This window comes from Pyrgilauda ruficollis, unplaced genomic scaffold (genome assembly GCF_017590135.1).
Source record: "Pyrgilauda ruficollis isolate IOZ18807 unplaced genomic scaffold, ASM1759013v1 scaffold25, whole genome shotgun sequence".
Classification (NCBI taxonomy): domain Eukaryota; kingdom Metazoa; phylum Chordata; class Aves; order Passeriformes; family Passeridae; genus Pyrgilauda; species Pyrgilauda ruficollis.
This window is the reverse complement of record NW_024523822.1, coordinates 2,034,954-2,158,321: the sequence shown is the minus strand read 5'-3', so window position 1 is coordinate 2,158,321 and position 123,368 is coordinate 2,034,954. Positions and strand designations below refer to the sequence as shown.

Genomic DNA, 123,368 nt, shown 5'->3' with positions numbered 1-123,368 from the left:
GACTTGTGATCCAGACCCTTCACCAGCACCTCAATGTCCCTTCTGAATTGAGAGGCTTGGCACAGGATTTGAGGTGTGGCCTCACCAGTGCCCAGCACAGGGGACAATCCCTGCCCTGGCCCTGCTGGCCACACCATAATACATGAACTCACGTGAAGGTAGACCTGATCAGCATGTGAAAAATGCCAATCACTTATTTTTAAAATGTCTGATTTTATTATCATACTTACAATTTCGCTTTTTTACTTTTTCCTGGGTCCAGTACATCATTTGTTCTTCTGGGATCCACCACACAGAAGTTCCATTACTAACCTTATATCTTTTACAGGGAGTTTTTCTTACTTCATGAAGGAACTCTTTTCTAGTGTGCCATAGATATTCTTCCCCTATGACTATTGAACTCAAAATCCACCCCTCTGGTAAGTTTTCTCCACTTACACTTGTTTGCTTCCACTTAAGGAGCTCAGTTGGGCCTAAGCTGCTGCCTTTCCATGACAATACTTCTGACATCAAAGCCCCTCCACAGACCCAACAATTGGTTATATTGAGTTCTCTACTTATTCTTTTGTATATGCAATTGCCTAATTTGGATGGGTTGTAACAGTGACTGTTGACATGAGTGTGAGAAATAAATTAAAAAAAAGGAACTTTGGTGTCTTTCCATATATAGCTTGCAGTAACATCTATGGCATGGTCTTATTGAAATTCCAAAAGGGAAAGCACAACAAATGAGTGACAGAACCAGGAATAACAGAGGTCCAGTATGGCTTATGCTCCCACCTCCCATGCCTGTGGGGTTGCAACCCACAGCAGGTGTATTTGTTTTTCTTGGTGGCGAATGCAGAGGCCAATCTGGTCTTGCCCTCTATTTCCTTATCACTTTCTCTTAGCTCACCCTCACTTAAAAAAATTAAACCACTTTGTGAGGTTTGGAGAGTCAGCAATCTCTGCCCTGATTTTATCTCTTTTAGTGCTGGCCTCCTCCCCCTCTTTTTTCAGAGCATCGCTGTGGAAGCTGTTTTCGCCCTTCCCCTGCTGCTGCCACTTCACTGCAGGGCCCCAGCCTGCGGGAGCAGGGGAGGTCTTACAGACTGCCATGAGCCTGGGGACCTTGGGGGCATGCTCTTGCCCCCTCCCCCCCTCTCTCTTTTTCTCTCTCTTTTTCTCTTTCTTTCTCTTTCTCTCTCTTCCCACTTGCCGGGGCCGGCGCTGCCGTCCTGGACTCGGGACCCCGATGGTCTGGGAGCCTCTCCGGCCGCTCTGCCGCTGAGCCCGCCCGCTCCTGGCCGGCAAGCCTGTGCACTCTGCTCCCGGCACCGCCGCCGGGTCCCCTCTGTCAATCAGTCCCTGCCGCAGCTTCCGAGACCCTGCCGCTCCTGCAGGAGCAGTCAAACACCTCCCAGCCTTGACAACCCCAAGCTTGGTGTCTCTAGGTGCTCCTGACACTCTTTTTTTTTTCCTTAGCCAACATATCCTCTTTTCCCTTCAAGGAGAGCCCGTTCTGCTAAACTTTTTCCAGCCCCCAGGTCGACATTGAGCAATCTCCTAACAACCATGTGTTAAGACACTTCCCTGCCCTTTAGGCAGAAACCTCATTCACACTTCTGCTCTCTTCTAGCATCAAAACTTCACCACTTCACATTCCAACATCCCAGAGTCTGCAAACCACCCCTCCCCCTTCTTCAATTTCTCTCTTCTCTTCTTGCTTTCTTTTTTATTTTCTTTGATTCAACACACTCCGGACTGTACAAGGTGTACACACAACTAATTTACTTCCAAACGTAAGCTTACAACTTTCTTTTACTAGGATTGCAGTAGCCGTTATAGCTTAAACACATAATGGCCAGCTGTGGCCTATTGGATCTAACATCTTTGATAAATAAGCTACTAGTTTCTTTACTCCTTCCCACTCCTGAATTAAAATTTTATGAGCTACTCCATTTTCTACATTTACGTACAGATGAAAAGGGTTTTCCTAACAATGATAAGCTTAAGGCTGGTACTTAGGCTAGTTTTTAACTTCAACTCTTCTAATTGAACACTACCTTCCTTGGTCAATTTTTCATAAAAAAGATTTACTGCTTGTGTGTACCCCTCAATCCATAATCTACAATATCTCCATAGTCTAAGTAGTTTTCTGAACTCCCTCTTTGAAGAGGGAGGGGGAAGGGATGAAATTCCCGCAATTCTCTCACTGTTGAATTTCTAGCTACTTTTATTTATTGTCTAAGATATTTTACCTCTGGTTCTACAAATTATAGTTTCCCTGTTGATACCTTTAATCCTTTTCTTCTAGAAAATTCAAAAGTTGTATACTAGCTTCTCTAACTTCAATTTTGGTTTCTCAAAAAAATAGTTTTTATTGGGTTTCTTTACAGGGAGAATAGGGGTATTATGAGAAGACATATCTTCTCTCTCAATTGTAACCCTTATGGTTCAATATTTAATTCTTCCCTATTTCCTTCCCAAGCCCAAACTTTTTTTTTTTTTTTTTTCAAGTGAATCCAGAGCTTAACAAATCCAAACTTCTGCTTGGATACTTTGAAAGGGTCGACAAGCTAACTTACGACCTCCTTATGTTGTTTTTCTCATCACTTTTTTATTTATCCTTTTGCAAATTATACACTTTTCAGTTACTTGCTTTGCTATTCTAAAGATCCCAATGCACCCATAGTTCCTAAAAAAAATGATCACACAAAGCTTGAGTATCCCAGTGGGTTTTCTGATGCACGTCTTCTATATTCCCTAGTAAGCATTTTATTAACTAATTGTCTTCCATCAGGAAGTTTCTATTTCCCTTATTCATCTTGTTCACTGTTATGAATAAAAAGTTATTTTATTTTTTAAGGTTGCAGAGTTAAAACAAGTTGAACCAGTTGCTGTTAAGTCAGCTTCATTGTTGAGAGTTCTTTTTCAATTACCTGTTAATGGTTGGTGATTAGCCGTTGTCCCCCTGATGCTTGCCAGGGAGTGACACCGGTCCCTGAAGGTACCAGGAGAATGGGAGTGGCATCAGAACTAGTACGCAGATCAGAATGCATTTCACTGAATTTTGTAACTTTCCAGGAAAAAAACCCCTAAAAACAACGAGCCAACATAGAATTAAAAGACCTAGGTGACGTCTAAGGATGAGGTACGTAATCCAGTGCCTGCTAAGATCCTTTTTACTTCTCACCCTAACCTAAAAAGATGTTAACTAGAGAGAGGACTCGAAATGTTAAACCAAAAAGGAGGAATCTCCTATCTCCCATGAGGATGGAAGCCCCAGCTCTGCCTGCAGACCAGCGGACACAGCTGCATCATCATCCTCCTCCGTGCCACTCCTGGGAGCAACGGCGGCGTGGGCGTGACCCGTTGATTTCTCCCCACCTGAGCTGATTCTTTTTAATAAAGGCATTAAAGAGGAGAAAGATCCTCTGCCCCATTTATTTCATTCACCACCTATCTTGTTTAATTATTTTTCTCTGCCTCCCTAAACTTTGGAATTTCCATTTTTTTCTCATTTGGAATTAATACTAACATAACTCTTTCAGCTCCATTTTCTGCTGCATCTTTAGATTCCTGATCTGCTAAATTATTTCCTCTTATTTCAGTGATCTTAACTTTTTAGTGTTCTTTAATGGGTACTACAGCTGTCTCTTCAGGTAATTTTGATGCCTTTAAAACTTCTAAAATGAGCCCCTTATGTACTAATCCTTTTCCTCTTGAATTAAGTAGTTCTCCTTCTTCTCAAATTTTTCAAAGGTATGTACTACTCCAAAGGCATACCTTGAATCAGTATATATATATTTCCTTTCTTGTGAGCTAAATATTCCAGTGCTCTTTTAGAGCATATAATTCACAGGTTTGAGCTGACCAGTTGATGGTAATTTTCCTCTTTCAACAGTTTGCATGTTTGCGGGTTTTTTCCCATCAACTACTGCATATGCTGTATTTTCTCCTTTTGCAAGGAGTTGTATTTCTGTTATCTGACATAACTCCCCAAAGGGCTATCTTGGGGTATCCCTGTTAGTATGCTTTTATTCCCCCTTTTTCCTGTACCCAACTTACTAGTTTTCTATTCCATTTTCAAGATCTTATCTATTCATCCTCTGCCTCTGTTTCTCACTCTCACTAACAGCTAAAACACCGCTTTTCTTTCAACTACTTACACCCAAAAATAAAGAACCTTTTTCTCACACTACTTTTCAATACTTACACCTCCCTCCAAGGAGATTTGGTAAAGCTTAAAATGCACAATCGACATTACATATACTTTCATTTGTCTACGTTCACTCACTTTTATTTCTCATTCACTTTCACACATTCTTTCACACCCTCAGGATACAAAGCAAATCCCTGTCGCCAGGGAATCACGGGTCCCTGTGGCATCCCCTCGCCTTGGGGTTGGTCTCTGGGTTTCAGTATCGCCAGGCTTCCTAGAAGGGCCCTGGTGCCTCTGCGCCAGTTCACTTGTGAGGCAGTCTGCGTGTCTCTCACACTCTTTAGCCACAGCCCCCTTCACACGCCAGGGTGAACAGTGGCCTATTTGCAGGTCACTCATACCTCAGCAGAGTTCCCACCTGCCCGGGAGACAACGGCCTGTTTGCGGGTCACACACGCAACAAGACAACAATAAGGTACCTTTACTTCCTAACCACCTATTACCATTTTAGGTGTTACTGGCCAGTCCCGGTGCTATTGGATATCCCTCAATCCAGCTGTGCTGTCCAACCCCAGATGCTCTTGGGAACTTTATCCCTCAATCCAGCGGTGCAGTCCAACGCCAGATGCCCTTGGGCATTTTTCCCCTCAATCCAGCTATGTGGTACAACGCAGATGCTCTTAGGCATTTCTATTTTTTTCTGGCTGTGTTGTCCAACCCTGGATGCTCTTGGGCAAAAAAATTTTTATCCCTCCATCTAGCTGTGCTGTCCAACCCCAGATGCTCTTGGTTAAAATTTTTATCCCTCAATCTATCTGTGTTGTCCAACCCTGGATGCTCTTGGGCATGTCCTGTGGCTTCTATCTGGTGTGAGTCCATTCTTAACCAAATATCTTACATAGCATAGTTTCTATTTTAACATTATGTTATAACCTAAAACTATATTTAATACAGTACTTAAGAAAATAACTTTCTAACATAACACATACAACATTCAATACTTGCAAAAAGCCAATCATAAAATGCACATTTTTCACAAGTAATTACCCAGTGGTAATACACAGTCCTGGTTCCGCTACTGAGCTCTGGTACCACCACCTGCGACTGGCCCCCAGCTGGAGGTAACTCCATTCTCCACCACTCTTGGGGCCCAGCCATCCAGACAGTTTTTAACCCATGAACTGTGCACCAGTCCAAGCCACAAGCTCGGTTTCTCCAGGGGAATGTGGTGGAAGACAGTGTCAAAGGCTTTAATAAATTCCAAGGAGACAACATCCACAGGCTTTTTTCATCCACTAAGTTTGTCACACTGCCACAGAAAGGGATCAGGTTTGTCAAGCAAGACATGCATTTCACATATCTGGGTTGACTGGGTCCCAAAACCCTGACTGTTTTACACATGATGGCATTCAGTATGAGCTGCTCCATGATCTCCTCTGGCACCAAGGTTAGACAACCTATAGTTCCCTAGATCCATCTTCTGAACCTTCTTGCAGATAGGTATTACAGTTGCCAATTTGTAGTCACCTCCCCCATCAGCCAGGACTGTTGGTAAATGAAATATCTTCTTGGTGCCTTAAAATGATTTAAAGCTCTTCCAATCAGTTTCATCAGTAATCTTGGTGGATCCCACCTGGTCCCACAGACTTGCAGCTAAGTAGTGTAGCAAGTACTAGCCATTTCTTCCTGAATTATGAGCACTTCATTTTGCTCCTCATCCCTGTCTTCCACTTCAGGGGACTTGATATTCTGAGGATAACTGGTCTTACTGTTAAAAACTGAGACAAAGAAAGCATTAAGTACTTCAGCTTTTTCTTTATCCTTTGTCACTGTTTCCCTCTGCATGCAATAAAGGATGGAGATTCTCATCGACCATTTTGTTGTTTATGTATTTGCAAGAAAATTTTTTGTTGTCTTTTTCATCAGTACTCACATCAAGTTCTAGCTGGGCTTTGACCCTTCTCATTTTCTCCCTGCATAACCTCATAGTACCCTTGTAGCCCTGATGAGTTGCTGGCCCTTTCTTCCAGAAGTTACAAAATTTCTCTCTGCATGTTCCAGCCAGAGCTCTCTGTTGAGCCAGGCTGACCTCCTTTACCACCAACTCATCTTTCAGCACCTGGGTAGACCCTGCTCCTGCATCTCTAGCTAGGATTTCCTTCTGTCTTCCCAGACTCCATTGCCCTTAAGGACTACCTCCTACAGGACTCTCTCAAATAGTTTTCTAAACAGGCCCTAGTCTGCCCTCTGAAAGTCCAAGATGGCAGAGCTGCTGATCCCTATCCTTACTTCTCCAGGAATCAAAACCTCCTTTTGTGATCACTTTTCCCAAGACAGCCTCCAAACATCACATCGCTCTAATTTTTCTCTGTTCACAAACTGCAGGCTCCCACTGAAAGCTCAGACAACTTCTCAAGCTATTGTGAATCTATTTCAACAGGGTCCTGTTACTATGCTGCTTAGGTAAATCTACTCTATAAACAGTAACATTGATCATGGCTGTTTATGTTCACCTAATGCCACTGCACTCATAAAAGACTTGGGAGTTTACAGTTTTGCTAACTTCATTTATGAATTGAGATATGATGCATGATAACCAAATATATTTCCTCAAAAGTTGCTGCTACCATGAGGAAGTTTATCTTTAGTGAGGTACAGCATCAGTAAGAAAAATTCCACAGGAAACTAAATGTAGTGCACCTCTATTCTCAGAGGACCTTAAAAAATAAAACAAAAAGGCAAGTTTATTAAAATTAGTTCTCAAAGTTTTACATATTTTATTGAAAAGAAATTCTTTTCTGAGCAATGCAAATTGCAGCAGCTCACAAATTTCTTCTACTAAAAGAGCTCTTTCTTTAAAGAAATGTTTACCTAAGATCCACATCTACTCAACACTCTCAGAACCAGACCCTCATAGTCCACAGTAATTTTGAAGATAGAATACAGAAACAGTGATGAAACATGACTGTTCAGTTAGCACATACATACTATTTTTGAGATTAAATTCTTTGAAGAAAGCTACAACACAGTCACTGGATATTGCATTTACTCCATTTCAAAATTACATCAAGATCCTTTGAAAAGTTAATTCAGTCTTTCTAAACAGTTAGCAATGCTTTAGTGAGTTCTAGTTCAAGAAATATTCCAATTACATATTCCATAAGTCAGTACACTAAAAATTAAAGTTCAGTAAAACTGATGAAACAAGCTTAAATTTAAAACGAAAGCCATTTATATGTTGTATTAATGTGTAATACGCATAAACCTCTTAGTGTACTCTACACTGAAGAGTTCACAGACAAATGCAACACTTTCACATTTACTTCAAGTCATCTTAAATAAATTCAATTTAAAAACACTTTCATGGTAGCATTCCATGTGTCACAAGCAATCACTTGAACTTGAAAATATGCATGAGTGAGAAGTTTTCCCCTCCCCTCAAATTTAATGTTACATAAAATACCAACTAGTCACCTTGAACATTTTGAATTAGAACTATGCTGAGCAGCATGTGTAACAGAAGCTTAAGCCAGCTAAAATGAAACTAAATCAGGATTCTTCTAAAGAATGCATGTCTTCTGTTAAAAATATTACAGGAAAAAATGTCTACCATACTTAACAAAACTTGTTCGTATTTCAAAAAGAGCTGTGAAGGGGCAGTCAGCCCTAACTAGGTCAGGGACTGCTCTGCAGCACAGGCTAAGCAAATCCTCAAATCACAGCCACCAACTGCGTACTGTGCAAGAAGTTACAGGCTGGGAAGGAAGAACAATTTTAAGTTTCGTATGTGCAAAAACCCCACTTTCCACTCCATTATAAACGATTTCCAAATTTATCAGGTTGTCTAAAGAAAGACTAAATATTCTGTCTCAGTACCTATACATGTGTAGGCATTGAAGACCACTTCAAAAACATTAAAATACTTTAAAGCTTAGTGTTCCTTCAGGTATTCACATCATTAGACTTGCTCAATCTGAAGCTGCATTTAACATAATTTACCTGAAATTTAAGTAAGAAGAATACTACAAGTGTCATAATAAGGAAGTAGTTACATTAACTGCTCCCTCTAGAAGAAAAGTGCAAATGTACTAAATTATTCGTTTATACACTCTTGGCTTTACCTAAGGTATGTAGTAGGAAAACAACAAAATTCCTAATAATACAATGAAAGCAAACCCACAGATAATGGGATACACCTTCTTTACTAGGTGAGGTCCAGAGCTCTTAAAAATAAACACTTTTCAGCACGGCAAAAATATCTCCACACCTGTGAAAGAACACTGTTCACTCGCACTGTCTAGTTCTCCTGATTCGCCTTTACTCCAGTACGAAAAGTTATGATACACAGTTTTGATCTACTGCTCACAGTTATTGTAACTTCTCTACCAAAATGAAGAGAGTCCACAGCATAGCTTCTTCAGCTGGCAGTGGCCATGGACTTAAGAGAAAAGGGAAGAAGATTATGGTATGTATATCAGACAGATAAAATTGTTCACAAAGTTGCATGTCCAGCAGAAAAAACCGCATCACTAGGTTATTGCAACCTTCTCTAAATTTAAACAGCACTACACCCGTATTTCATGGGTTTGTGGATAAGTAATCTTCAAAAATAGAGGCATTGGTGACAACTCCATGTAGAAGATACAGTAAAAACTGAAAATCTAATTATGCAAGGTTTATATCACATTTTACCATCTACCCTTCTAAGGACTTATAATCAGTGTTCCCTGGTTTTACACTGTGATATTGAATATTTTAAGGCCACTACCTTATTCTGGAATCATGACTTCTACATAAAAGCACACAGCTGGACTGACATTACACCACACTACTTCTTTAAGAAGTTGGTTTTTTAAAATTTAATTTGAGTTCTTCAGGAATAAACTTAATCTCTAAAGGCAGATTATGTCCCTAAGTATGCACAAAATACTTTCACCTCAGTATCACCATAGTATGTCCATAAATAATTCAGTGTGAAAAACCCAACTAACCCCTGCCCACAAGATATAAAACAAGCTGCTAAGTAATGCCACAACCCCTTTGCTCTGCAACACTTTTCACAATTCTGAATTTTCTTTATGCAGTTATGCTGCCTTCCTGTAACAAACAAGCAGGTTAATAAATAATAAGGGAAGCATTTTATTTCATGGTGTAGCTGCATTTAAGTTTCAATGCCACCTTTATATTGATGGATTCTTTTGATATTAAAGAGTAGCACCACTTATCTCTAACTAATAGAGCTGGCTATTCTAATAAACTTGAGATGGATGTTGGAATAGCTTAATGGGAAAGTATTCCTAAACTACTCAGAATTTTTATAATACCAATTAATTATTGTAACCACATTATAACTATTACATTAAATCCAATGCATATTTTATCAGGGAAAAAATTTAAATGTTAACAATATCTTGAAAAGGAATTTCAAGGCATCCTTGTAACACTCTTCCATTCCCATTAAAGGTAGATGTATCAACTTTCAAAATCACTATAATGACACAAGTTTACAGAACCAATTATCCAATCTGGGATGAAGGTTTATATTTTTTTGTAACCACCAACTTAAATAAAGTCCCCTCTTCAGGGAGCAGACCTGGTGCCAACACCCTAAATTGTGCAAACAAAACAAAACCATAAACTACAACATTAAATTGCAGCTGATGTAAAGTTAAGCCACATCCAGGACACCAGCAGCCACTAGCTGCCTTGAAAGCCAGTCCAATCCTTCATAAAGTCCTGTACCACTTCGGGCATCACAACCCTGAATATACCAGCTACGGCCACAGCAGAGTTTGTGGAGACTCAACAGTTCTGTGATTTCTTCCACTGGAAGAGCACCTGCTACATCCTGCAAGAGAATCAGATACAGAGACTCACTTATTCTTCTGTATTATGTTTGTAGCCATTTCATCAGCTTAGACTGAAGCTACAGATCAGTAGCAGCTCTTCAAACACAAAAGACAAATCAAACAGTTAAGCATTTATTACTACCTGTTTACTTGTTATTTACCACAAAAAACCCCCTGGTTGATCAATCTACTCAGCACGCTTAGCACCAACATTTACTTGACCAGCATTACACATAAGGAAAATATCTACATTTTATGCTTTCCACATTAGCACTCCCTGTCCACAGCAGAGGGTTCAGAAGGTTGGAATTTGATAGACAAGTTGAGGAAAACAGAGTAAAACCAAATCACAAGTACCTGTTTATTAGCAAAGATCAAGAGCAAGGCATCCCGCAATTCCTTCTCTGTTAATAATTTTGCAAGTTCACTGTATGCTTCACTGACCCTGTCTCTGTGACTGCTATCAACAACAAACACCACCGCTACAAAAGAAGAAGATAAATGTTTTACACACATTCACATATAAACTGCAAAATTAGCTTCCAACTTACACCATTCCTTTTTCTAGAAGCTTTCTATGCGAAGTTTCTAAGTACACAAATTTTAAATCCAGGATGACTGAGAAATTCCTTAAATATTTCTGTATTTTAAACAAAGTCTAGAATTCATCCTAAAACGGTGAAAAAAAATCTCTAATTTTTTTCCTAGTCTAATATAAAGGCTATGATATTTTAACTACTTAGGTCTAAAACCAGATTTACTATGCGTGGATTAAGTATCTCAAGTTTAAACCATTTCTTGATCCATTTATACTCCATTAACTCCCAAATGGCTGTCTCAGTTTCCCTTAATGGGCTGTAATATTCACAGGTTCAGCCAAATCAGCACAGCTTGCTTCAACTACAGACTACACAATCCAAAAAAGATGGCCAAGGACCCGACATAGCAGCATTAGATTTTACTATCCACTAGAGAGAAACTAAGATGCCAGAAAGACTGGAGAGTCAAGGGGGCAGAGCTAGAGGACAGAATTTAAAATCAAGGGGTTTGCAATGAAAAAACCCCAACACCAAAACTAAAAATAACCGACTGCAGATATGTACCAGGGTAACTGCTTAGCTTTCTCTCCAACACACAGTTCCAAGGCAGGCATGATGCCATGCTACTTCACACAATATGTTTTTAGAGGACAACAGAAATCCCAAAATACAACTTTTAAAAGTTTGAAAACATGAGTAATTTAACATGTTAAAGTTTGCATTTAAGGCTGAAATAAGGCACAAAGCCGAGCTCAGCACATGAGCTGGTGTTTGTAATTCCTAAGTATTTTAGATAATTGTAAACAAATCAATCAAGAAGAACTTCTTTCTGAACTGGGAAAAACCTATGGAGGATTTACAAAACAACAGAAATTTTTAAGTTCATCAATGTTTTCAGACTCAATAATACAATCTACAGTCACACTGCAATAGCAAGTTAGAAGTTACAGAACTTGGTAGAATTTTTTAAGCTGCTGTCTAAAGGCTCCTAAAAGCTCAGTATTTTCAAGTGCTATTTATATTTCATACCTGGCAAGTACTCCTTCTCACTATTCAGACTTCGGGACGCTGTACCTTGTCTGTTGTCAGCTAGAACCAATTTAACAGAGGTTCTAATTTTGTTTGGCTCCATGAACTGTCTGATGGATTTATGGAGAATGTACTTTTATCATGCAGTAGACATTTTGACCAAGTGGATTAAAATTTATTAGCTCATGAATCTAACAGCTGTACTGTGCATTGGATGAACAACTTTCTACTGTCATAAATTATTTCTATTAATATTCTGTCTGGCTTTAAAACACAAGCTAGAAGACAAAATACATTTTAAGAGCTGTATCAGTATTACCTTGCGTATTGAGATAATAATGTTTCCACAAAGGCCTCAATTTGTGCTTTCCTCCTACATCCCAAATAGTAAACTTTAAATTCTTGTATTCTACTGTTTCAACGTTAAAACCTGGAATAAAAATATTTAATTTTTACAGTCCTGCTCTGTATGAACATAAAATAACCAAAATTAGAGATAAATCAAACATTCAGAAAAGTCATTACATTTAAATTGTAGCTACTAACCTATTGTTGGAATTGGCTGCATGAATTCATCTTGCTTTAACTTAAACAAAATAGTTGTTTTGCCAGCTCCATCTAGTCCTAAAGTAACAACCCTAATTTCCATTTTTGGTCCAATATGTACCCGGTTGTCCTGGAAGAAACAGAATGTTATGTATTAATAACAACAGCAAACTTTGGAAATTGAATCTAGAAAACCCTTATGTTTAAAACATGTATTTTGTCACCATTTCTAAAATGACTAAATGGATGGTCTCCAAAAGTACAAGGCACAATCATCAATCACTTCCAGCAATAACAGAAACAAAAATATCCAATAATGTCTGTAGTAACTTTTACCTGACCTGAGTCATGTCTTTTAGAAAGTCAGCCACTTTTGTGACAGTATGTCTCTATTTGATAAAATTTCAAATTCTTGCATCATTCCTAGCTGAGATCATGTGAGGAATTTTTTACGGCAATTAATTAGAGTTCTCTGACCACAAAACTCTTTTTTTTCCCCCAAAGTTATTAATTCCTCCACCTAGAGAACTACTTCCTTGCTGGAGGTTCCATAGCTTTACCTCTTCACCCTAAGCCTCTTCCAATCTTTTGCAACAGTAACATTACTAGCACTAAGCAGTATTCTGAAATAGTAGAGGAAAGCAAACAAAATCCCCCAAGTCATGCTTGGAGACAAGAAATGAGAATCAACTTTCCTATTTATAGTTTACACCAAGCTATTGTTGAGTATTGAAGGAGATGACACTGACAATGTGATCAAATGGCAAAGCATAAAATGCTTTATGTCTAAAATAAACACATAGTCTGAGATTGGTATATATTCCTGAAACACATTTTGAAGTATTTAGAAGTGCTATCTTGATGAAACACCAGAGTTTCAATCACCAGAACTACATGGCAGTACATTTGTTTTCTTGCAAAATCCAGACAACACTGCGCCTACTCCACACAGCCTCTTCTTTCTTCTTACAGAAGAAATACTACTGAGTGCAAAAATGCTACAACATCTCTTGGTAAAAGACCAACAGGTTGCCAGTGTTACAGGACATATAAACATCTCTATCACATGATGTGAAATATCAAACTATTTATCTTTCCATATACACACAAATACACACACACAGAGGATCCATTATGTATCTGGATATATTGTCATAATGACAAGCAACTGGATTCTCCCTTCTGTCATTGGAGAAGTAGCATACTTTCAGAATAATCAATACAATTCAATGACCTTACACTATCACAGTCCTGGAAGAGAATAAAAATACCTTGAGAAATTGCTCCCTAAAAAAAAAAAAATTAAAATATAATTATGCAACTACCACAATGCAAAAGTCAGCAACATCATTACTGTAAGTGTAGAAGCCAGATTGAAGGTTCATTTAATCAAATATGCTGTCTGAAACTAGGCAAAGATGGACATGAAAGTAAGAAATAAGGAAAGTATATAGTGAAGATAACTGTCTTAAATAACTTCCCTATGCTTAAGAGCTTGCAGCTCATGGATTTCCTAAACCAACTGTGAAGTTTCCTCAACCAGCAGATTTTGATGCATTATTCACCTATGAAATTGTCTACTTGCTGCTTGAAACCTAAATGGGCCCAGACGGTCCTTATCACAGAACTCCACAGACTATCTACTCACTATGTAATAAATTACTTTATTTGAATCTGTGAAATGAACTTGTATAAGCTCAGCAGGTTCAGCACTACTATTACACAAGGCAGATGCTCCACAACCAAAAGACTATTTGAGATTTGGAAAATAAAACCTTGAGACTTAACTGCTTTTTAATAAATTTAGTCTAAGTTCTAGATATTTGGAGTCAGAGCTGAAATTCAGTGACAACACTGCAACACAACACGATTATCAGAATGGGTTATCTCATTCTGGAAAAGAACTTGTGGGCAGACTCTTGACAAGCACATCAACAGAAAAGGTGCAGAGAAAGAAAAAACATAAGTAAGTATGCAGAAGGCTCTGAAGAGTCTAAAAAATGCCATGTCTCCAGCACTCTTTTCACGCTCAAACTTCAGTCCTGATTTTATCCAAAATTTCTGTCAGTGAATCTCCCCAATTCTTCTCCGAACCTGGAAGGAAGAAGGAAAAGCAGCAGCTCCGGATAGAGCTGCTCAGTTCACAGGTTTCTTGCAGGAAGCAGTACCCTGGCTATGGGCAGAGCTTGCTGACAGTGAGCCAGTCTGACAATCCTCTCACAGCTCCACCAGATGTACTGGCCACCTGGACAGCTCCCATGGCTGGAGGGAAGAGGCAATACAACTTAAACCACCAGGGAAATGAAGGAGATGAGTGATGTCAAATTTAGCCATCCTGCTGCAGTTTGCTTTCTCTAAGGTTTAGAATAGAAACAGGCTGTTCTCAGCATGTCTGTATTCTCTCAGAAGGAAGCAAAATATAATGGATACCAAATTTCCACTTTTTGAACAAGAAGTTTTGTCACTTCAAAAAAACCCATTTCAAGCAAAGTTGCTATTTAGAAAACTGTGTGTAGCATCTGCAATATGAGTCAGTAATAATGGACTACTCATGATCACAGCTAGAAACTGACATGAAAAAGTCTCTCCTTGTCAATTGTATCAGCACCTTTAACTAAAATGTTGCTTAAAAATGACAAACCCCTTTGTGTCTGCATTTCTGGCATGTGCCTAACTTGATCGCATACTTAAAAACAGGTAACCTTAGACTTCTGTTGAAGTTAAACTTGTTTTCTTAAATCTCAGTGCAGAAAGTGCAGAAGAAAAATCCACAACTATGACCTCTTCACTTTTTCATCCTTGACCTCTTTCAAGAAATTTGATGAGACAAAAGCCCTCCGTACAGGTTTACTTAATGGTATCTTAAAGTGCTTTCCATCTGAAAGAACACTGCCCTCTCAGATAGTCTTGATGTTGTTAAGGGTTAGTTGCCATAGTTTAACATCATAATGAGAATTTATCTGTCAGTCTCAGGCACTGCTTCCTTAATAGCTTCTCTCTCCACAGCATGCACATACACATACTAATGGTGACCATTTGGTCTATAATGTTCTACACTGGTCTATAATGTTCTACAGCCCCTGCACTCATTTAACAGAAAACTTTAAATATTTAATCTTTAAATAGGGATCATGCTCCTTGGTAAGGAGAATTCTCCAAATCCTCCCTTCAGAGCTTTGCATCTAGCTGGTTCATAAAGATGAAATGGTACTATGGCTGTTTTCTTGTGCCATCATTGAAACAAACAAAAAAAAAAAAGGTAAAATTTACTCACTTTCAAGAATGAAAAGGATTTCTCCCCTCCTTAAACCTCGACAACTTTCATTTGATATTAAACGTTCCTCTGATCTGGTACTGTCTGAAATGCTTTTTTACATTTTATAATGGATTCAGCCTTCACTGTATGCTAGCTTGTGACAGAGACCTTTCCAGTAATATAGTAACAGTATACAGGTTTTTATCTGAAGATTTTATTTCTGCCTGATATCTGTTGTCATGTCCAGATATGTACAACAAGCCTCACTGCAAGTCACAGTAGTGGCCATCATCATAACAGTAATCTAAAAACATATTGTCAAGAAAGAGAACATTAAGCTTTATCAGATGTGAGGAAACAAAAAGTAAGAGGCTGAAGGAATTACTTTCACCTTATTTTTTTGTTGCTGCTGCTATTTTTGTGAAAAATTATACTTTAGCACCTTTGAAATTCAGAAATTAACCTTCAGAAGACTTCATAAAAATACAAGTTGTTACAAGACAAAATCAAATCTTCTGGGTCCTCCAAGCCTATTTTAGGCTTCCTGTAACACCTTAGCTAGCTCCCATGATTCTCTTTCCAAATGCTCAGAAATTCAAAACCAAAATTTTCCAAATCTGATAAATAGCTCTGAAAGCCAAAGCCAGACATTCAAAATGTCCCTCTGACTCGCAATTCTTCATCTGTGAAATGCGATTACTGCTTCATTCATGGAATAATGAGGGTTTGCAGAAGAGGTTTCCTCAGCCCTACCAACTCTGGTCTCTGCTGAATAGGAAAGAGACAGGCGGAAGTGAAAATGCTGCATTAACATGGAAATTCAAATATACTGAGGTTACAAAATAAATTATTTTGAAGAAATTTAATTTCTCAAGTCAGCAAGAATTGACATAGAATCTCTATGGAAGCATTAATTTCCCTGCAGTAAATGCTTCAACAGCTACAGTTAAATTCTCATTTTTGTCTCAGTCACAATACATCCTCTTCCTCTTTCACCCATTCAGAACCAAAAAAACCTCATACATCAAAGTACTTCTTGTTCCTTGAGTTTCAAACATATTTACTTTCCTATGAGGAAAGCATCATAAATAATAAATACCATATAAATATACCAAATAGAAGTACCACTATCAAACTCTGAATTATTTCATCCCCTTCAATGAAAGTGGTGCTGAAATTATATTGAAGCAATAAAACCCAAACCTACTTAGAAGATCAATCATGTATAACCTAAGCTATGGGTGAATACCAAGCAACTGTAAAACAAATGACTGTTTAATAAACTGAAAGAAATAAAATTTTTAACATTAGAAGCTCAAAGTTGTAATAGCAGTATTCCATTTAAAAGAGGTGAGCAATCTCCAGGAAATAATCACCTAAAGAAAGGTGTTTCTAGAACTCACAAATGCTATCCAACTTATTTAGAAGAAAACAGCTCATGTTCAAACAAAGTTACTGATATGGTCAATGTCAAAAGAACACTTCTCACCCTTATGACAGCAGCAGGGTGGTTTGTTCAAATACCAGATTGCACTCATCATGTGATAAGACAATGTGGCTCTGATACTGAATTGCCTCAACTTATTAGAACAAAAACAGCATAATAATATACATCCATTATTCCTGCTTTATTTTACATTAGATTTGGGACTTCATAAAGTGGATAACTGTACTTCCATGAGATTAAGAATACCTTTGTAAAAGTGACAGGTATGCTAGCATCCAGTTGTACATGATCTGCAAGTTCTGTAAACTGCTGCTGCTGTTTCTGTAGTGTCTCTAGCAATCTTGTAATTTCCTGTTTGGCCAACACTACTCTGCAGTCATCCTAAACAGACAAAGAAAACAAAAGCATGCCTTTTCTTTAGTAATTTACTTTAAAATACCCCAAATACAATATAAATATGATTGCTAGAAAGAAGGCATTTTAAATATAAATACACTACACTACTTTAAGAAATTAATGTTTATAAAATAGATTTCTTTAGAATTGCAATACAAATGTGAATATCTTAACAGTTTTCTTAACACTAATAGATGCTAAGTAGTTCTGAAAGTTTATAAAAAAACCAACAAACTTTCTTTGTGACCCACCTAGGAGTAATATAAACTATAAGAAACAATAATAACAATGTAACATATAAAGAACATTTATATTTTTCATATACCATTTAAACAGATGGAACAGAGCAACTATTTTGCAGCATATAGCAATACACTTAATAAGAAAATATCAGTATCCACAAATGATCAGAACATTTGCACAGTCAAACCTGACTACACAACCAAACACAAGATCTAAGCAAATCTGGAAAAAAGAAGTACAAATAACACATTCATGAAGTAGCTTTTCACACTCAGTTTACTATTTGCTACACATACCATTTAATTTTTCTCATAATTAAACTGAATGAATAAGGGACCAATGAGAAACTCACACACAGCCACTTTCTTCATACATTTAAGATGTTGAATTACCAGTGTCACAAGTGCTACTGAAATTTAATCCTAATTTAATCATAAAACATATTTTCCTACCAGCCAGCTACGACAACTAGCTTCAAACATCTATACTTGTACCTGCAACTGTAAAATCTTTCCAATACATTCTGCAGGTATTTTTTTTTTGCTTCAGTCTTGTCTTGCCTCCCCACTAACCTCACAAATATCAGAAAGTACTCGAGAAAAATCATGCCACAGGGTTTCCAGTAACTAGAGGACTCTACACTTTTGTACCGATTATCTTTGGCTAACACTCCCTTGTAATGAATACTTAAATCTCACGTTAGACCATGTCTAATTTAATCTTATAAGAAAATAATGCAGAATACCATCTAATCTCTTTTTTAATAGTCTAAAATGAATTTGTACTTCCATGTATTTTGCCATATGCTACAGCTCACTTGCCAACCTACCTGTTGCAAAGTCTTTTCACAGTGAAGGCAAGCTGTTGAAACCTGTGACAGGAGAATGGTCATATCTTCTTGCTGTTGCCTAAGCCAAATCAATTTCTCTCTCACATGAGCATCAACAACACTAAGAGCCATTTCTTCCTGACGACAAAGGGTTTCATGAAGATCAGAAAAATAGGCTCTGACACATGAGCGAGCATTCTCTGCAGTTCCTGGTACCTAGAGTGTTGCAGTAAGGAGATCCAAGAGTTTAAGGACACCAGTTGATTGTAGGAGAAAATTTTAAATTTTATTCCAGATTCTAATTTATTTTCACATCAGCTTGGCTACATCACAGTACAAGTCCCAGTTAGGGCTTATAAGACTTCCTGCATAATACCAAAACACTTTTAGAAGTTATTCCTATAATCACATAACTCATTTGCATGTACAGACACCTCACTAAAAATGACCAGGGAAAAAAGGCTCAATAGTATTATACCACCTACGAACATACACAGTCTGTACACTAGGAGTCAAACAACATTTTGCAGTGCCTCCATATTGTCATATAGCCTAAAAACATTGTAACACTCAAGTTCCCATCTATCTGCTGACCTAAGCCTCAACACTGACTTGCTAAATAGAAGACCTTGAAGTCTTGCCCTATAAAAACGACGCACAATTTTCAAAGAAAGTCCTTATCCCAGTTATTACAGAAAAGCCAATAATCTGTGCATGTGGGGTAAATAAAATTTTTTAAAAAGCATACATGTTCAGTATGGGCCATTCCAACTCCATCTTCAACTATCTGTTCTCCTCCTTCTATATGCTGAACAATTCCAACTAATTTTCTGGAATAATCAGAGATTTCTTCCGTGAAAGTTCTTATACAGTGAGCCATGTCTAAAATGGATGCACGAATCTGGTTCGCTTCTGGTTCCAAGACAGAATGCTATTAATTAAAAACAACATATTAAACATCAATCATAATGATCTTCCTTAATAATCTTTTCTATTTTACTAGATATTTAATATATATGTGCAAGTATATAGGCATATATTTACACATACATATATGAAAGCCAAATAAGAACTTAAAACCATCTTGCAATTTAAAAAAACAGTCAGGACTTACAGATTATGCTGAAACTAGCTGGCAATTACACAAGTAAACAAAAACTTGCCTGTATATCATAATTTATTATAAAAAAGAAGGACAGTTAGATTGCACCAGTGATGTGATATGTATGTACTGTCTGCATTATGAAAACAGCTTTTAAAATGGTGGCCCAATGTCATGCAGAAATGCAGCAGATAAAGAAATTGTCCTTCTTCATATATATATTTACATTAGTAACCCATTGAGTTCTTAGAAATTTTATTTCTTTGTTTTACCATGGCAACTGTCTGACACAAAGGGAAAATTAAAGAATGGGATGAACACATCTAGAATCTATCCTACTTTCTTGACAACCTTTTGTACTTTATTTGGATAAATAATTATGCAAGCCACCCCATGGCATGACTAGAAATTAACTACTAGCAGTACCTTATGACCTTGATGCTTCCCATATTCTTTGCAGACACAACACATGAGAGGACTCGCCTGACAGCCCTCTTCTAAACAAACAAACTCAATGGCATGCACTTGGTGTTGGGAGCACATCGTCTTCTCATGAGGCTTATCAGCAAGAGGTACACGCCTGTGCTTCGCCAGAGTCTTAGTAGAATGAGTAAGCTGGGAGCAATCTGCACACAGGTGAGTGGCACAAACAGTGCAATACACGGATGCAACATGGGCTTCATCTTCATCGCAACGAATGATACTCTAACAACGAAAACCAGGCAAAACTAAAGTGGTTAACATTTAATCCCAATAATGGAGGAAAAATCAGAAGACTTGTCAAAAATACAGGCTTTCTTTAAAATGATACACTAATAAATATTTGGACTACTTTGAAATTTGTTTATAAGTTTTCAATAAACTTTTTGAAAACACAAGTTTAAAGTGTTCAGTGATTCTATAAATCCAAGCTTCAGTGCAAGTTGTAAAGGTTTGGAGGAGAAAATAAATCTGGTTCTGGGAATTTCCTCCAAAGCAGTTATTACAGAACAGAGAATTACAGAAAAACAAAACACCAACAGTCAAATAAGCACTTAGGAAAGTTATCTACACCTAGAATGGTACTGCAAGATATGTTGCACACCAGCTATTAATACTGAAATGATAGGAGCAGCTACTTTTGCTAATGAAGTACTACATGATATAATAAAATTACTATAAAAGGCAACTACTGACAAGAATAGCTGAAGTGTTGAAGAATAATTCCTAAGGAGTTTCAGAAAACTGTGCTTATATGACTAAAACTAAAATAACAAAATGAGTTACCTTTTCTAAAAATCCTACAGGCATAAAAAGGGGGTGAAATATTATGCATGTTTATTAATACCAGTTTATTTTCTGCTTTAGTCAAATACAAATTAGTATTTAATTATGAACAATGAATTGAGGCCTCAATACTAGATACTGGAAGAAAATAATAGTATTATTGGTGAAATTACATTTGGCAAAGAACTGATTTTCAATCTTTTTCCTATTTGGAGATAAATTTTAGCAAACAAAACTTTTTTTTTTTTTGTTTAAAACTCAGTACCTCTCCAGACAGACCAACGCCTTCTTCAGCTGTCCCATACTGCCCAGCAGGTCCATTCTGTAACCGTTCCAAGAGTTCCAATAAAGCAAAGTTCTTTTTCAATCCCCAGACACCAGAATCTCCTATTTTTGATGAAGAGTTAAACAAAAGGGAGGACAGGAAGAAAAATCTCAAGCACGTATCATTTTGAGAAATTCCACAAACCACAGCTGAGATTCAGACAAATATTAAGAGCACAGCAACTACATTAATATTAACAAAGTGAGATACTCAAGTACCTCACTTAATATTAATAAGTGAGGTAGCATTTTTTCTGCAAGCTCACTCCATCTTCTTCTTTCCTTTGATCATTGAGCTATTTAATATTTATGCAGATCCTCCCTATCAAAAGATGCCAAGATAATTCAAAATTTAGAGAAACTTAGTAAAAATACTTGTAAAATAATCTGCATAACAACTAAAGAATACAAGGAACACACACTGTGTATTGCAAAAATTATTGTTCTCAGAGGTATAGTGAACATTTCTACCCTACTAATGGAAGCCATGAAGAATTCCCTCCTGAGAAACCTCATTCCCTGTATCACAAGATGCAACACCAATTGCAGATCTCATGCCAGCAAAATCTAAGTAAGAGTTAAAACAATATTCAGAAACAAAACCCAAGGTACTACACTATTTGAAAAAATGGAAGACCACTCATACTCCCTAGAGCAAAGCAGAAATCCATGTCTATTCCTTATTTAGTAGAAGTCAACATGAAGCAATGAGATGAGAAGCAAAATCAGAACTGCATCCCAATAACTGCTGCTAAATGGTAACTGTATAGGCCACATAGCATATGAGAATCCCAGCAGTTGCTTCTTCAAGGAATTGCTATCCCTTGACTTTTTTCCAGTGTGACTGTCATAAATTTAATGACATTTTCTCTGTTGCAAGGAAAAGGCGGCTCATGAGATAAAGCATCATCTTTGAGCACTGCATCATTACTTTTTAACCATAACAAAATCACAAAGTTGTTGACATTGGGAGGGTTCCCTTCACCACTTTGCCAAGGTCACCTAGAGCTGGTTGCCCAGGACCACACCCAGGCATCTTCTGAAGACCTCCAAGGAGGAGATGCAATCATCCCTCTGGGCAACGTGTGACAGAGCCTGGTTACTCTTACAGTCAAAATTGTTTCCTTATATGCAGACAAAACTTCCGCATTTCAGTTTGTGCACACGACACATCAGCTATCTGCATGAACTCAAGGAAACAGAATTCCCATGTGTTTTCCCAGAGAGCCCGGACTACTTGAATTGTCCAGTTGTCCCACATTGTTTCCTAACTCCTGAAGTATGCTGCCCTGTGGCAGTCTTGTAGGAGTATGTGCCCTTCATCTTTCTGGAAATCAGTGTCATCTCACTGATCTTTTACAGACATGAAGTTTTACTTCTTTAATATGGACATTCATCAAACACTCCATAGATTGCCATTTATGACTGGAATGAAAGTAGTTGTAAATGAAAGACAGACAACAACTACACAGTTATGAGAAATGCCCAGCTGGTAACCACACTGCTTTATGTAGCTTCCACTTTAACTTCATGAAACTTTTTTTCCTTAGTCCATCTTCCTCACAGTTTAGACTATAGACTGTAATACTCTATTTCAAATTTGGTCACTGAGAATTTATGTGCCTCACAGATTAAAAGCAATAAATGGATGATACTGTTTTCCTATAGCTATAAATGGAGTATTTTTAACAATTTTATGCTCCAACACTCTCAGTGGATATAAAACAACACTGATAACCTGTTTTAAAAAAAATATGTTTACCAGTAAAGACCATGCATTTGCTGCTTCCAGAAATGGGCCTATGGAAACACTAGTTAGTAACTAGTGCTAATTAGTGCTAACTGAAGTTAGATATAAAGCAAGGTGCTTTAAAAAGTCTGTGCTTTCAAAGTGAGGGACCTCTGCAGTTATCAGCTCCATGGTGGAAGACCTCTCTGCTCCAGAGAGGCACTACATTGCCAACACTCAGTCTAAGATCAGTGCACTCCTCAAAATAAGATGCAAACAAACAAAATATTTTAACCTTTATTTATCACAGATCTTGTAGGAGTTTACAGAAGGTATGTTCTGTCCCTCCAAAATTACACTAAACCAGCAAAGTCTGCTGTGACATATTCTGATTTCAGAGCTTAATAATTTTTTAAGGTTGAGCACTCCTAGCACGATCACTGTTTTTTCCATAACACAGAACCAGAAAGAGTCACCTCGTATTACCAGCTGAAGAAATACAGAGCACTATATACACTTTTAGAATTTAATTTACACCAAAACAGTTTCTAAACAGTCTGGATTTGCTAAATAGGTATCTAGACAGACTAACTCTCAGAAAACAAAGCACTGAAAAGCAGCTACTTCCTTCCCTTCTAGGATGTTTAGCACTTTCCCACAGCAAACTAACTGTGCACAACCTTCAGCTTCTACAGCATACAAAATAGTCACAATAGTGACTGCTGATACTAACACGCACCTTCTATTTTCAGATTAGCTACTAATCTAGATAGCCATTAATAGCCCAGTATAAATGGATGTACATGTACCGAAAGGATAAGCCTACTTAAATAAGAGATTATAGCTCCTAGTCTTTAAGCAAACATTGTCTTAGCCTTTAGGCAAACACTGGGTAAGGCTGCAAGAAGAACAAGCTATTCAATCATTACAGAGTTTCTTACAAAAGTCTTTTCTTTCACAGGTTTTAGTGTTTGTTACAAAAACCCTAGAAACTGAGAAGTACTCTTCTCAATTTACAACATTGTATGCGATTTTAATCATGTCAATTCTGTTCCATGTCTAGCAGTGAAGAGAAAGTCAAAACAAAACTAATTTACTGAATTGTAACCAATAAGATCAGAAAAGATAAGTCAGTAGCTATTACGTAGTTATTTTTTGTTCATAACTCTAAGATGTCATGAGAAACAAAGATATATGGCTCTTACATTCTTTCTCTTATGTATCATGAGACTTGATAATACAAGTACAAGCAAGTGTATAACATGTCCATCTTGGTCACAGCTAAAAAACAAGTGAAGCTAACTTTTAATTTACTGAAACAGAATTTACAACCAGCAAGTATTGAGTTGGAAGAGACCCACAAGGATCACTGAGTGCAAGTCCTGGCACTGCACAAGCCATTCCCAATGACCACACTGTTTGCCCGAGAGCATCCTCCAAACACTTCCTGAACCCTGGCAGACATGGTGCTGTGACCACTTCCCTGGGAACCTGTTCCAGTGCCCAGCTACCCTCTGGGTGGAGAACCTTTTCCTTATATCCAACCTAAACCCTTCTAATACAGCTTCAGGCAATTCCCTTGGGTCCTGTCATTGCTCACAAGAGATAAGAGATCAGTGCCTGCCCCTCCTCTTCCCCTCAAGAGTACTGAAATAAAAAAAGACCATATCAACTGGCTTCCCCTGATGAGCTAGGTGGATTACCTTGTCATAAGCATGCATTCTCGTAAAAAAACATGTCTGATTTCACTGGTATGCATCATAAAGTTTACATATTTGCACAAATGGGACTTTGCTCCTTTTAACTTTAAATCTACCTATAAAATTTTCAGGTACCTGACCTACACATTTTCAATACAACTGACCAAGTGGTTTTTTTATATCTGAAATCATTAAACAATGAGTTCTGTAAATACATCCATTTACTCTCGGACTTCACCTCAAATTCTGCTTTGATCACAAATGTAAGAGAGTCTAGTGATCTCATCCTTGTGCCTAGAAAGAATGTTTGTGCCCATCAGAAAAATCATTACACATTCTGACTGTCATCTCAAAAGAAGAATAAGACATGAATAGCAGGAAATGAGAGATACTGACAGACCGAAGATATTAAGACTGACTCCAGCTAACAATACAAACATCAATTTCAGAAGCATGAAGCTTGACTGCGGAAGTATTATAGATAATGAAAGGGATAAAGGAACAACTTTTGTCTAAATGTTTAACTACATTTTCTTGCACAAGATTTTTAAGCTTCAGCTTGGCACTCAAACACTAGCAAAGGCATATGTAAATGTAAGCAACACCAATCAGATGGATTCCATGAAGGATGCCATCACCTGCATATCTCTGTGAGCAAGTTTTAATGATAGAAAATAATTTCAGCTCTGCAGTAATGGTAGATAGAGACAAACTCCAAAGCCGTAACATCAGTGCATTTTTCCTAAAAATACCCTGATCCGCATATTAATTAAAAAAACCCCAAATGTTTTTGTCTTTTCTCCCAAATAAACACACCTTAAGGAAAATCTTTGGGAGGAGCCTCTTTTTCTAGGGACACCATTTATTGGATTTTCCCCCATATAAACTGTCTGAATCAACACTCTCCAGAATATATGATTTCAAAAGTTTGAAAATAAACCGTACTTTTCCTTGCACCTTTTTGGTTAAAAAAGAAGTTAATCCAATTGAAGACAACAGTTCACATACCTTTAGCATGTACATACTAATTTAAAATTTTCCATTAGAAGATTAAATCACGGGAAATTTCATTAAAGAATTCTTTAAAAACCCAGCAAAAATCAATGTTTTGTCTATTCAGCAATGCAGAATGATTTGGGCAAGCATTAGTCCTACTTGCTCGTTACAAAATGTTTTCTCTTGTAACAGGATTCTGTGAATTATTAGAAAATTTTGCTAAGCATGTAAACAATGTTTCAATTTTCAGTTGCAGAACATATATTTCCAAAAATCCTGATTCACAAAGTACTTCTAACCTGGCCTTCACATACAGTAATATATAGAAAGAAGAGACAGCCCTGTATATTTAAAACTGAGTCCAGTTCCAAAAAAAGAGAGCTACATCTACCCATATACAGATCTCCCAGTATTTCTTTCAAAAAGCTCCCAAGATTACTTAGGAAAACTTGGATGAATATAGTATTAAGTGCTTTAGTAATAAGAACAATGGAAAAAAGTACCATAGGTTACCTTACACCAACTAGAAGTCTCCATAAAATCCATAGTTATTTATTAAGAAACTGTTCAGCACAGGTGGCTTTATGTTCTAATTTTACGGCTTTTCTTTCAACAGAGTTTTCTGTTGGCAGTGGTCCTATAATCAAGATTTAGACACTAAACAGCTCTCTGAGACTAGAGAACATTATTTTTTTTATTGGAATTGTGGAATTGCTATAGGGTGAACATGGAGCTTGCTTTCTCATACCCTCAAATGGAGGGGAGGGAAGTATGAAAAGTTCCCCTGGGTGCTGAGTTGCTCCCCTCTGCTCCTAAGCTCTAGAACAAAACAGAACTACAAGTGCAGAAAATTTAACCAATACCAGGAACTACTTGGTGATTAGAGAAAGGTAGCAAATGTACAGATATCTCAAAGAGGGGCCACGAGCTGCACTTCACAAAACTTCCTAGTTTTATATCCTAGAACCAGTAATATGTCTGAAGGGTGTTGGATATGGAAAGACTGAAGTGCCTACAACCTCCCCCTCCCTCAGATCACCAGGTAAAACTTTTATTCACAGAAGTATTTTTATTTTCAAGCTGTTTGGCTAAGATTTTCTACCCATTACTTTAGTAAGCAACTGTTGATCAGAGTGCATCCTTCTTCTTTCTAGTGTTAGACAGCAGGATGCAACTCTATTTATCAACTCCTTAATATACAAGGATCCTGAAGCTTTTAATCCTTCTTCCTAACTGTTGCAAACTTGGAGATTTGATAATATTTCATGGCATTTCATCAAAAACTTGTCAGAAAGATTTAAAAAATCTGTAAATTCTTTTGTAAAGCTTTATTTTCATCAAACATGAAACACACTGAAAAAATATGATAGGATCCTTTCAGACGCCTGGGAAAAATTGCACAATAAAAATTAAGAAGAAACAAGCTCCCCATCACAAGAGAAAAAGCAGTGGTCTTGGACAAAAATGTTTCATAACACATTAGAGCACAACAGGACCAAGTGTTGTGCTCTAAGACTCTCCCTCTAAAAGCATAGTTTAAGAAATCTTAAACTGTGCAGCTGTACAGTCATAGATAAGAAGCCAAACAAACCATGACTCTTAACCACTCTACTAGACTGGCAATCATTCATGATTCTCACACTTTATCATTTCCCTTGCCCAAAAAACCAAACCCCTCTTTCATACAAGACTGATATTTCTTTTCCTGATTTCTATCTTCACAGAAATATCCTGCAGAGTGCCTTAATAATCCTAGCAGATTCTTGTACTTCAAAGTCAAGTGAATTTGATACTTAAACATTTCTTTCATGGTTTGCAAGATTAGAGAAGTCCTTTTCTAGAGATTCTCCTTTCAACAGGCTCCTTTTTCCTCCAGTGCTTTTCAAAACTGCTGGAGCCAGTTCTATTAACAAGTTCCTTTTGTTACAGCTTCCTCTGACAACTTGTCTTCTCTATAACCCCATGTGGACTTCAGAATAATTCTTATTCTGAAGAAATTATATGCACATGTCATCTTTTGCCTAAAATAAACTTTCACTGTAAGAAAAAAATCTTTGTCTTATCCTTTCAAATAGCATGTGCAGACATTGTTAGAGTAGGGGAATTCCTGTTGGTAGCGTGCCACTATCAATAATGCATGTATAGAAGTCACTAACGTTGTAAAAACCAGGTTTGTTATCACTGATCCTTCCCTCTGTATTACTTCATCGTGAATTCAGGCAAGTGTTTGTCAAAAATTTAACTATTCAATTACTTGGGTTTAGTGTTCAGGACAATAGGAAACTAATACTCACAGTTCAGGAACCCTTACACAGAAACATTAAACAGAGTAGTCACTTTGTAAATATAGGTGTACAAGAAGATGTCCAGGTATAAAGCGTTCAAGCCCAGGTTCAAGAACATAAAGGCAAAATCCTTTCTTTCCTCTCCTTACCGCACATTCATTACTTGGAAATATCGTCACTAAGTGGAACACTAAGAATCTATGTCAAGCATTATCTTCTAGATATCCTTGACTGTAAGGTTTGAAGAATGTCAAACTTCTATTCTCTTACCTAGTTCAGTAACCTGTCGATCAAAAGGACAACGAACTGCTCTGCCATGAAGGGGAAGCCGGGTAAGACAGTCATGGCAGACAGTATGGCCACATAAAAGCAGCCGGGGAACTTTGTCCCCTTGCAGCGAAAATACATCTTCACAGACCCCACACTCAAGAACCTGTAAGTTAAAAAAGACCATTTTTGGTTTTAAGCTAATTAAAAAGCAAAACTTTACACAGGAAACTATATGACAATTTATTTCACAGACGTTCATGTAATCACAGTACATAAGTTGAGTCGGTAATTTTGCTTTATATGCACACATATAACGATCATACTATCGGTTTTTAAAAAGTAAATAAATAATTAGACACAGAACATTTTAACTACTCAGCATCCTGCCTGACCACCACTAGTTCCTACGCACTTCATTTAATACGCTGCCACAAGATAAGCCTACTGGTCAAGAGGTCCAAACAAGAAACATCCTCGCAGGAAAAGGAAGCGGCCAGCAAGACCCTGCCAGAGCAGAGTGTTGGCCGGTGGAGTTTCCCCTCGCAGCTGATGCTCATAAAGAGGTCAGTCACACCAAGTGAGCCAACTAGCAAGCTATAAACGCAGCACCGAGCTATTGCGAGCAAACACTTGCGGGCTGGAACATCTCAAGCTATAAACAAAAGGCAAAACTGATGGTCATACAGAAAATAAAAAGAAACACCAAAACCAATCCATTAGCCCGGCACCCCAAGGGGCATATCCTGCACCACAGGCCTCCCGCGCCGCGTCCTGGCCGGGCACAGCCCGGCCTGCCACAAAAGCTGGGCCGAGCCACCGCCTCACCTTCACCGCAGCGCCCGCCGGGCCGCGACCGCCACCGCCAAGCCCGCGGCCACTCTCCGGCCCGGCCTTGTTTACAGCCAGGGCCGCCATCTCGGGGAAGGCGGAGCGGAGCGGCCCCGCAGGAAGGAGCGGAGAGCTGCCGCCACCTCAGGCGCCACCCCGGCTGGCGCAGGCGCCGCCCTGCGGAACTGCAAAACTACAGAAATGTAAAACTACGACTCCCAGCGTACCTCGCAAGAGAACTGGCGCGCGGAGCAGGCGCTGGTGCCGCACCCTGGCCCCCGGGGGAACCCTGGGGGCTGTAGTCCCTCCCGCCGCGCTGCAGCCTGGGACGGCCGTGCCTGCTGCCGCCGCAGTCTGCGTGGCTCCTCCCGCTCCGCCGGCCATCCCGCGGGGTGAAGGCCATGGACGTCAACCAGCCCAAGCAGGAGCATTTGCTGGCTCTGAAAGGTACCAACAGCGCGGCCCCACCGGTTCCCGCCCGTCCGGTCCTGATTCTGTGGTGAAACAGCGTGTCTGATCCGCAGCCGAGGGTGGTTCTCGCCCCGGTTTAGAAGGAGCTGGAGCAGGGAGCGGCCCGGCGCTCGGGGCCCGCGGCGCTCGGTGCCCGAAGGCGTAAGGGAGCCGTGAGGGCTGTTCCTCCGAGCCGCGCACACCACAGGGTGTGCGCCTGGCGTGAGGGGCTCAACGCGGCTGCCCGGCTGTGTCAGTGCTTTGCATAAGGCTTAAAAGAAAATGTTCAGCTCTAGTTTCCCCTCCAGTTCTCCTGCTGTCTCTTGTTTGTTTGTTTTTCAGGACGAGAGGACACAGTCTTAAACTGCGACAGGGGAGGTTTAGGTTGTGCGTTAGGAGGGATTCCTTCCCTGGAAGGGTGCTTAGACACTGGCATGGGCTGCCCGGAGAGGTAGTGGAGGCACCGTCCCGGAAAGTATTTAAGGAAAGACTGGACGTGGCACTTGATGCCGTAGTTTGTTTAACAAGGTGGTGTTAGGTTTTACGTTGGATTCCATGATCTCAGACGTCGTTTCCAACACAGTTGATTCCCATTAGGATGGCTTTTGCCCTTTTCACCCCATCCTTAATGTGCAATTATGAGGCTTACCTCTTTGATCAGAGTGAAAATACAATTCTGTAGGTCACTTGCATGCCTCCAAAATTAATGTAGAAATCAAGAGAGCCCTGTGAAGAACTTGATCATTTCTGAATCATAAATGCTGGTAGTTATGTACATGTAATGAAGAGCTGGTTAGAATCTCACTTCTGCAAGCATTCTAGATCAGTGATACTGCCCAGGTGGATAAAGTAGTGCAGGTATGAGTAATTTCAGAGGCCATCTTCGCGTTTTAAAACTCTTCTGGACAAAGTTTTTAATAGTGTCTCCGTGTGCTGGTAAAATCTGTTAACCATAATTCAAAGCTCAACAAGCTCTTTTCAAATACGTGTACACACACGCAATAAGGGCAGAAACATGAGAATGTGAAAGGTCAGCAGCTGTCAAATGTATTTTAGTAGTAATTAATTCAAAGTAAAAAGTTTTATGGTGGATCATTTTCCGTTTATAAGAAACCAGTGCCATCCTTGGTTTTGTATTGAATTTAATCCAGGTTGTATTTTTTGTAGAAGTGGATTTATTTGCATTGTGACTCTATTAAACAAAATCTTGATAGTGGCAATCCTAGATTTTATTATTTTGATATCACGTATGTTACTGCTCTCCATTAGGGAGTGTGAAATGACTGCAAGTTTTTGTGTGTGCAGGGGGAAAGGGGGAGAAGGGTAGGAAATAAGAGAGCAACACTGTGCATATTTTACTTATGTTTCATAATAATGTAGTTCTCCCTTCACCATGCTTCTGAGTTTAATATAATCTTTGTATGGAATATAAAGCCTTTGACAACTTAATATGTTGCTTAGTTGTTTCAAAAATCTAATAAATTAAGAAATTATAAGTTCCTTAAGGATTAAAGCATAGTTGCATGTAATGCTTGGAAGCTTTGAGGCTAAAACTAGATGTGTAGTTCTGATACAAAATGGAAGCAGGCAGCTTTAATTTGCCTAGAGCACTTCCCTTTTAACTTTTCACTTTAAAAATTACTGTATCAGTCTGTACTATTTTGGGAAGGGTTTTTGTAACATATATGTTTTCTAGTTACTTTATGTGCCTCGGCTAAAAGTGCTGATATATAGGAGTAAAACTCTTAAAAAATTGTCCGCTTAATTTGAGAAAATAGGCAGAAGTAATTGTGTGTCTTTTAATATGCATCACAATATAACCAACCACAATATAACCAGAATAGTGATGGATGGCAAGTATGAGATGGCAACAGTAAAAGAGTTCTCTTGGAAAAGGACTGTTTTGAGTAAGCAATGTGCATGTGAAAAATGTTCAGTGTACTGAAGTTACACTGGTAATGATGGAATACAGCTGCTAATGTTCAGCCTAGATAAAATAGAATGTTCTGATATATATCTCATGTATTTTTACTACCTGTTTCTTTCTTGAAAAATATCCTAGCAACGTTTGTCTTAATATGGTAGTATCTCATTGTTTTATAATACTTCTGCTTTAGGTCCTGTTTTCCACTGATCTATGCATCATGGGGCAAGGAAATTCTTGTAAATAAGATGTTTCAGTCTAGATACAAGAATCATTATCAAGAGACTGGTTTCCTAAGAATCACTGGATTCCTACTGTTCAAGCATGGAAGTGGTCTTGCACTATCGACCACATCAGAGAGATTTAATAAAACTGCAGAAATTTGCAGAAGCAGCAGTGAAGGAGTTTCCCATTCGCCAATTACCAAGATTTGCACCCTGGTTTCCAAATGATTTACACAGACTTCCCCTCAAACCAAAAAAGCAGGCACCTGTTATTTCTTGTGAGGAAGTGGAAGAATTGAAACAGCTTTCTACACCTTCAGAATATGTTACAGGATCTACTGATTATGACTGCACAAAAAATCTCCTTGAGTTTCACTCTAGCATGAAACATGGTCCGACTTTAATCCAAGCACAGGTTGTTCACAGACCAGTTAACTTGGACTGTCAAGGAGAACCACCACCTAATGGAAAACAAAAATTGAAACGGTCTTGGAGTGTCTCTCTCCCTAGCACTAAACTCAGAGAAAAGATTCATCCTTTATCTCAAGAACTGCAGAATAATTTGGAAAGACTAAAACTGCATGCATTTTGTAGAGCCAAGTGGACAATTGAACAGTCTTTTTGTAAAAATGAGAATTTGGAGGACATATGGATAAAATTGAATAGACTCATTAAACAGAATGAATTGCCATCATGCAATGCTACTATCCAAAGATCTGTGGGACAGATATGGATTTTCTGTGATATATTATACTGTGAATATGTTAGAAATATTCTTAGGGAAAAGCTAAGCCTTACAGATAAAATGAATTTGCTTGTACATAAATATGGAATTATATTTAGTTTATAACTTCAAATATATTTCAATAATAACATTACAGTCAGAAATACTAAAGTTTTTAAGCACTTCAGAATATATAGATCTTAAAACAACTGATAAATTAAGAGTAAGAAAACTACTCATGTTACTTTGCCATAGGCTTTGGTTTTCTAACTACAATGATATATTTATTTAACTTTGTTTTGTCTCAAGACTTATAGTTCTGTTAAGATTAGTAAATTTCCACTTGGCTTAGTACTGTGTTTTATAGCCTTTCTCTACCTTGGTGGTCTAAAGCGAAAAATGGAAATAAAAATTCCAGACTATTGTGGCAAGCTATGTCAGATAATAAAATTAATGCTGTCAATTAAGCAAAGTACATCCTCTCTGCTTCATTTAGAATTAGGAGAAGGAAAGATGTTTTTAAGTGTGTTGTAATAATTGCTATAACAGCTGTAACTGACATTAAGATTTTCAAGATCTGATTATTTCCTGAAAGTAGTATGTGAGTTTTTTTAATGATGGCATATCCCTCCCATGAAGTACAAAATCAATTTATGTGGGATATGTAGTAATGTTAGCTATATTTTCACAGAAGTATTAATGATAGCTTCAGTGGAAGCTGTGGGCTAAAAAATAATAAACAACTTAATAATTGCTGTTTTATGCCTTTGATAATTTATTTTCCTGATGTTTCTGTTCTTTTGTCTCTAATTATATTTGGGAACAAGAAAACACCAGCTTCCAGGTGAAAGAGAGGAAATTAGGAAATGAGACATCTATTTGAACCCTCTTGTTGTCTTTGAGAATTTGAATGCCTTTTATGGTCATAAAAGGCAGAGTTCAGGATGACTTTTTGTCTTCTAAAAGATTGAAGTGTTCCAAGGTCATGCTGTCCCTGCTGAGTTGAAACTTTGGAGGGTCAGTAGAGAAGTTTAAATAGGATCAATATGACTGCAAGATTTTGCATTTGCACTCCTACGAATTCTAGATAGTTTTGATGTAGCTGGAGGTCAAGGCCTGTAGCATCTGGAAAAGGGGGAAAACAGTATTTGTAGATTATTAGATTGTCATTAATGCTGCTCGCACCAAAATGTACCTAAGCATAACAGAGATCCCTCTGTAAAAAAAACAAAAGTGAATTCCCCTCAGATTTAACAGTCTTGTAACATCCTTGTGTTGCATAATTATATTTTATTATAGGCATTACAATTTTTTTTAGATAAAAATTTCTCCATTTGAGTGATTGACATGTATTTTTAAACTTTGACTGAATTTTAAGACATTTGTAGATGTCTTACATTTATGATTGGGGTGTTTGTCACATTTAATATGACAACTTAGCAAAACTGATGCAAAATGCTGTCTAGACTGCATTATAACTGCAGTATAACTAAGGGTTGTTAATAGTTTTAAAGTCTGTCTAGCCAAATTTTTTGCTGACATTATATTTCTGAGCTCAACATTAATAGTAACAAAATTTGCAAAATTGCATCAGCATTTTTGAAGATAAAATGAAGTAAAATGCAGTGTGATTTGAGTTCTATTTAATGTTTTTTGTATCTAGGATCTTAGAAGAGATGATACATTTTCTAACAGTAATTTAGTACTTCTAATAAATGTGATAATACCTATCATAGGTTGTTTTGACTTCATTCTGTGATGTATTTGTTTATTTTCTGAAACATGACTTAACTTTTTTTTAGAAATAGCAAATGGTAGTTATACAGGCATAGTGTGAATTTGAATAAATTTGGATAATGCCAATAATACAGTCCCACTAGATTAATTTGATATACTGACAAAAGAGCTAAACATTTTACTAAACAGAAGGAGAGATTGTTGTCACTGTAGCTGCCAGTTTTGTGCTGCTTTGAGTTGGCTTGTATGTGAGTAATGGTAGATACACTGCTAGCTGTGAGCACCTCAGCTGGTAACTGAGGTCTTGTAAGAGTAAACACCATGCTTCTCTGCAGAATTACTACAGTCATGGTTAGCGCTGGTATACAAGCTGAAATCCAGGCTTTCATTTTGTTCTCTTTGAGGAATGCTTAATTCATAAGCATGTGTAATTCAGTATATTTTCTTTTTAATTTCCAATGTTGAATGTGGTTCACTGTTTACTCTATTTTATATATCTTGGGTTTTGTTTAATATACCTCACGGTTCTAACTCTTCAAAGGTCACCATAACAAAGAGAATATGTTCTCTTTTTTTTTCATGTGAAAAGTGAGAATTGTTTTTGTCAATGGTCATTTGCATGGGTCTGCTGTATGGTAGCATAAGTTCTTGTGAACCAATATTGCCCACTGTACCCAAATGTCTGTCAAAGCAATTGAATACTTTACACCACTGGGAACAGTGAACGCTGTCTGGACACAGTAGCTGTACAAAAGTACAATAAAAATAAACCTACCATACCTGTGTCAGTGCAAACGTATTGATTAACTTGTTGCAATCAAGAGACATCCTTTTGGTTTATTTTTTAGTTTTTGTTGGTGTTATGTTTGTTAAGTTTCAAAGAAAAAAGCCCTAATGGTTTTTACGTATTCAGATTAACACCTAAGATTACAAATGCTCAATTTTGTTTCATATGAATGCCTTCATGACAAACTGTATGTAAGTTTAGGACCTTTGGTTAATTTGAAGAGGAAGAAATTCTTTTAAGCAGTAGCATTATTTTCACTTAAATCTGTCATTTAAATGAAAATAATGTAATTTTGAGTGTGAGTTAAAATAGCCTTTGAAAATACCACTTACTTGAAATAGTGGTTTTTTAATAGGAAAATCTTAATGATTTTGATTTTGCCAGTATAAATAAAATAGCTTTGTTGTATTTGCATGAGGTTTTTGTGCTGGTTTTACTGGTTTGAGTTTAAAGTTTGTGACTTAGAGAAAAAGCAGTGGTATAAATAATGTAGGCTTTTAGTATTGTAACTCTACCTTGTGTAATTGTTAAGGTAATAGGTTAAGACGTAAATGCAATTTCTAGTAGACTGGTGTTTGACTGAAAGGGTCTGTACGAGTCGTCATGTCCCATTCTAGGGCAACAAGGCTCACAGGACAGGCAGTTAAGCTGGAAAAGTCTACAAACAAATGAAATGGACACACTTCTGAAGACCACAAAGCACTTAATGCTGTAGCAGGTGTAAGACTTCTAACACATCAAATTGAAAGCAGTAGATGAATAGGTTAGTTCACCAGGATAGAAAGCAAGAGGAAGCAATGGCATTCTTGGATCTTAGAATAGCAGGGAGGGTTTTTTTGTACTGCAAAAGGCCATATGATCCTTTTTCAGGCTGAGACTTTTTTGGTGGTTGTGGTCTGTTGGGTGGTTTTGGTTTTTCTTGTGAAAGTTGAAAAACAAACTTAAAAATAGTTGTTTGATTGTCCAATGTTTTTTTGTTTTTTTTTTTTCTTTTTATTTTTGCAGTGATGAGGCTAACCAAACCTACCTTGTTCACTAATATTCCGGTGACTTGTGAAGAAAGAGATTTGCCAGGTAAGTCTCTTCTACTGGCTGATTATTATGTATGTTTTACCAAGTTTAAGCAGTGTGACCATCTAACACTTAGAGGAGTCATGACCTCCCATAGACTCTTATCTGAAACAGCAATATACTTAAGATTTGGTAATAGCTAAAGGAAAGTACCAAGGTGCACTCTATAGCTCTTGACCTGTATCTCTGAAAGATTGGTGATGATAGTCAAACACATGACCTCAAAGTTTGAGCAGTTGACGTACACAGTGAGATGTAGTTCTGTGCAGGAAGTGTGTAAGTGGAGAAAGATTGGCATTTTAATATATTTTTTTAATTTGGAGAAAAGACCCTGGTAGTTACAACCAACACATGAATGTTCTGTGGAAAAACAATCTTGCAAGAATCACTGGTTTTGAGTTGCATTATGCTTGGTGTGCCGTCATGAATTGGAAGCCCCTGGGCTGTCTCCCAGAAATAGCTGAAGTCTTGAAGTCAAGAGTCAAAGGAAAGACTGAAGAAGGAGGGTTGTGTGGAAAAAAAAGCAAGCAGGGGAAGAAAGTAAGTGAGGTCGATTATTTCTGTTATGTAACATGGTTTAGATGGATAGAATTTATCTCAAAATTCAGTGTTAATTTGAGCAATGCCTTTTGGATTGTGCACTTCAGTATGTACATACTGAGTAAATTATTGGACACAAGTGTCTTGAAGTTAAGTTATAGGCAGGCTTATAGATATATATTTCATCCTTGAACAAGTTTATTGTAAAAGAAATGTATCTAAAATAAACTCCATCTGAGTAAGTGATTATGTGCCTAACTTAAATGTAGACAAAACTTTGGACTTAGCAAATATTTAATTAATAGGAACTTGATATTTTTACAGGTAATCTATTTAACCAGCTCATGAAAGACGATCCTTCTACTGTAAAGGGGGCTGAAACTTTGATGTTAGGAGAAATGCTGACTTTGCCTCAAAATTTTGGGTAAGAATAAATGATTGTAACTGTAATATGTAAGGTTTAGGATTCATACTTCTCTTTCTGTTTGTGTACCATTGTTCTGCAACGAGATGTTCAGTCATTTAAAAAATATGTGGCTTGATTTATAAATATATATATGTGTATGCTGCCTGAAGTTTCTTGTCTGTAGCCTCACTGAACCTAATGAGCATTGAAAGAGATTGGCAGCTGTGTGTGAATTTCTAAGATAATGCACTATAAATCACATGTTATACTAACAGAGTTTACTACTGTGATTTTTGTGGGTGCTGAAAGCCTTCTTATTCCTGTCAGACTTTTAGCTAGAAAAAATTCTGATTTGGTTGTTGTCTTTTAAAACTGTTTGTCTTAGAAGGATGATTTCAGAAGTATGGGTACGCAAATGCCAATTTTCTTCAACGGTTTGATCTGGCAAATGTGTATGTGTATGAACTTAAAAATGTTTCAGTGAAATGTTCTGGTTTTTAATAAATGTAACTAAAAATAGTTTCTTTTTTTTCCCTTTTTCTTTTTTGCCTGAAATACAGAAATATATTCCTGGGAGAGACATTTTCCAGTTACATTAGCGTGCACAATGATAGCAGTCAAGTTGTTAAGGACATACTGGTAAAGGTATGGTAAAGAAAACTACACTTATAAAAGATTTATAAAAAAATAAAACACAGTTACTATATTTTCTGACAATATATTGTATGTTTAATGCTAATACATAGACTTCAGGAAATATGTGCCCCTTTTTCCAATCCAGAAAATATACCTGGAAATTGGAAAGAGTAAGAATAGAATTATTATCATTATAATAGAATAGAATTATAATTCTATAACAATTGCATAAATCTTCAAAGATTAAAATGAAAAACTTGGATTGTGTAAAAAAATTGATTTATTACAGAATCATAGCGTTTAGGTTGGAAAAGACTTCCTGAGGTCACCAAGTGGAACTGTTAACCCAGCATTGCCAAGTCCACTGCTAAGTTCCACATCTGCACAGTCCCCAGCAGGGATGGCAGTATTGGACAGGCTGCCTAGGGAAGTGCTCAATCACTTCTCTAGGCAGCCTGTTCAATGCTTGACAACACTTTTCATGAAGAAATTGTTCCTGCTATCCAATCTAAACCTCCCCTAGTGCAACCTGAGGCCATTTCTTCTTGCTCAAATTGTTTGTTGTTACCTCTGAGAAGAGACCAGCTTACACCTGGTTACAGTCTTCTTTCATCTAGTTGCAGAGAGCAGTAAAGTCCTACTCCTGAGCCTTTTTCTCGTGGCTAAACACCCCCACCTCCATTGACCTTCTTTGAACATGCACCCTTCTATTTAAAACTTCTCTGAACAATTGTTACAGCAAAACTTCCACAGCTGAAAAACAGAGTTACATTCACTTACCTTCACTTTCAATGAGATCTTCAGTTCCCTGTGAATCATACACTGATCTGTATATTGTATTAATTCTTTTCTAGAGAATTGGGGTTTTGTGTTTACTGTACAAATAAAACAGTAAAAATTTCAGAAGGCATTGTGGAACTCAATGTATAAAGTAAATAGTGATTTTGTAAGCTGTATGGTAAAGGATTGGATTATTTATATGTTTTACGGCTTGTCTTTAGCTTTATAAGTATCTCATCATCTTAATATATGTCGCAGAAGGTGTCTGAGTCAAGAATATCAGAATATTCTGAGTTGGAAGGATCCCACAAGGACGAGTAAGTCCAACTCTTAAGTCAGTAGCCCACACAAGGATCAAACCCACAGCCTTGGTGTTGTGAGCTCCATGTTCTGACCAACTGAGCTCTTACAATATGTGTGAAAGCATGTAGGGTACAAAATGCACAGTGAGACCTAGTACTTTATAACATAAGTTACTTTTCTTTAACACAAGTTAAACAGCGATAGTTCTAACTGATGCTTTGGTTTTCTGTCCCCAGGCTGATCTTCAGACAAGTTCTCAGCGTTTGAACCTTTCAGCTTCTAGTGCTGCAGTAGCAGAACTTAAACCTGACTGTTGCATTGATGACGTGATCCATCATGAAGTAAAGGAGATAGGAACACACATGTAAAATTTTAACTTTTTCTATTATTAAATAAGCTTAATTGCTGGAGTACATGCATGCTATTCTGCTTTTGATATAGCACAAGATTTAAAGTAACACAACTTTTTTTTAAATTTTTTTTTCAGCTTAGTTTGTGCAGTAAGTTATACTACACAGACTGGAGAGAAGATGTACTTCAGAAAGTTCTTCAAATTTCAGGTATTTCATGAAGTATTTTACTCCACTTTTAATAAGTGTGTGAGTCTGGAAAATGCATTTTAAAACATTCGATACTTCATAAGCACTTTTATGTACCAAAAATCCATTCCCTTTTAAAAGTGAACCATTAAGAGCCACTGCTTCAAACTTCACACAAGTAGGGGTTTTCCAATTACACACAGTTAAACATCTCAGAACTAATAAATATAACATCTAATAATTTTTACTAATTTATTGAGGAAAAAAATGTGCTCTTAAAAAGTCCCTTTTTATAGCAGACAGCTCTTTGACTATTTTTAAACAGAACAAGTATTGGTCATTCTGGCTTTGATACATGCAACCATTGAGCTTGTATTGTAAAATTCTGATTTTTCTTTTAGTGTGTGCAACCTTATTAAACTGGAATTTAATAGTTTGGTTTTTAGAGGAATTTAAGTAAAGAGGTCTATTGTATAATAGCTTTTATATATTATATAAAGATATATATATATCTTATATCTTCTATTATATATATATATAAATATATCTTATCTTATATCTTAAACCTTTTCTTCCATCACACAAATTTCAAGACTTGCAATAAGAGTGACTGAGGAAAGCAAGAAACTAATCTGTGGGCTGGTTCTGGCAAGAAAGAGTCTGTTTAATGTATATTTCATGGGTGTTTAATTTTTTAGAGCAATATATTGAGACTTGGATATTGGTGGACTAATCTTCATGGAATGGAGGATTACATGACATGCTTTACTGAATACATTTTTAGATACTCTGACAGAGCATCTGGTAATATAGGAGCATTGTATAGTTTCGTCCTAAAGATGTTTCAAGGGAGGTTTGGGCTGGATACTAGGAGAAAGTTCTTCTCCCAGAGGGTCGTTAGACACCAGAACAGTCTCCCTAGGGCAGTGGTCACAGAGCAAAGCCTGACAAAGTTTACATTAAGCATTTTGACAGTGCTGTCTGGCACATATTCCTGGAGGTTGGACTTGATATCCTTGTGGTTATCTTCCTACTCAGGATATTCTGTGATTCTGTGGGGTGATTGCATTTTGCTATTTTCTAGTATTCCATCTAAATACTACAGAAAAAAATAATTTCAGTCTTTAGAAGGTTAAATTGCCATGCATTACAAAGAACATTAGAGTGCTGTTAGTATTTGTGGGCCTTGAATTGCCAGGTATTGATTAGTCAAAAGTGTTTCCTGACAATCCTAGGGAAAATGATTCCATATAAAAGTTTTGTGTTGCCCTCCCTCTGAAACTAGCATCTCTATAGAGTTTCTTCATCTTTATTGAAGTTAGTTTTCATCTTTGTGTGCTTTGTCGTGCTTTCCTTATGACACTGCTTCCCTTTCCGTTTCTCCATTCTTTTCCTCTGTTCAGTGTTCTGTCTCTCTGTCCCCTCTAGGCTTTCTATGATTGCATACACATGCATGTGCAAGCTTCAGATCTCATCTTTTCTCTGTTCTCTAATGTTCCACTTGTCAGAGCTTTGCACAAGATTTATCTCCTTTAGATCTTGTTTGCAAACTTACTTGTGCAGTTTTTTGGGGGTTTTGCCTGCATGTATAATTGCTGTTGTTTTTAACTGAACCCGGCACAGGCAACTGAATTGTCGTAACAGTTGAAGCCAGCTGTTAAATAGGAAGCCCTTCATTCAAAGAATGAAGCATAAGTATACATACACTTCCTTACAGTTCTATAAATACTCTCTGATTCATTATGAGAAAAGCATTGCACTGAGAATTTTGGCTGTTAGTTTTTAAATTTGATGTGGAGACACCAGTAGGAAACCTGAGAATGAACAAAAAGCAGTGTTACAGAAATCTGAACTATGTCTGTACAGTGAAAATTCATGGCTGCTAGTGATTGAGATGTCTAGCTATTTTATAATTAAAAAATACTCTTTTACAGATTCTCAGATTTTTCAGTTACATTTTCTAGCATCTTTCAAGTTGAACTGGTTTTAGTTGGTTTGAATCAGCTTTTTTTAAAAAATAATATATATAGTTTTACACTGATTGATAGTGCCCTTCTGTTCCAAAGCTTTCTAAGTAATTAACAGCATTATGTTTTCATGGAGAAGGAATGATTCTTTCTAGGATTGGGTGGTTTTGAACCTCACAATAACTTTTTGTATTTTACTGGAATTCCAATTTATTGCAGTAAATAAATGGAAAGACTGTTTATCAGAAGAGAGAGAAAAAATTCAGCGTGTTGGAAAATTTATAAGAAGCTCACTGAACAAACAAACAAAGATCTAAATTAATTTTTTTTTACTAGAGAAACATAGTTATGAATACTTGAAAGATTTGAACGTTATGCATTTTAAAATTATGAAATCTCTGCGAAGACAACTTTTTGATCTTGCATTCTTCAGTGCTAAAAAGTTTGTTGACAACTTGGAACATTAGAGGTCTCAGGATGCAGTGCACTTATATGTGAACAAAAAAAGTTTCCCTTTTTAATGGGAAATAAGTGTCTTCAGAAACAGAATTTAAATTTGTTTTTTTACAAGTATGATAGAAGATTATTTCTTTCAGTTTATATATGCTTCATATTTGAATGTGTGAACTGCAGTAGCTTTATGCATAAAATTCAGGCATTAAGAACCAACACTTAATAATCATGAGATGAATATAATTTATTATTTTATGTATTATGATTTTCTGTAATTTCTTGAAACAGTTGCATTTTCAAGAAAGAAGTGAAGGCTAAGAAAGCTAAACAAATGGATAGTTCTCTGCTTCATTTATGTTTAGAGAAGCCCTCAGTAACTTTTGTTACAAAACTCTGAAGGACTTGTAAAGGTTCTTGCTCACAGTTGAAAGCAAATGAAGGACCCAGGATGGGATATAGTGTTATTTTAAACACACAGATCTACTTAGAGCACTGGATTTGGGCAGTTTTGTAAGAGGCCAGTGCTTGGGTGGAGAATTACTTGTTTTCAGCATGAGGAGACTGCTTAGTAGGAAAGTAGTCAAGTGTCCATAAGTAAGAAGCAGCTAGGATATACTCTTGAGTTGATTCTGTCATATATTCTGTCATGGACCTGCTATGTATAAGATCAAAAAGAAAAATAACACCTTTTAGTAAGAGATGCTGGTACTTCAAAACAGTCTATGCCGACGTCTGAAAAACCAATGTCAATCTGTCTTTTTTTCCATTTCATTCAGGTTCTTAAACCACTAGATGTGAAAACCAAATTCTACAATGCAGAGGTGAGAACGGTGTATATTCAGGTTTGTTTAGGCCTGCTGGGTTTGTTACTTAGACTAAATTCAAAGTGCTTTGTAAGTACACCTTTCTGAGAAAGTTGATCAATTCTAATGTAAAAACAGTGGTAGATATATATTGTATCATTTAAAAATAGATAGGCTTTTGATGAAGGGCAAAAGAGATGTCAGGACATTAATGTAATTGACTAAAAATTTTGAATATATTCCACTTTCTCATGGACTCAAATACTTTCAGTTATTGCTTGTATGTTTAGGCTAATAGAGTACTTCCTGTAAGGGAGATTAATTGTTCATAAAGGAGATGACAATTTATCATAGTGGGGGAAATTTAAATTTAAATTACTTAAATTTAGATTTTCCCTATGTAACTATGACCCTTCAATTCAGTAATTTAAGTTTTAGGCCTGTGACAGTTACACAGTGCTTCTAATTATATATGTCTTGCATAGTTATTTGAACATATGTACATGTCTGCCTTTGTCTCTTTATGGGAAGAAATTGGTACATATCTTTAGGCCACAGGCTTCAAACCATACATTGACCAGGTGTGAGGTACCTGAGCAGGATTAGAGCATAAGCATATAGCACTGGCTGAACTCTTTATAGAGCTGCTATTATCTGTAAGTGAGAATGTCTGGAAATTTCTTCTGCTGTGATTTAAGAAAAAAATAATTCTAAGAAATGAAGTAATTTCTCTGGGAGCAAAATATATCTCTTATTTAGTGTGTGGATTATATTATTGTTTCAGCTGTAAAGTATGTGGTAGGGAAAAGAGGGACAGATATCTTAAATGGTGCTGTCTCTTTATACTTCATGTGTAAAGATTGTGATGAAGCACCTCTTTAAGGTAATTCTGGGCAAACTTTTTACATAGATTAGTTTGTTTTTTTTTTGTTTTGTTTTGTTGGGTTTTTTTTGTTTTGTTTGGTGGGTTTTTTTCTTTTTTTCTTTTTTTTTTGTTTGTTTGTTTGTTTTTGTTTTTGTTTTGTTTTGTTTTTTTTTGTTTTTTTCAGTTTTCATATTAGTTATACTGACCAGTCTTGATAAGGGTCTTACTTAACTCTCGGTTAGCTACCAATTCTTTGTGGTAAAAATCTATGAGAAGCTTTGGTGTTTGAGCTGGTACATGTGGGTTTAGATTTTGGGGGTTTTTTGGTGCTTTTTCTTTTCCACTGTAGAGTTTTTAAGAGGCTCTTTGATACCTTTTGTTCTTCTTGTTCATGAATTTATGCAACTCCCATTACCGTCTTACCCATTCAATTTATTGAAAAAAATTTTTTAAAAAAGATTTTGGACATTAAATGAGCAATTTCCATTTGCCTAGCCAGCTGGTATAGTAGCACTCCTGTCTAATTTCTGAAAGTATATAAAGTGTTGCTATGTCTTGTGACCATGGAATTCAAATAACTTCTAAAAACCTAGAAATAAGTCTATGGTTAGCTGTTGTGTGTGATACTACGTTGCTGTGAAAGCACCAAGAAATTCATCCTGACTATTATCCTTGAGAGCAAGGGAGAAAAAAATGGTACGTGTAAGTTATTAGTTAACTAAAGATCTCTAAAGGTTGACTAACCAGTTAAACTCTTATCATTAAGATTATGGATGTGATGCTCTCTGTTCATAATGTCTGTTACTAAAACTAATTTCTATTTATAGTCTAATGATAATCCATAATTATATTTTTTCTAAGACAAGGAATGATGCTGAACCTTAATCTCTTGCTTATTGCTTATACTGCAGTAACACCCAAATGCAGTTGATCACTGAAATTTATGCATAGAATACATGCCTTGTTGCCCTAACCTGCTGCAATCCTGGGATTGAATTACTCTCACTGACTTTAATATGCCTTGAAAAAAGGCTCTGTAAAAGGTTCTGTTCCTGTAAGCATGCACAGGGAGGTAGACAACACAGTTTGCAGCTGAAGTTGGGTTTTTGGATTGGTGAATATTCTAAAAAGTTTTTCTTGATATTGTGCCAAATTTTGTTACATCTTGCAACATAGTAGCTTTGTTAGGACACATTACTACATTATTTTTGAGACATTCATATATGAGGGTACTTAAAATTATATATAAGGTGACAAGGACTGTTTTTCCATTTCATGTACAACCCATTGCATGGATTGAAATTCAGGACAAACTTTAAACTTACTCAAAAACTAACTCTCTTTTTTTGAGTCAGTTTATTCTACCATATCTTGTCTGTGACTTGTGTGCCTTAAGCTCTACTTTGGATTGGTTCTGAAGCAAAGCTAGTAAATCATGTAACCATACTACCTATAAGTTATTAGAAATATAGTTGTCATCTTTGTTTGCATCCATTTTTATTTGTTTCTGTCTTACTAATGCTATCTTGTTTAAATGGTGCAAAAAAATGCAGAAATGCATTTTGTTTGGAAGTTAGCCTCCTTTTTCTTTAACATTTAACCCTAATTTCTCTAATGTGTTCTTTTTTTTTATTTTCCCATTAGAGTGACCTCAGTTCTGTGGTAATTTTTATTTATTTTTTTATAAATATGTATGCTTTTTTAATTGCTTAACTGTCTCTGTGCTTGTTATTGACATTCTTTACAAACATAATGGAAAAGCAATGTTTGTTCTGCATATCATAAAGGGATGTGTTCTCATCTTTATATGTGCAGCTAATCATTAAATGGTTAGCTCTTTCTTTGATACCCATTGTTGAAACTAGAACTTGATATCTACAGATTCTTGTGGGGGTCCTCCAATAAAATACCTCAACAAAATTTTATTATATATATTATTTGAAAAGAGAATTTATTTCCTTCTAAAATTTTTCTGGTTTTGACCCATGGAAATGTAGGTTTCACTGCAGCACTGCTTTTGTAAACTGTGACAGAACTTTTCACATCTAGTTGGTGGAGACAGTGGGTTTGAGGAGAGAGCAGCAGTTGGATGTTCTTCCTTCCTTTGGCTAGCTGTAACTGCACTTCATAATTTTAACTGCATGTAACAGTTGATTGAGTTACTATGTTACTTCTGCAGACTGATTTAAGGCCTGCCTTGTGCTAAGATAAACTGCATATTTTGACAAGTTTTTTTTAAAACAAAAGTAATACCAAACCAAATTAAGAATAACACAAAACTAACTTGCTTTTTCATTGTGCTGCTTGTTTTTTCTTTTCCCTTTCAAATTAGCTTTTTTAAACTTCTGCCTATGGTTGCTGTTTTGAAAACTACTAAAATTTGGGTAAATGGAAACTTTGAGCAATGGATTTATGGGATATAAATGGTGTCAATTCAAGTGGCAGTCAGATGGTAGTAGTAATGATTACTGAGAGCCATGTTTCAGTTTGGTTTATTTCCAGTTCCTACAAGCATGTACTGTCTCTGTAACCTGTTGGGGTTGCACAGTTTTTATTACTATATAGATGCTGCTTTGTATTTAATGTGTTTAAAGGCAATACAAAAAGTTACACAACCATTCTGTATTTCTCCTTCTAACACAATTTTTTGAGACTAAACATATTCTGGCAATTTTGTCCCACTTTTATTTTGTAATTTACAAGCAAGACTCCATTTGTATAAAAAGTCATTTATTTACACTGATCAAAAAGAAACTGTAAGTTTTGTTCCACCTTCCCCACAAAGTACTTTCTTAAAATTTATCATAACAAAATACTCAAACTGCTTCAATCTGAATCTGTAGAGTAGACTATTTCAGTTGGAAGGGACCTACAAGAATCACTTAATCCAATGGCCTGAATCAGTGACTGTTATAAATGCAAATTTGGTATCCCCCTTTTTTTAACTGGCACTTCTTTAATTGTGGTTTTCACTTCTTTCGGGACTCATATCTCTAATAGACTGAGTCTTCCACAATTATTCCATCCTGAGATTTTTAGGCATGGAAAGTGACTTCATTGGTCTGCAGTTGCACAAAAGAAGTGAGGCAAAAACTTCTCTAGTCCCATGGTTTTTCATCCTCTGAAGTTTAACAGTCTATAGCTTTCATTATTGTACTAGAATTGGTCCTTCGATGACATGTTGAGGCATTAGCTTCAGATGTTCTGAAGGTAGAGCACCAGTTAAATTGTTGGATGCATACTATATTCTTTGGCATGATGCAGCTGAGTGAGAGAAGGGGCTAGATTTTGCATTTTAGCTAGAATGCTAGTATTTAATAATAAAAGCTCAGAGCATGTATCTGAACTATTTTACTTCAGTTAAAGAAAAACACACACATTTACTTTCATTTTTTTATACAGCTTTATGCACTAGTGATCTGGCTTGGCATGTTCTTGTGCACTGCAATTCCTTACAATTTATTCCATTTTTTTAATAGTTTGGATAAAAACTTGAGTTGCTATTAAGTTGATGAAAGTCTTGAGAAGTGGTGATTTAATGCATTACAAATAATGCTATTACAATAGCTAGAACACAGCAAAATTATCCCACATCCATTGTTTGGCAAGATATCTGTTGACTAACACTTTTGCTCCTATTGTTACTGGGATTAAGGTTTTTTCTTGCATTAATTGATTTGATTTGCAGGCATGAACTAAACATGTGTGACTTTTTTTTTAACAATAGGACTGCCTACTCTTCTTAATAACACTAATCATATTTTAATGAACTTGAACTCTTGATTTTTTTCAGACAGATGAAGTGTTTCTGGAAGCTCAAATTCAGAATATCACTACCTCTCCAATGTTTATGGAGAAGGTTTCTTTAGAGCCTTCTATGATGTACAATGTTGCAGAACTGAACACAGTTGACACAGCAGGGGAAAGGTATGTTTACATTCAGGACATTCGACTTTGAAATGCTTCATATTAATATTTCAGGATATACAAGTATTAGTCAGTCATTTGTCATCATGGGAGGATTGTATGCCTTTGCGTGCATAAAAAGATAAAAATCCTCTTCTGTGTTCAGCTGGAAAATTTGTTAGTTTTCTTTTTATAGCAACTATTCTTAAAAATCTGTAATTCTACCTAATAGAGAAATATCCAGCCTAATTCTCAAATAATTTGCATACAATGATGACATGATAACATACTATTCTTTCAGTATTTCCTGTATAAAATTAAACCCAGATCTGGTTTTCACCTGACTTCTGTGTACATACTTAGCCTTACAGGACTCATCTGACTAATTCTTGCTTCCTGTCAGTAAACTGCTTACTGTTTTCACTTGTTCTAATCATGATATATCAAGACACCAGACAAGGTGGATCAGTGGTACACCCTCATGGAGTCATAGAATTTAAAAATTTTTCACAATGAAATAAAATAATTTAGTTAAACACCTCATGCCATAATAACTGACTACAGTGGATGCAAAATCTTGTGAAATTAACTTTGGCTGTTTGTGTTTTGCAGTTGCTTAGGTTTTTGGAGGTGATGGTTGAGTGCTTCAGCAGTAGGGGCTAAAGTGAAAATTCTGTCTTCTCCTTGCCTGTTGAAGGATTCACCTGCAGCATAATGAAGCTTTGTTTTACCAAGTGTTTGCATCCACTATAACGGTTTTTCTCCTGAACAGGAATCTTAGTTTCATGACATTGAGATTTACTGTGCAGGAAAACAAAGAGCAGAAGAAAAATTACCAGCATTTTTGTTTAAATGATAAGATGCCAGATAATTAGTTATAATGTAGCAGAGAGAATTTCTATGTTATTTCTCTCTGGCTGAGAAAAGCAGGTTCTTTTATTTCTCCATGGTCCTTGGTGCTAACTAAATTCTAGAGGTCTTTTCTGTTGTGAAAACAAAAAATATTCTGTGTGTTTTACCATTATCAAACTATGCATACACATACAATAAGACTTGTGGGGGATGGGGGAAAAAAACTTGGGTTCTTAATCTTCAAAATAGCTGTTTAAATTAAGACCTAGTGGTTTTTTCCTTTCAGTGAGTCTACTTTTGGTGCAAGGACTTACTTACAACCTATGGATACACGTCAATACTTATACTGTCTAAAACCCAAGCAAGAATTTGCAGAGAAAGCTGGAGTAATAAAAGGTGTAACAGTGATTGGTAAATTAGACATTGTATGGAAAACTAATCTGGGTGAACGAGGAAGGCTGCAAACTAGCCAGCTCCAAAGAATGGTAAGTTTAACTTAGGTATTAATTTAACTTGGCATTCGTTTTTAAGGAAACTCAATGAACAATTTTTAATAATGACTTGGAAAAGTGCAAGCTGCTTACTTTCTGAGCCTTATTTTTTATTCACATTTTTCTGTATGTATTAGAGTTATTTCATATATTTCTTCAGTGAAGTGTGGATAAGTTAATGGAGTGAGCACTTCAATTGTCAGAATCCAGTAACCAGTGTTGCAAAATACACAAATGACAAAAGAACCTCTTTAAATGTGCCAACTCTTGATATGAAAGTTGCTCCCAAGTCCATACAGACATTTTAGCTTGGAATAACATTTTTTTATGCCTAATGTTATTTATCTTTCATGTCCACAGTTTTTATTGAGTCTATCCTATTCTAGATGATTTATAAATTTTTCTTGAATTTTGAGTTGTAATTACTATCTTGCTTAAGTCAGCTCCACAGCCATCTAATGCCTAAACCTAGTTTGCATCTTCACACTTCAGGATGGTGAGAGAGATACAGAAGGGTAGTTAAAAAAAACTTTGACAGTTGAATCTCAGTCTAAGTTTGAGGAGCTTATAATTGGGTCTCTGCCTCTGCCTTTGCCCCAGTCCCCAGCTGCTAGTACATTGAGCAGTTCTGTAGTCAAGTCACACTGACTTGGAACTAGGCAAGCAAACTTTGATCCTAGAAATTCACAAGAAAGTCACTAAATCACTTAAAAGTATCTTGATTTAATTGAGGTGTTGAGTGTGTGCATAAACACGTGAAATTAGAAATTGCCCTTTTCCTAAACTTAGTTTCTCCTGTTACTTTGAAACTTGTTGCTTATTTTTAACAATAAATGGGTTCATTTTCAATTGACCTTTTCTCTCATTTATTTTCCCTCCCCTAATCAATATTGTCTCATTCTGCATCTCTTTTATTTGAACCTTTGAGAATTGCACATGAAGCACATACTTCAACACTCTAGGATTAGTTTTGGTTATGCATCTTTTTGTGCCTTGTGATTAAAGAAAAACACTAACTATTTTGCGTACTTCGAGCAACATCTGTCTTTAGAAGAGCAGCAGGTAGTTGGGTTTTTTTCCCCTTCTGTGTTCTAGTGTAACTTCCTCTTTTCTCCCCTCATTTTTAAGTGCTATCAGATTATTTAATTTCTAGACTTCACTCTTAATAATTTTCCTCTTAATCCATTTGCTGGCACTATAATCATTGTTTCCCACCCAGGCCCAGAATTTTACCTCTGGTATTACGTATTTACGTAATACCAGAGGTAAAAATGTGGTTTGGAATGGGAGGAAAATTAAGGAAAATGACCTTGTTGCAGGTCAGATGAGAAATGCACCTTTGAAACAAGTATCCACATACCATAGATTGTATGTTTGGTTGTTTTTTTGTTGGGATTTTTGGGAGTGTTTTTTTATTTGTTTGTTTGTTTCTTTGAATGTGGCTTGGTCTTGGAATTCACAAGTACAGTCTCTTTCGGAGACAATGAACAAGCCAGGTGTCCACAATATGCCAAAAGGTGCTCCACATGCTCACAGGTATTCAGTACACGAACCAGTCCAAAGTTAAAGAACATCATTCTTGAGTAGCACAAGCAGGAAATTGTCTAGTTGATTCCATAATCTGAGCAGTTACCTCAGTTCTGGATAAAACCTAGTTACTCCTGTTATTGTTACTTCAAGGCCATCAGTTCTTGGCAGTATCTCATTTTTGAGTTCAACAGATATGGTGTGGTATAGGTCTCATCTACTCTGATCCTGTTTTGATTTAGTCAGTTTATGCTAAGTTTATTCTCTAAAATACTGTTTTTATTGTAGGTTTGTGTTTGTTGTTTTTTTTTTCTTAATATATCTCTGGTAAAAGAAGACCCTAAGGTTAATGGAAAACTACCTGTTGTTTAGTATAATGTGTATAATTGTTCCAGTCAATTCCTCCATGTCATCTAATACAGCTGAATATATCTGCATTCTTCCAGTGCCAAATAATTACTTCTCTTTCATGCAAGGTTCCAAATGCATATTGCTTGGCTAATCTAAGTTCCTATTTGTTTGACATCCCTTTGCTTACTTTAACGTCCAGTTTAATATGCTTTCTAAAATGTCATCTGTCTTTATTCTGTAGCAAACTTTACGTGACTAAAACCTGTTCCCTGCCTGTCAGTCACTGACTTTCCGGACCACTTTGGAAATATCTTTCAATCACACTGTAAATACAACTTTCACTACAACATCCTTTTATTAGTAGAATTGAAACATGTACAATAACTCAGCCTTGGAAGGCAGGACAAATTTTCCACCTATTTTTCCCTCATGATTTATCATTCATGGGGATTGAAAATCTAGACATGCTTTGTGATCTGCAGGTGACTATTTTGAATCAGCCCTGTTGGTACTAAGTTATTTACTATAGGTTTATTAGTAGACCATATGAAATGTGTTTGGGTTATGGATAATTGATAAGTGTTCGTATCGTGTGACTTTCTAACTGATGACAATTAATTATTTTGGCAGAGGCACAGAGGACCAACATGGCAGTTTCTCTTGTTTCTTAGGATGTGGAATAGTGGTGGGGTTAAGCAGGGAAGTTTTACTGGTGGTGTCCACACAGATCTGTTATCTGCCTACCTTAGACTAAAGGCCTTAGGGTAAAGCTGATATTCTCAGGAACTGTATATGGCTATTCAAACTTTAAGGATTTAAACTCTCCTGAAAATGTAATAATAAAGATCATCCTTTTCTGATCAATTGTTAAACCTGTGAAGATGATGTTCATCAGTTGGAGAGCTGCTGTGATTTCCATACTAACCAAAAGCACAGTCAATCTTGTTTCTTCAGATTTCTCTTATTCCATACTTCTTCCAGGAAATCAAAACTTTAGTAAAAACTTCAATTTCCCTGTCCAGCATCTGAGAATACACATTTTTGTTCCTTCCCAGGCTCCTGGTTATGGTGATGTAAGGCTATCATTGGAGACAATACCAGATACTGTAAATTTGGAAGAACCTTTTGACATTACATGTAAAATAACAAATTGCAGGTAACAATGTCATGTGATTCTCCTACTTTTTCCTGAGTGAGTGAGTTGTGGCTGGTTTTGTTTTATGTTTCAGTACTTCCTCCTGAAACTACTTAAACCTGGTCTTTATTATGATTTGTGGCGACACAAAACTACTTGAAACACAGAGACTAAAAAAAACTCCAAGGAAACAACTACAACTAAAAAACTTATATAATGACCTGTTAATATGGTACTGAACTAGGAGATAGCCAAGAAATCTGTAGAGAAATTCTATTAATCTGTCTGCAACATTATTTATGATTTTACCTCATACTTAAATCAGAAGTCATTTTAGAGTTGCAAGACTGACATTTAAATAGAGTAATTCTAAATAGAAGTTGAACCCAGAGACTAAAGCATGTATCTGGCCTGCAGATGGTTCTCATCAAAAGCTTGTAGTGCATCCAAGTATTATGTTATCCAGTATTGCTAAGCTCATGACAGCATGCTGTGTCAAAGAGAGCTGTCTGCAGCCAAATTACTGTGCATCACAATAAATACTGCTTGCCACCTTACAAGTATTTATGAATCTGGATTAATAGTTACCTGAATAATAATCAAGCTTTTAGATGTTTGCAGTCTTTGAATGCTTAAAAAAGCCCACAGGTTTATTCTTGTTTCTTGATTTCCTCTAGCAGTGAAAGGACTATGGATCTGGTTTTAGAAATGTGCAATACTAATTCCATCCACTGGTGTGGAGTTTCAGGAAGGCAACTTGGGAAGCTGCACCCAAGTTCATCACTCCATCTTGCACTTACATTGTTGTCTTCAGTGCAGGGATTGCAGGTATGTTATTAGCACAGTTTTGTTGTAAAATAGCTGTTTTATAATATTAACAATTCTTTCTAATAACAACTCATAAATATTTTCCCCTTCTAGAGTGTCTCTGGCCTAAGACTTACAGACACATTTTTGAAGAGAACATACGAGTATGATGATATTGCACAAGTCTGTGTAGTTTCTTCAGAAATCAAGCAAAGCTGAAGAAAAAAAATGTGTAGTTTTACTGGGTTTTTTTGACCAACTTCTTGATGTTTTTGCTGTCAATTGTTCTAAAATGAGTACAAAAAAAATCAAATCACTATATAGCTGTAAATGTGATAATAATTATTTAATTTCTCTGAGCATTTCTTGAATGTTTTCAAATATTTTAAAACATGCATATGCATTTTATCTACTAAAAATAAAACCTTTGAAAAAAGTGTAGTTCTAGCAAATTATATTTCATTTACATAATCTCAGGACAGGAGGATGAGATTGATAAGAAATATTAGCAATTTGTGCTTATTTTTCTTATTTTAATTTTTGAAGTATTTAAACCCTTTTAAAATCATGGCTCTGACAAGACTACTTCAGTTCAGAAGAACTGATCTTTTACAGACAAGTTCCTGGAATCCAAATTGAAAAAAAAAAAAATAATATGGGGTACCTGGCATGGCAGTGTGTTTACATGGTACATGTACAGCCATAGGAAATAAAACCTGATAAAGGCATGAGATGAGAGAGTGCAGCTGGCATTGTTAGAGGCACTTGGAGCTAGGAATTGAAGTATAAGCAATGACGGTGTTGGTTGTGGCTCACTCTTTGAAGCAGAAGCAATATAGCAAATCTGTCCCAATTATCTGCTGTCATGAGCGGAGTTGTGCATCCCTGCAATACAGGACATGTTGTTAACAGGCATGTTACTTTCCAACTGAAAACTGAAATAGTAGAGCTCAGGTAGTTTCTTACTGTTAAAATAAGGTGGTTCCAATTATTCTTCCCATCCCAGAGGCAATTAAATAGATTTTTAAGGAAAAAAAAAAAAAGAAAGGAAAAAAACCATCCTGCATTGCTGCCTTAGATCAAGTTCTCTAAAGCATACACAAGAGGAAGTTTTGGGCCTGGTCAAGCACTACAATGTGCTTTTCCCTAGCTTTGTTTTGACAGAAACTGAAAATGTTTTTGGCTGAAATATCTATGGTTACCCAGAGGCAGCCATTTCATAGACAAAATGGCAACTGTCTTTCCTAGTTTAACACTAGTTAAACTAGTGTTAAAGACTAATCAGCAGCTTGTATTTCTCAGCTACCATGCTGGCACTTAGCAACTTTATAGTTAGTTTTGATACTATTTTACTTGAGCTTCCCATGTGTAAAATATTAAGAGTATTAAAATACTGGAGAAATTTAAGTATTAAAATACAGTGTTAAAATACTGGAGAAATTGAGAACCAGCTTTGTATATTGAGAAACTAAGTCCGTACAGGAAACAATAAATTAGAAATGGATCCTGCCTATGTGATAAAATCCAACCAACATGAACAGGTATATAAACAATGCAATTTACCTGCTACTTCAGATACATAAAAAATTAAACCAGAAAACCACAACTATACAGACAAAAAAAGTATATAACTTTATTTATAATATATCTTTGAGTTAAACTACACAAATTGAAGGAGATGTAACCACATGGCAGTAAGAGGTAGGAGAGATACAGAAATAGTAGACAAGTTGCATTATGCCAGTATGACTATTCTGTTGCCGTAAAACAATCTACTCAAAGTTACAGAGCTAGTTCTATATCAGTATGCATGAGTGATTTTACTTTGCACTTGTTACAAAACCAAGAGTGCAACTAAAACAACATCTAAGCTGAATATTTCTTTAAGTGTCTTTATGATCACTGTTAGAAGAATATACTCCCATGCAAGCAGGTTACAGGAGTTCACAATTGATTGCAAAATACTTTCTTCTCTAACAAATTATTGTACTTACACACTGATGGAACAGTAATGATACAAAACCAATTAGGTGTAAATGCAGATTTGCTCAGTTGAATGATAAACTGCAATTGATCTTAAATTAAAGCAATATTTAGAGGGATTGTGGGTTTACCACTTTATCTATCAGGAAGAAAAATTTTAGCACAAGATACAGTGCAGTTACTACACTGGAAAAGATTCCTTCCACACCCTGTGATTAAGACATGTTGCGTGACTGAAACAATCTAGGCAATTCAAAGGAAAGCAGACTTTAGCATAAATGATCTCTCTGTTCATGATTTCAGTGGAAAAGCATGTAATGACAGCTCCTGTTACTGGTTTCACTGTTTTTTGTTTAGGCTATAAAGCCCCTTCTGTTAATACATAAGAAATAGAGAATGTTTACTGTAAAGTATTGTGCCAGACAGTTGTAGTACATTCCTGAAGGCTTAGCTAATGCTGTTAACATTTTAATATATACTCTGTATTATCTGAAGTAAAACCTAAACAATATTGTAGCATGTGAAGTGAAAGTTACAACTCCATGAAGATGACTTCAAGAGTAGTTTTCAGGTAACTAACCAATGCTTCATTCCATTTAACCTTGGGGATTGTTCTCCCATAAATCCAGTAAGTTATAGAGCTTGTACTTAACAGTATGAGTACACTACTTCTTCTGCCCTTTTTGGATCTTAACATACTTTGTCGCTCTTAAGGAACTCTCATTAAATTCTTGACACTCTGTCTCAAAGCAGAAAAGTAACTGCATGAGGATTGCTCTTGCAAAGTGAGAATAATTTGAGTTTGTACAGAGATATTGGCAGAGCTGCCCACTCCACCACGGATTTTTTGGTTCCCCCTATCAAAGTCAGTGAAACACACTTTGGGCAGTTGAAGATATGAAAGAGAATTAAAAGGAACTGTGAAGTTTAACATGCTAGGTACAATGCTTCTCTCCTGACGCAACACACTATTCCAAGTAATACCTGTACACTTTTTGTAGCCCACCCAGCGCCTCCATAAAGCTTCCTTCTAAATGGTATTCCTGTCCTACACAGTGTAATTAAACATAATTAAATTTCCTTGAATAAATAATATTCAGAATCTGAGCTACCTCTGACAAAGGATCCCTTTAGGGATTCTCTTTCTTGTCATCAGATATTGAGTCAGAAGCTGTTACTTGAAAATGTATTTAATGTAAAGCTGAAGTATCTCTACAACCTGAAGAAAGCAGCTATAATAACTCAGTGAGAATTTTCAAAAGCATTTTAATGCTGTACATAGACAAGCTATTCAATAAAGTATGAAATGTCTTAAAATTGTTCATGTATTAAGCTTTACCTCTTTATTCAACAGATGGTAATATGGATTTCCTAGATTTGTGTTTTCTCCAATTCCTTTCATTTCTCCTTGGATCAGCATTTTTCTGTCTGATTCATACCGTAGATGTACAACAGTAATTTGTTAGAATCAGGTATATTACTTAGCCCCAAATTTTGCATTTGCTTCTGCTGGAGGAGCTCTTTTATGAGCACAGGGTCAATTGGATATAAAGTCCAAGGTTCAGGAGTTTCTGTGTATTTCTCCATTTGGGAGTCCATTGTTACTCCTCCAGACTAACTGGCCATGAGAGATCACTTTGCCTAAAAATTCAAAGCAGGCTCCTCAATTTAGTTTAGATATGGGAAGAGGAAAGTATATTGAGAAGGTCCCTGGGCTAAGAACAAGTGTACTTTATATCACAAAGCAGTGTGAACAGTAAACAGAGTAAAAAAAGTTAACATACTAGACGTACAGAAGAGCAGCAGTCTTGCAAGAGTGATATTAACTGAGCAAGAAACAAATACTATAGAGTCAAAAAATCTTTAACTTTACTATATAACCATCATTTTAGATAGATATATGTAATTAAAAAAAATCCCCAATTGTTTAAGCCAGTGATTTATCACACAAGGATAGAAAAAGAATCCTTCTAAGGCAGTTCTTTAAAATTTTCAGTACTAGTTATTTGTACAGTCACAGGCTCAGTTTTAGCTTATTACAGTTAAGAATTTTATGTTTATATTAAATACTGCATACATACGGAATGTAATACAGCTTGCCATGCCTAGGAACATAGAGCCATAATTCTGACCTCCAGGGCTACCATCATGATGTGAGAACATACATGGCAGTAGAAAACCCTACAACTTTTCTTTTCCTTTCCCAAGCCAAGTTCCATTTTGATTTCTGTGCATTATCCTACACAGAATTACTGTCTTTTCTTTCTCTACAATGTGTGCTACTCCTTCATACGCAGTCATCTCCCTCTCTTCTGCCCAATGAAGTTGTAAAGTATTTCGTGTTACTCATGAAGGCCCCTCCACAGGATTAAGGAAACAGACTTCTCAAGCATGAGTTTTAAGTACTCTCTGTACCAACACTACTTAACGCTCATTATAAAAGGGCACATCAGATGGGCCTATTGTTTCAATATTTCAGTATTTCAATACTGTTTAAAGGAGGACAGCCATCACGATCCTTACCATATGAGTAACACATCTTCTACACTATCATTTTAGAAGTAGCTATTATGCAAGATCAGCACACTACAAAACTCCCCACTCAGTAGCCCTGGAGGTCAATCTGATGCACCTACTGAAATGACTGGGACGGGGATTTTGATAAACCACTCATTCAGTGTATTGATTTTCAGAGGAGTAACTACACATAAACGCTATGTTCCAAGTTATGTGCAAGAGGTCTGTTTACCAGATTTATTCTTGTTTGCAAACACACACAAAGAATTTTCTGTCTTCTATTCAAGCAGAAGAGTTACAATGGTGCTTTTGCTACTAACTATGGTATGCATTTTGGGGTTATACATCATTCCAATTCATGTGACTCATTGAAGTCAGGAATGTTCTTCAGTGCTGCCACTCAAATATCGGCTCCGGATATGATTTCTCAGTTGCTCTATGAGCTCAGGATTCTGCTGCTGTATCTGCTGTGCAAACTGCTGCCCCCTGTGTTGAACAGTTTTAAGTGAGCTCAGCAAGTGAAAGCAGCATTTGTAAGAAAACACGATATCCCAATACAGCCGAAAGGTGCATTACATTAAAATTAAGATTAAAGATACCTTGATTTACAGTCTTAAGGTATTTGCAGTATTATGAATTTATCTGGTTAAAGCGTCTCCAAACAGGATCATTGTCATAAATTTATTTTCTTTATTTTCTTTAGTACTATTACTTCTACTTGATAACATGGAGGAGAAAAGTATCAACTTACAAAATATATTACCTTTTACGGTAAAATAACACATCTGCTCTGGTGATTTATTCCCTTCTTTTTGACAGGATCCACTCTAACTGTTTAAAGTAACTACTCTTAGAGTTGGCATGCAACCTTATGTTAATGGTTCCAGCAATACAGCATGCAGCTGCTGACTTGTACTTGTGAACAAGATGTCATAATTGAAAGCAAGCATACTATAAAATTTTTACATTTTGCATGACTGAAGTAATAACAGATCTATCTATAACAGTTGTAGCTTAAGAGTTAAAATGATAGCGGAGACTAATTCCATGTATAAGAGAAGTGTAACACTTGTTTACTAATAAAAAACAAATAAGTAAAAAATATGATTTAATAAAAAGCCTAGTTTGTCCTCTCTGATACTTCTGCATTTTGTGCAAGTAGCAAACTATCAAGACTCCTTCAAACTACAGTGCAGGTTGAAGGAAAGCCACATTTTTATAGATGTCTGCATAGTACACAGTTTTTATGAAAACAGCCCTAAATTTTTGCAGTGAGACATTTCTGTCTCTGATGTAAATCATAAATTACTTTTGCCCTCAAGAGGTGAAACTTAAAAATAGTTTGGAATTGGATAGAATGCTGCAATAAAGTAAAATTGTATGTCCTATTAGAGACCTTGGGATATAAGCAAATTGCATGGTTTTTTGCAGACCCTTCCAGATGGATATCATCATTATAGTATAAAAGCCTTGGGTCCTGGGTTTTGTTAAGGTATTCTTCATTATCCTGAGTTCCCTGAAACATTCCTCATCTAAATGGAGGGATGCCAGAGCTGAAATTGTTTTGACTTGTGCTAAGTAAATCTGTAGCTTTCCTAACTAGCATCCGAGATATCAGATAGTAAATTTATCCACACAATTTGAAAGCACATGTAGGAGTACTTAAAATATTTAAAGGAATTTAGTAAGTGGCATTAGAAAATAACAGCGTATGAGAAACAGAAGGTGAAGCTGAGCACATAGCAGTTCAGTCATTCCAGTTGAGGGAAATGTATGGAGCAAACAAACAAAGTCCTGGAAAATAAGTCTTCGAGTTCTTGGTTTTAATAACAAACAGTGAGAACAGACCACAGTATCATTCCCTTGACACTGCACCCTTTTAAATAGATGTTGCACAGTTTTCCTACTACAAATGTGACAGTTAAAACCATGCTGGTCTTACTTACGCGTGGATCAGGCTGGACAAATCCGAAAGGCCACCAACCCCAGCAGCAGGGCCACCAATGGCATTTGACATCATCCCTGACATCCTGGAACAGTTAGCACAGTGTTTGTATTGGGGTGTGCAAGGACCTTTACTGTAAGCAATAAGCCCCACTTCTTTTTTGAATTGCTAAGAGGAATTAAGTTGCAAGGAGAAGAAGCTACACTTTTACAGTAAGCGAAATAAAATTACATTTTCAGTAATACATCTACATTTCAAAAATATAGCTGTAAGTAATTAATTCAAACTTCTTAAGTCATTTGTTTTAACAGTACCCCATTTTAATACTTACAGTTGTTGAATTTGAGGATTTTGCATTAAGCTTGCTGCCTAGAATAGACAACATACAGCTGAAATTATAAAACATTTACTACTTGGCTATCATGGAGAAAATCATGCAGAAAAAACCCACATGCTATGCTCTGTTTTATTACAAAATTAAGTTTACATGCAGAGCAAAAAGAATCACTACAGCAACATACTTCGTGAAAATTAAGCTGATACAATTTGTTACGTCTTAAAGAAAAAATAGTGATTATAGATTCAGACATGAAAAATATGACAAACCATTTAACATAAAAAAACCCAGCACCAGAAAACTAAATAAACAAATGAAACATTGAAGAATTGCAAGGACAAATGTTTTCTACTGGACTTCTTGGACAAAAGTCTGTATTTTGTTCCTTCTCAGCCTGGATAAATTAATTTTGAAACTATTATTAGTACCAGGCATTAACAGTTAAGATTATGGCCACAAAATATTTCAGATCAAATTGGAGTGTGGACTTACTTTGTAGCATGGTTTTGTGGTAACATATATCTTCTCTGGTAACTGCATATCTTCTTATTTTATAGTAAGCATGAGGCTATTTAAATTTCTCATTCATTAGATACCTCTAAAATTACATTGTTTCTACCATAGTGTAAGGGTGTCTATGGACTGATACTATCAGAAGAAAATGTGATTTTTCAATGTTAGTAATGTTATTCCTACAGAAATCAGTGTCTGTATGAATTCACCACCAGCAGACAAAACACAGTTAATTGTCTTATTAAAGATATTACAAAAATCAGATATATCCAGTTTTCATTTTATTGATCAATATATCAATCAACATATATAGATAACTCAAAAGTAAATGAACTTTTTTCTCTAGTTAATAGTTAAGATATAAAATGTATAAAATGTCACATGCAGGTCAATTCAGTGCTCAATATAGGGTTAGTTTCTTCCATCAGTAATAAGCCCTCTCCAGTTTAGGGATCAAAAATTGAGGCTACAACCAATTTTCTCAAGGTCAAACAGGCAATTTTTTCACCTTTACAAATAACCAAGTAACTACACCTTGGGAAAAGAACTCATTTATTCCTGAATAAATGCTCTGTGTTCTATCTAGTTCACCAAGCATCTTCTGGAAACAATGTAAAAGATCCTTTCCAAAGCCAGCTCCAAACATCGATTCTAAACAGACAGAGGTTGTCTTAAGTACATCATGTGGCTAGTGAAGTAGTACACAGAGATACAGTGCTATTTAATCATGAATGCCATCAGAGAACTTGCTCCCTCTTTCCTTGCCTACTGTGTCTATTATTTGGATCATGTGACCAAACCAGATGTATGGATCTCTTTTGAATGCAGCACACTTCCACACAAAAGCACTGGCTGAAATGTGCTGTTCCTTGAAGCTACCAGAGGGCTTGTAAAGTTTTAACTGCTTTCTTAAAGGAAGTAAGTTTGGGGGTTGTTTTTTGTGGTTTCTTTTTCATTTATTTTTCTCCAAATTCCATTCTACAAAGTTAATTAATTCTGTTTAGCTAAGAAAGCCATGTGGAAAAAAAAAAGAATACTGAGGCAGAAGTACACAATTTGTTATTGCACTGACATAAGAAGAATGCTGTAAATGCCATTTATATTCATTTTTTTAACTCTTAAGGTTATTAGGGATAATTTGAAAGAGTAAGAACAGAAAGGGCTCTTGGATAGTTCTCCCAAAGGAGAGTTGCTTTAGTCTTTGTATCATTGTTAACTGTTCTGTGGAGATTTGAAGAAATTTCCATCGTGCTGTTGACAAGAACTTTCTGTCATAGCATAGATAAAAACAGCATAGCTAAGGTATGTGTATGTTTTTTTTTTTTCTATAAGTAATAGAATCAGCTGGAAATGAGACAGGCATTATTAAAGACACTTGCTTCACTTCTTGTTTTGAGTGCAAAATGATGTCAAGAAGTTTAAATTCAGTGTAATAAAACCATTGCTATAGTAGTACTCATTAAAACTGCTTGTACCATTGAACAACAGTTGTTCTGAAAAGTTCAGTTTTTAAAACAGGATAATGCAAACCTTGAGATATACTCACCATACTAATGAAGGCAGGATTGTTTATCAAGCTTGCCATGTCAAAACTCAGTCCAGTTCCAGTCTACAAACAAATTGCAATTGAAGCTAAGTTTCCTACAAAATCCCAGTTTAAACTATTGTAAATAAATAGATACAGAGCAAACTTACAGGACTGGACACGTCTCTTAGTTTCTGTTCTGCTATTTTCAAATTTGACTTGTAAGAGTCATTCTCTGGATCAAGATCCAGTGCTTTTTGATAACTGGTAACTGCTTCTTCGTATTTATTCACTGAGGTCAGAGCCAACCTAATGTGAAATAAATCCTGGTTAGAACATAAATGATCATCAACAGCTAATGATATGCTTTCTGTTCTAAGTAAAATAGTATCTCACAACTGATTTTTAGCTTGACCATTTAATTAAAACAGGTACTACTGCTTAGTGTAAGCGCTTGTTTTTGTAGAGAAGAGGATCCCTCAAGAACACATCTTGCATTGTCTGTTTCATATATATGCAAATTTCATTTAAAGCTCCTCAATATCATCAAGTGACTTAGTCACTTGAAGAGCACAAGCTGGATCTGGCATCTGTGCCTTTTTGCATAAGCTCTAAGTGTTTTTTCCAGTTCTTTTGACCTAAGAGATTATTTAGAAACTTACATGGGTGGGTAGGGCAAAGATATCTTAATATGAGTTATACAATGTTAAGAAACCGGACATACAAATATATTGTTTATTTTTACATATATAAAAACCATACTTTTAATATAATAATTACTGTATTAAATATTTGAATATAGAAGATGTTTGATGATTATATTTTTGTCTTTATACATTTATATAAAATTATTTTTATTATTAACATTTTCATTATTTTAAAATACTGGACTTACAAGTTTCAGCATTTTTGTCTCAGGATCAATGTAAAGGTTCTCCTTTTGGATCTTGTACTTCAACAACTTGACAAATGGGTTATACAGCATAGTAGTAATATCTGCAAAATGCTGTAAGAAACCCTTGTAATCAAGGAGGCCTACTTAATGTTTTGAAAAAGACTCTGTTTCAGCAGCTCATGAGAGCACAGGACAAACCTACCACCTTTAAGGAGTATTTTATTTCAAATTTGATTAGCTACTATGTTCAAAATATCATCTTTCTCTGAACTATTCCAGAAGTCCATTTGGCTGCACTTGCAATTCTATCTGCCAGTGCATTTGCAATTTATACTGACCAGAAAACTAATCTGATCTTTTCCACATTTTGTAAAAGATTTGTGTAACCCACATTCAGATATTTACTTGTTCAGTTCACCTTCTGATGCTGAGCTACACAGCCTGGGTTGATAAGCCTGTGCTTATGCCCACTAACAGACCTTGGTCTTTCATCACATGCAAACAAGTTCAGCATTTTAGATACATCCATGATTGTCATCACTCTCAGTAAGAGTATAAAACTCCAGGAATTTCCCATGTAGCTCCTGGAGGAATCCACACAATATTGGTGTTTTCTCTCTTAACTCATTTACCCCCATAAAAAACAGTCTCCCTTTTGGCCCATTAACTTGCCAAAATGGTTTCTGCCTAGACAAGAAATGCAATCTGTTATTTCTGTGATGCAACAGTGCTTTTTACTTATAAAGTATTTTACAGAAAGTGTTTCTTGGAGCACAGTACAAGTCAGAACAGCAGACAATTTCTTTCCTCACACCTCCTACCCAGACAAGTGGTCTTTCTGGTTCATGCTGGAAATACCTCCTTTAACTGACATTCCCACTTTAAAATGGCTCCCATCTCTGAATATTTGTGGCATTTCTGCATCTTTTGGTGACATACAAAGAATTTCTGACAGATTCTGAGAAAAACTGATATGTCTCCATAATGCAGTCAGAGAGCACATCTTTTTCATAAGGATTTTTTGTTGAGAAAGTGTTTGCTACACTGGGGGCATGGCAGTGGGATTTTCACTTGCTACTAAACAAGCACGGTTTCCTCATTCAGCCTATGCCAAATGTTTACTCATCTGCTGGGTTAAGCAGTGGCTTGCAGCTCAGAATATGTCCTCTATTAAAACAACCAGACAATAAAATAAAGAGAAGCTTGATTGTCTGAGAATGGTCTCACTTTCAGTGTGTATCAAAGAAACATTGGTCTTGCATCCAAAACTCTAAAATAATCTCTAGTAGTTAAATCAGCCTGTAGCATCCCTCCATGTCACTGAAATCAAGGGAGCTTGAATTGTGCTATATGAAGAAGCAATGTAAGGAGAGTTAAATGAAACAAAACCAATTCAACAACCAATTCAACCTAAAATTCCAAAATCAATTAATCATTTTCAAAGCTTCTAGGTTGGTATTAGTAAAATGAACTGTATTATGGAAAGTTTTTAAGTGATAGAATTCCACCACATTTTATCTTAAAATAAATGTCCCCTGCATGGTTTTGTCCCAAGCCAACAAGAATTATCACAGACAATTTCAGGGCACAGTTCAGAATTTAATACAGACCAATGCAGTTTAGCAATAGGTTGTTTGAATGTGGCCACTCCATACTGAAAAGTAAATTTTAATAACATGGACATAAGCCATTTTGGACCAACTGACTCAACAAACAATCCCAAGCATTTTTTAATTTACTGGTATAAATATAATCTCAGAAGACATATGCAGTGTTAAGTCCACTACTACAATGTGCTTGATTATTGAAAATGCAAAGCTAGAGATCTTGAAGAATGGCTCTTCACTCAAACCAACAGCCTGTTAGAGCATTCCTGACATTGTTTTCAGTTAACACTTAAAACCACCCTCAAGAGGCTATATAGTTAGTCTCTCAGACATTGCTGAGAAAACCTGCCAAAGAAACATAGCTTATTCTTGCTAAAATGTCTGCTTCCAAAGAGCTATTGAAAAACTGAGGCTTGATTCCTGCTAGTGTGAAGCCCCAGTGCTGTTCTCTAACAGCATCATTAACAGATTCAATGTTCCAACAGCAGAATTTTGATTACTTTTAACTAGTTAGGAGGTAGGAAAAAACCATCACTACTTCCTAAACTAAATCCAGCAAGTTGACAAATTGAAAGAAAAAAACTGCAAACTGAAGAAATCTGATGAAAATGCTGGTATCAACCACATAGAAAAAGAGCTGACAGTCTGATAGGGTCATCTTCAGAAAATTGTTGTACTTACACAACACAACAATGTTCTGTTATGAATTACAATGAATTCTCTAAGTGGCTCCACATATTTCAGAAAATCTATGGTAATACACACATGGGTCTTCAGTGTTTACTCAGACTTCTATTAGCTTACCCCATTCTTCCATAGGCTTTGCTGTACTTTGGATCTATTGCTATGGCACTCTCACAGTCCTTTATTGCTTCCCTGAAGTTGTTGAGCTTACTTTGAGCAGCAGCCCTAAGAGAAAGACGGTAAGGAAATGAAGTTTTGTTAAAATAAAAAAAAAACCCAACCAACCAAAAAATGCACAAAAAACCAAAACCAAACCAAACCATAGATATCCACATGTTTGTGACTTATTTAACCTTACTGACTTTTCATTCACTATTTTGGCTATGCTTAACTTTCTTTAATGAAGTAGGACAAGCAAATGTTATAATATGTGCCCAAGTGCATTGCTGGACTATGGTTTTGGAGAACATGCACTCACCTTTGAGGACACAAAGGACAAATAATTCTAAGAAACTGTCTAAGATCTAGCACATGACTATGCACAGAATAAATCATAAAACCTATTACAAGAAGTGAAACTGTCAAGTAGTAGTTTATATAAAATACTGTTAAGGAGAAATACTTTATGTAATTGGTGTTTTCCAGAAGCATTGTTTTACAGCCATTAAAGGAATGCTGTGATTTTTCCCTGCTCAGGATTTTATAATTTGTCTCAAGCTTGAAGGTAAATCACAATAACATTTCTCAACAACCTCTGCATTACTAAATTACAGTTACATCTCTATATTGGACAAATACTACATGTTGCAGATATTAATACAATAAGATTAAAGACTTGACCAAATTAAAAAGGACACATTAAATGAAATGAATGTGACACAATTAAAATGAAACCCACTAATAATAAAAACTTCACCAGTTCGAAGGTTTTAAGACACTCTCATTTATTTTCCTCAGTTAAAAAATATAGTAGAAATTACAATATTTTCATTGCATAAAGAATATATCTTCGTTATTAAGAATCCTTTGTCCTGTGATTAGCTCCAAATTGCATGGGTTTTTCTGACTTTGATTAAAATGTCTTCTAAATGGGACTACTTATCAGTTTTGGGCTGTTAAGCAGTTGTCCAACTCCACAGATGCCAGTGAAGGTTTACAAATAAAAGCTGGAGGCAATGCTTGTTCTCACATGTGTTTGAACAGAAAACATTTTTCCATAAGAAGGCCAGTTAAAATTTTGAGGGCATATCAGCCCACTCTTTTTTGCACTGCTGTGGATAAAAAGCAATCCCACTGAATGCAGCATGTCCTCATGCCTCCCTAACAAGCTTAAGAATAAGGTATATGCTTATTGAAATACTCTATCATCCACAAAATTCCAAACAACTCCTGTTTTCTTTTAAATAATTACATACAATACTGTACTGACATCAAGATTCATTTTGGTTCTCACAAATGTGGTATGTGATGATGCAACTCAAAAATTATTTCTGCTCTTGCTTATTAAAACTTTGACATTTAAGCCCATACCGAGGAAACTTCCAGTGATTTTAGGAAGCTTTTGAATCTGGTCTGATATTTCTGTTTTATATGTAAAGTGACTCATGTGACCAGTTTTCACTAAGAATATAGATGATTTACACTTTTGAACAGCCATCCTAAATGTGTAAAATGTTAGCAAACTGCATAATTTCCTTTCTCTTTAAACTTGCCTTTAAATACTGACTCTTTCATTTGTATTTATCAAAAACTAAACTCTGGAGCAATGGATGCAGAACTTCAAAAATAGCATAATCCAGTGGGTACAGTGCCACAAGGCCAGATTGACAGCACTTAAGCTAATATATCCTATATCCTTAAATTAATAATGGAGGCACTCTAGAGGTGGGCTCATTCCAGTAGGGCCTAACGCTGGGACTGCCTTTCCTCTCTGGCTGCTCTTCCAAGCAGTGTTCCACAAGAGCAGACAGCTGTGACTAGGTTAACACGCCCTTCCAAGCTTACCTGCTGCCAAACCACTGTCTTCTTCATTCATGATGGTAAAGAACAGATTAGATAAGAAAACTGTAACAGCACCATTGTTATTTTTCAATAGGTCACGCATGAAAATACTGACTATTTGCAATCTCCAAAATGGTATTCCTGCATTGATGATTTTTTTTGCCAGAGGTAGCTAGTACTCAAGGAGAGAGAGAGAGCAGCTGAGTCACTACAACACCAGAGAAAAAGGCTTTCAGCTCTCAGCAGGCTAGAAATCACAGCCTATGTTATGATTTAATATAGACAACCTGACACACACGATACCTTGTCTGAAGAGTTGTAAGTAATTTTAAAGCCCATTTTAACTGATACAGATATGCTGAATGAGCTCACTTTCACTCTAATTTTACAAATCTAACAATAGATTTCTAAATAGTGAGGTTTCTACCCTTTAACCTGCTTCATAATTTATTTTTAAAATAATGTTAACAAAGTCCAGGAATGAAAGGTGTGTATCATTTTGGGTTTACCTGTTGCAGTAATAGACTGCATTGTTTGGATCCAGTTCTATAGCCCGAGTGTAACAATCCACTGCAGCACCATAATTTTCTTCCTTCATATGATTATTACCTGAAATGAATTATAAAAAGCTTTTAAGTAATTAGATGAGACAGTATGTAGTTAGATGAGACAGCTCTGTATGAAAGAAACAGAGCAGATGTTTCTGCTACCTTTTAGCATCTACAGAAGTGAGTTATGACTGCACTTTTTTGAGATACATGCTTTTAAACAGAAAAGTCATGGAATAATGCAAATATCTATTATGTCTGTGAAGTTTATTATGTGCATTGCAGTACAACACAGAAACCTTCCTCTTTTCGTCTTGGTATTTCAGACTTTCCAGCTAGTTTCTGCTGTTAAGGAAAGATCACTTCACTGAGAAGTGTCATTGTAATTGCAGTTTCACTCTAGTAAACTATCTTTGCAAGCCCAATATGCTATGTTAATTTTTTAATCTCATTTTCTTATATGTCCACACAACTTGCTAGTAACTATCTAAATAACACCAAAAAATCAAACAAAAGTAAAACTAAGCACGTAAGCCCCATTTTTGTGACAGTAAATAATTAACTCATTAAGATAATTAAAAGTATGTATAGCATAAGCAATCTAAAAGGATTCAGAAGTAAAATTTCTCACCAAGGAAGCTTAGAACTTCTACTTTGTAACAAAGTTTCACATTTCATATATTTTCAGTCCAGCGGGAAAAACCCCAGAAACATTTATGTAACTTCTTTATGGACAGAAAATTCTGGACTAAGGTCTTTCAAAGCAAAAGACACCTTACACATTCTTTTGTCCCCAAAACAAAGCAATCCTGGTAGTTTCTCCCTTTCCTGATGACACAGTAGTAAAAAACCCTAGTTCAGTGCCCAGACTTGTCTGTGGTTCTACTACAATCAATTTTTGGCCAGCTAGATCCTACAGAAGCCTTGACTTCCTAGAAATGTCAAGAAATGGTCAGGAAAAATATAGACTTCCACTGACTTCTTGTATTTCGGCCAAATATTTAAACCTTCTCCTAAAACAAACAAGTCAAGGGATAGGTCAATAAGTTACTACTGATGTAGGTAACTGCGTAAGCAACAGTTTATCTCTGAGAGAAAGCAAGACTGTGGAGCAAGTCTTCTGTGCTTGCACTAACTGAAGCAACTGTACTTGCATTTATTTGTGAACACAAAGAGTTTAGTGAACAAAACCAGATTTAAGTAACAAAGTATCATTAAAGAAGTACAAAATCACATCCTCTGATACTGCTATACTAGAGTGCAATTATAGTAAACTTCCAGTGAGAACTCAAAAGAACTGTACTTGCATGTATACCTTCAAAATACATGCAAAATGTAACAATATCTTTCTTGTTTCTAGAGGCCCACTGTTTCTGCAGCTTTCCTTTGTAATAAGGTAAAGATCTGTACACTAAATTATGTTGTCAGACAAAAAAGCCTTGCAAGTCAGCTGCACTCAGCAAGATTGCAGGAGTTAGTGTTCCTTTAAAACAAAAATGCCATCAATGTCTGTCAGCATTAGAATTTCTGATACTGGTCCGAATATGACCCAGCGTACAAGGCTAAGTTGGAGATAGTATCAGTGCATACCCTTCTTATTATCTCTCTCTCCAGCTGCAACCTTGCTACAGGAAAACAGAAAAACAGCTAGATCTACTAATTCTGCTGAGATAAGGAAAAGCAACTGTATTATTCTATTTTAATGTCATACAAAATCATTAAGACAAAAAATTACACAAATGGTTATACTTTTGAATGTATGTCCTCTATACTGTAAATACTACCTATTGTTACAATTATGCTGTGGTAATAAAACACAGATCTTCTTACAATCAGGCCACCATTGCACTATACAAACCTGCACATAATCTGTGCTCTTACACATCTTACACTAAGCTGAAATGTCAAATTATATACAAGGTTAGGCATCTAAATTCAAGTAGTCTGAAGTGTATATTACTTCCTTGTTACCAAGAAAGAAAATTCAGCTCCCTGATTTTATTTTGCCATTCATTAGTGAAAATCTACCAAGATTAGGGCTGGTTTGAAACCAAAGGAGCAGGCTGGTGGCCACAAAGGTGAGGAAAGTTGTTCCCTTGGTGAGGGGATACAGACAGAAATGAGGAAATCACAGTTATAGTATTATAATATTGTAGAAGATAGACATCAAGTAGAATTCCCCAAGTTATCTAATTTATTTCCTAACTCAGACTAGAAAATACTCATAACTGAAAGCATGATAGCAGTTATAGATAATATGTGTGTTTACATGTGTAGGATCAAAACAACACAGAAACAAGGACACTTATTATGGGAAATTACCTGAGGCATTTCAAGCAGTTCAAAACTGCTTACTAATGCCCCTGACAGATGACACTCGAATTGGTTCTTTGTTACAAAGTTTAGACCCTTCCAGTTTTTTTCAGTAGAGCTGTGGAATTACTTTGGTAAAACCACACAAAGACTAACACATAGCACACACTAATTCCATTTTCTCAGTCTATTTCACAGTCCCTTGTGGACTGAAAGATAGCAAGACTGAAGTCATAGATTTAGAAGAGCTATAACACCCACACCTGCAAAGTGCTGACTATTCCTAGGCTTCAATAACCATACTGAGACCAAGAGGTATTCTTCACTTTCCATGAGTTGGTAGTAACAACAAAACAAAAAGCCAGCATGCACAGCAGGTAGGTTACAACTGCCTAACACATTTTCACTTGTGACCTAACCATGTTTGAGCTCTCATTCTCAGAATTAAAAAGCTAATGAGCAACTCCAACAATTAGGAAAACTTATTTCAGAGCCAGTAATGGACTGCATTTATGATTACAGGTGACCAGTTTTAAGGTAAGAGAGACATGGAATGCATTTTGAGAAACAGTAGTCCTTCTTCCACATTATTACAGAAATTTTGAGAGGATTGTATCTGCCTTGCAATTAGAAGTTTACTTGTTTTTCCTATAAAACTCAGCTACCTGAAAATCTAACAGGTCATAAACAATGTGATTCATAAAGCATCAATCCATAACAAGTCATAACAGTTATCACTACTACATGCTTTTTATCATTTCCCTCCCCTTCTTTTTGAGGGGAAATAATATGGATTCCTTTTTAGGCAGCATTAGTGACTTCTATGGTACAGCTGCTTTTCCTCACAGAACAGCAATAACAGCTGCGAGAGGGAAAATAAACAACTGGCTTGTCTGCAATAAAGCACACAAATAATTTCACATATGTGAAATACTAACCCTAGTTAGTTCACAAAAAATTTTCCACTGGCTTCTGTTGGGTCAATTTTTTACCAATGTTTGCCATCACATACCCATTTCAATAAGAGTAGAAACTTGTATTCCATGCACAAACAGCCAAACAATAGCTCTTCATTATTTAAGCTTCTGCTGCTTAGGAATATTTCCAACTTTACATGTTATCCCTTAGATTTTAAGTAACCTCCAGAGCCAGGAAGAGAATAAACGTTATTTCCTTTGCTCCTGGACGGAACAAATCACCTAGCCCTCTTATGACGTAGCAGTCACCAGAGAATAAGCTGGAGATTTATTTAGTGGGGTGTGTGGTACCCTGCTGCTGTACTATCACTACCCGCAATAATGCAAAAATATAATAGGAGCATAAGGAAATTTATTTCTGTTTTTATTACAAACCTTCATCCTTCAGTTGGTCAGCCTTTGCAACGCCTTCTGGTAAAGAACGTGAGAGAGGCAGCATGTCATTCTGTATGGAAAAAATACCAAGATTTTTTCTTTAATATATAAGCCCTGATGTTATAAAAAACTTTCAGAAAGAAGGGAGAAACATCAGCAAACTACGAATGACCTTAGGCACATCAGGCATTTATCTCTGGGAATTGCAAAATGCTTAAATGAAGAATAAAAAACTTCAAGTGAAAATAAGGCATCCACTGTTTAGTAATTTTCTGTATGGAATTTTCCTTGTCTAGCTGAAATGAATTCCTCCCACTGCCCCCAAAGATTCACATTATGCTAGCTTTTATGGAAATGTAGGGTTTCTCATATTTTCCTTAAGTTTCACATCATTTTGACCTATAAAGAACTTTAATATTGTTGTATTCGTCTACAATATGAAACCTTAGCACATACTGGCAGAATAACTCTAGAACCAAAATTAAATTCTTACCTTTTGAATAGAATTTGTGAACATTTCTATCAAATGCTGTGAGGATGCAAGATGAGTATCTTCCAGGGTAATCTTAAACACAGTCTCCAGACACTGAATTGCAACTTACAGGAAAAAAAAATTAATAACATAGGTCACCAGTTTCTCAATATAAGCATAATTATACTGATTTATTTATAAAGCTGTGACTCACTTCCTTATTCAACTAGTAAAAGCAGCTCCTTGGAACATAAAAAAATAAAGAGAGGCTACCTGATCACCAGAATGAGCTTGCTGAAAAAGATCTAAAATATAGACAATCCACATATAGTTTGGCCATTATGTTTAAATCAATTTAAAATTCAATTTTAATTCTTTCAGTCATTTGAAGTTTTTTTAAAATTATAAAAATATAGTGATTTAAGAAGAGCACCACAACTCACAATATGACTAGAAATGTTCGTGTCACGCACCCCACCTCAAAGCACACAACTGGCTATAGATATTCGTGTGCCATAACAGCTGGAAGAAAATGGCTCATCTTTGCTGTACAGAATAAAGGCAAGATACTTACTAGTCTTATCTTTTTTTTTTTTTTTTGGAAAAAGTATATTTATTTGAAGATACTTTATTAATCAAATGCTGCATTAATCACAAAACTTTGTCCTATAAAAATATATCTGCAATATCCTTTCACGTGTTCTGTGTGTAAGGATTAGCCTGCAGTAATGTAACTCAGATTAAACCTGAAAATGTAGAGCCATATCCCTACCAGAAGTTTTAAATATGCTCATATTTTTAGACAAAAGAAGATCAGTAGCAATTACTATATACCATTCTGTCTAGATACATACATACACATACACAGTTAAACTGTTGCAAATTATATAATTATTTTACCTACAATCTTAAAATTGTAGTACAATTTTTTTATTTTTAATAAAGTACAATTTTTAATATTTTTATTAACATGTATCATCTAAATGTTTTAGACTGAAAACTGAGGAGGAACAAAAAGGGTCTTTATAAAGCCTAGCTTGAACAGAAAAATGGGTGTTTTAACACATATTATGGACAACCAGGAGTATCTGAATTCAAATTAAGTATCAGTGAAAGCTGATTCTTAGTATTTAAATGTACCCTCAATCCAATGTTAACATAATAAATATAATTTGAATTATTTTTTGCTTTACAATGAGACTGAACACTGATCCAAAATTAGAAAAGTAAAGTTACTGAATGTTAACAACTATAAGGCCAGTTTTTATCTTCTATGACACAGCTGGCAGGAAGGGGTCGAGAGGGAGGGGGAAGAGGTTTGCAAAACAGATAGTAAAACCTGGAAGATGTAATTTTTTTAGAAAATTATACAATAGACATTTCACAAACAGTATGGCATGACACAAAGTTGATACCATGTAACAATTGAATACACTGCTGAATACACATTATACAAGTTGCTTCTATAATCTAGAAATCAATTGACCAGGTCCTAAATTATCCAGTAAGAGCACTGAGGGATTCAGGTTAAGCTCATTTGTCTCCTATGTGAAAAACTTAATTCTTGTAAACACAGATTATGCTGAATTTTGAAACATGTATAAACCTTTAATAGTACTTTTTATTACCAGGCTGATTATAAAATCAGTGAAATAACACATATCATTTTTCCTTATATGACTTAATAGGAAGCCACATGCAATAGTTTCCTACTAATTTTCCCTGCCAGCCTATTTTTACTGAAAGGCACTCCCTTTTCTGAATGCCTCTCCTCATTTGTAATTTTGCATAAATTTAAAATATAACCACATCCCTTATCTTTCTCAAGGTATCAAATCTATGACACCAAATCTCTATGATACAGAAGAGTTTCAAAAAATGCAGCAGTGCACATTATATGTAAACAAAATTACTCTGACTATAGTATTATTACTACTCAGCATTTTCATCAAATAATTAGTTGGTGCTGTGAATTCCCATATTTCTCCTTTAAGTGGAAAATGGAATTTATAATCCTTCTATCTATCATATATAGTATATGTGATATATATAGATAAAATAAAATTAGGACCTCTTATAGAATGAATCGATCGATTAGAATAACCACTGGCTAAATGCAAGCCAACAACAGAAACCCACAGAGTAGGAAACATTGCTAAACACAAACACTTTCAAATCAGAAAACATAGTAAGTTGCGACAAGGTTGGTAACTACCCGGTTTTAACACTACACAAAAACACAACTCCAGTAAAGTCAAAGGAGTGGGAACTTGGTTTTTGCCTGAAAAGTTTCTCAGGAGGCCAGACTGCTAGCACCTTGCTATCCCATTTATCCAAGTGAGGCACTGTCAAATTCTGCAAGCTTGATATTATCAGGGAAAAGACTTGATGCACCATATGAGCTGTTCACCTAAGATTTTTCCTATGTCTGATATCAAAGGCCAAAGTTATCTGTTCTCCCAGTTAGCTCTACCATCATCCACCTACATGGTGGCTCAAGCTTGAAGCGACCACCTTGCAAACCACTTCCCTGCTGAAGAGCTGGGGCTCACACAAACACCCACTATCTGACTATAGTAGCACTGGACTATGCTGGAACCCATTGCCACAAAGCTCCAGGACTTCTGCTGTCCAAACACAAGTCTGCATCACCAAGCAACACGAAGGCCAACACAGCCTGCATCACAGCCAATGTGCAGGCTGAATAATGAGCATTAATCGGGCTGCTGAGGTCCCCTTAGTACTTGCTGTCATCTTGCTTCATCTTACACATAACCTTACCTGTGTCAAGTATTACATGCATCCACTGCCTTCCTGTTTTGGAAACACTGCCCTACAGAAAATAGTTGTGGTATATCAATCATAGAAGTAAGAAGAAAATCACAGCCTTGGGTATGTTTTAGAGAGTTTTTGCTTTAATCCCACAGAAATAGGTGCTATAGAAAAGAAGAAAGAAAGGGAGAGTGACAGAGAGGAAAATAAAACCTCCACTCTGTAAAAAGAAAAGAGAAATAACTGCAATTTAACCACAGTCTAAAATATAACTTGGACGAAGGGAAGTTTCTGGCTCATACAAAAGAGCTGAGCACTAAGCACCAGGGATCTGTATCACTGCTCTAGATGCTAGGGGAATATATTTCTCTGGTCTACCTTCCAATTACTCTGCTTTCTCAAAATAAGGTATTTTTATTCATCAAGCCAGTACAAAATTCCTAAAGGAAATTCACACTCTCATTGACATATCTATATAATTCAAACATGCAGTATGCAGGTTATCGTTGAGTATGAATACATCCTAGGCTTGTATTTTATAAAGGCTCAATTTTTTTTGTGATGTTCTATCTCTTTTTTTTGTTGTTTTACAAAAATTGGGAACTGTTTGAATTACTTCTTGGCACAGTCACTTAATCATACAGTGTTTTTGTCTTTTCACAGACACCAAATAGGTACATAAGGTACCAACAAAAACTATCAGTCAATTCTTTTCATCCCTTATGTCTCCACCTAACATTAAATACTTCAGTGAGTAAGACTCGGCTATTGCTACTGTACATGCACTAAAGATAATTTGCACAGCTAAAATGAGTCTAGTTTTCAGAATGCCTGCCTCTTATCCTCTAACACATAGCATATGGTACCGTGCTTATGGCAGAGCATAAATCTAAAAATAGGATTTCAGATCTATATTAAAATGGTAAATTTTGCCTTGGTTTTTAAGCACAACTGAGGTTTTGTAATATCTTTTATTTAGAAAACTGAATCTTAAAATTGATTCTTTCATAAACACACTGGCTAAGGCTCCTCTAAGACATGTTATCAGGTAAATTTTCAACCGTAACCCAATTTTTGCCAGTTTCATTATAAAAGCAAAAGTAAATCTCTTCACCTCTATTATGTATGACTTCCAAAAAGTTTTCTTTCATCAGATGAACATCACCATAGTCTGACACACACATTAAATTTATTGATGGCTGCTGCTTTTCAAATGTACAAAATGCTCCAGATTCTGATGTAAAACCAAATCTTTTAACTTTTATTCCTTTGGGACTATCCTTTGAATATAATGACACAAATCTTTCTTTCTTGTTTACTTTGGTGAACAACTATACTGGACAACCAGTTGATAATAGAAAGAAGCACACTCCAGGTTTATCTTTTAATTTATGTCCCTGAGAAGCAGGACTTGCTTTGCATCTCAGCAAAGTCTCTCCATGCCTAAGATTTTACAGAACTCAGTGATCAACTGCACTGCTGGTCCTAGACTTCTCTCCAAATTCCTCCTCTGGCTGATGGACACAACTGAAGACTGCTTGAAACAGTGGAGAGAGCTTTTTAAAAGATGCTATGAAATACTTACTGCAGCGTTAAGACTTAAGTCTTCTCTCAGTGCCACATTCTGATACCACCTGACATGAAGTCTCCAGTAATTAGGGAAAAGGAATAAGAGCAGTATGAAGGAGAACATCAAATACTACGAAGTTACAAAGACCTAATGAGCATCTGTTAATAGAGAAATACAGAGAGAATATATCTATAGATAGATGAATTCGGGTGTATAGTAGAAATGGTTTCAGAAACCATACTGAAAATATCCACTATCACATACTCTTTGGAGCCAGTAGTCAAGTGAAAAAGAAAAGCAAAGCATTTATCTTATTTTCTTAGGATATCTTTTTCCTCACAAATAGAATCCTTGAAAGTAGGAAACATTCTACCAAATGTTTCCAATAAACAATACCAAATAAATCAAAACCAATATACCAAAACAAATAAACCAAAACCAATATAGTATTTGTTTTACTTCCTCTGTAACCAGAGGAACAGAAATGAAATGAAGAAAGAAAGCAAACATGGAAGACAGAAAGAAGCAGCAGAAATTTGTGGTATACATACACAAGTCATTACCACTGTCTGCATTATAGCACTGCTTAACTTAGAATCATAAAATTGTTCAGATTGAGAAAGACCTCTGCAGCTGGTGTGACTTAAAGTGCCTGTTGCTCAAATTAAGGCACTACACATTCGTAGCTTTATAATACTTTAAAAACGAGAGATGTCTTACAATTAATAATCTCAGAAACAGGATCGCAATCTTACTTGCATATAATATCTGGTGGCAGTTTCATTTATGTCATTTCAGTTACTTTCTGTGATATTATACATAAAGGAATTTAACATCTGTGCAGGCATTATATACATACACACACACATATATATGTATGTATACATATAAATAAAAATATGTGAAAGCACATTTGTTGCTTACCTTCCAAGCTTTCTTGTTCATCTGGAGTGAAAGTATCCATCTGACTCTGTTCTCTCAAGAAACGGATGACTGCATAAACCAAGCGCTTGACCGATGACATGTTGAAATTGTTTTCTGTTATGTCTTAAAAACAACAGAATCTCTTATTTTAGAAAATTAATCCCTACAGTATTCCAACCTCCTAGTAACCTCAGTAAGAAGTGCACACAATACATAAAATCTAATCCTTCACCAGAAAGCCCAATAACATGATGTGTTGAAAAAAGTGATGAATTTGCATGGATTAGGGAAAACTGCTACAATAATGTAGTCTAACTATCAGCAGAAAAGCACATATTTCCTCCAGTTCATTCCTGGAAGAAAAGTTCACAAAGGCTAAAATAACTTAGCAACTTATTTTTCATTTATAGGTTTCTTTTCATGGTTTGCACTTTATCTACATATCCACTTGCAAGTAGGAGCAGATGCTGAAGTCAAAACCAATAAAAAGCCACTGTGATAAATATGACATAAAGAAACACACTTCAGTAGAAGTTGTTTCATTATATGACTTGGTGTTACCCTTTGATAAAAGATGTTCTATGGTGTGACATGCACAATGTTATCCTTCATTGTAAGATGTTCTATGGTGTGACACAGTGTTATCCTTTCATAAAAGGTGTTCTCTGGTGTGACACGCTATTATCCTTTAATAAAAGGTGTTCTATGGTGTGACATGGTGTTATCCTTTCATAAAAGGTATTCTCTGGTGTGACACACTATTATCCTTTAATAAAAGGTGTTCTATGGTGTGACATGGTGCTCTGAGCAGTTTATTGTCACTTTGGACAAAGAAATGGAACACTGTGACCTCAGTGCATACTTGTGATTAGTGACACTACTGGCTCAGTCTGATTTCCATTCAGCATCATCTGGGAGTTATATAACGTGGAGGACAATTTTAGTCACAACTTTTCAAGTTATTTTTCCTTAAACCATTTTGATTTAAAAGGGCACAATCTTATCCAAGCAAAATCAGGTTTAAAATGTAGCATTAAATGAATGGCAAGATCAGGACCTGCTCTTGCTACCTTATTTTCTTTCTACAACCCGCGACCAAACCGGTGTGCGGCCAAACCCACACCAGGCAAATCCTGTCGTGGAGATGGGGAAAGCCGGGAAGACCACCGGCCAGGGATGCACAGACGCTAGCACTGGGGTCCCCTATCCGCCCCCAACGACGGACAGCGCGGGTCCCACCGGCCGGGGATGCACAGCCGGGGACACTGGGGTCCCCTATCCGCCCCCCACGAGGGACAGCGCGGGTCCCACCTGCCGGGCCGCGCTCCCTCCCCACGCCCACCTCCCGGGCCCCCCAGGCTCGGGTCCGCTCGCTCGGGCCCCAAGGACAACCCTGCGCCACCCGCGGCGCGGGCCCCTCCCGACCCCTCACGGACAGCGGCCGCACCGCCCGGGGCCCGACCCGCCCCACCGGCCCCGAGGTCCACGGACTGGGGGCAGCACGGAAGCAGCTCCCAGCCTTCCCCTGCGCTCTCCGAGGGGACGGGCATCGCCCTTACCTTGCGAGATGCGAGGAGTCCGCGCTGCCTCCGGCTGCGAGACACCAGGGACGCGGGGACGTGAGGAGGCGGCGGAAGCGGATGCGCAGGACCGCGGCGGAGCGGGGCTGAACACTGCGCCCGCGGGCGGCGGTAGGGCGGCGCGAGGGCGGCGCGGCAGCGGGCGCGGAAGCGGGCGCGGAAGCGGGCGCGGAAGCAAAGTCGCTGCTGCTGCTTCTGCTTCTGCTTCTTCCCCCTCTCCTGCCTCCTCCTCTTCTCTGCAGCCTGTCTTTCCTCCTCCGGCTTTTTCTCCTCCTTCTTTTCTCCTCCTCCTACTCCGCTGCCGCCGCCCCCGCGCCGCCCCCCATGCTGTCGCTGTGCGCGGGCGCGGCTCGCAGGTAGGCGCGCAGGGCAGGCGGCGGTGCCGCGGGAGCCGGGGCGGGAGCGGTGTCCGGTGCGGGGGTGGGTGTGTGTGAGGGCGGGGGGGTGTGTGTGAGGGCGGGGGAGGCGGCAGCAGCAGGGACCGCCCGGCCCGACTGGAAGCCAGGGGAGCCCGGAGCCGCCCGCGGCTGGCAGGAGGTTCTCGGTCCTCGCTCGAGGAGCTGGGCCTGAGCCCCGCGCTGAGGGCGCGCTGCGAGGGGCCAGGCAGATAGTGGGGCAGGAAACCTGACTGCCTGTGGGGTTTATTGCCTCAGCTCCTGGAGCGATTGCCGCAGCCTGCCCTCCCTGGCGTGGACTCCGTTGTGCACGGCTTCCAGGTGGGCAGGATGGGCGAGGCCAAGCGAGGTCTCCTCTTGGTACTCTTTGCGCCGAGTCAGAATCACCGCAAGAGAAATGGGACAGAACACAATGGATTGAGGGATACGGCTGTAACAGCGGGGCTCTGCAGCAGGGTGTACGTGAAGCAAAACCGGCAGTGTGCTCACAGTAGCTTTATAAAAAGGGGTGTCACTACTACACGTTGTAGGACAGGTGAAACAGGTAATGTAATGTCAAAAGGTTTTAAAATAGGGGATTACTTATATTCTCCATAATGAACACTAGCTCCAAACGGACCCCAGAAAACCGGTGTGAAAGAAGGCTTGTAGTCAGTTCTAGGCAGACTAGACAAATAAACATAATTGCTTTTATTTTGGCCTCTCACTTTTTCTAAAGGACTGCATTTGATAGGAAGCACTGAAATAGTATGAGGGTGCATTGTGGTAAAGAGAATGAAGCTGAATTTCAGCATGAAATGGAAAAGATGGTTGCCTCACATGGTCTTTTGAGAAATGATAGTCATGTGCTTACTGCACAAAATGTACAGTTTTTGTCCTATTTCACAGCCTTTGTTCATTTCAAATTAGGATTGAGCAGTATTAGCAGATAGAAAATAAGAATCAGAATATTTTCGTAAGGCTCCTGCTGCTGTTGAAAATTAAGTGATTTATTTTCCAGTGCTAAATAAAGTGCACATCTATTTTCTTTTCCTAATTTACATTTACATTCCTTTTTTTGTGCAATCATTTTCACTCTTCTCCTCGTCGACTATCTTTGTCTTACAAGAAGGGGTTTTTTATTTTCTTTATATAAAAGGTTTATCTTTGGTTGCAGTTTGCATTTGGACAATGAAGGTACCTCCTTCTTAAGTAAAATCAGTAAAATGGGGAATGGTCGCTGCACCTCATTAATTGTGATTTTTTTTCTCAAGTCATCATTTCAGTGTGCCCAAATAATTGTTTCATGAAAGACAGTATTCTTGAGTGTGTCATAGTGACCTTAACTTTCAAAAGTTAAGGAGCTGGTCACAGAAATCTTGAATAGGTTCTGTCCCAACTTCTATTTTTCCTGAGGGCATCTTAACATGAGATAAAAATGACCATTCTTAGCAAGTGTCAAGTATTATGCCTTACATTAAATAATATGATGTTAGGGTTTTATTCTTTTGGTTAAAATAGGCAGCTTTGGAGAAGGAGGCTTTTTTCACTTTTTTTCCTATTCAGATTCAAAGGATTTTAAAATGTAGATTTAATGCAATAAAATACATGGGGGAAAAAATTGACTACACAATTAAGCATAGATGTCTGTTTACTTTATGAGGATATTCTTATATATGAAAAAAATAAAAGAAGACACACTGATTTAAATAATTTTAGTGTTCTAAAAACATTTCTTGGATTCATGAATTCTGGGGTGTTTCTTTGAAAATATTCAAAATCAGGTTTTGAGTATGAAAATCCATGTACATGACTGAGACAGGTACCAACATACTGTACTATATACGGGTATCAATATAATGAAAGAAAGTGGAAGGAAACTCTGAACACTATAATTTCTCTTGCTGAGAAAGAAAATCAGCAAGAAACTGAGGCTGGGAAAAGGCAGAAGAAGGAATGACACTGAAGGACAAAGAAATGGGAAGAACTTCCATAGTAATTTTCCTATTTCATACTTAGAACAATAATATATCTGTTTCTTTCATTGAAGTATCAGGTCCAACACCTCAGAAATGGCAAAGGCCAAACAAGACATTTAGGACATTTTTGCCTTTCCCTATAATCAGTGGACTGCATAAACTCGCCTGTGTATTGCAGCCGCAATTTTTTCTGTGGTCAAAAGCAACAGCTACCACCTTTCTAACCACAGCAGGCTCCTGAAAAGCAGTCTGTCTATTAGATGGAATTTGCAGAACAAAATTATTTCCTGGACTGGGTGAGACAAAGCTGTTGAGCTGGCAAGCATTTGTGGACTTTATTTGACCCATGGAGCACCAGTTAGACCATGCTAAACAATGTTGTTAGTGTATTTTGAAGACATAACTGTTCTATCATTCTTGCTATAAAGCAAGAAATGCCTGGCTTGGAAAGATTTCTTTAGAGTAGTTTGGGTTACTTCAAAAGTCTAACCATTGTTCAGCAGGAGTCAGGATGAGGTACCTTAGAAAACATGTAAGATAATATGTACATCTAGTATTATCTTTTCAGAACTGTCTAGGAATTAGGGACTTCTAGCAAAAAACTGTTATTTTCATATGATCTTGTATAAAAATCTGTTCAGTGATAACTTTTAATATTGAACCTATGTCCTAAAACTCTTGCTGGTTGTGTTGAAATTTACAGGTTAAAAATTGATCCTTGTTTATTCTCTCCATCCTCTTCATGATTGTTTAGATCTTTGAAGTACTTCCTCGGTTGTGCTTTATTCTGGGATTTTTTTTTCCATTCCAAAGAATCCCAGTCTAGTTAGTATTTGTACTTTGAGTGGAGTCCATTGCTCGATGCAGCTGATTGTTTCTAAGCCTTTGTTATTTCTAATTCATGACTTGGTAGAACAGAAAAAGGTTTTGGCAAGTGGGAGAACAGAAGACAAGAGAGTTTAACTGTTCAGATGACCAGAAATGCATGTAGTATGCACGTGCTTCATGCATGTGGTATAGTGAATTTCTGTTTTGTTCTATTCCACCTCTACTAAATCCTATAATTTCTTTCTTTGCAGCTGCTTCTTTGTTGATGTTTCTGTTGGACTGTTTTGTCTTCAGAATGGTTAGATGTCTCACAACTTCTCCTGTGTATGTGAAGTCAGAAGTGTGTGGCATTTATTAAGACTGAAATTCACTTTGTTAGTGTTTTTAAACTTTTCTGTGTCGTGACATTGTTTTTCATCTCTTTGTGGCTGCCTTTTGTACTGCATTGTCATGACTAAATAATCATTAGTAAATTTTGTAACTTCATTAATCCCAACTTTTTGTAGATGATGTATAAAGACATGAAAGAATACAGAACCCTACATAGAACCTTGCAGGATTCCACAGGTCACAGAGTTCCATTCAGAAAAATAAGCAGCCATTTTTAACAGCCTAATTTTTAAAACCATTTACCTGCAAGAGGATCTACCTTCTCATCCCACAACAACATAGTTCTGTGGAAATAAAATAGATTATATTACTGAACTATAGATTTTTGAGTCTGAATTTTTCTCTGTAGAGGAGACTCTTTTTCAGTAAATATTATCTGTGTTTAGATTGGAGAAGGTGAGGTGAGGATGGTAGTGATTTTACTTGTTTCTGAGTGAAATATTACTGGACACTTGTGTTTTTAATACCATCTCTAACAGACACTTTTTATTTCTTCAGTGAAAAGTTAAATAAGCAAAGTTATTTGCCATATTAATTGCGGTGGAACAATATTTCACATAACCTGTAATCAGCCTGTGAAGCACAGTGTTCCTAAATCACTTTTCACTCAAAAGCCAGAGAAGAAAGCAGACTTCATTTCCTTTCCTAATTTGTGGTGTTGAGCAGGCTGTTTGGGATTTTGCAAGCATTAAAATGAACATGGCTTGTTCATAATGCACTGTCTTCCCAAGGAGATGGGAAGACTGATTTAAGGTGGTAAACAAGTGAGGCAGAGTAGGTCATTATCTCTATGAAGACACAGCGTTTTCCAACTAACTAGTGATGGCAAGGGAACATTTCTCATTGCTTTGACTCTATGAGACAAGATTAGTGAGAAGTCAAAGCATGTTTCCATGGAAGAGGCTGAATTGATTAGCACTGGGTATCAAGAGAAAGGGTTTACAGACTCCCAGTATTTTCCTCTGTCCTGCAGTACCAGCTCTTTTTCAGATAGAGTCAACAAGCTGTTTCTCATGCATTAGCTGATTGCATTCAACTACTGAGCTATCCTGGGAGTGTGTTGTTTGCACTAAACAGCCTGCGCTTGCTGTTTATGGCTGTCATGATGGAAATGTGATATGTGCTTACGCAGCAGCACCTGAGAGAAGCTGTAGGACCTTAAAAGCAATTTTTTTCCCACTGTATTTCCACAGTTTGCCTGATAGTAGAACCAAACAATAAGACAACCTCAATTAATGCCTTAATTGAGACTCAGTATAGTACAATTACTGTCTACAAGCAAGTGTTGTTGAGAATATTCTTTCCTGAGAATCCTGCAAGCAAGTCACTTTAGTGGAGGTTTGCTGTGACAAGCAATGGATACAGTTCACAAAGTGCTGTGAAACCTAAATTAGTAGTACTAGTAATTTATGGTTTGGGTTTTGGGGTATGTTGGGGTTTTTTGTTTGGCTCATTGGTTGTTTGGTCTTGTTCTGTTTTTTTCCCTAAAACCATAGATACCATAATTTTAGAGATCAGACACTGCAGAAACCATACCCTAGCATTTCTGAGTGTTCCACTGCAGACTACTGTGTGGAAATCACCTCCTTATATGAAAGCAAATCAGACCAGTTTCCAAATTCTTTTTGTTTAAAGACTGTTAGAGGAAAAGGGGAGAAGAAATAATTAAGTTGTGTCATCTTTGAGTACACTGGTTTAGTTCTTACTTAAGGTCTGGGCCTCTTGTTAGCTGCCATGGAGCACCTTTTCAGTTAATTTTCTGATGTTAATTGTATTTGAAAACCAGTAAACATTTGTTGTCAGATAGTAAGGTCATGAGCACTGAGGGTAATGAATGTATCAATAAAGGTTTTTAAATGTTTGTATGACTTGTTGGTTTTTTTGACTTGCTATTTACACTGAAAGAGCTAAAAGTGTAGTTAATGTTGACTGTACAGTGAACTCAGTTGCAGAGAATTTCTTTTTTCTGAAAGATGTGACAAAATTAAGGTTTTGTGTCAGAAGCTGCTAGATTTTCTATTTCTTCAAATGCAGCTTCAAAAATCAGTTTCTAATGGCAGTTTTGGAACTTTAAATTAGGAAGTACTAAACATGCTATCCTTTTGCTACAGTTAGATATGTCTGTGCCAAACACAGTTATGACACAGAGCCAAATATTTTTCCAAGGAAAATGGCCCAGGAATTCAAGGCATGTATTCACTGTTCTGTATACTGTTAAGAGCCAAACAGACAAGAGGACTGAGAAGTGAAATGGAAAAAGGACTTCGTGTGTGTTTGTCTGGCAGGAAGAAGTGATATATTTAAGGGTTATAGTTTTCATTCCTTTGGCTTAGCTGAAGTAATGTTGCCCTGTAATTAACTTTGAGCCATTTAATTCTGCTGTTTCTACTTGGATTTTTTTTTCCATTTATGTTTTACCTTATACTACCCAGTTCTCTTATTTTGGTTAATTTTGTCATTGCTTTACTATTACATACACAGTCAGTTCTTGTCTAAAGTTGTGCATCAAAACTGAAAGTACTATGAAAATATATTTTAAGTTCAAGCAAAAACTAAGGATCTCTAAATAATATGAATATTTTAGCCTGTTAAATTTTTTATAAAACCCATCCTGTGAAACAGACCAATGGTAATGTATATTTTATTAGATGCTGCTGAATTGAGATTTGGTTTTGAAATCCTTTTTAACTTAATTTAATTTTTTTAAAAAATTCCATTTCATATGAAGCTTGACTGTTAAAAACTTTACTTAAACCATGCCGGTCTGCTGTCATTTGTATATATTTGGTAGCACTTGACTCTGACTTCCGGGGAAATGCTGATGTATGACATGTTACTCAGGTATCAAATAACTTGTCCTGAGGCAAACTGTCAGTTTTTATATTGCCTTAGTAAGGTGCGTCTAGTTTTTGTTTTGTTTTTCATTTTGGTGAGGCCGCTAGGTGGAGTCAGAACATTGAGACCCTGTGGGTATTGATTTGCAGGTATCTAGTAGGTACTGTCTTCAGATACACAGTGCTGCTTTCCAGCATGCAACACTGCTTCTCCTGCAGCCTGGAAGACCAGGAAGCGTTGTTTAGCTAAGATATGCTGTTTCAAAAAATAGAAAGACCAAAATTTCTCTTGAATTTGAACTCCAGCATTTTTCATACTGTATGTTACTGATTGAAATAGTTGTTCATGACATTAGTTATGATTTGCAAATCTGCTCTTACTTATATCCGTAAGAATGTCCTCTGAAGATCCAGCAAGAAAGACTTAATCGTATTTATTTGTATTAGAGTATTTAAGAACTCGATGACTAAATTATCTGAATTTGCTCTGTCTCACACACACACACACACACACACACACACACACACACAGCCCTCTTTCTTTCTTGTTAAAATCTTGGCTCTCACTTCACTTTCTGAAGCTGTTATCTCTTCACTTTCTGAAGCTGTTATTCTCTTTTGTCAGGGTAGAATATAGTTTTCCATCCTGCATGAATCCAACATACGCTGATTTTTGTGTGGCTATGTGGAACTGTCAAATGTATTTGCAAGTACAATAAATTGGTCTGTATATATTTTTCCCAGAAATACATTAGTTAATTTACTTCACTCTGTAAAATTATACTTGTCATTGTAACTAATACTGTTTAGGTGAAGATTAATTTGGAAACTGAAAGTGCCATTAAAAAGTCTTTGATGGAATTAAAACTATCAATCTGTAATCAGACTGAAATGAGACAGCAGGCTTAAATTTTGATATATTTTGATAATTTAATATAACTGTATTATATAGTGATTCTCAGTAGTAGGAAGATCTTGGCTTTTTTCTGTATTTTCTAAAGCTGGTGCTATGCCTCCCTGCTGCTTCTTCACAGATTGTGGCTTTCTTGTTTTATTTTAATAGTGTTAATGGAACATGCCAACAAAAGACTGCTTGACACACATTTCAGTCACAGAAAATGTTTCTATGCAAAACCAGACTTACATAAAGGTTTAATATATTTAAGATATTGCACAAGTTAAAAAGCAAGTCTGTAAATTCACTTGCATTGTTTGTCTTTACAGCAGTTATGTTGGCCACTGTATTGCTGTAATGGAGTATTATAAAGGTTCTTCCCCTTTCTAAAATCAAATCAAATTTCTATTTTCCAGAAGCAGAAAGTAATCAAATTGTAGATTTATTGGTGAAAGAAATTACCTGGCATTCTGCAATTGCATTCTGCAACTTACAAGCTTTGCTTTATTCTTTAAAATGCTTTTTTAGAAGTAGCTACTAAGTTTTTAAGTGTTACTCAACTTACTCTGCTTTTGATGGAAAATACCATTGCTGCATTTGGGATTGGCAGATTAGCTGGTTTGATTATGTTTTCACCATAATTTATGAAAACAGCTGCGTCTGTAATAATATCTGTTATAACTGAAAGTCCTGAAACCTTGTGTGCCTTTCCTCCCAATGTTCTTCTAAATGGATGAAGCACTGTACAATTGCATAAAATATTTCAGTCTACCCTATGTCATTCCATTGACATTATTAGATGCCATAGGACTGATCCCAGAAAAAGGCCAGTGCAAGTCGCCAGTAGAGGCCAGTTAGATATGTACTATAAAAATGCAATAAAGTTGTGTTAATTTTGAAGGACCTCACAGAAATGCAGGGACTGGAAGGGCATTTGGGGCGATCAAATCTGGTCTCATGCTACCTTAGGTAACCAAGTAACCTAATACATTTTATAAGCAGGTCAAGCACCATGTTATAAATAGAAATGGTTTTTAGTTGCTGGGACTTAATGGACATCTCTTTCAGAGTCTCACTGCCCTTATGCTTACGTATGTCTATTGCAATTCTAACTTTCTGTATTCCTGACCAATTTATTCTAATTTGTTCTTATGCCTGTATTGCCTCTTAGCATCAATAGCTCTTTTTACTTTAGGACATATAAATGGCATATTTAATGACAGCAATCATCTTGAGACTCTCTTTGCTAGACTGATTTCATGATTTCATATGTGTTTCTGGCAGTAGTGAAAGTTTAGGTTGCTACTGACACTTTTTATTTTACTGACACTTTGTTTCGGCCAACACAGCTGTTTTGAAGTCACTCATTAAAAGGGTAATGGGACTGATTACCTAGTAAAAAGCTGTCACCCCTGGATGTTTTTGGTCCTCTTTCTTTTTCCTCTTTATTTTTTTTTTTTTTTTGTAAAATTTTTTTATTTTATATGCTGTCCTGAATATTTTCTAAGTAGGACTCTAGCAACTGTTGCTTTTTCCTCTTTATTTTTTATTTTTTTTTGTAAAATTTTTTTATTTTATATGCTGTCCTGAATATTTTCTAAGTAGGACTCTAGCAACTGTTGTGCTGATGCCATTGATGGAGTGAGGTACAGGGGCAGAAATGAGCAATGGAAGGAGGAACACTGACAGAAATGTCTTAATGCAATGCTGTTGCTGGACATGAGCCTTATACTTAACCCAGGCTTGTTCAGATGCCTCTAGTGTTCCGCACTACACCAGAGAAAACTGAGTGTGATAGCTGAAACAGTTTGAACCAAATAGTTCAGGCATTAGCAACAGCCTATGCAACGCAACATCCTTCCATCTAACTTAAACTGAATCAACTTCTGATGGCTCAGTGCAAGTAGTAGTTGGCTGTTCTGTAATGTTGGTGCTATTTACCCAAAGCAAGTCTAAAATAGTATTTGTACCTGCTTGGTTCAGTGTTTGAAGAAAACTCTTCACTGTTGCATCTGGTTCTTAGAATTATTAATAGAACTTATATTTCAGTTATAAATCTGGGAAGTTAAAGGTTCCCTCAGTGATACAATTTAATATTTTCTCTCTAATAGCATGTCAAATGTAACTGCAGAGTATTTTGAGCTTCCTATTATTTTAGTTACACTCTTCTTTCATGTTTCTTTACAGTCTATTTACTATTTTTGGTCTTGGCATTGTTTCTTTGTTTTATTTTTGAGCAAATTATTAAAATATTGTAGTCTGATACATGGAGTTTTAGGAATTTATTTATTTATAGTTTTATGTAGATAAATAATTCAAAACACTAAGGCATGAAAGAAATGGCCAAGATTTCACTTGTGCATGTATATTTGCTTGCACAGTTTTTTATTAAGGTGATGTTAGTTTCTTAGTACAGTCTGAGTGACTGGTAGCAAGGTAGCAACACGTCTGAAAAAGATTATTTATTTATCAGCATTTCAAAACTCGGCAGTCCTGTGTTTTCCTGTTTCTAACAGGTAGTCAACAACTTGCTGGTGTTTATGCCAATAATTTATGCAACTCTCAAATTTATACATATATGTCTTAATTAAACTAGCCAATATACTAGGAAAATCAGGTGGCATCTTTTTTTTGTTATTTAAAAATAGTGTTCTCTGGTAATCTGAGACCCTACATTCCAGTTCATGAGCTCAGTCCAACTTTCATTATTAATAAATCTTGTTGTACAGGCTGAAATTGATGTAATATGTTGGTGCTGTGACTGTTTTAGTGTTTGTTTTGGATTGATATGCAATTGGTCAGAGTCAGGGCTGTGTTGTCTAAATTTCTAGGTGAAGATACTGAATGACTGAAAGCAATAGGTTCTCCTTTAAAAATAATATCTGCTTAGTATCCTTCCCTTAAGCATACTTTTTGTTGCTCAGGCAGTTGTTTTCCTTTGACTCCACTTTACTTTTATTTTGACTTCAATTTGGAGCATTGTGTAGTCTTTCTCATCTTCTTGGGTGTGGGTGGTGTGGGGTAGAGTTCAGAGCCATGAACCTATTTCTGAGCAGCTTCCCTTTACCTCCCAAGAGGTTTTACCAGACCTGTGCTAGCAATGTGTGAAAAACTAGATACAGGGCAGTCCACTGAGAATCTGTTTGTGACTTAATGAAGTACTGTTCTTTAAGGGATTTGTAGATTCAGGGTAGATTTCAGTAGATTTTGGGGACGGGAAACTAATGCTTTCTGAGAATGTTATTACTTAAGCTTTTGCTTTCATGACAGCAGCTTCATTTATCCTAAACTTATATCTGAAATTCAAAGTTTCAGTAGTCCAGTGGAGAAGTTACTAAAGCCCTAGTGCCAGAACTCAGTTGGTATCAGAGAAAAAGAGCAGAGGTTGAACAAATATTCTTTAATTCCACTTCATTTTCAAAGTTAAATCATCAGTATTCTGGACCCAGATGTTTCTGTATGCCACTAAAGGGAAAAGTAAACAACTTACCTACATTGGAATGGAAAGATCTGAAGAATCTGTGGTAATAAGGAAAATAAAGTTTTAACATGATCATAAGTAGAAATGTTGTTTTTTTGGTTTTGTCTTGCATCAAATAATTTTGGTTAGGCTATTTCTGGAGTAATTCTATTATAGAATTGGAGGACTTTTGACAAAACGTTTTGCTTTCCTTCAAACAGAAGACAATGCATGCATTGCTGGCCTTTCATTCTTCTGTTTGTTATTCCTCCAGGCTGAAATTGGCTGTCTTTTATGCATGCTCCCTGCATTGTAAGCCAAAACCTCTCTGCACACTTTTGCACATACCAGACAGGTTTTACAATAAAATCAATACAGGTACAATGGCTAGTGTTAAGAGAAAAGGTTACTTAATGTAAAACAGTGTGAAGTAAACATCCCTTTATTAGCAAGATCTCTGTGTATTTCCTTGGTTATTGTTGAAAATTTTAAGTTGTCATTGTTACCATAACCACCTGTGATTTTTAATTTTTTTTAAATTATGTAGTTGAAATAGGAAGATAGATAGTAAGTCTCTGAATGCCAGGGATCCTCCTATGACAGTAAAAAATGCAGCAGGTTTGACTACTTGAATGCAAACTTAATTTTAAAGAAGCTGAAATACAGTTGATTAGAACTATAGTTGATAGATTATTAATACATAAATCATAGTAAAGGAATGTACCTCTTCTGGTAAAAGAGTGAAACTGCCAATTTAAAATCCAGCACAATTGAAGGAATAAATTTGCAGATGAGTAACAATTAGAAGATTTCCTCCCATGCTGATTATGTTATAGACATCCTGTATAAATATAAAATTTTTTGCTATTATGAATACAATCAAGTGATGTTTTTTATTCTTATTTTTTGCAACTTTGCAGTTCTTGTTTTTTGTCATCTAAAAATCACTATGTGGGTTTTATTCCTTACTTCAAAAATGTTAATACTGTCTATTTCTGTAGAGTTCCAGTAAATGCAAAGCTGTTTTCCTTAGAAGGCTGAGTCATAATTTAATCTGTATGGTTTTGTCAATACCAAATTTTTTGTCCCTGTTTGCACTTAATCATACTCTAAATGAAAAAGGTAGAAGACAGATTTATTTAAAAATTAGACTTCATTGATAATGATAGCAGCTCTAAAAAGGACTTTGTTCCTCCTTCTAAAAATATTCTGATGCTGGTTTTTTAATGTTTACTGTAAACTGTCTCTTGACCTGGAATCTTGCTATGTAAAGCTAATTTTTATACTTTCAGGTCCATTGGGCCACGGCTTGTGTTGAGAATGACATTAGGAGCAGAAATTACTAGCCAGCTCAAGGCTTCTTCATACATAGCATCAGGAAGAAACCTTTTGAGATGGGACCTGTCACCAGAGGAAATTAGAGCAAGAACAGAAGAACTTCTCAGGAAGACAAAACATGTATATGACAGTGTCGGGATGCTTGAAATTGAAGAAGTAACACACGAAAATACTGTACGGGCTTTGGCAGATATAGAAGTGGAATATGCAGGTTAGCGTGTGTTTTCTGTAATTCTTTGCATAAGGCATTCCATCTGCACATAAGGAAGCATTGAGAAAAGATAGTTGTTGCTTCCAATTTTGATCCCTGCTGTTCTTGTGTGGAATGTGTAGAGGCGTCTCAAGAGTCCATAATCTTTCAGGACCTCCCAGAGGCCTGCATTAGTCACCTGTTTTGGTTTTGCATGTGAAGCTCCGCACAGTTACATTTCCAACTGTGTGCAGCTGTCAGGGGACACTGCAGCAGTGTAGGCTGCAGCATCTGTGGTATGCATAGTGCATTACATGTGGTAAGCAGTGTTTTTTACAGACACTGCGGAATCTTACACAAGCAAGTTGAATGGAGTAATGGAAATGTTGACAAACTGCTAGGGGAGAAAATGTGAGGATGAGAAAATTTTGAATATGCTATTGAAAGAAGACTTCTTTACTTACTCACATTTAAATTGTGGCCTGTGAGGTCTTGAAGAATCCAGGGAGAGATTGGTCATGCAGTCACATCTAGATTGTTCTGAATGAATTATCAATCCATACCAATATGTGGGTGGGTTGTAATGGTCAAACACAGGTCATTCATTTAATTTGTTAATAATTGTCAGAGGAGATAAGTAAAATACAAACTGCATATCGCATGTCTTTGTTGAGAAAAACCTTTCATATGGTGGCTGCATTATTTATAAAACAATGAGTGTAATAGATGTCAAATTCTTTTAAGTACTCTAAAAAAATCTACAGTAGCCACACAGGTGCTAGAAACAGTCACCTTGGCTGGGAGTAAAATCTTTGTCTAGCAAAAAAGCACAGTTGGCATCTCAAATGATTATACTGTAATATTAGTCTGGATTTCACATTAGTTTAAGTTGCACGTCCAGTGAATTGGCTGGAATTTATTCTGGAATACTCAGAAAGACGGTAATCTTCAAAAAAAAAAGCCTGCTGCCAGCTTCAATTTTAGTTGTACCAATATACTGATTTGGTATAATTATTGTAAATCTTTTCACCACAAAGATTTACAGAAGGAAAATCTGTGTTTGACTCAGAAACCTTGGTCATCAGCTTTTCAGCACAGCCACCAAGACTTGATGGAAGATGTACATTTTTCACTACATACTATTGCAACAGTGGGTCACATTTAAGCTTTTAATGCTAATCTTCAAAGCTGTATGTGAAATTATCATGACCTGCTGTGAAACAGGGCATGACATATGGAGGAATGTATTACCACAGTAAGACTTCCATAAGAAACTTGGAATTTAAGACCTACCCCAGTAACTGCAACTCATTATCCAAAAAGACAAAGATGACAATAAGCTGCCAAAACTCTGTTTATAATTTTGAAACGTCTTTGCATAAGGGCAGGAGGTGAAGGGGCAAGTTTCCTAAGGACTTCAAGAAGAATCACATGCCCATGGTTGCATTTCTGAATCTGTCTTGGAGCTTGATAAAATGACTGCATATCACATAAAATTACACAGCTTTAAATCAGCCTAATATGTTGTTACTCTAAAATCTGCTTTTGGAAAGGTAGATGGTAGAGACAGTGTAATTTGATTTTTAATTAAGCAAATTCATTTATATTTTAGGATTTCTATTCAATGTCATTGTAAGATGTAACATTCCTTTAAAAGCAAGGATTTGCTTAATCTCAAAAGTGTATTCTAAAAAAGTAGTATTACTCAGCTTCCAATCTCTGGAAGTTCACAATGCACAGACAGCATCTTCCCTGTTTGCCGTGTTGTTTCTTCTTAAACACAGAAGAGTGCAGTACATGGGGATTTGACACTGTGCTCATAACAATGTAAAAATAACTTCAGGACAGATGGGCATATTTGAAAGATTCAGAGCTTCTGACTTGAAATGCTAACATGGAAGCATCTGTGCCAGCTATGAAACGTCAGTCTTCACTTACATGACTTTTGGAAGATGAAGCATTTCTAATGTATTTATATACCATTCAGCTGATTTTGCAGAAGATGATGAGATAATTGGTTTGGGGTTTAGAAATCTTCTGTAAAATATTTATTTGTTACAATGGTGTGTAGTTTTGTCATGTCATCTATTCAATTTTATATTACATGTAACCACTTTTTTTGCTGTATGTGTCAGGTTGCTTTTTGCTTTGTATACTTTTTTCTTATGTCTTTTATAAATGACAGAAGAGGGAAAGCTCCTTATCCTTAAAGCATGTCTGTCCTTCTGTGTTCATTGCCTCTTGTTTAAACAGTGGAAAGAAGCATGTTGGATTTTCCCCAGCATGTCTCCCCTGACAAAGAGGTACGCTTAGCAAGTACAGAAGCTGACAAAAAACTGTCAAATTTTGATGTGGAGATGAGCATGAGAGAAGACGTGTTTCAGAAGATTGTTTATTTACAGGTAAATAACATATATCTGCACAAGTTGTGACACATATCTAAATTTATCTAAAATTATTTGGTATATACATTGCTTTTCAGAATAACTTTGTGTTTCCTCTGTGTCTGTGCCACTCAAATCTTTGTGGGACACTGCTGTAAAACAGAAAACAATGGATCATGCTGTTCCTACTCTTTGCCTTTCATATCTAGATCTGTGTCTCCTTCTGTCTCCATTGCAACAGCTTTGACTTTTGTCTAGCCTTCCAAAGAATGATACAAGGAATCTAAACTAAAAGAGGGAAACCTATTAGGAAAAATTTTTTTGTTTTCTACTGGCTAAGCTTGTTCCAAGACGGAGGGAAGAAAGAAGGCAATACAGCACTTACATTATCTTATACTGCTTTTGAATTTGTGTCCAAAATTCTGCTTTATTGAAAAAGTTGAGAATTTTAAATTTAGAAGTTGTTTTAAGTTATGTAGGTTAATAAGAACATATAAATGGCATTGAGCTCTGAAATTACCTGTTTGATCAGCAAGTTATAGTCAATTACATTGTATCCTCTTCTTCATCTGTTTCTTCAGTCTCAAAATAAAAGTATGTTAAAAGGTGCATTTAGTTTTGAAAAAGTTTCTATTCTTTTTGTGTTAGTGTTTAGCGTCTCTTTTAATTGAGCGCCTATAGGTATCTCATATTCTTCATTTGTACTGTTTATTTTGTAGCTCAAAGAAAGATTATTTGGTTGTATTTTTTGGTTATATCAGAAAGAATATTTGCTTTTTGTTCCAATATGTCTGGTGGCGTTTAGTAATAATTTTCTTAAAAGTACAATATATGGATAATACAAGGAAGTTATCTAACAAGTGATAACAAAAAAAAAAAAAAGTTTTTCTATGTTTTATATGTTAATTTTTCCTCTCAACACCACTGATTTTTAATCTTCTTGTAATGCTCATAAGATACTGGAGCCCTACTTCTTGGGGTTACCATTTGTGATTTTGCAGGCTTGACTGGGTATTAGAATAATACTTGCAGAACCATACTAAATTGCCTTCCATTACCATTGTCTTCTTTTGTTGTGTTTTCCAGGGAAATTTTCAAGTGTTCTCCTCTAGCTGGGTATTCTTGTTACATATTTGCGAAGTATATAATAACCCCATTCTGAGTATGTTCTGTTGGGTGTTGGCAGATAGTGCCTTGTGTTGATTTTTTCCCTTCTGTATTTTATGTTGAATTTTCCTTCTTCCCCTGCTCTGTTGCTAGTAATTAAATGGCTTGATTTGTATGTATTATCTACTGTGATTTTCCCCACTCTCCACTATAGAATGCACAGATACATTGAGGACTAATCTAACATATCTATTTATCTATCTATTTTTAATTTAGAGGACTATCTGACAGTAGGTAGTGAAAACTGATTGCCATTATTCACTACTATTATTCTCTTAATTTTTTTTCTCATTTAGTGTTTTCTTATTTCATTTTCACTTGCAGCAGCCTTAGACCTTTATAACAGTTAGAATTTTTGCTTAAGTCTCTGTTTAAGTTTTTTAGAAATGTTTCTTAACTGCAGCATGTTTTAGTATTAGTTTGCCAGAGATGCAACTTCTGTGTATATATCCATTCTAATAACTGTTAAAGTAGTAAGAGTTTTGCTCTCAAACAAATATTAAATTTCCAGTAGTGCCAGACTGGTCAAATATTTGTATTTCCAAATTATAAAGTTCTTGTTAATTTTTGCTCAATTTCTAACACCTTCTCCTGTTAGAAACTCTCAGTTAAAAAGTTAGGCTCCAGGAACACATGAAAAAAGAACTTCCACAAACAGAATTCAGAGGTTGGCTGAAATTATTTTGCCAATTCAAAATAGCAGTAAACAGTTGGATTAAATCAGGCTTTTCATGGCCTCACTGGTAATTTAATAATTCAGGTAGATTAATCAGTTTTCATGATCATTCAGGGGGCCAGATTAAATTGTGGTGAGGAGAATGAGGGCCCTCACACTTCCACATTATTTATAACACAGCATACTAAGGGATGAGCAAATCTGCTTGACCTCAGTGACATGCAGAATGCTTTAGCTCCCCTTAATGGGGACTAAACTTTTCTAAGTTAACAATAGTACTCCTTCTAAATTATGCTTAATTTAAGAGCTGTTGGTGGAGGAAAATTATTGAGGTTTTTAGATTTAGTTCAAGAAAATATTAAAATAACATGGTCACTTTCTTTTCCCCACAGATTGGGGGAAAAATTTCTGCGTAAAATTATGTTGTTGAACATGCTTCATATTTTATTCTTTGAAAAACTTGTATTTTGAGGTTTGAAACTTAGAATATAGGTGAATTTGGTAGTGAAACTATCATTTTAAATTTTGTAACTACTAACATGTGCACATGCTGACTAGTAGCGGCATGCTTAAGAATGTTGCCAGTCTTCTCCACCCACATGCCCTCAGGAGAGCCTGATGTAAAGAGCTGCTTCAGGTTTTGTTTGTGGAATTCTAAGTAGGTTTTGTTTTTTACTCCATCTGAAGGTTTCTTCCTGGAATAAATTAGCAAGGTACTCCAAAGCAAGTATGAAAGAGTATATAAAATCAACCACAACAATTCTAAAAGTTCTGGAGAGTTCCAAAATTTTGTATGTGTAGTATATTCAAGATGATGGTCCTTTTGGGTCCCTTCCAACTCAGAATTTTCTCTGATAGTGTTTTATTTTTGTCACTGATAGCTTGGTTCTGGAGAAGACAAATATGCTCAGATCTTATGCCATCTGATATTCTGAAGTGACGCTTCTAATCTTTTGGGGTTTTTCTTCAGTCCCTCAAACTTTTAGGGTACAGTGTTATAGCACTGATTTCCTTCAACTATGTAAAAGAAAGTTACCTCTACAGAAGAAGTTTAAGTGTACTGTACTGTAAACTGAAAGGGCTTGCCATTATGACAGCATGTAAATGTGCTGAGACACTTGCTAAAAGAATATTATTTTAAAAACATTCTATACGAATATAAGAATACTATTGTGTAAGGTAACTGTTTTGAGGGAGTTCTTCACATTAAAATCCAGGATGTTCCCTTTTTTAATATGACAGTATTCTCAAGAACAACTCTGTTGAAACCCTTCTAATGCTTGGTATGGTTCTTAAAATGTATTATAAATTCAATTATTCTATACTGTCATTTCAGCAAACCTGTGATCTTGAAAATGTAAAGCCTGAAACAAAGAGGTATCTAGAGAAATCTGTTCAAGTGGGGAGAAGAAATGGACTCCATCTTCCTAAAGAAGTACAGAAAGTAAATATGAACTATTTTTTTGTAAAGCAAATGTTACCAACTGTTGAAGGGATAAATTTATTGTTAGTTAGGTGTACTAAGCATATATTTGAACTTCATGCTTTTGGATCTGCTGAATTACTGCTCTAATCTTAACTGTTCTTCCAGATCCATCCTTTAAACTTCAATCACTTGAAGGTTTTTAAACTAATCTGATAGACATCCATGATACACAGTAGATAGAGGTTGTCTGCATCACTTCGTAGTCTTGAGACTAAAAGAAGCCTCACTGAAAAAGTTGTATTATATATTACAATTGTAGAGAGTGCCTAAATGAAATTCCTAGGGAAGAGACCTCAAAAAATGTCACTAGTGAGTCTGCACTTCTATTCAAAAGTATGTGTAACTGTTGCAAACCCACAGCTACACTTGTTTCAGTTAATTGATGTTGTAAAATGTGTGTATGATTTTAGATCTGAAAAAAAATCAAAGTAGGTTAGAGGAGAAAACAACCTGCTCTGTGAATTTTTCTTCATTAAGGGAGAGCTGACTTAGAAAGCAATTGTCAGACAATCAGGAAGTAAAATTGTCGGTGTCTGAGATATTGTGGCATCCCACCTTTAATGGGAAAGGAGCACCCAAGATTCATACATGCTTGTGGTTGAAAGGAGCAGCAAAATCAGGGGGTCTTCAAAAGTTTACAGACTTTCATTAGTAAAGTATATACTTGGTATGGAAATTGTTTGTTAGTCCCTGACCTAGCATAATCATATGGGAGTGGGTTTTGGATAAAAGGGATAGAGTGAAGGGGAAAAGACAGTGAGATAAATTAATTGAAGAGGGGAAGAGAGAAAGAAGAAAGGGAGAAAGATCACCATTCATGCCTCCAGCATCAATCCAGCTGCCTAGGTATCCAGAGTCCTAGAGGCACCGCATGGGCCTGGATGGGGGTACTGTTTTGTAGATAAGCTTTCCTTGCCCTGGAGAAAAGTTTTGGAGTTTCAATGTAAATTAGCTGTCATGCACAGTCTGTTCTTTACACTGTTCTGGAAATGGGTCAGAGGGCTTTGGGGGTCTTTGGTGGTCTTGTTCCCCCCATGCAGTCCTTGCCTGCTTCTCCACCTCATTTCTCCATTTGTGCTGTACTGAGCTGTGCTTATCTCCAGGAGGTAGATCAAAGACCTTTGTCCCAGAAAAGTGCTGTCCTACCTCCATATGGCCCCTTGTCCAGTCACATCTTGTTCTTTCTCACAGCATGTTATTGCCAAGTCCTTGGCTGTTGTTACCTAAAGTCCTTGGTTAGTGCCACGGCCACCCTCCTACTGGTGTTTGAGTCGTACACACTGGCTCTTATCTTGTGGGATTCTACAGATGCCAACATAGTTATCTTCAAATTCTGAGTGATATTTCTGACTATGTTATGACCTTTATTTCTGACTGTTGAATAGACTTAACCCTTTGTAGAAAAGAATCAATCTTCATCCACATCCTTCTGCTAGTGAGAGCAGTTTGATGTGTATTTTCATATAACTGATGCCTCTAAAGGTATTGTGAAATTTCTTAGGGAACAATAGATGAATTATATTTAGTTTTTTATTTGGTGTGCGTTCTCTTACTGGTAACTACTATGTTTATTTGAACTTGACAATAACATGTAGAAACTTGCTATGAGATATATTAGAAAATGTTTCAGAAAAATCACTATCAGGGTTTTACAATAGGTTTTAGAATGGCTTAGTCGTCTAAAAGCACCCTCTTTTTTCTGTCATACCATACCTGTACAATTCCAAAACAGTGTTTTTGAATAGGTTGCATCCTTTTTAACTCCCTTCATTCTCATTGATCTCAGTGGATATTTTTACACATAAAATTGTAATTTAGCTGTTCAAATAAAAGAAAATATTTGAATGTTAGCACATGAAACTGTTTAGTGAATCTATTTAATCTCTTTAGTCCTCTCTAAGCTGAGTTTTAAATGTTGGAGCAATAGCTCTTGGTCACAATATTGCTCAGGACTGAATGAAACATAAAAGGAAGACTGACAGGGTGTGAAGTATGATGCTACCTGCAATGTGTTATTTGTTCAGTCCTGGTATTTAATGTTGGTTAGTAGAGAGCCTATCTGAAAAAAATGAATTGTTATTCATGTAGAAGATAAAAATTGCCAGCTTTGATTTTTGTTTTCCACTAAGTTCAGTTTATACCCAATACAGGAAATAAAGACAATGAAGAAAAAATTGAATGAGCTGTGTATAGACTTTAACAAAAACCTGAATGAAGAAAACACATTTCTTGTATTTTCTAAAGAAGAACTTGGTGAGTAGCATGCTTGCTGTTTCTGTTTTTTCAACCTTCCAGTTTTATTAGAGTAACTGATTTTTGCCCCATGCATGATGGTTAGATCAAGTGAAATTCTCACTGTTTCCCAGTCTTTTCTGTTTCCTTATTAGTCCTTCTCCAGAATCAATTCACAGTTATCTTTTGCAGGTGTTCGTGATGTCTTTATACATTTGTGCTTCCTGAAGTTTTTGCCTTGCATCAAACTAGAATGTTGGTCATACTTCCTTTAACATAACTGTACTCTGTTCCTTTTCACAATTATCATCAAGCAATCACCTGTGTAATTATTGGAAAAGCTTTTTAGTCCTGTTATAAAGTTTAACTAATTGGTAATTTAAACCAAGCTAGAGATTTCATGTGACAGAGAATTTGGGGATTCATTATCTGAAGGCATCACATAAAGTGTGCTCTAATAACAGAGATTTTTTTATGGTATTCAGTTTTTATCTGGTGGCCTTACATGTATTTTTCTTGTCCTCTCAGGTGTTTCCAAATTTTCCTTTGCTTGGTGACATTTGAAAAAGTTTTAGCAAATTGTAAAAAAAGAGGTATATTTCTGTGGAGATTTCTGATCTCAAAGTGGATTGCAGCAAAACAAATGCAACAGTTTCACAAAAACAGGGGGAGTAGATAATTTTGGTAAACGTTTTTTATTAAATTGTGTTCTGTAGATGGCCTTCCTGATGACTTTATTAACAGTTTAGAGAAAACTGAGAAAGATAAATACAAAATTACCTTAAAGTATCCCCACTATTTTCCTGTTATGAAGAAGTGCTGCATTTCAGAAACCAGGAGAAAAATGGAATCTGCCTTTAACTCGAGATGCAAAGAGGTATGTTGTGTACTGGCTGTTCTACAGTGCAGTGACAGAGTTGAAAAATGGAGCTAGACATTCAAATGTTAGGTTTGAACTTTGCACATTGTAGAGTATTTTGAAATCAAAACTTAGCAGTGTGATCTTTAACAGAGCCTTGCTCCAAATTATTCTGATATCCTTCTGAGACCTTAGAAGTTGACAATCTGCCTCTGTGTGTGTATTTATATGTATCTTAATGTTCAAGTGGTTCTGTTAATAGAGGTGGGATTTTGATCTTCTGTGAAATTTTCCTACAGTCTTCTGCAGATGCTTACAGACACTTTGCTCACAGAAAAGGATGTCTGATAGTGGCTTCTGTAGTCCTTTGGGGTTTTTAAAATAGAGATTGGTTATTTAAGCACAGGTTTAAATTATAAATACTGATGATTAAATGTGAAATCTACAGACTGCATATGTGCACAACTAGACAGGTACAAAATAAAAAAAAAACATTGAAAGATAAAGGATATGTCATTCAGACAATTGTACCAACCATGTATTAGAGAATAATAGCAGAGTTGAGATTTTGTGCTTGCAATGCTTGGAAATGTGATGAGTACAAGATAAAATAAAATGGCATCAGGAACTGAACTCTTTGCAAGTCAACACATGTAAAGAGATTTCTTAATAAAACTGTGTGACAGTCTTTGAATCTAGTGTTTAATTATTTTCTCCCACGACAAATCTCACTTTTCCAAAACTAGAGGTTTACACAGTTATGTTTTTAGGTTCTTGAGGATTCTTCAACACATTTAGGTCAAGTTCTGGGATTTTCTGTTTCAGATATTTCTCTGACTGCTATTGTTAGAGTGGCAAAAGAGAAAAATTTGCAAACCAGCTTTAAATGTTGGCACAATAATTAGCAATCCGTCTTTATCACTAACAAGCAATTAAGCCTGCTGCCAGCAATTTCCTTATGTCTTTCACATGCAAATGGTTGATAAAGAAAATAAGCTCTTCACAACCTGAAAGAAAATAGTGTATATTTTGATTAAATAAAAAGATAAGTTGTTATAATAAGGAGTGTAATGAATCAGGTCAACTAGAAAACCAGCTACCTGCAAACACTGAGAAGAAGTATTTCAAGAATCTAGCTAAACTTAGGTTATATTATATTTTAATCTGAAAGTGTTCAATTTGAAATATTTTCTATTTCTTAGGATTATGGATATTATTGAGATAATTGTTATGTTAACATGTGTTTTCTGGTTTCATTTTACAAATTTGCCTACTTTCTTTTTTAGGAGAACACAAAAATTCTGCAGCAGTTGCTCCCACTAAGGGCAAAAGTAGCAGAGCTTCTTGGTTATAACACACATGCCAACTTTGTCCTGGAGGTAAACACTGCCAAGAGCACAGATAACGTAGCAACCTTCTTAGGTTTGTTCACATTTATAAGCAATACTTGTATATTTAATGTAGTAACATACAATAAAATGCAGTTCCCTCAGCCAAGATGAATTCAAATACATAACTGGGCCACAGCACCCATGACGCTTAGCCAGAAATGGAACTCTGCTGCTTCTCTTCTGGCATATATATTTTTTAGATTATAGCTATACAAATGAAGTTGTTCCAAATCAGGAAGCACAAGGCAAATTCTGAGAATGTTAAGGTTTAATCACTTGCTTATATTGGCTGTCACAAATTCTTTGTGACAGCCAATATAAGCAAGTGATTAAACCTTTCTGCCCCAAAATGCAGTTACCCTAATTTAGAACCAGAGTAACATGTGCACCTTAAGCAATTTTATCAGTTCAAGAGGCTACATCAGAATTGCAGCTTTTCATTCCCAGTTTTTTTGTGAATCTGTAGCCTTGGTGTCTTTTTCAGGTACAGCTGCATTAAGTATAAAACTTTACAGTACGAGATGATGCAACTTCCATGAGCTGAATTAAAAAAATATATCTGGAGTGATGGATTAAGTGTGGAATTCAAAAGCACTGTAATTGAATTTGATTTGAAAACAGAGGTGTCTTGAAAATTTTAAACACAGCAGTTTATGAATTAATTTAGAGTCATCCTGTCAATGTCAGTGGACTCTTGGATGTAGAGTTAACCTCTGCTCTCTGGTATCTCCACTGAATAGTATGTGTTCATTTATTACTGTGTCCTAACCCCACTTAGGAATGTATATTGATGTGTCATACAAGTAATCCCCCCAAAGAAATTAGTACAAAAATAAGGTATGTTTGCTGATAGAGGAGTCTTTGTGTTTATGTTTCAGTAAAGAGGTTCAAATGCTCCTCCCTCTAAAACCCATAATTCTGTTGCATTTCTCCTGATTGCTCCTTCATGAGATCAGATCCATATTTGGCAATACCAATTTTCAGTATACTTGACAATTAATGAATACTTGGTTTATTATTAAATGTTAGGGTTTTTAAGTGTACTTGAAGTATTTTAGGCTTTCTTTGTCCATTATATTATTGTAATACTGTGATTTTTCATTTATTTTGAAGCTGACACAAGTAAGTTAGCATATCATGCTTCATGGAAATTCTCACAGATGGAGAACATGCATCAAATTAATTGTCACTTTTTATTTCGTTCTTTTGATATATCCTCAGCTACAAGCATGACAGTGTGTTTTGCTCTACTTTGTTCCTATCTAATAATGTTTTAAATCAAATGTTCATAAGCTGGTCTTACATCTAGGAAGAAGAGCATCTCTCCTATGACTTATTCTGAATTTAGCACAGTACAAGCTGCAAACAGTATTTCAATCATGCAAATGCATTTAGTGTGTTACAGCCTTCCTAGAAACAGGAGTGGCAATTCGCAAATTTTACACTGTAGATATCAACAATGAACATTACTGTGAATTCTTAATGAAGAAAAAAGTTTCTGATAAACCAGAAATACTTACAAGAGAATAAGTACAGAATGTACTGTATGGAAGTGTCAGTAAGCTTAAATATTTTATATTCAATATGTCTGCTTCCAAGGAAAGTATATTGGAAATAATTTCAATCATAGACTTTAATATCCAGAAGCTTTGCTAGTGTAGAAGCCAGATATCCTATAGGCAAGAATTCTTGGGTCTCTTGGATTTCTTATAGGACTTTAGCTAGAAGTATTGAATTTTGTGTTGCACTTCCTTTGGTAACTAACAATAGTTGTAGTCTTTGGCTGTTGCTGAAGAAATGAATAAGGAATACTGAGATTACATGACATAAAATAAAAGGATTCAAGCATAAGTATCTAGTGTTACTTTTCATTTATGATGTCTTGGAAAAAGTCAAAATTCACCTAAATCCTTCACACCACTCTTTGGCTTACATGGAGTCTACTGTATCATTAATAGCATTTCGGACAAGAAAGAAGATGTTGGTTGTTGGTGGTGAATGAATGGGAAACACCCACTTCTGGAGTATGTGCTTGAAGTGTTGAGTGCATTTTATAGGAATAGATAAGGAATATGGAAGTTGACTCCAAGGCAATCTTTCTTTCAGATGATTTGAGTAAAAAGCTAAAGCCGTTGGTTGAGGAAGAAAGACAATTCATTCTAGATCTGAAGAAGAAGGAATGTAAAGAAAGAAACTTTGATTATGATGGAAGAATCAATGCATGGGATCTTCATTATTATATGAGCAAAACTGAAGAGCTGAAGTACTCCATAGATCAGGAAAGACTGAAGGAATACTTCCCAATTGAGGCTGTTACAGAAGGCTTACTGAATATTTACCAGAAGCTGCTGGGACTTGAATTTGAGCAAATAGAAAGTGCTCATGTTTGGCATGACAGTGTTACTCTTTATACAGTAAAGGATAAATCAACAGGAGATATGCTAGGGCAGTTCTATTTGGATCTTTACCCCAGGTAATAACTTAGTGTTTTGCTTACATGTTTAAAATGGAATTTGTCTTAATGGGTTGCTGCTTGGTTAATTAAAATTAAATGCATTTGGAAGTACATATTTGTTCCACTGAAAAGATTAATACTGTGTTCATTAAGTTGTCCTCTGGACTGTGTTCAGATTTTTTACACTTGTTTTTAAAGTATTTTCATATTTCTTGCTTATATTCATTTTTATGAAGCATTGCTACTTCATTCATATTTTTGGTAGTACTGCTCTCTAGTCAGTTGTCCATAATCTATGCATCTATGAACTTTTCTCCTTCCTAGCTTACTACCGAGTTTTAGTTTTCATTTCTGTTGAAGTGTTACTGCAATTTGTTGCTCAGATCAATTATATTTCTAAATATTGCTAAAAGTTCCTAGTTTCTCCTAATTCCTCTTTACACTTAATGTGTATTTTCTACCCTGTTGTCCAGACTGCTGAATCAGATAGATCAATATCAAGAATAGATTCATCTTGAGCACACATTCAGATTTACTTCCATCTCTAGCTCTCCAGCTGTCTTTGTAGCTATTTACAGCATCATCTGTGTTTTGTCAAAGATAGGAGACTAGACTGTTTTGACAGGATTTATTTTAGGCTAGTCCTTTTTGGCTACTTGTCACTAGTTTTTTGTTTGCTTTGGTGTAGGGTTTTTTAGATTAGTATTTATTATGTGATAAATTTGCTGACATTCTTTTTTAATGTGAATTGATTTAAGGTTTTCTGGCCTAAGAAAATTAGGTTACTCAATATATATAGTAGTACATAAATTTTTATGGTAACATACCTATCTCCTTCACCTGTTTACCTGCTTCCACCTTTATGTATATCATGCAAATTGCTGAGGGAATGTGTCAGCAAGACTCCTCTGACTTAATCTGAATAGTTAACTGAATAGTTTAGGGTAAAATTTTCAAAATAATTTTTCTTTAAACTCTTGCATCAGCATGAAAAGTTTACTATATTCTTTTGTCTCCTGTAATAAAAAAAAAAATTGCATCAGTGAACAGAACCTAGTTCTTCCTGTTGCCGTAGCAGTTTAAAACACAACTGGCATCTGAAGTATCTATACTTTCAGCTTTCCAGTGAAAAACAGATTCTTTTAAATGCTGCTGGAAATCCGGAAATTTTGTGATTTCAGTATGAGAGTAGAATAGGATTTTTTTTTAACTTATTGAGTCTTAGAAGTCATGAAAGGATGTACATTTTTTGTGTAAAACTTTCTGTAGAGACACTGACTGATTGTCCCCGTTCTTGAACAGGCTTCACTATTCTGGTGAGCAGGTTTGTGGTTTAAAGATAGTATCTGATGTATTTTCTTGTGCAGAGAGGGAAAGTATGGGCATGCAGCCTGCTTTGGTCTACAACCCGGCTGTCTTCTCTCTGATGGCAGCAGATTGATGTCTGTAGCTGCTCTGGTAACCAACTTCACAAAGCCGGCATCGGATCGACCATCATTGCTGCGACATGATGAAGTAAAGACTTACTTCCATGAATTTGGTCATGTAATGCATCAGATATGTGCACAGGTTAGTGATGTTTCTACTCCAGTGTAAGACTTATTTCTTTCTCAACTGTCTCAAAGCAAGTTCTGTTTTGGTGTTTCTAATTTTAGTAAAGCACGTATGCAGAGTTCTGATTATCTTTTTGAAGCTTCAGATTTGTTTTAGTTTTAATATTTATTTTAAACTGAAGCAATAATACAACTTTTTATGAAAAACATTTTTGTAGGAACATGTACTTTTGCATTTGCATCATGCAGGAGTCTATTCACTCATCACAGGTACAGGTAAAGTGAAGAAGATGCTCAGTCATGGCTTTGTTCAGATGGCTTTTTATTACTTTTAGTTTTGTAGAGGTATGGCATTAGAAACCAGGTATTAGAAACAAAACAATGCTGTGATACCTAGGAATGAAAATAATTTCTGAAGCTAGTTGACCTCCAGCATTTTGGCATTTAGTACTGTTGAGACCTATCACTCTTGACATCACAAGCATAAAACAGATCTTGCCTAAGCTATTTTATTTTTTCCTATCTGACAGGTTAGGTTTATTGCAGTGACCAGAAAGAACTGAAGGTAGTTTCAGATTTTCCATCAAGGTACCAATAAAGTTGTAAAATTTCTGTTTTCATTTATTACTTACATGTAAAAGTAATACTGCCAGATGATAAATTTATTATTTGCCTAATGAAAATTTTATATTCATTATAAAATGATGAGATGAGTGTCAGTATTCATACACAAAAAAATTCACATAGTTAATTACAAGTTCAGATTTTGTGTAGCACTTCCTTTGTCTTCTGTATAAACAAATACAAAATAATAAGGTCAAGGAAAAATTACCTACATTAGATTTTAATTCTTGACCATGATCCTAGAGACTGGGACTACAGAATAAAGAAACAACATCATCACAGAAATCCGTATATTAAATCCAGAGTTAATAATTGCTTAGGTATTTTTGAATCATCTTAAAGGTAGAAATACAATTATTATTTTATCAACCCTGTGATAGGTGTTTGTGATATCAAAAACTGAGGAATAAAACCTAGGCAATATAGAAGGTGTTTATAAATGTAACACATTTGGCATTGGTATAGAACAGTACAAAACTGACTGCAATATTTTGACAGCCAGTGAGAATGTGCCTCAGTGTTTTGGAGTCCTTTCAGAACAGCCGAAGCCAACCATTCCAATGCATGTGTACTTCAGTTGCTCTGGAATTGCACACAGATCAGAGGCCTGCTTTCCAGTTGTCTCTCACACTGCTCTGGTGTTTTCTGTTGTGCCCAGCTGCCATGCTCACTTCTCCTGTATTGTATGCAAATAGCTATTTGCATGTGTGCGAAATTGCTAGTCCCACATAAGAACATCCTGTCCTCTGGAATTTGTGTGTACCAGGCACTGTCTTGTTTCATGTGATGATTTGTTTAAGCATGTTAAGACTTTGCAGTTAAATGCTACGCAAGGATGAGACTGGGAGGGATTTGTGAGCTGTTGGTAAAGGTCTGATTATGTAATATACTGGAAAAGTGAGACATACTGTTGGAGAGTGAGATCAGGGCAGGGAGGGAATTTGTTGGTGTTGTTCAGGGAGTGCTTTTGAAGTAACTTGTACCAAATGTCTTGGTGGTTTTTTTTAGTGCACTTGGTATGGGTAAATGAAGATATCTGAAGGCCACTTGCTTTTTGCTGTAGCCACTTCTCTCATTATTTCTTCCCTGAAGCTGGTGCTTCCTAGCTTTTCTTCAGAGCTGCTATTCAGCAAGGACAGAAAAAAGGGCCAGCCTACAACTATGGATTTGAGCAGCCTGCAAGCGTAGAGGAAAGTTTTACTCCTTTTGTATTGTTCTTCTGAAGACATGAGAGGAAGACACATGCATGTGACACAGATGTCAGTTCAAGGTTATGTCCGGTATTATACATGCTTTTTTTGGTAACCCTGCAAGAAACGAAGTTCAAAAGCCTGCAATCCTGTAAGGATCTATTTCCCAGGAAAGGATGGACTGTAAGAATATCAACAGCTCTTAGAGAGGACAACAGAGAATTCTTTTTCTTTTAGCGCTTAAAATGTTTTGTTAGTATGTTGATGAGAAGGAAAAAAAAATAAAATTGGGCTGGCAAGAGGAGATAGACTTATTACAAGATAAGGGTGAAGTGGTGGTAGGAAGGCTCTGCAGAGGGATCTGGACAGGCTGGATCATGGCTGAGGCCAATGGTGTGAGGTTCAACAAGGCCCAGTTCCTGTGTGTTTAGCCTGAAGAAAAGGAGGCTCAGGGGGACCTTACTGCTCTTTACAACTGCTTGAAAAGAGACTGTAGCCGGCAGAGGCCAGCTTCTTCACCCAGGCGATCAATGACAGGACAAGAGGAAATGGCTCAAGTTGCACCTGGAAAGGTTTAGATTAGATATTAGTAATTTTTTTTTTTTTCTCTGCAAGAGTTGTAAATCTTTGAAATTGTTTGCCCAGGGAAATGGTGGAGTCAACATCCCTGGTAGCATTCAAAAAATGTGTGAATATGGTACTTGAGGACATAGGTTAACAGCTTAATGCTGAACAGGGTGGTGATGCTGGGTTGGTGGTTGTACCTGATAATCTTAAAAGTATTTTCCAACCTTTATGATGCTATGATTCTATGAAACTAAATATTTTCTGTGTATTTGAACAACTGTCTTTCAGAGGTGACTTCTCAGAAATATTTGGATTTAGAGTATATTTTAGTGAAGATTCTTAACTGTACAAATTTTTCCTCAAAATTGGTATTGGAGGAGCTTCTTAAACATGAAGTTATTGTTGATACTAAAATTAAAAAAAGTTCTAGGGTATTTGGCTTTCAGAAAAAGATTCTTTTATCAAAGTGTCAGATTTGAAAACTTTTTATGGATAAGGTTGCTAGGATTTATTTATGTCAGTCTATTAATGACTAAAAAAGTGCTGTGTTTTAACCACATATATTACAAATGATGACAAATAGGGCAAAGCTTAATAGAATAAGTTGGTTAAGTAAAGTCTGTGAATCAATGTGGTAGACTGCAATAAAATAAACTTTTTAAAGTGCGTAGTTGGAGTTTATTATTTTACATTGGAGAAATACCACAAAAGTCTATAATAATGTACAAAATTATATCATTGTCACAGGACAGCATGAAAATGTTTGTATTGCTGTCATAACCTTAAAGGTAAAAATTGGTAATACAAAAAAAATTGAAGTACTGTTCTGTACCAGTAGATAATGCAGTATATAACTACTGAGTACTCTACTCCTTGATAATAGTCTTATGTCTGATTTTTTTCCTCCTTTCTTTAAATTTCATTTTTAAATTATTGCTATTATTATTATTGGTGTGTTCAAATGATTCATTTTCCTGTGATTTAAACTGAAATTTTGATATCTGAAATATTATATTCTGCTAAAAATATTGGCTTCTATTTTAATTTAATTCAATGGCTTTTTTTTCTCCCTAGACTGATTTTGCAAGGTTTAGTGGAACTAATGTGGAAACAGACTTTGTAGAGGTACCTTCACAAATGTTTGAGAACTGGGTGTGGGAAAAAGAACCACTACAACAGATGTCAAGACACTATAAAGATGCAACCCGTGTTGGAGATGCTCTCCTGGAGAAACTTGCTGCCTCTAGGCTTGCTAATACAGGTATCTCTCTGCGTTTGCTCCCCACAGTATATGTATAAAAGTATGTAATTTTAAAAGCTGTCATACATAAGAAGCCTATTAAATTTCTCCTGTGTGTACACTTACCACTGTCTTTCTGAGTTTATCTGTGTGGGAGCCCCACTAAAAAAAGGCTATGATGACATATAGAACTCTTTACAGGAACAGTAGCAGCTCTGATTTTCCAGGCCACCTCCAGGACTAAAATACCTTTCCTATCCATGTAAATTTTTATCTGTAAGCTTTTTTAGTTTAAAATTGGTGGTGCATGTGATAGGTGGAAGAGGGTAGTCTGGTGTAGTCAGGTTTGGATTTTGTGTTTTTTTTAATCTTAAATGTACTCCAGAACACGCACTGTGCAAGACACAGTGTACCTACATGTGTCGTCTACATTTGATTTGCATGCCACACTTAACAGATATGAAAGTTACTTGCAAATTTACTGAACAGACATAACATATCCCAGACAGCATTACGGTAGACCTTTATGTATCTCCAAACTCAGACTGTAATCACACGCCATTACCTATCATGCCATTATTATTCCATCACTCCCATCTCTTTATTCTTGTAATCAGAGCTTCCCATTTATGCTACCATTTCATCCTTAAGCTACTCCTGTTTATTTCATACTGCTTCCCTATCCCGAACAAGAAGTCTGTGTCCTTGCGGCTTGCACAGACTCTAGCTGCATAAGCATTTTATTTGAGTAAGGGTTCATATCTTGTAGCTTCTTAAAAACAGCTTAAATTAAAATTTGCTTTTAAAATATCTGCTTTATTTTAGTTTTGATCTATGGGGAAAGTAATATTGAAAAGAGGGGGCTTAGCATGATAATTCCTTTATTAAAACCATGCTTCTTAACTCTTTGTAAGTAGAGTAATTCAGATGGAAATGATGTAACTCCAGAATTCTAATAATTTAGTATGCATGTTGAGATCTTTGAAGGAAAGATGCAAATAAAACTCCAGCTATTTTGATGCTGGTTAATTAAATGTTTTTACCCAATTAGGCCTTCTAACCCTCCGTCAGATTGTTTTGAGCAAAGTTGACCAGGCACTGCATACAAAGCTGTCTGTTGACCCAGCAGATGAATATGCTAAATACTGTATGGAAATTCTAGGAATTCCTGCCACTCCAGGTATGTCAGTATGAAGATTTTATACAGCATGCCCAAGTGTTTGGTTTAACATGCCTTTCTTTTTCAGTAATGCTTGGCATACAAAAACCAGGGCTGTTTATGGAATAATCTACTTCATGAAACTGAAATAATTATTTTTAAATTTAGGGTGATCTTAATGATCTCTTCCGAAGGAAAATTCTGAAGGTAAATATAAAACTTAGCCTTTCGCAGGATATATTTCAGAGTGACATGATGTGAATTCCATTTGAGATGTTCTGTCACATCTGTATTGGATGTACAAGTAGCCTAAAATGAGAAATTGAGTTTACTTTGTTTTCAACAGACTATATTCAGTAATTTGAGGCATATTCAGACCCTTTATGCTAAAAGTTTCAAAGTAGTGATATAAATTCCTTATTAATTTATTGTTGAAGTACTGTATGCATCAAAGAAATAACTGAATTTGATTTCAGTAACTTGATGTTAATCTACTTTTCAAGGAACAAACATGCCAGCTACTTTTGGACATTTGGCAGGTGGTTATGACGGTCAATACTATGGATACCTGTGGAGTGAAGTGTTTTCCATGGATATCTTCTATAGCTGCTTTAAGCAAGAAGGAATCATGAATCCAAAGGTAGGTGGTGAATACTTTTTGATAAAGTCTTCTGTTGCACTTTGTGTCTGAAACCACATTTATTGCCATCATGATCCCGAAGTATAACGTCTCAAGTACTACTTCTGTACCTGTTGAGTTCAGATCAACAACAAAAAAGGTGTAAAAGTAACTTTAAGAAAACCATCTTAAAATTTCCAAGAGCACTTGAATTTTAATGCAATTCTTAAATCACCATATATTTAATATTGTAGTACTTTTGAGATTCTGTATTGCCTTGTCTAATGCCTTCTTCTGAATGAAAAAACATTCCTCCATTGCAAGAGCAGCTTCATATTCATCTGCTGTGAAACCTGTATGATAGTGGTGCTCTGTTTCTTTTACATTTCCATTACATTCTGCATAACTCAACCACGTGGTCCTTTTATGTAGTTACTATTTAGAAAACTGAATTTATTTTGAGCTTTCTCTGTCACAACAGAGAGTAATGTGAAAGTTGTTTCATCTTCAGTTTAAATCCCAGGTCTATTATGAAGTCCAAGTCATTAAGAAGTTCTAGATTTACTGGGTCTTTTTTCCCTAGAGTAATTCTCCATCCTCTTCCGCCTCCAGCAGAGAAAAAAGATAATTAGTGATGTGATTAGTAGTCCTGCCAATTCTAGCGATGTTTTTCGGAGTTTATTAGAGAGCATTAGACTTGAGTTGAGGTGCTGAGGATGAGATAGATGAGTTCTGTCATGAGAGAAAATTTGGGTTTCCTGATCTTCTTAACTGTGTTCTTGATTCAGCTGCCAGCACTAGTTCTTTCTTTTGATAGAAGTACACAAGAGAGAAATAAAGGAAAGAGTAGAAAATACATGGCCGTCCTTTTCCTCTCCTGGAATTTACCTTCTTTCCTCCCTGTACTTATCACAGCAACCAGAACTTCTAGAACTGTCCATCCCTCTAGAGGATGGAGACAGTAAATAAGATCAGGTTTTGATCTTTTGATCTGGACAAAGAGGGGAGTTGAAAGAGAATTGGGGTGGGGTTGGACTGTGAAAGTGAGGCAGTGGTTAAGCCAACAAAACCCAAAAGGTGTTTTCTGAAGAAAAGCAGCCAACTTCACAGTTTGAGAGAAGAAGTGACATAGGGTTTGGAGGTTAAGATTAACCTTGAAGGGCTAGGGATTCATGACAGGTACACATGAGAATAAGCATACCTGCTTATTCATTGGAAATATTGTCACTCATAAATAAGAGCACTAGAGAAGAAGTGTCAAGTTAAATGAATAAATAAAATAACTTTTAATGGAATGTTGTTCATATGGATCTTAAAAATGGTATTTCAGGAGGGTCAGACTTGCTGGCTTTTATAACTGCTAGCATTTGGGAACGATGGTTAAGGGTGCTGTTGCCAAACTTGTGGATCTTTGTGTCAGTTTTTTGTTCTGGCAGGTCCATATCGCTCCAGTGCCATCACACTTCTGTTCCATCAGTTTTACTCTCTAGTCTCAAAAGTCTGATTTAAGTCTGTATAGTCAAAATCCTAAGCTATAGTTTGGCAAAATGGCTCTGTTACATTTACTTCTCCTGAGGGATATCTTTTAGTCTGATTTTTTAATGTGAATTTTTGTTTTCTTTGCCTATGTATGGGAGGCTTTGAGAATAAATTGATTATGCTAAAAGTGAATATTTTTGTGGAACAGCTGAAAGACAGCTAGTGCCTCTTTTATTGTGAAGCCTGTTATCTAGGTTAAAAAGTGAGGCAGAAAGATGATTATTTATGTGTGTCACTTGCCCTCTGGCATATGTGCAGACAAACACTTTGTATGAATGCTGATGTAACATCAGAGTTAGCTGTGGAGATAATTTTTCTGTCCCTCTTCAATGGTATCTTTGCAAATTAGTTATCTTTAAACCCAAATAAGTGTGATAGAATCCCACAGGACGGGACAAACATTTTTTTATAAACAAATGCTAGATACCAGTATGTCTTTTGTAGTTACTCATACTTCATTATATCTAGATTTAGACTAGTCTTCTGAACAACAGAAAAGGAAAATTGTTACAGTATTATGACTAGGCCTTATAGAAATTTGGCTTACTTCTTCCTCTTTGAATTAAACCTCTCCTCCTGTTTTGAGCAACAGTTATACAACCTAATTTCAGAAATTGAATGTATTAAAATTCTTACACAAACAATTAACTCTAATTTAATTGGTAGCTCCTCAATTCTTGCACATTATCTGAACTAACCTCTGGTCTCCCTAGAACTGGGCAGTATTCTGGCTCTGAAGGGACAACAGCAAAGACTCAAGTCTACTCAAAAATAGTTGTAAACTATAAGGAACAATATATTCATTTGCTGCTGATGTTCAGCAAACTAACAAAAATAGTGAAGTGTTAACAATACTTCAATGATTTTTTAAAATTTATTTTTACTTTATTCTAGATTTTTCCAGCTGTAATTCAGACAATGCAAATGGTAGTTTAATTAAGTCATAGAAGCCCATCACTTAAAAATTTTGCTTGTTTTTACAGTACAGTCATGTCCTGGTTTGAAAGACAGTTGTCCACCAAGGAAGGCAGGAACCTCCCTTGGAATGGAGAATATGACCCCCTTCCCTCCAAATTATTGTAAATTTGAAATTAAGGGGCTTTCAGGCAAAGATATGGGAAAGGAATAACAGTTCTTTACTGGTATGTCTGTGTATAGCAAGGCAGACAAACAGTAACAACAAACAAACCAGAAAACCCAATAAAGTCTACTCCCTGCAGCTTCATCAATTTCCCCTTGCCTGCAGTTCCGGTCACAGCCAGCAGGGGCGCTGCTGGCTCCCAGCGGGCAGGGGCTGCGGTGATTCCTCCGCGGCTGCAGGGGGCGCTGTGGCGGGGCTCAGGGACCACGTGGTCATGGCGGCTTGGCCTGGGGAGTCATGACTGGCAGCTGGCCACAATTGCCAGGCTCCCATGCAGAGGTGGCTCGTACTGAGGCACTCCACACGTTGGCTCCAGACCCCCCACCAAATGGCCGAGAAACAAACAAACAAAAAATTAAACAGACTTGCAGTGCAGGAAGACTGCAGTAGTCGGGATCTCAGAGTCCCCCCACGCAGGAGTGGCCGTGGCAGCGCGAGGTGGCAGAGGGTCCAGCGGGAGCCAGTCCTCATGTTTCAGGTCGAAGTAGTCAGGTGGCAGGGAAAACAGCAAACAACTCCCTTCTCCCACGAATCCTGAAACCAGACTGACCAAAAGCCCAGCCCCAAACCTCCAGGGTCCCCTCACCTTTTCTCTGTGTTGACAGATGTAACCCGCCCCCAGACAGGGCCATTTCAATGGATTGTTGTGATGCACAGCTACCTCTCTTGTTTTCTTAAGTATTGGTAGTTATGTTTCCTAGCAACATATGGGACAAAATTCCATGAGAGGAAGAAACAAAAGGAAAATTCCTAACCCCCAACAAGTCATGATGAAGCAATGTATTCTTATTGAGTTGTGGGAGAATTGTATATGTATATATACACTGCTTAAAAGGAAGAACATTGTCTTCTTCAATATCAGAAGCATTTGGGAAATGCGCGTGCAAAATTACATTTTCTCGTTTGTAGTCATGTCTCAGAAGCCCAGAGTTCTCCAGATATATACGTTCCTTAAAATGCAACTTCTTGTTAAGAAACTCCTCATTACTTGTTTTCTCAGAAACTTCATTAATTTTTTTAAAGGAATCCACTCTTTCTGAAGCAATAATGTTTCTTCCTTAAATTAAAATCTGAGTTAAACCTCATTTTCTCTAAGATACTATAGTAGGTGTATTAGATGTGTTTGTATGTATGATATGTACAACTGTATATATTGTATGGGTATGGGTGTGAGTGCCATGCCATTCCACAGTGTTATTGCCTATTTTATCTCTGAAGTATCGTCTGTGTTATCTAAACAAAGATTAAAGGAAGAGAAATCATCAGTTAGAGAAAGGATGAGCTCCCTTTTCCTGCCTATCAATCACAGGGGTAATTCTTCACTGAAGATTTTGAGGAGGTTGTGTGTTTGTTATGCTTTATAGAATGTCCTCAGACAAGTTGTGATTATAGCTTCAAAACCAGGGTAAAACCACAAGAAAAATAATTTCTTTAGAACTCGTCAAATTTCTGCTCTCTTGAGTTCTTCCAGCAGATATAAATTGTACTTGTGACCTATCCTGGTATATCCTAATTTGGTAACAGGAAAATCTGGAACAAGTAAAGTTGTTTTATCATGAATAGATTTTTAAATCTGCAACAAATACAGAAAAAGAGGCAGTGGGCAAGATAAGAAGCACTAACATTCTGCTTTACCTTCTGTTAGGCTGGGATGAAATACAGAAACCTCATTTTGAAACCTGGAGGATCTTTGGATGGAATGGATATGCTACAAAATTTCTTGGAGCGTAAACCAAGCCAGAGAGCTTTCCTATTGAGTAAGGGATTGTGTGTTCAGTGAAGTTATGATTCTTTTGTAATGGCACATAAGTATGGAATCAGCTGGAAATGTCAGTGTGTTTCACATTTTAACTATGTATCACTCTAGGGAAACTAGGTAATTTTTTGATGATTTTTAAAATTGTATAAATAAAAATGTGACTTTTAAAACAAAAATTCATAGGATTACAAAATTCAACATCAGGGAAAAAAAATCTGAGATGTGGAGAAGCTGAGGAAATTGGATGGTAATTTTTAAAATTTTTTATGAAATAAAACTAATTAATACTAATCAATATGAGGAGTTAATGCTATGTTTTTCTTTTAAGAGATGCACTTAAATTGTGTGTTGTGAATTAATTTTAAAACTGAAGGGGACAGAAAGAATACAACCAGCAATAAAGGAAACAGTTTCATTCTTATTCTCTATTCTGTGTTGTCTTGATGGTTCGCCAGTGTCTCTGATGGATACAACGTGTGTTTGGTTTTGTCATTGGTTGAATTCAGTCCAGCTGTCTGACAAATTTCAAGACTGAGAACCTGCACCAGATACCTTTACAGCAGAGATGTTTGTGTGGTACTTTTATACCTAATTCTGATGCATGTTAAATTTTTGTACCATTTATATACTTACAAAGTATGACTAAAAAAGAAAAAATCAGCCAAAATCAGTGACTTTTTCACTTATTCCACCACTCTTTCTGTTGATGACCACAGATCAGGTCTTTGTATCCCAAATTATATCAACACAGGCATTGAAACATGTACTTGAGCAATTATAATGTCTTCAGTTGGTTTCTTAAGTATTTTGAGATACAAATAAGGAAGGAAGGAAATAAGATATCCCTGACAGGAATGCCAAAAGCCAATTCAAATTTTTCCTGTTCCTTTCCAGTGTGGCAGGCAAGAGATGCTACAGAGAAGTGCAATGGATTTAATGATTTCAGCTGTGAGACTGTGAAAGTAATCAAGGAGTTATTCTGCAGGTTTTCTGCAAAATCAGGAAAAAGTAGTCTTACAAGCCAACTCTACACCATCCAAATAAAGCTGTTAATCTGTTAAAAGTGCACTGCTAAAAGTGCACTTTTCTTAGGTATCATATCTTACTGTGGTTTTATTATTACGGCGTGGTATAAACAGCTTATAAATTTTATTTACTAGCCAATACATTTTAGACATTTAAACTACTGTTGTAAATATGGTAGGGGTCTACAGTTTATTGTTCAACAATGAGACAAGAAAATGTGCCTGGTCAACTCAAAAGATTTTTTTCAGCAAAAGAAAACTGGTATCACCCACTTTGAGTCAAAGCTGTCCATTCATTTTAGGGGAAAAAAACTAAAATTTGGATTGTTCTCACAATTTGTGGATGTTTTGCAAAGTGAGAAACTTTATTTTTTGCCTTTTTTTTTCTTTTAAAGCATTGAAACTGGGGAGTTAAAAATGAGCTTTATTAGTTTCTGAAATTGAAAATCTGAATGGACTTACCTTTGAACTGCACCAGCTAGATATGAAGAATCATAACTATTTGTAGGGAAAACAGATTAACTGTATAGTCTGACCAGACCACACAGTTAAGTTAAATCGAAATCTTCTATTCAGTTACAACTTTAGGACACAGTTCTGCTGGGCCATGAAAAGGCAATACATGGATATCACGTGTATGGGAACATCTTGAACTGTATTCAGTATGGCCAGAATGGAAAGCTGAGAAAACTGATAGATACAAGATTATCCCAAAACCTATGAATTTTGCCTAGATTGATTTCCCTTACATTCGTTTGCTTACAATATTTTGCCATATTTTTATACATGTTTGAAATTCTTGTGATTCTGTCTTATTAACGTGTTTTTTTCTTTCACACGGTAATGATAGCTCCAAAGAATGAAAATATTGTAAAAAATATACTAAGTGATACTTTCCCCAAATGAATCTGCAACTCTAAGCAATAGAACCTTTATTGAGAAAAAGACACAGTTTTTATTTTACAGTTGGTAGGCAGATTTCCACATGAGGGAGACCTTTCTCTGCATAAATCAGCAGTCTTGGATCAAGGTAGATAATTGCAAGTACAGTAATTGTAGGCAAAAATACGTGGTGATAAAAAGTCATGTGATTTAAAAGTTAGTTTTAGAATAGTACTGATGGTAATTATGACAATTTAATTGACTTTTTAATTTTCTTACTCTTTAGTGTGTGTGCTTGTATGTTGTACAATGTTGAACAGCCAAGATACTGAAGTGCGGGAGAATGTCTGCTATTACTCATGTGTGGAAATGCCTGCATGATTGTACAGTTATGTTAGCAGCAAATGGATATCCATGTGTGTAGGGAGGAAAAAACTAAACCGTATTGTAACCACAAATGAAAGTGTTATGTTCTATATCTGTTCCCAAAGTATAGGATTTACTGTAATTTTTTTTTTATAGAAGCCAGTTCCTTCATCAGGCAGTAATTAAGTCAGATCAGCCTATGGCTAACACTACACTCAACACAGAAGATTAATGGCTATGTTCTGAAGTGCTTATGAAAATTTTAGTGTGGTAACATATCAAACTTGTCTGCTAAAGTTTTATAAGTTTTATATTGGCTTCCTGGAGCCTTCTGAATTAAATTGGGGTTGGATTAAATGCCTTTTTTTCTTCCAACTAAAACTAACTCTGTGATTCTATGAAATTGATGTTCATGTTTTTATTCTAAATAACTGATCTTGGAATGGAAAAGTAACCTGGTTTCTGTTTCTGCACCTGTCTATAACAGGTGTAAAACTTTGTATAGGAAAAACTTTCTCTGACACTATTCTAAGGCTGTGACATGGAGTCCCCCAATAAAACAGGGAACACTTCTTCTGCTTTGCAAACATGAGTTGATGACCTTGACACTGCCAGAAACAATCACATATATGAAATCATGCCAAAACATAGGTATCTGACAAAGCCTAGTCTATTCTAGAGCTGCTAGACCTAGGCTTAATTAAATTTCAGAACCCAGGCTTATGAAAGCCTGAGCTTATTCCAGCCCAACTTTAAGTATTCACTGTAATAAATGAGGAAGTAATTTGTAGTTTTTGTCTGTAACAAACAGACGGCTTTTAAAGTTAGTATCGTATCTTCTTAAAATTTCACTGTGTTTAGGATTATTGTTTTCTTGTATTAGAAATTCAAATTGGACTTTGGCTTCACAACAAAGGTTTCACAGGAAAGGGTAGTATCAGAGACTCAGGGGAGAGTGCCTGTTATCCACTGAGCAAGTGGATAACAGGCAATGGCTTTCTCTTTCTGTTGCTTCATTGTTAAGTAATGGTTTGAGCACGTGGCTGGGTTGCAAGATGGCTAAGTAATGGCCTCAGCAGCTGCTTCTGCCTACTTGTCTGACAAAGGTCCGCATGCAGGGTTTTCCTGGATTGCCTGCAAGTCACATGGTAATTTTTACATAAATGGTAAAAACAGTCTGAGTAAGAGGTTTAAACTTTGCTCTGTGAGATGTGGTGGCTATTAGTTATTATGCTTCTCTCTGAAAAAATGAAACAATATCCAAATACCTTTGGAAGTAGTGCAGGTAGTTGAGTTAAATGGAGATTCCTGGCAGGGTTTTCCGGAAGCATAAGAGCTGTTTGCATGATAAGTGATTTACTGATAGGGATTAGAGAGGCTAAACATCAGCTGGTTATGTGGTACCCAAGTCAGAGAAGAAGGAAGGAAAGCAGTTAGGTGGAAGGATGAGGTTGGTGAATGGTGTTTTGGCAATAGTTGTAGAAGGGTTGAAGTGGGTGTCAGAGGCAGACAACAGGAAGAAGACTAACTTGATGTATAGTGATTTGTGAAAGGCTGTTTAAATGTTTTTCATTGTTTTATGAATTAGAAACAAGACATGCTTTTCTAGGAATAAATTTCTGTTCTTACTTGCAAGCCCAAAGAACATGAGACTATGCACTGGCTTGTTATTTGAGAACTTGACTTCTTCCTGACATCTGGAGATTCTTTTTTTTTTTTTTTTTACCACTATTTTCTTCATTAATATATTTTAAATAATAGATTCTCATGGTTGAAGAAAAGAAGTTTTTGGCAAAGTTCAGTTTGTGGGGCATGTGTCAGAAATCCTGTATAGCTAATCATCACTGGCCTGTGTAAAAATGTAGATGATACTAAAGATGCAGTCCCAAACAGCAGTCAATCTATTTTAGACCTCATTAGAATAGATACAGACAAATTAAGTAAATGAATTGGAAGTGGTTGCCTAGAAACCAAGAATCGTGACCTAATTTTGTTCAGTATTGATTAACAGAGAATGGTCTCTACCAATACTTCCTTGCTTTATACTACTGATGAATTAAAAAGGTTAAAAATCTCAGTGTTAAGAGAAACAAGGAGTAAAATTATTGGGGAAAAAAAAAAAGTGAATGAAAAGTTGTATGTCTTTGAGATTCAATTGGCCAAAATCCCACAATTTCATAACTTAATCTTTGTGAAAAATTCTAAGAACCAATCTGCTCACCAGTAAAAACAGCATTTAAAAATAAACAAAACAGAAGTGTGTGGTCAGAAGTAGGAAATAGTTACAAAATGAGAAATTGTAAAGTGTTAAAAATTATAAAGAAGGCTAAGACTGTCAAGGCAAAGAAAAATGGATTAAAGCATTATAGCAAATAATATGTATAACTTAATGTGTTAAGAACAAATAAATACCACTTGTGTTACAGACCCTTCAGTGGATGGAAATGCTAACATGGCAAATGATAACCAAGACAGTTTTAAATTCAATTCCTCTTCTGCATTTACAAAGAAGCAAGTGATGTAATCATGTCATGTGAGAACTGTGGGGTACTTTCCAGTCTATTAAGTGAGCAGCATATTAAGCAATACCTACTAAGAATAATCATTGTGGCATGAGTAGAGTTGGATAACTTGTACCCTACAAAAAAATAAGAATTACTGGTGAGGAAGTTTTCCCCAGTTCTGTGAATTTTGGGATGACTGGGCGTATGTCATTGTACTAATGAGTTCTAATCTTAAAAACCAAATAGGTGGCTATTGGCCACATAGCTTGAAATCCAACTTCAGTGAAACAGCAGGAAGCATAAATATTGTTCTGCTGTTGAAGAGCTAACAGTGAGTATAATTTATCGAGTGCAAATGATTTTATGGAAAACAAGTTTTTTCAGACAAGCCTGATGTAGTAATTCATGGCCATTACAAGCCTGTTGGGGGCGATTGTAGAGATTTATGCATTTGATTTAGTGCTGCATATTTTCATTAAAAATAACACTATATGATATCAATAGAGGATTTATAAAATGGATTAGGAACAGCTAACTGTTGGGAGTACTTGTTGGCATAGAATTACTGAACAGGGTGCAGTGTTCTAAGTGCTTCAGGCATTGCACAGGAATATAAAAATATAAAACAATAATGTAAAATCACTGGTGATAGAATTTGTAAGGAATTGACCAAAAAAGCAGTCACAATGAATTGTTTAGATTGTTTGAGAACTTTTGGCATTCTGGTGTACCATGGTCAAAGGAAGGTGTGGTATGCCTGTAAGCAACTAAAATGTAGGTTAAAACTAAAGCTTGGAGGACTGTATTCTGTGAATTCCTTACTTCTGAAAGTATCTGATCGAACTGGCTAGTTACAGTAGCCAGTTCAATCAGAATTGTTAGGAGACTTTAGCAAGAAATGGTTAGGCAATCTCATGATGGATGAGCACGAAAATATTATGTAGAAACAAGTTACTTCTGTGTACCATAGCAGTAAAATGGGCACAGCAATTGCACAAAATTTTGGTGGCCTGATTTTTAACTGGGTCTAGTAAGCCTTGTTATTCCAAATAAACACGGATGGTTCTAGATGTAGAATAAAGTTAAGTTGTGCAACTCCTTGCCAAGGATATTGTAGAGGTGGTAGTTTTATATGAGTTCAAAATATAGTCAACACAATGTTGTCTTAGAAGAGAAACCCAGTGGAGGGTGTTTAAAAAAATAAAATCTTTTTCATCTTAGGAAAGACCTTGCAAAGTAGGGGGTGGAAATAAGAAGAATATCCAAGATTTTAACATGTATTGCAGCCCTATTCACATTTCTTTTATGTATCTGCTTTTAGCCACTGCTGGAGATAGGATACTGTATCAAAGCAACCTGCTGCTTGATCTAGTATGAAGACTGGAGAAAAAGCAAAAGATGACTTTTAGTATCCAGGTATCACCATCACATATTAAAAACTCCTTAGTAGGAGAATGTCAGCCAGAAGCTGAGGTCAGTCATTTCAAAGAGAAAATAACCGCATTTTTAACAGTGAAGACAAGTCCAACTTTGTGAGTAGTTTGTCCCAATGGTTAGTCCGTTATTAATGTCTTCAAATCAAGACAAGTGAAACCTCTTCTAGGAAGTACATGTTCACCAAACACAATGATTTAGATTTCATTCACTATAACTGGGTGAAGCAGAATGGCTAGTAATATACAAATCAGATTGATTTCATTTTTCCTTTTAAAATGTTACAATTCTATAAACCGTATCTTAGCAAAAGCATTTGTTGCATGTTTATGCAGGGAAGAAACTACCCAAGGTAATTCAGTGTCAAAGACTTACTGCCTTCTAAACCACTAATGGAAAGTAAAAGCAAATGGAAAAAGTACTTTTAAAGTAAACAAACATTTTAACCTGAAGGTTTCCTTTAACTGCATGATTGTGGGATATCCAAACTTTTACAAGAAAAACTAGCAGATAGATGTTTTTTTACATGACAGAAGATAAAGTCATCCTTTGATTTCATGTTGAAGAAGGCCATATTTTTCTCTGTAGAAGGCAGAAACTGAGTAGTATTCCGAAGTAGTTGTTACAAATAGGATTTTTGAGTAGCCAAAGTTAGCTTTTCTTCTTTGTGTTGTCCCGCTTGAATTTCCAGATTTCAGTTAGGTTGACTTCTTAAGATAACTTCTTTTTTGCAGAGCTGATATCTTCTGATGGTCTCACTGTGAGGCCCAAAACATATCCTCTCCCTTACCTCTCCACTGAAGTGTTGCTGTCCTCAGGAATTTAGTCAACACATTATCTGAGATGTATACTTTAAACTTGGGAGAAGCTTGGGAAGAAACACAAAGAGCTGAGCAATTTGAATTTCTCCTTTTATTAATTACTTTATTTATTAAGAACCACTTATGGTCCAACATTCAAGATAAGTTACTACTAAAATCTGACAAAAGATAGAAATCTAGTCAGAATTTTACAGCCACATAATGTGTAACATGTTACAAATATTGTTAGTCACAGAAGGTTTTTGCAACTACTTCAATATATAAATATGAAAGAGGTTTCACCTAAAGCATTAATGAGAAATGTCTCAAAGCACATATTGTGTTTTAAGAGCATGCACTGAGAGGAATACATTTTATTCACCTTGGTAAATTTTTTTAAGTGTGGGTTTGTATTTTAAGCTTAGTCAAGAAGTAAGACTTTCATCCCATTGAAAATTCAGAATTAAGACCCATAGAGATAACAGGGCTTAAATTAGCTATCTGTAAAATATTAATTAATATAGTGCAATTAAACATAATAGCATTAATAGCATTTTTCTCTTACATTTAAATTTTATTTTTATACAAAAATGTTCACATTCTCTACAGATAAGAAAAATAATCAGAAGTTGAAGGGTGTTATAGATAAACTGTCTGTATATATGCTCACATTATTAATGGTTTTGCCCAAGTGTGTTTATGTTTTATCTGTTTCTACAGCAAGCATGGTAAACCCTGGATAAGCCCAGCCATAGGCCCCTTCACCATGTCTAATGGAACTTAATGTACAAGGGAAAGATTCAGCAGGTGTGAATCTGCACAGGAAAAAACACCTCTGAAGATAATCACACTTACTGGCAAATCAGCTTATTTTTTCCTTCATTTTGTTTTCTCTATGCACTTTGCTCTGCTGGAGACATGCATCAGTACCCCTTAACCTGATGAAGGACCTTCTGGTCCAGGATGGCTTTTTAGAACTTAACCACTTTAGTCCTTGGTAAAAGTGTGGATTAAGTTTGACATGGCTGTCTTTCCTTTCTCTCTTATTCCTTAGGAATTACATGGGTTTGCTTGACTTCTTATGGAAATTGCTTAAATTACAAGTTAGCCCTTCTGACATGCCATCAGCGATCCAGTGTGATCAGTTCTCAGTAGAGCTGTACCCAGAAACCTGTATGCCTTGAAGACAAGAATAGTTAGATAAAAATAAATAGATTCAGTTTAGTCTGACTAGAAAGATAACATGATATCTGGGTTGGAATGCAGTTAATCAGGTATTTTCGGAGAAAACTTAAGGTGGGGAGTGTGATACTTAGGTAACATAAATTTAGTGTACAAGGGTAAGCTTGATGTGGTAAAAAAATTATATGTTAGAAAAGATGTGTGAAAAGGAAATTCAGGACCCCTTATGAGAGGTATGATCTGTAAAGAAAAAAAAGAAACAAATAACCAAACCCCACCTTAATTTTTTACAGAAGACTGATGGTGATCTGAGAAAACACAGAGAGCTGCCAAATGCATTTCAAGACTTATCTAGGTTCACAGGGAAAAAGAGGTTTTCATTACAGGGGAAAACCTAGTTAGTTCAATCATAGTCCTGTCTCTCAAGGACTTTCTCCTGGACAGAAGCAGCTATACTATGAACTCATTCATAGATTTCAAGGCAGAAAAGTCAGTCTCAAGTGGAAGATCCTACCTGAGTTCTTCAAAAGCATGTCTAAAGCCTGAGCATTGTATATTCTCAAATTGTAACGAGTGCCCAGGATGGAATGGCAGAAGTTATGTTTGTTAATCATGTATTATCTTCTTAATGGGTAAATAACCACTGAGAACTACAAGGGCATTGTCAGGGTGTGCAGAGGTTTGGTTTAAATGGCAGAAGCTCAGCTTTAACTGAAATTAGCCAGAGATGTCAAAAACCACAAGCAAGCCTTCTTCAGGGACACAAACAGAAACAGAAAAAAAAAATACTGGTCTGCTATTAAACAGGAAAGGTGAATCAGTCACCAACAGCTCTGAAAAGGTAGAAGTTCTCAACAGTTTCTTCACCTCTGTGCTTACCATCACTGCTGGGCCCCAGGTGTTGGGAACAAAAACCCAGGCTGATGTGAGCACAGATCTGCTGTCAGTGAAGGCAGAGTTGATGTTTGAGCTGTTGCTGGAGCTTGACCCATATGACTCGAGGGGCTCTGATGATATCCCCCCCAGGGGTCAAGACAGCTGGATCATGTCATCGTGAGACCACTCTCCATAATCTTTGGGAAGTCGTGTAGATCAAGGAATGTTGCAGGAGACTGGTAGAAGGCTCACGTCACCCCCACCTACGAGAAGAGCTTAAAGGAGGATCCAGGAAAATACGGAGACATCCATTTTACTTCAGCCGCTGGGAATGTTTAGGAATGAATCCTCCTGGGGGCTATCACACGTCAGGTGA

The 123,368-nt window shown here is 36.3% G+C and overlaps 5 protein-coding genes across 11 annotated transcripts; 3 read left to right on the top strand and 2 right to left on the bottom strand.

The window, feature by feature from the left end:
* Positions 1-6,906: 6,906 nt before the first annotated feature.
* Positions 6,907-28,933, bottom strand: TRIM23 (tripartite motif containing 23). Of its 2 annotated transcripts, XM_041470674.1 has the most exons (11): positions 28,776-28,933; positions 27,951-28,113; positions 20,912-21,033; positions 19,807-20,085; positions 19,027-19,209; positions 18,279-18,494; positions 17,057-17,191; positions 12,108-12,237; positions 11,881-11,991; positions 10,351-10,475; positions 6,907-9,992 (listed from the first exon to the last, which is right to left on the bottom strand). In XM_041470674.1, exons 1-11 carry the CDS (start codon positions 28,863-28,865, stop codon positions 9,813-9,815), a joined length of 1,734 nt encoding a protein of 577 aa, XP_041326608.1. In that variant the 5' UTR covers positions 28,866-28,933; the 3' UTR covers positions 6,907-9,812. The 2 variants fall into 2 exon arrangements, with proteins under 2 accessions (XP_041326608.1, XP_041326609.1); XM_041470675.1 differs by lacking the exon at positions 11,881-11,991.
* Positions 28,934-29,107: 174 nt separating this feature from the next.
* TRAPPC13 (trafficking protein particle complex subunit 13) lies at positions 29,108-55,348 on the top strand. 4 transcript variants are annotated; one of them, XM_041470677.1, is made up of 13 exons: positions 29,108-29,225; positions 35,630-35,698; positions 36,560-36,659; positions 37,202-37,286; positions 38,597-38,724; positions 38,848-38,920; positions 42,096-42,140; positions 44,632-44,649; positions 46,781-46,914; positions 48,032-48,230; positions 51,170-51,270; positions 51,930-52,077; positions 52,171-55,348. In XM_041470677.1, the coding sequence occupies exons 1-13, from the start codon at positions 29,180-29,182 to the stop codon at positions 52,273-52,275; spliced, it is 1,251 nt and encodes a 416-aa protein (XP_041326611.1). In that variant the 5' UTR covers positions 29,108-29,179; the 3' UTR covers positions 52,276-55,348. The 4 variants fall into 4 exon arrangements, with proteins under 4 accessions (XP_041326611.1, XP_041326610.1, XP_041326613.1 ...); XM_041470676.1 differs by having other exon boundaries at positions 51,927-52,077; XM_041470679.1 differs by lacking the exon at positions 44,632-44,649.
* On the top strand, positions 29,136-34,637 carry SHLD3 (shieldin complex subunit 3). Its single transcript, XM_041470683.1, has 2 exons — positions 29,136-29,225; positions 31,346-34,637. Exon 2 carries the CDS (start codon positions 31,477-31,479, stop codon positions 32,224-32,226), a length of 750 nt encoding a protein of 249 aa, XP_041326617.1. The 5' UTR covers positions 29,136-29,225; positions 31,346-31,476; the 3' UTR covers positions 32,227-34,637.
* On the bottom strand, positions 52,250-77,793 carry SGTB (small glutamine rich tetratricopeptide repeat co-chaperone beta). Of its 2 annotated transcripts, XM_041470682.1 has the most exons (11): positions 77,574-77,793; positions 76,015-76,137; positions 70,770-70,873; positions 70,277-70,346; positions 66,573-66,672; positions 64,183-64,287; positions 61,047-61,185; positions 60,898-60,960; positions 58,833-58,870; positions 58,503-58,586; positions 52,250-57,042 (listed from the first exon to the last, which is right to left on the bottom strand). In XM_041470682.1, exons 2-11 carry the CDS (start codon positions 76,112-76,114, stop codon positions 56,931-56,933), a joined length of 915 nt encoding a protein of 304 aa, XP_041326616.1. In that variant the 5' UTR covers positions 76,115-76,137; positions 77,574-77,793; the 3' UTR covers positions 52,250-56,930. The 2 variants fall into 2 exon arrangements, with proteins under 2 accessions (XP_041326616.1, XP_041326615.1); XM_041470681.1 differs by lacking the exon at positions 60,898-60,960 and having other exon boundaries at positions 77,574-77,708.
* On the top strand, positions 77,793-114,344 carry NLN (neurolysin). Of its 2 annotated transcripts, none has more exons than XM_041470672.1 (13): positions 77,793-77,950; positions 89,647-89,903; positions 92,136-92,284; positions 95,446-95,553; positions 97,746-97,848; positions 98,544-98,704; positions 99,973-100,108; positions 102,184-102,550; positions 103,900-104,101; positions 107,541-107,727; positions 108,758-108,886; positions 109,369-109,505; positions 113,810-114,344. In XM_041470672.1, the coding sequence occupies exons 1-13, from the start codon at positions 77,919-77,921 to the stop codon at positions 113,942-113,944; spliced, it is 2,103 nt and encodes a 700-aa protein (XP_041326606.1). In that variant the 5' UTR covers positions 77,793-77,918; the 3' UTR covers positions 113,945-114,344. The 2 variants fall into 2 exon arrangements, with proteins under 2 accessions (XP_041326606.1, XP_041326607.1); XM_041470673.1 differs by lacking the exon at positions 77,793-77,950 and adding an exon at positions 84,627-84,722.
* The last annotated feature ends 9,024 nt before the right edge of the window (positions 114,345-123,368 follow it).

Coding starts and splice junctions, on each gene's coding strand:
- TRAPPC13 (XM_041470676.1), top strand. CDS start 29,180: ATGGACGTCAACCAGCCCAAGCAGGAGCATTTGCTGGCTCTGAAAG. Junction 29,226..35,629: donor GCATTTGCTGGCTCTGAAAG/GTACCAACAGCG, acceptor TTATTTTTGCAG/TGATGAGGCTAACCAAACCT. Junction 36,660..37,201: donor ACTTTGCCTCAAAATTTTGG/GTAAGAATAAAT, acceptor CCTGAAATACAG/AAATATATTCCTGGGAGAGA.
- SHLD3 (XM_041470683.1), top strand. CDS start 31,477: ATGGAAGTGGTCTTGCACTATCGACCACATCAGAGAGATTTAATAAAA.
- TRIM23 (XM_041470674.1), bottom strand. CDS start 28,865: ATGGCGGCCCTGGCTGTAAACAAGGCCGGGCCGGAGAGTGGCCGCGGG. Junction 20,086..20,911: donor GCGTTGGTCTGTCTGGAGAG/GTACTGAGTTTT, acceptor TTTCGTTGTTAG/AGTATCATTCGTTGCGATGA. Junction 12,238..17,056: donor TACCTGTCACTTTTACAAAG/GTATTCTTAATC, acceptor TGTTTCTTCCAG/GACAACCGGGTACATATTGG.
- SGTB (XM_041470682.1), bottom strand. CDS start 76,114: ATGTCATCGGTCAAGCGCTTGGTTTATGCAGTCATCCGTTTCTTGAGA. Junction 70,347..70,769: donor TCACAAATTCTATTCAAAAG/GTAAGAATTTAA, acceptor TTTTCCATACAG/AATGACATGCTGCCTCTCTC. Junction 61,186..64,182: donor AAAGCCTATGGAAGAATGGG/GTAAGCTAATAG, acceptor ATTTCACATTAG/GTTGGCTCTGACCTCAGTGA.
- NLN (XM_041470672.1), top strand. CDS start 77,919: ATGCTGTCGCTGTGCGCGGGCGCGGCTCGCAG. Junction 89,904..92,135: donor TATAGAAGTGGAATATGCAG/GTTAGCGTGTGT, acceptor TTGTTTAAACAG/TGGAAAGAAGCATGTTGGAT. Junction 107,728..108,757: donor CTCTAGGCTTGCTAATACAG/GTATCTCTCTGC, acceptor TTACCCAATTAG/GCCTTCTAACCCTCCGTCAG.